Genomic DNA, 121,896 nt, shown 5'->3' with positions numbered 1-121,896 from the left:
TATTGGCCAAATTGATTAATTCAGGTGTGTCTGATTATTGTTGCCATGACTACTGAGGTCAGGTACACCTGAATTAATCAATTTGGCCAATAATGGCAGACAGGAAACAAGGAGCTGGCTGAAGTTCAGGAAGTAGTGCAGCTGGGCATAAAGCCCATTGCTTGTATTTTCAGAAGCACTGTACAAAGTGTTTTTTAGTATTTGTATAATAAATTATTACTGGGACACCAGAAACATATGAACACTTTCTGCATGGTTTTTGCAGTGGCATGGAGGAAACCAGATGCTGCTCAAATTGAAGTTTCATTTCTTGATCAAACATTAAGGAGAACAACATGAGTTACTATTCATGTAATATTTTATATTGCAGTAGTTGACTCAATAAATGTTTTTGCTGCAAAGATTGTAAAGCATATACAGCATGTATCGCAGGATGATTGTATGACTGATAATGTTAATTTTATTTGCAGTTCTGTCATTTAGTGAATATTTGGTTGACAGCTTTTTTATAAAAAACATGTTTTTAAATGATTTACATTGAAATTTTAATTCTAATGTCAATTTTATTCCACATTTTGCAGACATGTTTATCCAAAGTAACTTACATTGCATTCAAGATATACATTTATTTCATACTTTTCCTGGGAATCAAACCCATTACCTCAGCATTGCTCTACTGTTTGCTACAAGAATGCCCAGTATACAATAATAGAAATGCTAAATATAATAGAAAGCTAGAAAAGAACCAGACACAGAACTGTCAAAACATGATTACATAGAGTTAAGAACTTTTGAGTATGCATGGTAGCAGTACTAAACAGATGAAAAAAAAAAAGATCAGCATTGTTACTTGAAAAGATCCTTACGATCGTCTCAGTGGAACATAGTCTGTAATTTCAAGCTACTTCAAGAAATGTATTCTTCTATTTTTTCTAAAAGCTTTGTTGCAATATCGAGTGCACTTCTAGCATTATCAACGCTGAACTGCTTGTTTGGAATGTGAGGAAATTGGTGATAGTTCGGATACTGCGTTTTTTTGCCATCGACACCAAGTTCAGTCAGTTGCCTCACAGTGTTTGGTAGATCCGTCAACTGTGAGCTGTAATGGGAAACCTGCTGAGCAAGGCTAGTTATTGAGCAGTTTTTGGGATGCTCTCCACTTCTCCTGTACATTGCTGCTATCAGGGCTTTTTCCACAGCCTGATGCACCTTAAACAGATTCCACTCTGGGCAATCTCCTCCAGTGTAATTTTGAGCTGCTCTGATGTCACATTGAGCCTGTTCATACCAGCGTTTTGCCTCTCCTCTGTTTGGTCTTGGTGTTTCTCTGTGGTATGACCAGAAGTTATAGTGTCTTCTAGAGTAGTTCTGATAGAATCTCTCACGCCCCCTCCTGTGTCTTCCTGCCTCTGTGTTCCAGGTGTCATAGAAATCTCGAAAGTCTCTCCAGGCTGAGGATGTGCTATGTGCAGTTTTCCCGTGTTGTAGTTCCTCAATTCTGTTCTGCAGGTATTTGAAAGCCTCATTGGCAAGTTCTTCATTGCCTGGGTTTTTGTCTGGATGCCACCGGAGGTAGAGACGTTTAAGAGCTTTTTGTTTGTCCTCACTTGACATATTCCAGATTTCATTTAAGCTTTGATCAATTTCTCTCTTGATCTCTTCAAATGTCTCCGGAAAGTCTCTTTTGGGTGGAGGTCTGGATATCAAAAGACGTTCTATATCGGTGCAAGTGGACCCTGTTGACACAGTTGCCTTCTTTTCTCGTTTAAATTGGTAAATGTCAAGAGAGCTTACTTCAATGAATTCATCAATGCCAACTTGTATTTTATATCTGGCAGGAAATTGTCTTATTTGTCCCTGTGGATCATCCAGTCGGTTGATAACAATGGCATAGAAATATTCACCGGATTCGTCCTTGCTGAAGCCAACATACTCTCCACTTTCAAAGTTGTTGAGGAAGTTCATATCAAGGCAGTCATGCCATTCTTCAGGTATGAGACATCCAGGTTTCGGTAACGCATCATGTCCTTCCTCGAGGCCACTGTTATGAATGCCATGATTTGCCAATGTTTTCTCAACATCCTTCATGTTATCACACACCAGAAGATGCCCAAGGATTAGAAGGCTTGAGGTGGTCAGACAGTTCTTTAGAAGAGCATTGATTTCTTTTGTAAGACACATATTCACTTCATTTACTACTTTGTGGCCCATGTCATCATTGTGTTTCAAGTAGAAAGTGCATCCATCTTGCTGTTTTTTCACATAAACATCTGTTTTAGCCTTACTACCTTCAAGTGGCTCATGGTTTAACAGAAGTTCAGTTTGAAGAGTTTTGCAACAGATAATCTGAATCTTAGAAAATATTTCTTCACACTTCCCTGCAGCATCCGACTGTGAAATCTCACCTTTGCTGTCTTCTCTGATGAGACAGACTAGTCCATGAAGAAATGCAGCAGAAGACAAGTGTTTGTCAAACCAGCCACTAAATTCACATTCCCCTTCATCACAATATTGGACACTTGTTTCCTCCAGATTTTCAGAAACTACATCCAAGAGAAATTTGGGGCGAAGTTCCTGAGGAAGCAACTGCAACAATGATTGATGTTCATAGTGATCATTTCCAAGATGACAGCAGTTTAATTTTTCCAGTAATTTCAGCTTGGTTTCCAAAGGACCCTCAAGTCTTGCAGGCTGGAAGACTGTGTCATTGAAAAACAAAGTGTTGGATTCATAGAGTCTTCCGTCTGTTGATGGAAGATAAAGTGGGTCGTTTTGGAAAGAGGTTTTGTTCTGTTCCTCTTTCAGCAGGCAAAACAGCTGTTGTACAACACGCTTCACAGTTTTCTGCTGATTTGGCTGAAGGCTCTCTTTGTCAGAACTATCAGAATAGATTTCTTGAAGAACAGTGATATATTGATAAACGGTGGGCCTCTCCTTTACACCTATCTTCTTAAAGAAATCTTCAAATTTCATATAATTTGGGGGAATGCAGTACAAATAAGGCCTAAACTCAAGAGCATCAGTTATCACAAGTGCTGTCTGCTTTGCCTTCACAAGTTTTGTCCCATTTTCCACCAAGATAATGGAGAGGTCTGAGAATAAAGAGGGATCTAAATCTATTGACTGTAGGTATGCATACGATTTGCTAAATACTTTGTTTCTTGTTTCCAGCAATGTGTCAGTGTGACACTGAGACCTACAGATGTTTTTCAGATTAGCAGCTATTTGTCCAAGGGGTGGAGTCTCCAAGGCTCCGACATCCTTCAGTTTCATTATGAGATGTGGAGAGAAGAGTTCTGAAGGTAGGATTGGCATAGATGTCCATATCAGATAATGGTGGTCACTGTCTCTGTTAATCAATGATCCACTGATTGCAACAACTTCCCTCTCTTGAGCAAAGGCCTTGTGATAATCACAAAGTGTTTGCTGGATTGGCATTGGGAAGATGAATTTAATATTAGCAACTCTGTTTAGTAAATTTGAGTTTTTGTCATTACTCTTTGATAAAACATTCTTAAGCAAAAGTTTTGATCTTTCCTTGAGAACATCTAGAAGAGTGTTGCCTTTTGTTTCAGATTCAATTTGTTTTGCAAACTGAATGATTTCCTCATCAGACACTTCATGTTTCAATCCAAGGTCCTTCAAGAGACGATGTGCTTCAAAAAGTTTACCTTGGAAATTATCCCAAAACTTTTCAGGCACAAATCTCTCTTTTGGAAGCATTACCCTGAAAAGGGATACACTTTCATCATAGAAGTACGAAGCCACCTGAAGAGAGCCATGGATGTCTCGAATAAACCGTACATCTCTCAATGCAGAGACAGTCCTGGGGTCCACTGATCCAAGTTCCACTAAAAAACGCATTAAAACAAGAAGCTTGGCCTCTGTCATCTTGTGCACAGAAGGAAGAATAAACTGTACACAGAACTCCAAATCATTTAGAATCTTAATGTTGAGATGTTTTGCCAATTCTTGGTTCAACAAGGTGCACTCGAGGAAAATACTGTCACATCCTTCAACCTGGTACAAGCTGGGGAAATCATTGTAATGCACAGAATTCAGGATAAATACCATTCTGTGTAAATCAATCCTTTCCCGTTTTCCAGTTATTGACTGAAACAGGGGCAAGGACTTGAGCATCTCCACATGTTGACTCTTGTTTTTGCAATCTCTGATCCCTTGTTGTAAGAAGCGTTGAAGGTCTACACATTCATCTGTAGACAGCTCCTCAAACTGTGAATGAGGTACATTACAAACCTCTTCTAAAACAGCACTGCTGTCTCCTGTTTGGAGGAGTTCTGGATTCATATACTTGAGACGGAACTCAAGTTTGAGATCCATGAAAAAGCTGAAGTCTATTTTCATTAACCCCAGTTTTAGAAGAATGGATGCTATTTTTTCATCTTGATACTGAATCACTTTTGATATGTTCCCTATTGTTTGTAAGAAATGTGTGTTATTTTGACTGGGGCAGATTACTGGTAAGATTGGACTGCTGTTGAAGTGCTTTTTTATCTCACTGAAGACATTCATATTTTCATTTTGGTAGAATTTATCTTGATCCTCAAAGAAGCTCCATAATGTTTTCAGCCATTTGATCATCCCTGTCTCCACTTTGTAAAGCTGGCACCTTTGATCATGTAATGACTGACTGAGGAGTTGAGCAAGTTCTGGTTTCAAATACACTGCTGCTATATCAATTGATAAGTACTTAATAAACTTTCCCTGACGCAGAATTTGGACATGACTTCTATTGATATCACTGTCTGCAAACATTTCTTGATGTCCTTGGAAAAGACTGCTAAATCTTGATATCAGCTTTGGGGATTTAGAGTCAAAGACTCTTAACATCTGATCTTCAGTGAGTAGAAGAGGCAGCCCATTGAGGTCATGGACATTTTTCTCATTGGCATTTGTCAAGCAGAAGCTCAGAAGTTTTGAACATCTTGTTTTGTCTTTGATCAAGGTCTGGTTGATGGGCAAAGGCAATCCACTAGTTGTCTGGGAAGGATCATTCAATGATCTTTGCTTCAAGAAATGAATTACTGTTGAAGGGCTAACTTCTGTCACATTTACACCAGCTGATTTGAAATTCTCCTTTATTTCATTCATTTTACTTGAGTTTGGCACTAATTTCATCCCGGTGTCATCTAAAATTTCAAAAATTCCTTCATTATCATCACTTGTAAAATAAGGACAATTTTCTGAATGTGGTTTAGATGGACTGCACCAGGTAACTGTGTATTTCTGTAGTGAGAGATGTGATGACTCAACAGAAACAGCGTGTACAGTGGGTATAACAGGAAGATCACATCGGCTGATTGATCTATAGACCTCATGGATCATCTCATGCCAGACATTGTCTACTTTCTGTGAAATGCATGGGAAGTAATTAAGACAAGAAGTCTCTAGCTCTGACTTGAGGAATACAAGAGCTTTAGGTGTATCCTTCTTCATGACTGAACACAGACGTAAAAGCAGATCTGCATAGAGTGGTGAAATGATGTTTATTTTCAGTGACTGGTTCCACTCAGTCTTCAGACTATTACCATCTTCTTTCCATAAGTCTCTTCTTGAAGAATCTACTTCAAAATTTGCATTCACATGGACTGGTAAACCAGTTTCTCCAGGTAATGGCAAAGAGCAAAATGCCCTGCCAGTAAATGTGTGGTTAAATGAGCTTTTCCAACATGCAGCCAAAGCAGCTTGAGGAACTTTAAAATGATCTTGCTTGTAGTTTTGCTCATAGTTTTGTTTTGAAAAGCTAAAGCATTCTGCAATGACCCACTGACTTTGTTTTTTTCCAGATGAGATTTCCATGCCATAAATGGTTTTGCATGGTTCTGCTGTTCCTGACATGAGGGATTCTCGAACATGGCGGTGGAAGGTTTCCTTGCTTTCCATGCTCTTTGCTGTGTGTTTCTTTTCAATAAGGAAAGAACTTTTTTCCTCCATTCCATCTTCACTGATCTCCAAGAACTGTATTTTTGTGATGTGTTTCAAGAAGAGAATTAGTCCTTCAGGATCTTCAGTCAAGGCATTTTTAAGTTCCTCCATGTCACGGTCTGTGACTGCATGTCTAGATATTTCAGATTTTTCTGCCATTTTCTCTGTCCTGAGAGGGAGCCTGAACATTGTTCCAGAATCGAGTGGAAACATTTCTGGAAGAAAGGTATGATAAACATCCTCAAAAGACTTTTTTAATTCATCATCAATTGAAAACTTGCATCCTGGGGACTCTTTTGTTATACCGTCCACATATTTTAGATTTGGATCAGAAATGCAGAGCCATTTGTCACCAGTCAGGATAGATGGACAATCTGTCAGATGATACACAGAATTGAAGCCAAGTCCATATTTTCCAGTTCTCCCTAAAGAGCCATGTTTTCCTCCTTCCCCCAGCTGTTGAATACCTTGCAGATCATCATCAGTAAATGTTCTGTTGTTGTACACACAAAGAGCCGGGCCTTGAACCAGTTCCCATTTCTTTCCAAATATCTTTTCTGTCTTATGTTTTCTTTTGTCCCACACAAAGTGAATTTCTGTTGCCTCTGCATCATCAGCATTTTGAATGAGCTCTTTCAGAATATCCTTCTTAGATGGATATGCATCAATTATATTTTTTATTCGGACAGTTAGTTTCTCAGTTTGTCCAAATTCTTGTACATGAAGGGAAAATTCACCGACCAAATGATTTTTCAGAGTATGGTGTCTTGTTGTCATTACACCAAAATGACAGGCCACAGAACGAGATATCAGATCATGGACAAGCTTGACACCAGCTGAGACAGGCATCCATGGGCTGTCATTAAATCTCAGCTCTTTAGAAGATGTTAACACACCTCTCTTATCAGGTATGAGACAGTTTGTAAGCTTTTCAACTTTGATTTTGTATAGCCCTTTAATGAGTATTGTAACACACTTATGGAGGTCTGACTTGGAAAGAGGTTTAGATTCATATAAATCCTTAATTTCATTAAGTGCAGCAGCAAACTGCTCTTTTGTAAATTGTTGGGTGACACCAAGGCAGTCCCAGAGCCTCTCAAATTTGGAGAAGATGGCTGGAAGCACGTAGAGATATGGTTTCTCCTCAAATTCTTCACTTCTGGCCACTGACCTCACATTTACAAAGTGATCCTCAATAAAAATGAATGGAAATGATTTTGAATGACCAATAATGGGATTGGGATCTTTCTGTTCAAACAAGTAATTGTTGAGATATTCATAGCAAGACTGGGCAATGTTGAAGAGAGCCGTCTTTTCAAATGCATTGCAGTGTTGGTGTGCTTTTAACAGCTGCTGAAGCACCGTCTCAACTGGTGGATTTGTCAGAACTCTCAGTTTTTGGAGAACTGGATCATAATTGTATTTTTGAAGGTTTGAATGATCAACTGTGAATTCTGTCATGCTTACCAAATTCCGACAACTGTCATTGTAAACTTCAGAGGGTTTTTTAAGAACGGCGGTGTTCTTGTTTTGCTGAACTGAAGGAACTAATGCAGGAAGGAATGGTATTTGAGACAGTGTGTGCCAGTGCAGAGAATTCACATCTTCTGAGGAGTCTTTCATTGACTCTACAAGGCACTGAAGACGTTTACGATATTCAGATTTATCCTTTTGCCAAACACTGGATATCTTCCCAGCTCTTTCTATGATGTCCTCAAAAGGGAGGCGGTCACTCAGCATTCCCAAATCTGAAAGTCGTTGAATCCTTATTGGTGAGAGAAAGTCATTTTCTGTTCCTTCAAGAAAGCGTCCTTCCTTAAGTTCATACAAACAAGCCATTTTGCCAGAAGGATTCACAAGTCTCTTGATTAATTGAAGCTTCTTACAACTCTGCGTTGGTATACAAGGGTATATTTTCAGTAGGTCATCAACAGCTGGATCATTCAAGTCAATGGCATTCAGCACAAGAGTATTTCTGCTGTGTGTGTCCACAAAACTCATGTTCTCAAAAATAATTTTGTAAAACTCAGGCCAGTTGATTGTTCTTTGTTTGATCTCTGGTTCGAAGCCACATTTGATGAAACTCTGTCTTACCCATAATGGGAGAGAAACAACACTGGAATATGAAGCTCCCAAGCTCAAGAACACCTTCATGGCAATGTCTACAATTACTCGGTTCTGCTCAATTTTTGGATTCAGAAATCTCACATTGTCCATAGAACACCAATTATGTCCATTGCTGAAAAGCTCCAGAGATTTGCCATTGGCATTCTGCACAACTGCTGAGTAGAAAGACTCAACCATGGGTAAAAATGCTTTGCTTACTGTCTCTGTGTTAGGCCAGAATGTATGGAAGGAATAATTCTGGATTTGTCCATTCTGGGCCATTTTTTTCAGCTCAAGCAGTGTAGTGATGTAAGCAGAGGTTATGGCATCTTTCATCAAAGCTTTGTTCCACTCAGACTTCACTCCCTTTTCCCATAGACTTTTCCTATTAGATGTGACTGCAAAAGTTCCATTGACATGGACTGGAAGACCCGTATCAACTGAGAGAGGAAGAAAGCAAAAGGCCTGACCTTTATGCGTCAGGCTTTCATCAGGGGACCATGAATTAGTTTTTGCCTCTTTATGCAAAGGTACAGCTATACCTCCAATTGGAAGTGAAAACACATGTTCTTGTTCAGTTCTTCTCTGGTACATTTGCAAAGAATCATGTGTCCCAAAACAGGAGTACAAAAGCCAGTACTGGGTGAGGGATTTATCTGAGTTATCCTGAACTATTTTAACAATGTGTGCTTTGTTGACATCAATAATGTTAAGGCATTTGATATCACTATTTCTGAAGGTGTTCTCGATGTCTTGGAGACGTGTGCCATTCGAGACAGCAAATGAATTCATGACTTCTCTGGATATTTTGATAGGAGTCTGAATCTGATCATTCCTTGGAGGAGTCGATGCGTTTTCAGGGATAATTTGAAGGGACATAGATGTAATGCTCTTCAGAAACAGTAGGTGTGTTTGTGAGTTGTCAGTCAAATGATTTTTAAAACTTCTAATACGCTCTTCATCAAATACCTTTGAACTGATCTCTGACTTGTTGGCCTCCTCCAGAGTGCGAAATGGTAATTTAATCAAGGTGCCATTGTAAGCTTTCTTGCTGTTTTGCAAATCACAATCAAAAATTCCTTCATAAGATTTCAACTGTCCAGGAAACCTTTTGAACAGACGCTCCTGGAATGGGTCAAGTTTAATTCCCGGGTTTCCTTTGCTGAGAATGTGTTTTTCCAAATGGGAGACATTTGGATCAAGTATGAGAAGGCTTTTTCCACTCAAAATCGAAGGAATATCACTCACATGGTAAACAGCATTAAATCCAAGCCCAAACTTTCCAATCATCTCAACTTTTTTTTCCTTTGATGCTGATCCCACCTTGACAATGTTTCTCCAGTCTTCTTCTGAAAAAAGCTCATTGTTGAAGATCCAAAGGCATGGTCCATTGCAGAGAGCCATTCCATGATCAAAGAGTGTTTCAGGGGGGTCTTTGTGTTTTCTGAAGTCAAGGAGGAATTTACACGTGGTTGCCCCTGCGTCCTCAGCATTTTGTAGGAGTTCTTTGAAAATGTCACTTTCTTCATCATACTCTTTAAGAATGTTTTTAATTCTTTGAGTAATTGGTTCAGATTGTCCACATTGTTCTATACCAAAGGACTCTTTCTCTGCTTGAATGAATTGGGGTTTTAAGATGCGAGTACTTAAGGATGGGACTTTCAACCATTTTGCAGTGATGGGTAGAACTTCTTCATGAATGACATAGAACTCCTCATTGTCTTGTTTCAGGTCATCAAGTCCTTCATCACTGATGTCACAGAAGACTGTTTTAGACAAAGCCTGTAGAGTAAAGTTATGACTTTGTGCCACGACAGGAACAGGGGTAATGTCCTTCAAAAGCCTCTCATTCTTTCGCATCCAGTCAAGAATGGCAACTGACACTTTAAGTTCTGTCAAGTCTCCATGAGGAGGATCCCTGCAGTCAATTCTTTGTTTTATGTCATGGAGTATGTCTTCAATCTCTGCATCGGACAGTGTTTTCTTCACACCAAATTTTGTTAGCAGGTTTTCATATTGCAAAAACTCTTCAGGCACTTTCTTGATGTAGGGGCTTAGATCCAATTCAGGTGGATAGGCTAAAACTATATCTCCAGGACAGACAAACTCACTTTTATTCCATATCCAAGGGATGCCTTTTGAGTCTATTAAATCTGTGAAATTTCTCATGTTGTCTTGCATGAACTTGTAAATATCATGCAGCTTGGTTTTAAATTGAAAATCTGAATTTGGGTTGGCCATTGATCTCAGTGCAGAGAGGTTCTCCAAGACCTTTTTAGCAGGAGGGGGCTCATGAAGTCCAAGGTTTTTGCAGACATGTCCTGTTAGCTCAGAGGTAAGTGGCATTACATATCCAACAATTGAAGAATACTTTGAATCCCTTACATCAGTCGGCTTATACAGACCTCTCTTATGATTTCTACAAATGCTTCCATTCAAAAACTTTGGATTTTCACAGGGAACCCACTGCCTTTGCTTCAGCTCTTCAATCTGCGCCTTGGTGAATTTGGAAAGGAAATCATTCTCATTCAGGACTCGAACAAGAGTATGCACTTTTTTGAATGCCTTGTCAGGTGAGTGGAGAAAAAGCTTTTCAGTATGATTTATGACTTTGAGTATGTTTTCTGCTGAAATTTGTTTTTGCTCTGTCCTTAGGCCAAGGCGCCGCAAACTCTGAAGCATTTCCTCTGTCTTTGTGTAAATAGGTGGGGGAAAGAAATCTGCCTCGAAAATGTCCTGAAATATTCTATTTCTTGGATCAAAAACATTTGAGGCTTGTTTGCATCCTCCGTGAGTTGTCTCAATAAAATTGAGACGTTTGGTTTTCGCAAGAAGCTGCTCACTTTGTGAGAGAAGAATGCTACCATTATTCAATATCCAGGTCATTACTGTCTGTTCCTCTCCTTTTTTGAAAGAGGCTGCCTCAATAGAGTCAACCAAACGAACAGCCAATTTAGCGGCATCTAAGAGTTCAATATTCAGAAGAGTGAAAAGTCTGCGATCAGCTTCATTTGCACACTGTACAATGGTCTCAGGCATTGGCAAATCATCTGGAATTGCTGGTTTGGTGGTTGAAACAACTGCTTGCTTTGATTGAACTGCAACATATTTCCCAGACATCATTCTGAAGATTGGCAACATGGAAAGCAAGTTCTTTTCAGCATTTGATAAAGAGTCCAAAGAAGAGAGGTACACTTTCAACTCCTCTTTTTCACGTGAAGAAGCAGAGTCAATGCCTTTGATGACCTGATCTCTGTGTGAGTTCACAAAGACTTGTAAAACACTTCTTGGTGAAGCAGGAAGAACATACCTCTCAATGTCATGATGTCTAAGACACTCATCTCTTCTTATGACTGTACATCCCACCATCCTTAACACATTCTGAACATGATTGGACAAGCTAGACACTGTGCTACTCTGAAAAATCAATGTTGTGTTTCTCTGCAACCTTGCTAACAGTACAGAATTGCCAGAACTCTTTGGAGGCTCCAGTGGAATTAAAGGCATATCAATGAAGTTGTTTAACTCAATCAATTCAGTGCTGAGAAATTTCCAGAATTCAGCCAGCCAGCTCTTTGGCGGATGATGATTCTCTGCCATTTTCCATGTCACATGACCTTGGGTCACCGTCCAGTCCATGGGTAAGTGCTTCTTGGTGAGTGCAACAACATCTTTAGCATCCAAATTTATTATGTTGTATGTGCCTGAAAAAAAGTGAAATGATCAAGACCAAATTTCACAACATGTATTATATTTATTAAATATTTTATAACCACTCCTGATAAAATATATGAAATAGTTGTCTTACTCTTTGTTGCTAGTTTTCTTAGTTGCATAGTGCAAACATGGCTCAGATCGTTGGGTATAAATCTTTCTTTACAAAATGGCAGCAATGTTCTAAACAAAGAAAAAAATGACTTATTAGTACTTTTAATACAAAATATGAACGCAAAATAATTCAAGTAGGAAAGAGAAAACTGTATCACACCTTACCTTGGAAACTTCTCATTGTCGATCAAAACAGTGTTCTGCTCTTCATTGCTAAATGAAGTGAAGGTTCCATCACTGAGAGGCAGAAGCTTAAGACCTTGTAGCTCTGTGTACTTCTCATCACTAAGAGCTAGCTCAAGAAGAGAGTATCTGTCATCTTTACTGAGGTTTTCAGCCTTACTTCTGTGAAGGACATTTCTAACATAAGATGGAGACACCCATGTCAAGGTATCTTTTTCAGGGAAGATTTTTTGAACATCTTTCAAAACATGTTGTGGGACTGTGACCAGGTTCTCTCCTTCAGCAATCAATAATCTTGACACTGCAGACATCGTGTCAGAACATATATTGTTGACTGGAAAAACTGCCTCTGAGGGAGACACCCATATTTTTTCATCTTTGGCAAGGTGGAAGATCTTGTATTCAAACAGACCCTTCAGAGTGTCTGTTGCAACTTCATGCCATCGGTCTTTATGTACAGTTTTGGATAGGTCAGGCCAAAGATTGTACACAGTGGCAGCAGGCAGGGTCGAGTTTCTGGATAACTGAATGGCATCCAGGATCATCATAAGATAAACATGAGGAAGAATATCTTTTATAAGTAGCTCATTCCACTTTGCAGACTCGTCATTCTTCTGATCCTCCTCTTGCCACTTAATGAACCTCCGATTATCTGTCAGGCCAAAGCAAGCATTGATGTGAATGGGAAGCCCAGTTTTGTTTGATTCGTTGTTTGGAAGAGGCAGAAAGCAACTGAGTCGCCCATTGCAATGTGATCTGTCTTCATCAATTCGAAAAGCTGCATCAACTTGAGGGTAGAAGCTCAGCTTACTGGCTAGAGAGTCAATCTCTGGTTTATATCCATGTTTCAGAAGGCAAGATGTCACAAGCCATTGGGACTTTGTTTCTTCCATTTGATGGGGAATGTGTGATACAGTTTTGAAACAAGTTTTTCTGTCAAATGATTCCTGCTTGACATGAGAAAGGTCATTGTTAAATTGACTTGATGCTGACACTTTTAGCCTATTGTTGCAGAAGCCATTGGTGTCAATATGCAACAAAGTGATGGATGACACATTTCTCAGGAAAAGAAGGCTGATGTCTGCATCAGCAATGAAACTGTCAAAAAGCTGCGTAACTTTTGAGGAGTCATACAAGTTATCGGAGATCTCAGAAGCCTCATTACGCAGGGGGAAGCGGAAAAGCGTTCCTTTGAAGTATTGCTCCTCGCTGATGACCTTCTCCCAGGAACAACTGTCGACATGACTGACTACATTTTGAAAGGGCTGGAACTGATCTCTCAAGTTCAATAGGCTCTTTCTGTCCTCTTCATCATCCAAAGACCATCGATAGCCTTCTTCATCATCTCCAAACATCTTCTTTTGAGGGTCAAAAATGGCTAGGTGTTCAGAACTGAATACACATGGCAAGTCTGTAAATAAACAATAATAATTATAAATATTGTTGCGTCACCAGTATTGTGCCAATTTACATGTCAGAATATGACACCACAAGTACACTGAGGGGCAGTTATTCGTAAAAACAGATGTTGCAGCTGATCAGGTATGTCATTTATAAAACGGTGTGTAGGATCCTTACTAAAATGTACGTGGGCCTTAAAGCCAAAAATGGCATACACAAAAAATGTGTATGCAAAAGCATTGTATCCCATACAAATAATTTTGTTTATTAGACATTATTATATATATGTCATTTTTCAGTAATGATTGTAATATAAGTTTTGCCCCATTATGGATTTTTGAAAATGACCTTTCATGTAGTGTGTATCATAGCTCTAAGTGGATTAAAACATCCTGCAAAGATTTAAATCTGAAAGTGCACTGTAGATGAAGTTATTGGGCCCTATCTTGCACCCGGCGCAAATGACTACACTGATTACACTACAAGACACTGACGCATGTATCATTCGTATATTGTACCCTTGCAAAGTGGACTTTTCCCTCCACGAACTAGGACTAGGGTAAACTAGGGAATGAACTTGCGCTCCCTGGGCGGGTCCGCACTATTTTGCAGTTCCAGAAAACTATTGTGCCAATGACCAGAAAAAATCTAGTCTAAAGTCAGTGGCACATGGCACATACATTCAGATGCTATTTTAAGCATGCATGTGTGAATACTGGACATACATACCTAAATAAAAAGATAAGTTGGGGAGACAGGTTGGGAAAGTTCTTAAGCAGACTGATCTCATGAAGTAGCGTGTGTATGACATGCCAATTTGTATTTCCATTTTTGGCGTGCTATCAACACGCATAATCGCTTTTTAGCGTTTTTATGAACGCCGTTGACTTAACGTTATTACTGTATATATAAATATATGACTTACCTCAACCCTGTCCCTAAACCTTACCGTCACTGGGGTTAATGGCATAAATGACTGTTCCCTTACCATCCTAGGAAAGAAAAACATAGCTCCCCAGATGTAGATGTACATTTTTCTAGATGTACGTTTTCTCAGATCAGATAGCTATCTGATTTATCAAAACGATTCCATCTACACCTGGTCACATATATGTGTTTTTGCAAAACGGATATAAATCCAATCTTCAATTCCCGCTGCAGATTTAATGGAGTGCACGTCACCGAAAGCAACAGATATGAGCTGCATTTTATTGATCATCAGCTAATTTCAAAATCAAAGACAGTAATATGAGAGCTTTAACAGAACTGGTAAGATCATTTCGTTTCTTTACTTTTAATGAAGATATATGTTAAGCATCTGCGACTTTCACTTTGATTTGTGATAATTTTCGGCGCGTCGGCTTGATGAATAGACGATCAGCCGCTCATCTGCGGTGATGCGTGTCGCAGTAGAGTCGTCATATATGACTATAACATAACATATAGCCTATTACACTCTCTCACACGTTTTTTTTTTTTTTTAGCATTTTTGGGAGGAGTAAAATTTACATATGTGGTTTCATCAAACATTTACACTTGTCCAGTTTTGTCTGGAATGCGGCCCAGAACACCTCCTGCAGTGGTTTGAATGATCAGATTCAAATCCGTCTTGAATGCGTTTCGAGTACACAAGAGGACACTACACTCGGCGATTATAGAATCTCACGAATGTGTTGGGTGTCACCCAGCCTGCAGCTCTGCAGATGTTTGCTAGCGAGGCACCATGTGCTAGAGCCCAAGAGAAAGCCACACTCCTGGTGGAGTGGGCTTTCACACCAAGGGGGCACAGTCGACCTTGCTGCTGGTATGCCAAAGCAATCCACTACCCAGTGAGACAACCTTTGCTTGGATCATGTGAGAGTTAGCAGCCTGAATTCCAGGCACGCTTTGTCAGTGGAAAATGCCTGCAGGTCCCCTACCCTCTTGATGGAGGCCAATGCGACCAGGAGCACTGTCTGCATCGACAGGAACTTAAGCTCCACTGATTGCAAGGGCTCGAAGGGCACTTGGCAGGGCAGTTAGCACCACTGAGAGGTCCCAAGAGGGTACGAGAGGAGGACAAGGAGGATTCAGTCTGCTTGCTCCTCTCAGGAACCTAATGACCAGGACGTGCTTCCCAATGGACTTACCCTCAAATGGAACATGATGTGAGGCGATAGCGGCAACATAAACTTTCAGGGTGAAGGGCGACAGCCTTCGCTCAAACCCTTCTTGCAGGAGGGTTTCCTTTCCCTCGAAAGGAAAGTGAAGAAGCGGTCTGTGTCGAAGAAGAATGGAGACATGAAAGTAGGCGTCCTTCAGATCGATTGCTGTAAACCAATCCTGTGGCAAAAACACATTTGAAAATGCATTTGGCCGTGAGCATTTTGAACAGAAGACTGTGAAGGGATCGGTTCAAAACACGCAAGTCCAGGATTGGCCGTAACCCACCGGATTTCTTCGGTACAATGAAGTAGGGGCTGTAGAACCCGGACTTCATTTCGGCTGAAGGGGGCAATCTTGACCGCACCTTTTGCCAACAAGGTTGCGACTTCCACATGCATGACAGGGGCATTGCCACCGACCATAGTGTAGCGGACTCCCCGGAAGCGGGGAGTAGATTGTACGAACTGAATCACAAAGCCGAGCCTGATGGTCCTGGTCAGCCAGCGGGACAAGTTGGGAAGCTAAAACCAGGTTCCCAAAAACTGTATCAGCGGGGTCATGGGGACCACAGACGTACCCATGGTGAGACAGCGAAGCGGTATGACTGGCTCGGACTGGAGAGGCATCCCTGTGTGGGAGCACAGTCATAGACCACGTTCTGACAGAGGAGACCAGGGAAGGACGCGCGTTCCACTGAGGTCCCGTCTGACAGGGGCCTGGCGATAGAGGGGGACGTGAGTGGCGAGGCCCGTAAACGACGCACACTGACGTCCTAGAACTCTGTGTGAGAGGGGAGCAAGAGTGGTGAGGTTCGTAAGCAGCACACACGGTCATTAACCACATCAGGGTGCTGCTGGCCGGAGAACAAAAGATTCTCCCCCGGCCCTCCAATGTGGCCCTTCTACCACCTCCTCGACAGAACTGTAGCCCATCTCTAAGCTGTTCGCATCAGAAGCGCCGCTTGGCCTGGCGTTTAGTGGGCGGCAGGGCTTGAGCGGACTGGGACGCTTTCCTGCGACCACCTCCTCGGTGGCCAGGTTAAGCCACAGATGTCATTCCTGGACCACAGCTGTGGACATCACCTGACCAAGGGAGCGTGCGGTCACCTTTGTCGCCCGAAGAGCGAGGTCGGTGGCGGCACACAGCTCATCAAAGAACCCTTGTGCTCTACCCTCATGCATGTCCTTGAGGATAGCCATGGCATGCAGTGAGGCAGTGGCATTCCCCACAGCTCTGTAGGACTTTGCCACCAGGGTAGACAAGAACCTAGAGTCTTTGGAGGGGTGCTTGGGTCACCACACCATGTTAAAGCGCTCTGAGGACACAACTGCATGGCTATAGAGTGCTCAATAGGGGGAACCCCAGTGTACCCTTTCACCACAGTCTCAACAAGGGAAGAGAAGGCAGAGGAGACCGCCGAATGGTCGCGGGAAGACAACAGGGCCTTCCAGGATCCTGTGACCTCCTCATGCACCTCCAGGAAGAATGGAACTGGGGGGGGGGGGGGGGGGGGATTGCTGCTCGTCATCCTCCTCTGGAGCCCTGAATGAGATGGGAGGCACTTCCAAAGACGGCCCCGCGGCTGCACCCTTGGAACTTGCGGGTTGCTGAGGTGGTGAGGTGGGTGTGGCCCAAGGAAGCATTGGCGGGGCAATACTCCACACTGTGACCCTCAGATCACCCTGGCCAACAGCTGAAGTATCAGCTCTCGAGGAGGGGGTAGTTTAGGGGTGTGGCAGAGGGGACTCTACCTTTAGACATGGAGTCTTGATCTCAGCGCAGTGATTGTCATGTTCCCACAGTGAGAACATTATTCATCCATAAAAGCTGCCTTAGCATGATCTAAGCCCAAACACGCAAGACAGCGATCATGCCCATCAAAGGAAGAAATGGAACGACCGCACCCAGAAACACACGGGTGAAACGACGTGTGTTTAATAATTTATTATTAAAAATAAATTAACTGGCATATTGTGATTTTAGCTCCACATACTGTAAATCAGCAAGCGATATTGTATGATTCAGCAGGCAATTAATTGAATACCCCCCAAAAGTAATATGAGCATATCTGCTAATGTAGTGTATTTCACCTGTAATATGATAAACAGAGTTGAAGCCGATCCCAAATCTCCCGACTTTAGTTGGGTCATCCTGCTTGATGCTTCTGCCAACTCTCTGGATTCCCTCCCAGTCTTCTTCTGTGAAGGCGGCATCATTGAAGGCATAGAGAGCTGGTCCTGCCAGAGCAAAGATGCAAACAGATGATCATACAAAAATGGCCAAACAACTTACACACTTTGAAAATAACACACTTTGCCTATAGCACAGTAAAGACTTTCACTATCTGGCGAATTATCATCAATGCCCAACGTCCAATCAACAATCAGATATTTTTTTCCCATGCAAATAGTTCTCAGGATCTTCACGACATTTACAGAGCTTCAATTGAGCTTCAATCCACTCCTACTGATAAAGTCACTAGAGGCTGACCTTTTTTCGGGAATCCCACGGGTCACAGGAATTTGAGAAACAAAATCACTATGTATCACGGGATTGGGACGAGAAAGGAAAAAAAATGTCAGCGGGAGTGGGCGAGACCGGGAATCACAATAAAACTATGATACCCAACTTTATACACCTATATAAAGTTTCTATAAATACATTTTGAATTAAATTCAATTTGGCTGGTAAAGTGAATGACTTGCTCCACACACCTGTACCAGTTGGTGGCTGTAATATAGCTGCCAACTCTCATGCATATTGGCTGTGAGACACTCGCATTTGATTGGTTTCACACGCTCACACACCCCCGATTTATCATGCTGAAGTGTCAACCTGGTTGGTCAAAAGCCTGGCAGATGAGTTTTTTATATATCTACCTGTTGAGCCTCTCATGATCGAGTAGCTATGCCGAAAATTAGTTAAATTCTCCTGGAATCTAGAGCGAGCATGCATGCGAGACAGAGATTGTGCTTCAAACCACCTAGCGCCACAGCGGCTCTAGGGGTCGCTGTTTCACAAAAACATCTAAGCTTTAACTGATTTGTTAAACACATTTAAATTATAAATAAAATATAATGTGGTAACCTCCGACTGTCATGCTTTCTGTCTCTCAGCCTATGCTATTTGGATCGTTATGTCTAGGCCTACACTCAATGAACAACATCTCAACACTAAATTAAAGGCCTGTCTCATATAGACACTTGTCTCAAATACAAGCCAATGCAGTTTGTCGATTTGGGAAAATAAAAGCCTGGGCTAATATTTGACGTTTTACGGTAGTTAGGTTTGAGGAAAAAAATCTATAACGATTTGGCGAGCCAGCCAGGAGCCTAAGGACTTTCCGGACAACAGACGAGACAAAGTCACTAAGTGCAAATAGATGCTGCCAAAAAGTTGGATTTAATAAAAAAACATACTGTAAATTTCAGAACTCAAACCCCACTTCCCATGATTCTTTGACTCAAGAACCCCTTTGCAAAACTCTTCATGGTTGTGACATGAAGGAGGACAAATGTAAAACCTTGTAATATCTTTTGTTGCGGGCTCTAAAGTAATTTTAAAAAGTTTAAGTCTGATTTAAATCTGCTTCCAGTGTTTACAACACAAATACCTTGATACTTCCCGAGCTCTTCAGTCCACAGGCTCTGAGTCTCATAATGTCTCTCATCATGAATAAACACCACACGTGAAGCTCCTGCATCATCTGCATTCTGGATCAGCTCCTGATATGTTACAGGATTGATATTAAAGACAGATTTGATGAGATATTTAAGATGATGCAAAAGTCTTCATGCAATATTTAAACCTATTTTAGCCTACCTTCAATATTTGTCCTCCATCTGGGTACCGTCTCAAAATTTCTTTCAGGTAATCAATGAATGGTGGAGACGTCGCACCAAATTTATTTCTGCATCGAACAATGTAAAGTTTATCACAAACTGCACAAAACACATACAGAGAAAATTCAAGGTTCATGCAATTGTCACGTCTATTCAGTTTTATTCTTAGTTTCTGTTTTCCTGGACTTTTAGTTTGTTTTCATCAGTCACATGTGTTTCTTTGTCTCAGTTTACAGGCCCTGTTTACACGAGAACGTTCGTGGGTGAAAACGTAAAAATATTTCATCGGATGTGTCTTTCGTTTACACGGCGATGGCGTTTTGGGGGCTTAAAAATGCGAAAAAGTGAAGCACCCTCCAGAGTGGAAATCTTAAAAACGCTCCACCGCCGCGTACCTGTGTAAAGGGTAAAAACGCAAAAGTATACTTGGCATCGAAGGTTGTACACAGGTGTGCGGACTTGGTGTTGTTGTGTGGCAGTGCTTCACATCGCCACCTAGCCGCCTGGAGTGCATACTACATTGAATTCCACACACCTTGTGTCACCATATGCACACGGATTTCCCACCCAAAACGCTCGTTTAAACGCACAATAAAAAGTGATAATGCAACGCAACTTTTGCGTTTTTTCTTCAGAATCGTTTCCGTGTAAATATAGCCTAAGTTGCTCCGTTTTCCGTTACTGTTTGTTGCACACACACACTGTTACTGTCCTTTCTGTACCCAAGTTTACTTATTGATTAAAAATCTTCATCATTGTGAAAGTAATAGACTAAATACAAAATCAGCTTAAAGGAGAACACCGGCGCAAAATGAACCTTTGGTCTAATTACACATTGCTACCTAGTGAACCGTTATCTGAGATTTGTTTTCATGATTGCCGAATGTAAATAGTTTTATCTCTAAAAACAGTTTAGCCTATAACGCTAGTATAATGCTAGTATATAGGGCATAGAGTAATGACAAATAAAAATCGCTTGTTATTACCAATAACAAGGCTCAAAATAGCCCCACAGTAACACGACAGCATAACAAGGGTCCCTACATTCAAACCGAAGCATTGAGAACTTTGTAAGTGTCCATACAGTTTAATAAGAAGATATTTTATACACACAGCCAACTTCGCGAATACAGGAAGAAGCCATCTTTGAAAAATAGTCTCTACCAGTCGATCTACGAACGCCAATCCAAGTGCGCTGAACTGTGCAGAATCTCATATGGTCCGTTGTTTCCAGAAGAAACACAAACACGAACCGTTTTTTTCTCTTCAATATGTACATGTAGACTACTGTTCGCGCTCACCTTATCACCTTATTCACATCTCACCAGCGCACATGGATCGGCGTTCGTAGATCAACTGGTAGAGACTATTTTTCAAAGATGGCTTCTTCCTGTATTCGCGAAGTTGACTGTGTGTATAAAATATCTTCTTATTAAACTGTATGGACACTGACAAAGTTCTCAATGCTTCGGTTTGAATGTAGGGACCCTTATTATGCTGTCGTGTTACTGTGGGGCTATTTTGAACCTTGTTAGTGGTAATAACAAGCGATTTTTATTTGTCATTACTCTATGCCCTATATACTAGCATTATACTAGCGTTATAGGCTAAACTGTTTTTATAGATAAAACTATTTACATTCGGCAATCATGAAAACAAATCTCAGATAACGGTTGACTAGGTAACAATGTGTAATTAGACCAAAGGTTCAATTTGCGCCGGAGTTGTCCTTTAATTGTTAGTATGCTTGAGATTATTTGTACATTTTTTTCATAAACATGCTTGATCTGATGACTCTCAGTGTACTTTAACACTATTGAATAATACTGCGCGTTTCAAGGCACTCAATGGGACTTTTAAAAAAACATGAAGACAATCTAGCAAAGTGGAACACAGGCAAACAGGAACAATAATACTGGACATAATCGTTACAATAACATGCAAATCCACATACTTTTTCCTCTTTTGCTTCGATGCTGAACTCATTGTTCTTCTCTTACATTCTCCTGTGTGGAAAAAAAACCCAATAATTAACTTAAACAACTTTTTAAACAGTTATTCCAATATAAACTGTTACAAATACTGTAAAATGTAATCTCAATAAAAAAATATAACATATGTAAGATTGCATACACCTCGCAGAATCTGCTAAATGTTAATCTTTGGAAAAAATAAGAGGATCGTCATAAAAATTTTCCATATAGTCTACAAGAGAAAATAATTACTGAATTTACACAACTGAACAAGCTCAGAAGTTTTGCACACTTAATCTTATACTGTTGTTGGTTGACTGGTTTAATCTTTTGTGATGATCATATACAACTATTAAAAAAGCTGTAAACATTTACTGACGCTCAAGAAGGCATGTGTCACACACACATAGAGGCAACTTACTGCAGAGCCAATGGGTAGAGCTTTGTGACCCTCTCTGTGGACCTAATCAATGTCCAACAACACCATAAGCTCCACACAGATCCACAGAGCCCTTGCATACACACAATCAAAGTTCAAATCATATGTTAGTCATACGTCAACTTTGCCTCAAGAACCAGTGGTTTCAATCAAAATTTTACATTTTAAAACAGCTTTTATCCAAAAAATAAATAAATAAATATTCTGTGGTAAATTAGCCAACCTGAAATTACTGAAAATTTATTTATAATCTCGGATTAATGTGCTTACATGGTTGCTAATTATATTTTTATGCATGCACTTAAAGGTCTTAAAGCACTTGAACCTCGACAACTACAGGTAATTGCCTATAAAAAGCATTTAAATATGGTTTAAACTGAAAAAATTTGAACAATTGTGGACTATATATAACAATCTGCTATGTAAAAATAGCTTATTCATACTTGTGGTAATTTTTAATGCCATTTTCACGATTCCTCTTTTGTACTTTTTAAATAAAAAATACATGTAGCCTAAGTTATGTTATATTATTCATTATTAAATTATAGTATTACATTATATTCGTAACATTTGAAAAACTTCTAACCTCCTGCGGTTATCTCCTACCTTCAGTGGTCCTGATGCAGAGTGAACGCGGCAATCAGAATGAGTCTGGTAATAAACCGCTCAGCGCGAGCTTTCTATGTTTCACAATGATAAAGCCCAACTGGTTCTCTAGGTTTCTGTTCTCTGGAACGGATCCTGTTTAGTGAAACGAAACTTAGCCTACACTCCTCCTTCACTCATTGTTCAATGAATTAATTTGTCAAATAGGCCTAAACCAGTTTTCACTAAAATAGCTCCGTTTTTAACTAAACCAGACATTTATAGTAAATTTTCCAAACCAAAAAACAGGATGTCCTGCTTGAAAACCATTTATTGTGGTTCGTGGTTTAACAGATAACAGTTTTTTTTTTGTGTTAATTATTTATTTAAAACCATTATTTTCGAGGAAATTACTCCTGACTGAATAGAAAAAAGCAGGAAAAATAAAGAACGGGTCTAATAAACTAAAGAAAGTTTTTAAAGCTTTTTAAAATGTTTAAAGGAAATCCCTTTTTAATCATGAGTTAGCCTACCTTGCAAAAAAATAAAAATAAATATAACATCCTGAAATCTATATTAATTCTAGGGGATTTATAACTATCTTAAATATAATTGTAAATAATTGGGCGACTTTTATTTTGATAGCATGGCAGTGAGCAGGCTGCTTTTTGTATGGCTTCCACCACGAAAGAGAGAAACTGATTCCCTTTGTTTACAGTGTATTTCATCCTCCAGTGATAATATCGCCGTCAGCTCGTGTGATTTTCGCCAAAGCCTGCAAATGCTGACGTGTATTTCATGGCGCCATTATTCTACATCCATGTCCGTTCATCTGTGGTGAATTCGCTTATCTAACCATAAGCAGAATCTCACTCATGTGCACTGAATAATGTGACGGGATCCTCTGTAACGTTAAAGCTTCAGTTCGGTGTGTGTGAGGATGTTCTGTGTGGAAACTGTCGTGTAAAGGGTGAGTCTGCGTTTTTGCATTCTTGGATGTTGCGTAGCAGCTAATCACGAACAGGGAATGAGGAAATATTTCAGCCGCTGAGAAATGTTTCCCCTGGCGTAGGCTAAGTCATGTTTGGTTGTGTTTTGTGGGGAAAGCATCTTTGTTGGGGAGACGGACTTGATTCCACGCCCAGTTATTAGCGAACACACTCATCTTCAGTTGTTTGCTGCATCATGTGTTTTGATGTGTGCAGACAGTCGCGGTGCTCGAGGCTGTCCCAGGAAGGAATTTGTGTATGCTCAAACCTGCTGTCCTCAACCATATAATAAAACTATCACTTGTTTTAAAGGGCATTAAACTTATATGGTAGTTCTATAAAATACACACATAGATGCATATCTTTCCAAGTGTCAAACATATTTCCAAACATTTTATGGAGATCTTCATCTAGGCGAGAGTAAATTAATTCTCCCCTCCTTTATTAAGTTATTTATTAATTTTGATTTATTCAGTGTTTTTGCTAAAGATTTAAATCAGAAAGTCTATCCAATATAATAACATAAATATAACTGCTGCCATTGGCAACAATCAGCTGTGACGTCAAAGGAAGCAGATAAGGAGAAGTAGGCCTATGTCACACTCAAGATCGAGCACAAGTGTTCAGGTCGACTGCTTACCCAGCAAAGTCAAAATCACAGTCAATACTCATCTTGAAAGTCGTCAACAACCAATTTTATGATTAATCTTATGATTCTATTTGGCAAATTTCACATTCATAAAAGTAAATTTAATAATTATAAGCCTTGTTTAAAGTTTTTTTTGGCTGATTTTATGTTGTATATTGAATCTCTTAAATGTATAGATAATAAGAAATGCTCGGACACAGTTGTATTTGCTAAAGAATTGAAAATAATTGAACAGTGAAGAATTATATGTTTCTCTTCTTTCCTCAATACTGTCTTGGATTGTAATTTCTCGTAGCTATTATATTTATAAATAGTTAAATTTAGCCCTTATATTTATTATTATTTATTATTTTTTTTATTTAGTCTCTTGTTCATTTATGTTAAACTATTTTTGGAAAATCTTGGATTGTTGTCTTTTTGGATGTCATGTTATTGTTTGTATGTTTGTATAATGTCTAATAAAAAAAAAAAAAAAACACTTTTAAGAGCCCTGCATAAAATTCAGCCACTGGTTAAACATCTTCTAGGCCCTACATGATTACATATTTGCAATCATAATACATTGTACCAAACCTTACATTTACCACAAGCTGATTGGCTGAAAAGATTTATATCCACCAGCTAACAAATGTATGTCCTAGGAACGTTTTGTTAACATTCCCATTAAGTTATGAAAACTTCTTCTTTTTCTCTGAACGTTCAAAACATCCAGTTTTTAAAATGTTTTTTTGGTTATGCGAACATAAAGACAACATTACATTTCATCGTTTAGCAAGCAGCGCTACACTGTTATTAGTTCTGCAGGAAGAGAATATTTGTTTTCTTTTTTGACAGAAACAAATGATGTTGCATCATTTGCATGTCTGTAGCCCTCAAACCATGTTCACTTTATGGCCTTTAATCCTGTAATTGTGGACAAATGTGGGCACAGAGGACTCAGGTGTGATCCTAATTTTTATTTTTTATAAATGTCTGATTATAAATCACTGTCTTCGATAAAGTTTTGTCTACCCATTTATGGTGTTTTTTATTTTTATTTTGGGGGTGTTTTGAATTTACTTCAAAAAGTACCATATTAACTATGTACATTTTTAACTACATTAAAATCTCATTCCAATAAGTTCTTAGAGCTAAAACCTAAAGATGAAGTGACTTTGCTGTCACCTGGTGTCTTATTTTGGCTTATTTTAGAATGCTCTAAATGACAGTTTTTCCCATTCATTTCTTTGGGTGCCCATTTTTGACCCAAATACAAGATTAAGGAGTTTTTTTTTTCACCCACTTAACATTGTAGAATTGAGTCAAAAAAAAGTGTGTGTGTTCTGAGGCAAACTTAGGAAAAGAAGCCAAGTCTTGTACCACTCAGATTTTTTTTTTTATTTGCGGACATTTGTCCAGAATACGGTTTTAGGGTTAAATCATTCTTATAGTGTTGTCAAAAAGTACTGACTTCTTGGTACTGATATTTAAAAAATGTGACTATGCCTGCATTTTGAGCACCGCTGAATGGATTCTTAAACACCTCTGATTGGCCATTGTATTCACATGCTCGACATATCTCTGATTGGCTACAATTATTAACAATATCATCTTTGACGCTCCCGAGCGCTTACACAGATGCACACAGGAGCGTCAATCAGCTGATCCCCAATGTATGATAGACGCCACTCCCTGTGTAAAGATAACATGTTTTTGAACCGTTGATCATTGTAGTCAATGACAGACATACATTGGGTCTCATTCATGAAACATTCGTAAATATACGAGTAAATATAAGAGTGATTTGCGCGTAAAGAGACCTTCCCGAAAACTCTTCTCCTGATTCACAAATACTTCGTAAACGTCAGATGTGATAGTGAAATGTGTGTGTTAATGAATTCCAACCAGTCGTAAATGGGATGCGCGGGCACGTTCATTCTCAATTACCATAAATCCCGCCTATTTTATCGAACTGACATCTATATGCATATGATAACATGAATGTGAATGAAAAAGAAAGATTTCTCGGATGCAGAAATTGAAGTTTTATCATCAGAAGTTCATTCAAAATGCCACATTTTATTTTCAAGCATACATAGTGGCCTATCAGGTCCTAAAAAAAAGGAAGCTTGGCCGCATATTACAGATGCAGTTAATGGAGTTTCTTCTGTTAATCGAACAGTCCCAGAAGTGAGAGGAAAATGGTTCGACATTAAGCTTGACAGCAAAAAAACAAATTAGTTCACTTCGGAAAAATCAAACTGGAGACTATTACTGGCTCTCATAATAAGTAAAAAGAAAAACCGTAACTGTAATTACTATATAATTTTTTTTTTTTTAATTCTGTTTAAATATGTACGGAGGCGTATTGCATTCACTTGAAGAAAAAAAAATCTACTCTGTTTTTCCGAATTAACGAGTTAATTTTTCATGAGAAAAAAAAATTTGCTCTGTTTTTCTGAATTAATGAGTTAATTTTTCATGAGAAAAAAAAAATTTGCTCTGTTTTTCTGAATTAATGAGTTAATTTTTCATGAGAAAAAAAATTAGCTCTGTTTTTCTGAATTAATGAGTTAATTTTTCATGAGAAAAAAAAATTTGCTCTGTTTTTCTGAATTAATGAGTTAATTTTTCATGAGAAAATTTTTTTTGCTCTGTTTTTCTGAATTAATGAGTTAATTTTTCATGAGAAATTTTTTTTGCTCTGTTTTTCTGAATTTACGAGTTAATTTTTCATGAGAATTTTTTTTTTGCTGTTTTTCTGAATTAATGAGTTAATTTTTCATGAGAAAAAAAGTTTTTCTCTGTTTTTCTGAATTAATGAGTTAATTTTTCATGAGAAAATATTTTTTTCTCTGTTTTTCTGAATTAATGAGTTAATTTTTCGTGAGAAAAAAAGTTTTTGCTCTGTTTTTTCTGAATTAACGAGTTAAACAGAGCAAAAAAAAAAATTCCATGAATAATTAACTCCTTAATTCAGAAAAACAGAGAAAAACGTTTTTTCTCATGAAAAATTAACTCATTAATTCAGAAAAACAGAGCAAAAAAAAATTTCTCATGAAAAATTAACTCGTTAATTCAGAAAAACAGAGCAAAAAAATTTTTCTCATGAAAAATTAACTCATTAATTCAGAAAAACAGAGAAAAAAAATTTTCTCATGAAAAATTAACTCATTAATTCAGAAAAACAGAGCAAATTTTTTTTTCTCATGAAAAATTAACTCGTTAATTCGGAAAAACAGAGTAGTTTTTTTTTTCTTCAAGTGAATGCAATACGCCTCCGTAAATATGTGCCCAATTAAGGTGAATTAAAATGCAGCTGCAGCCTTATTAATGAGCAAAACGTTCGGATGTTAAAGTCCCCGTGAACCGGAAGTTGCAAATGACTTTTCTCCAGTGTTGTGACGTATTTCCGTAGAAATACGAAGAAAAACGGAAGAATACTAAACGGAATACTAAATGAGGCAAAATAGTGGGCGTGGCTTTTTTTTCAACTAGCACCTGATTGGATCTAGAAAAATGGGTGTTTCATGGGTGATGCATTTTTTTGACGCAAGTTTACACACGCCGTCAATCAATGCTCGCTCGGCGCTCGCAAACACACAGCAGCTGTCAGTTGGAGGGGCGTGGTTATGGATGTTAAGGAGACACCCAAACCGTAAAGCCTACGTCATCGGGCAAGGTCCTCCAATGCAGAGGGGAGGGGCATTTTCAAAATTTGATTAAAGATTACGAAGCCAAACATTTTTTTTTGTGTGCTTGACTTGCATGTATGAATTGTTCACCACAAAACGATCAATTTAAGTATGGTCAATTTTGATTTCATGGGGACTTTAAGCGCACCATTTACGCGTGGCTGGGAGCAGGTGTAGATTTCTTGCGTATAAACGAACATTTGGAAAATACGAACATTTTAATGAATCCGAAAACTATGCCAGAACCACTTTACACACGATTTACACACAAATTCATTCTGCTCGTGTTTCATGAATGAGACCCAATGAGTGTGTCAACACAATGGCCAATCAGAGGTGTTTAAGAATCCGTTCAAAATGCTGGAGGGAAATTCTGGTATCGTCACATTTTTAAAACGTTAGTACCGACTTGCTAGTACCGAGTGTTCTTGTACACTTATACATTAGTAAAGAGTTGATTATTCCATTTGCTCTAGTTCTCATGCTTTTTTAGAATAAATTAGTGGACATTTAGACCGCCAATTGATGCTGACTCTCAATTACACCTGTAAGACATTTTGAACTCACTGTATTGGTAACTCATGCAATGTTTTTTTCATTAGGTGTAATGGACTTTTGAATCATTCAGCATGTCCCACTCGTCCAAGCCTCGATCTCACCCTTGTGGCCTGTGTGACAAATCTTTTACCCAGATCTCCATGCTCACCAAACACAAGCGAATGCACACCGAAGACAAGCCCTACAAATGCCCCTACTGTGACAAATCTTTCTCTCTTTCTTCTCGCCTGGTCCTGCATAAACGCAGCCACGCCGGGGAGAAGCCTCACACCTGCCGGCTTTGCTCCAAGACCTTCATCTCTTCGTCCCACCTCTCCCTGCACATGCGATCGCACTCCGGAGAGAGGAAGTACAAATGCAGCGTGTGCTCCAAAATGTTCATGCAGTCGTCCCAACTTCTGCGCCACAAGACCATCCACACCGGCGAGAAACCCTTCAAGTGCCCCGACTGCAACAAGAGCTTTGGCCGTGCCTCACACCTGAAGACCCATCGCAGGCTCCACACCGGCGAGAAGCCCTTCAAATGCACACAGTGCGACAGGGCTTTCACGCAAAAGGCCGGGCTTGTTATCCACCTGCGCTTGCACACGGGCGAGCGCCCTTTCAAGTGTGACAAGTGTGGGAAGGCCTTCCGCACGTCCGCACACCTGCTCAACCATCAGGCCCTGGAGCTGGGCGAGGGACGGTTCAGGTGTGCCACGTGTCAGAAGGGCTTCCGCTCCGTGTCCATGCTGAAGCAGCACGAGAAGAGCCACCAGGGCAGCGGGATGCTCTGTTGTGGCGTTTGCTCCGGGACCTTCGCTCAGTCCTCTTATCTGCAGCTCAACCTGCACTTACACGGCGGAGAGCAGCTCTTCCACTGCAAGGTGTGCAACAAAATATTCGTGAAGATGTCCACCTTTGAGAAACACTGCACAAAACATCAGATGGAGATGGACAACGAATGCGAGGACGAGACCGTAAAAGAGGAAGATCCCCCGTTCGAACTTCATTCTGCTGCATCCCCGACAGCATCCACATCAGAGGTCAACACGCGCTCCAAAACAAGAGCCAAAATCAAGAGTACAATGGACAACTCGTAATCGTGGACATCACTGCACCATTAAAGAGGACCTATACACACTTTAAGTCTTGATTTAGTGTTTCAGGCTCTACTAGAACAGGTTTTCCTGCTTGAATGTTGATTATTCTCCTCATATTCTCCATTGTTGTGGCTCCTCTCTTCCCAGTCTGTCAGTATCGCTCTGTTTACTTCCTGTCTCTATGAAGCCCGTCCTTCTGAAAAGCACACTGTGCTCTGATTGGTCGGCTGGAGCAGTGTGTTGTGATTTGTCAAGAGCTTCGAGTGTGTTTGGGAAAATGTCCCGCCCCTTACAATAACCACCAGATTAAGGCCCCGTCCACACTACTGCGTTTTCGATTAAAAACGGAGACCTTTTGCTACGTTTGCACCTCCCGTCACGACTAAAACGGGAAAAACGAAGACCTAAAACGGAAAAGTTTAGAAACGCTGCAGCTCTGTTTTGCGTTTTGAATCTCCGGAGGGCGTTTTAGTGTAGACAGGACAAAACGGAGGACTTCAGAAACGCTGACGCAGAGGCTGACGCTCGGCTCTATGATTGGGTGTTATCAGTCATGACGTATCCTTCCCTGATTCGTCAATCACTGTTTACACCGGCACGTGCATGCCCAGTGTTGGTGAATTGTCATGTGATCTGCGTTTTCAGTAGTTTTAATGTGGACTGAGACCATTTCTAATACGCAGATAAAAACGCTGGTGTGGACGGAGATCGTAATCGTTTTAATTCTCAGTTTTTAAACGAAAACGCAGTAATGTGGACGGGGCCTAACACACTACTAACTAACTCAAACAGGCCCTCAAGACTACAATGGAGGCGTTTCCGGAGTTCAGAAACATTGGCCTTGAGAATAACTGGATTTTTTTTTAATGCGCAAACAGCAACATCACACACTAAATAAAGATCAACATGTGAAAAAGCATATGAGGACCTCTTTATCATAATGCCCTACTGTATTTATGATTTATGATATAAATGATGCCTTCATTTTCTCCTATCTATGAACCTCTCTCTGCACTCATACAGACCTGTGGATCATGTAGGTGTATAAGTGTTAAATAAGTGTATAAGTGTTTGCACTTAATTTAGTTTATTGTTTTTTATCCATCATACTTATCAAAAAGTGGCAAAGCACTATAGTTACAAGCTCAGTATAGGTACAGTACAGGTACAGGAACCGTACAGTATAGGTACATCTACAGTATAGGTACATCTACAGTATAGGTACAGGTACAGTATAGGAACATCTAACGTATAGGTACAGTATAGGCACATCTACAGTATAGGAACATCTACAGTATAGATACAGGTACAGTATAGGAACATCTACAGTGCAGGTACAGTACAGTATAGGTACATCTACAGTATAGGAACATCTACAGTATAGGAACATCTACAGTATAGGTACAGTATAGGAACATCTAACGTATAGGTACAGTATAGGCACATCTACAGTATAGGAACATCTACAGTATAGATACAGGTACAGTATAGGAACATCTACAGTATAGGTACAGGTACATTATAGGTGCATCTACAGTGCAGGTACAGTACAGTATAGGTACATCTACAGTATAGGAACATCTACAGTATAGGTACAGGTACATTATAGGTGCATCTACAGTGCAGGTACAGTACAGTATAGGTACATCTACAGTATAGGTACAGTATAGGTAAATCTACAGTATAGATACAGGTACAGTATAGGAACATCTACCGTATAGGTACCGTATAGGTAGATCTACAGTACAGGTACAGTATAGGAACATCTACAGTATAGGCACATCTACAGTATAGGTACAGGTACAGTATAGGTGCATCTACAGTATAGGAACATCTACAGTATAGGTACAGTATAGGTACATCTACAGTATAGGAACATCTACAGTATAGGTACAGTATAGGTACATCTACAGTATAGGCACATCTACAGTATAGATACAGGTACAGTATAGGAACATCTACAGTATAGGTACATCTACAGTATAGGCACATCTACAGTACAGGTACAGGTACAGTATAGGTGCATCTACAGTATAGGTACAGTATAGGTACAGTATAGGAACATCTACAGTATAGGTACAGTATAGGTACATCTACAGTATAGGCACATCTACAGTACAGGTACAGGTACAGTATAGGTGCATCTACAGTGCAGGTACAGTACAGTATAGGTACATCTACAGTATAGGTACAGGTACATCTACAGTGCAGGTACAGTATAGGTACATCTACAGTGCAGGTACAGTATATGAACAGGTACAGTATAAGTACAGGTACAGATATTATTTCATTATCTGCAAAGATATGAATCTGCCATGACATGCATAATTCAACTGAGGTTGTCTTTTCATTCCTATTCAATTCCCTCATATTTAATGCCTTGAATTTGAATTGAAGTGGCTAACCGATTTAAATGCTACCGTAATATTTGTATTTATTTGACATGTATAACCTGAGGGTGCAAGGACACTTCTTTTCTATGTTGAATGACACTGCATTAGATTTTTGTTGTTACCCATTTTTATTCAAATAATATCAATCTAAGAACTCAATCTAAACTGGAAACAATTCTTCAGTTCTGAATTTTGCACAAACCTGATTAATACAAAAACTTACTTCTATACATACTATATCTAAAAATACAGACAGATAAAATAATTGAGACCTTTCTGCGACACTTTCTGTATTGTCTCTAGATTTCCACAGAATTCAAAGGGCTGTCATTTGTAGCATTTATTTAAAATAATAAGAATAATATTTTACTTGTAAGATTGTTGTAATCTTGGCAAGAAACTAATCTCAATTAAATGTTTAAAACCAGTCCTCCGAATTCTGCTGATTTCTGCGCAAAATAAGGAGAGAAATGTGTAAAAACATTCGCTCTGTGTCTAGTCATATTGCACATCTTAGATTTCATAAAGGAGTCAAGGAGGATCATAAAAGAAAATATAACAGAACAACTAAATGATTTTTATTGCGTAATTTCAAAGAGCTGAAGTAAAGTAATATTGACAGTGGGTAGTTGAATTATGTAATATAATGTACAGTCTGGTTTCATATCCACAGAGAAACTCACAATACATAAATGCTTGGTATATTTATGCAGAGTTTCATTTTGCTGAAGTCTATTATAACAATGCTGTTGATTGGATTACTTGTGTTAATAGTGTTAATAGTGTAGATGTTTATTTATTTTCTTAGTTTAAATGTAAGCTATTGTTAAAAATGTGCATTCGATTTATTGTTAAATTTCTATTACATTATTACGTATATGTTGTTATAAAGCAAAGACAACATCTGTGATTGACACCTGAAATAAAACTATTAATTTCTTTAACCCCCTCAGACCTGAATTATGTTTCAAGTTTCTGAAAAATATAAAAGTACATTTCCCCAGCTCATGCGGCTTCTATAAATGAAAACAAATGAATATATATATATATATATATATATATATATATATACATAATTGCTTTCATTGTGAGTTTTTTTTTTGTCCATTCCAATGGACATCAGGTCAAAACAGGTGTACTTGCCAAAAATGTACCAACATGAAATAAATTAATAAACATAAAATTTGTTGGTCTATACTTTAAGCTTTTTCTCAAGGTCAAAAAAATTCCAGCAGTACCATTTCAACTATAATTTTGAGGTTTTTGTTTTACAGATTGCACATTGTTTGTAACAAACTAAATAGGCTATCTTTGAATCAATCAATCTAAAGTCATTTTCTGTGTGCATCTTTCTTTTTTTAGAACAAAAACTTGAACATAACATTACAACTTTAATCGTGTTTTTCCTTTATATATTGCACATATATTGCATTTATTCATGACAAAACAAACCTAGGAATCAATCAATGCATTCATGTTAAAGTCATTTCCTGTGTGCATCGGACGAGTCCCCGGACACGCCCCCGTCCCACGAACCCACTATTTGTCCAATAACCCACTATTGCCTTCATGCAATAAGAGAAACTCAAAATTTCAACCCCCCCAAAAAACGACAGGGGTCCCCCTGTCGACTTTTTCGGTGCAAGAAAATAAGTTTCTCTGATCTTCTTGAAACTCTGGATTCTGATAGAGTGCACACTAGAGTGACTTCCTGAGTGCAAAAATGGAGGCTTAAGACCCTTCCAGAGCGGAGATATTTATAATGGCAAATGCTACGTGGGATTTCAATATCTGAGCTCTGGAAGGTCTAGCCTCCATTTTAGCACTCAGGTCTAAGTCCCATGGCCCTCTATCAGAATCCAGAGTTTCAAGAAGATCAGAGCAACTCAAAATTTCGACCCGGAAAAAAAAAACGACAGTGGTAGCCCTTTCGTTGTTTTTTTTTTTTTTTTGTGTGAAAAAAACAAGTTTCTCCAATCTTCTTGAAACTCTGGATTCTGATAGAGGGCCATGAGACTTAGACCTGAGTGCAAAAATACATATGTGACCCGCTCTGGCGAAATGAGTCGGAAGTCGCAACGTTCCATTTTAAGATATGGCCCGATTATGTGGAAAAACATTGAAATAACAAAACATTTTTTTTTTGCTAATTTCAAAGAACAGACATTCAAAAACAATCTCCCGAAGTTTCGTAGTCCAAATAATTGAGTAAAGGTATTTAAATGACGATTAAAGTTGTCAAAGCTTTAAATTCGCGGAAATAAACATAGCTCTTCTCAACTCCCCTCACCTCTGCGCATTTCCCGGGTAGGCTATCCGCTGAAACGTTGAACTCAAAGCGTTGAACTCACTGGAGGCTTATAACCTAAGCTGTGTGAGTATATCTGCAAGAAGAATAGATCTAAAAGGCTGTAACGATCGCGACACTCAGATCCACGAACCTGTCGCGGTGTGAGAAGACAGAATCACGACACGTCCCTTCATCTCCCGCCGTCATCCTTCAAGTCCAGACCCAATTCTACCACATATTTAATTTACTATTATTTGAAGAGTTCAAATTATAAAATACGTAGACCTACACAACAAAACTAGTCAAATTATTACTAAATTGTTTAAAAGTGGGCAATTTCCGCGTTATGGAGGAGATCCATAATTCCCAGATAATGAAATATTTTAATAAATAGGCCTAGACCTATTTGAATTAGCTACACTGCACAAACCAAAAGTAGTAATCCTACCCACCGGATGAAGAAGGGTAGACTCTCCCCAGAACATAAAATCTTCATTTTATTTTATTTGTTTGCATTTATGAGGAAAAAACTAATATGATACGAACGTGACCGTTCTCTGGAAGCAGCACTATAACTTTCACAGCTTAATCAGAAAGCAAGCACAAAGCCTTTCTTTAAAGTGAATTTCATTTTGAAATAATTTAATCTTAATTTAAATCAATGTGTCATCAACCAATTAATAATAAGAAATAAATATTGCAGACAATGGATAGGCTAGACCTAATCACTAGGCGGCGGCACGTGAACTGATCGTCTCATGAAACGAAAGTCAGCGTATAAAGTCACATTTATTTATATAGCGCTTTTTACAATACAGATTGTATCAAAGCAGCTTCACAGTGATAACATGAAAGTAGCACAACACAGATCAACAACATTGCTAAACACTAAATAACCCCATAAAGGTATTCTACTTGCCTACTATAGTAGGCTATTCTACTTGTATTCTACTATATATATATATATATATTTATTATTATTTCTCAGATCTGTTTGGCAAGTAGAATACCTTTATACGCTGACTTTCGTTTCATGAGACGAGCTTCAGTTCACGTGCCGCCGCCTAGTGAGTCTGTTGAGTTTATATATATATATATATATATATGTTATGTTATGTTATGTTATTTGCTTATGTTAAGCAAAAATGGGATTTGAACCCCCCCCCCCCCCCCCCCCCCCCCCCATTATACTTTTATATTCAGACTAAATTTCTGAAAGCGCTTGAAGTGCGTCTTGGACTCCTGTTGGTGACGTTGCCCTTACGAAAAAGAAGTATATTTCAAGTTCATTTTATGTAGTATACTTAATGTTCAAGTATATTTTAAGTATACATTATGTAGTAAGTATACTAATGTCACTATGTACTAGTAGTAAACTTGTAAGTGTACTATTTTAATACCGCTTGGGACTAAATTGGCCCACTTTTAGTACATAAAAGTATATGTTTAAGTGTACTATAAGTGTAACAGTAGCTAAGTGCACAACTAGTTCATGATTATCTCATGTGTACTGCAAGTGAATTTATGGGTATACTAGTAGTTTACTTTTTTACTGTAATACTTATAAGTATACTTTTGAATACTTAATTATACTTTTAAGTATTTCTGGATCAAAAGATTGAGTACAAGAACAGGACAAATATACTTGCTTTTCTCTCAGTATAAGTCAAGTACACTTAAGTGTAATTTGAAGTATATTTCTGAGAAGTACAGGAAAAAATAAACTGAAAGTATACTTTCTTATTTTTAGTTTAAAAGAAGTATACTAATGGCACACTTGAATAAACTTCTTTTTCGTAAGGGTGATAGAGATCTGCAAGAATATACACAGCCATAATTCTCGTATGCATGAGACCAAGACAATCTTCTGTTCGTGAACAGTTGTATGTATTCATTAATCTGACTTTGCATCCATGCATTTAATTGCCATTTGCTCGTGTGATTGTAATATATATCCCAGTGGTATTTTAAATGATATAGTTGATTCTATAAACAACTATATAAGAGATCATTTTCGTCTGAAAAAAAACAACAACCTGAGTCTGCATATGCGCATAACCGGTAGCAAATCTCGATGGGTAGCATGAATTGTCAGAACACCTGTTGTGTCCGAGTAGTATGAAGCTGCAGACTCGGAGACCTGCATCTACATTCCCCCTGCACCCAGAGTCCCTCATTCTCAGACCCCTCGTTTATCGAGACAGCGCCTCCTATCAAATTGTATCGGATAAACATGTGAAGAACATGTGAAGAACTTAAGCCAAAACATGAGTAGGCTATCTTCAATTTTATTTAGCGAATCGTAGCCTACTCGTTTGATTTATTTTTTAATAAAACTAATTTCGCTCATCGATACAACATATGAATAGTCCATTTAATATTTGTAAAGATAGTTTGTAACAAGATTTGAGCCGTTAATGTATGTTTTTTTCGCCCTCTTCCCCCTGAAAATATTTAGACAGCTTATTAGCCTTTAACCTTGGACTTTTTGTAGAAATGTCATATGCTGCAGTTTTTTTCACTGCCCATTCTGTGCCCCCATATATTTCAAACCCACACAAAGTTGTCCAAAGATCAAAAACATCTCAAGGGACACTTCAACAGAGCAGTGCAACATGGTAACTATTTGCAAACATCTTTTTCTTTTTTTTCTTTTCTTTTTGAAACATCATAAGACATGTCGGTCATGTTGTAAGCTATTCCAGGGTAGCCTACACCATACATCGATGGAGTTGCCCCTGCCGAATCCAGCAACATATCATTTTATGATTATGCAAAGCGACTAGTTATAAATGAGTTTTTTAATGCAATTGAAGACAAAAAGTAAAGTCACGAACACTGTTTTTTCTTCCTTTGTTCTTTACAGCAAGATGATGTTTAGGTGATCATTAAATAAAGTAGGAATTGTTTATTATTGGTGTTTTGTCTATTCTGATTTGTTTTGCTTCACATTCAAAATATCAACAAAAAAAAATAGATAGGCTATTGTAATGTTAGCATGGAAATATTAATTAGACCATTATAGGTTGAACTGAAAAAAAAAATTGGAATTTGAATTTAAAAAAAAATGTAGCAATATAATATCACATAGCCTACTATTTTTCAGAAGATAGTTCAATCTGTAATTGTATCCCTTTCATCAGTAAAAATGAGTTTTTTTGGCACCTGCATTAAGCAGGGAACGCAAATATTTATTGGATAATTTATTTGGAGACCGTAATATTGCATCCTATTGTTTTTAAGTGCATTTGGATAATCGTGCGCTGTACTCTGTGTGCGGGTGTTATTCAATCTTTTGAACAGCAGGAGGCGCTGTGTTCGAAAAACGAGGGGTCTGAGAATGCGGGACTCTCGGTGGGGGACTGTAGATGCAGGCTCCGAGTCTGCAGCTTTGTGTCCGACCGCACACTCACGGATCAGAAATCCAAAATGGCGGCCACGTGCAACTACAGAGGCAACTATAGCTCCACTGATGATTGACGGTGTTGCTACTGTTATATCTTTTTTGCAGGTAAGATTACTTGTGTCTATTATAAGTCAAAGGGGTCCACGAACAGTTATGTTTAGTATTTGAGTATTTAGGATTTATGTTAAGTAACGTAAGTTTTGAGCACGAAATTGTTATCACCCGTGGATAGAGCGTGATCAGAAACAACGCGGCAATGAAACTTCGTATGTGTACGATAATTGGTATTATGCAATGGAGATGGAAAGACAGCACAGCTGTTATTTAGAGGTTGTGTGATATTGATGGGTAAAATAATAGTTTAAGTGACGCGAGTTCAGTAACACACGTGGAGTTCGCGGGTGTCCGCCATTTTGCGCAAGCTGCATGCAGCAGGGACATTAGATCTTAAAGGGCAACTCCACCCATTTTCATTAATCTTTCCATAGACCTTTCTCACAACTTCCGTATTTGTGACCGGAAATACGCAATTGTCGTGATAATCTTCTTCCGCTCCATTCATAACAGATAGCGCCGAAGGCAACTAGTGAGAGTTGTTTCGTACCGATCTTTTTGGTTATTCCCAAAAGCAGCCATACCTGTCGTTTTCATTCCTTCCCTCGTCAGTTCCCTGTCGATGAAGTTCGAAGGAACTGGATTCAGGCAATCTGGCGGGATGTTATTGATCCTGTGATCTTCTGTAGGCTACTTCTCATGTCACCATTCACTAATAAGCCGTCATTGTTTGTTTATTTTTTATGTTTTGTGTATTTTTGAAGTAACGTTAGTTCATGTTCAACTTTATTGAGATATTTGTATCCAGTGGAATAAGCACATAAAAATATACACCACAATATAAAACAAGATAAATAAGAACACACAACTGTGGGCTACATATACATTTAAAATATTAATATATTACCATTCTGAGTATTTAACAATCTGAGTGTACAAGGGATAAATTAATATTTGTATAATTTTTCTTCATCTTTGATCGTTCTATAGCAACAGCAGTGCAAAAAATTCAGGAGAACTGTTGAATAAAACTGACAGACTTCTTTCTGGTATTTACATCAAAATGCAGTTTATTGTAAATAATACTCCCTAAATATGAATAACTTTCCACACACTCCACCTTCTTACCTTTAATGAACGTATATCGGGAAGAATGAGCTTCAGTTCTGAAATCAATAGTCATATCTTTGGTCTTAAATACATCAGCTGCAGACAAGCATCACCACAGCATTTTACAAAGTCATCAACAACTGGACCATGACAAGTTTACATTTTTTTCGAAGTTTTGAAGACTCTCTGATCAATTTTCTCCTCCCAGAGTAGGTTTTTCTGATGTGTCGACAGTAGACGGGAACTCCGTTTCCACAACGATTACGTATTTCCGGTTTTTGTGAAAAAGGTCTATTGTTAGAAAACCAGTTATAGACCATTTCACAAGATGTAAACAACAGTGGTCCAGAAACACTTCCTGTTTCAGTTTGTAACTGTTTTCTTTATTTCACATGTAAAGAAAACATCTTAAAGATGTTTGTTCAACTTTTTGATTCAGTTTTAAATGTTCTATTGGTTGTATTTTATCCCAGCTTTTATGTATTGTTAAAAAACTGAAACAGGAAGTGCTTCTGGACCAGTGTTGTTTACATCTTGTGAAATGGTCTATACTGAAGAGTGACAATTGGAGGACTTATGTGCAAATTGCTCTTTGCTTTTGAGAATAACATCAACTTGCTCTTATTTGCATTTAAAGTAAGATCCAGTTGTAGAATGTTTTGAACCTTGTTAAAAGCGTTTTGTAATGCAGAGACACTGGCACTAAGAGTTTTTGCAAGGCTATAACCATATCATCAGCATAAAAATGGTAATTTGTGTCCACAAGATCCTGACCAACATTGTTCACATAGATAGTAAATAGAAGTGGCCCCAAAACAGAGCCGGGCACTCCTTTAGATAAGGAAAGAATATTAGGCCCCGTCCACACTACTGCGTTTTCGTTTAAAAACGGAGACCTTTTGCTACGTTTGCACCTCCAGTCCACCTAAAACGGAGAAGTTTAGAAACGCTGCAGCTGCGTTTTGAATCTCCGGAGGGCGTTTTAGTGTGGACGAGACAAAACGGAGAACTTCAGAAACGCAGAGGCTGACGCTTGGCTCTATGATTGGGTGTTATCAGTCATGACGTATCCTTCCCTGATTCCTCATTCACTGTTTACACTGGCACGTGCATGCCCAGTGTTGGTGAATGGTCACGTGATCCGCGTTTTCAGTAGTTTTAATGTGGACGGAGATCGTTTCTAATACGCAGATAAAACGCTGGTGTGATGTTATTAATTCTGAGGCGAATTCAATGGATTTATTCACTGGATCTGCTAGTAACAGTGTCGCGTGATGGAGATCGGCCAGCGACTGGCAAGTTCGGGGCTTTATTAGCCTACTGTCGGTGGTTCGGGGGGCTCCACTATGCGCTGCTCTGTCTATTATTGGTCCAACCTAATAAAAACGCCAACGGTCCGTGAAGCATAGCCTATATGAGTTGCGTATTTTATAGGGATGCACCGAAATGAAAATTCTTGGCCGAAACCGAAAACCGAAAAAGAGGAAAGCAAGGCCGAAAACCGAAAACCGAAACACCGAAAGAAATTATGCCAATTATTAGTATCATTGTATTTATGGCTATGACTGTGCAAACTTTACTAAAATCAAGGCATTGCAATTGCATAAATTAATATAACAAAGAATAAATCAATTACAAATTATGCAAATATATATTTAGCACAATGCACAGTATAAAATAAAATTCAAACTAAAATGTTTAACTTGACCCCACTCATGTGTGCACTAAATAATAATCTACTGGCCTGCAGAAAGGTTTTAAAATGAAATGTTCTCTCAAAAACAAAGCCAACCGCAAACTTCTCATCACTAGCACCCAGTTTGCAGGTCTAAATTAGTTACATTTTTAAAAATGTAGCACACAATAGCATAAAAAGCCTTTTTAAATGAACAATGGTCCATGTTTAATACAAATGTACATGAAACTTAATGAAACATTTTTAGTGAATGTAGAAAATATTTAAGAGAGCATTAATTTAGTTCTATACATGTTCCCATATACATATTTTTTTTTTGTAATGTCACAAGTAATAATCTCAGGGTTTACTGGGTTTTACTTTACATGATTATTTTTGTATTGGTGGTGGAATACTAAAAAATAAACATTGTCATGTATTTATCTGTCTTCTTCTCGCCGATTCCTGATGGTTAGAGGACAGTTGCTTGAGTCGTCCCTGTCGTTTCAAGGAATAGTAACAGTTACAACGGAGAGCGCGTCAAGTATAAACGCCTCGACCGTTTGGAGCGGTGCACGCGCTGTTTGTGGAGACTCGCGCTGCCTTGTTTATACTTTCGCCTGCCTCCGCAGCGCGTGTCTTCACAGACAGCGCGCGCACCGCTCTTGACCCGCTCGGAACCGGAGTGGTCGTCATGGCGGCACGCATTGTTTATAGGTGGATAAACAAGGTTTCCGTCTCATCGCGGGTTCAGATACACTGAAATACGTCCACACCGCAGACATGTTGCTTCAGACAAGCACGTGCAGGTCGCGGTTTCTGTTTGCGTCATCACAACATTTCGGCCGTATTATTTCGGTGATAAAAGTCTTTCGGCCGAAAACCGAAAATGCACTTTTGGGCCATTTTCGGCCGAAAATTTTCGGCGGCCGAATATTCGGTGCATCCCTAGTATTTTAGTTCCACTTTCATTTTGTTTGTATTCGCTGCTAGGTAACGTGTCGATAGATCGCTTATTGCTCAGACGCACATCAGGTTGTGATATTTGTCTCCGTCTCCTTCCCACAGACGTTTAATCGCGCTATTCTTGTCACGGATTCATTGATTCCTTCCACGCTTACCATGCGTTTAACGTGTGGCAAATTTACCGGTCGCACTATTTGGTCTATTTGGTCGCAGGCTGGAGCCCTGTAAATGCTATGTGGGATCTCAATATCTCAGCTCTGGAAGGGTCTAGAGCCTCCATTTTTGCATTCAGGTCTAAGTCCAATGGCCCTCTATCAGAATCCAGAGTTTCAAGAAGATTGGAGAAACTTATTTTTTGCACCAAAAAAAAAAAAAACGACAGGGGTACCACTGTCGTTTTTTTTTTTTTTTGTCGAAATTTTGAGTTTCTCTGATCTTCTTTAAACTCTGGATTCTGATAGAGGGCCATGGGACTTAGACCTGAGTGCAAAAATGGAGGCTCTAGACCCTTCCAGAGCTGAGATATTGAGAGTTTTATAATGGCAAATGCTAAGTGGGATCTCAATATCTCAGCTCTGGAAGGGGCTAGAGCCTCCATTTTTGCACTCAGGTCTAAGTCCCATGGCCCTCTATCAGAATCCAGAGTTTTGAGAAGATCAGAGCAACTTATTCTTTCGCACCAAAAAAAAAAAAACACAGGGGTACCACTGTTGTTTTTTTTGGGTCAAAATTTTGAGTTCTGATATAGGCAAGGTCTGCTCTCTCCCACGCACGTTTCCCGCTTTACCGTTAACCGTTTTATACCTCGACAGTTTATTTGCCAGGAGTTATTGTTCGGCTTAAGCAAAATGTGGGTTTCTATTATACTCCAGCGGCAAAGCACAGCTAAAGCCTTTAATATCCATTTATGAAGATATTCATTTAATATTCAGCGAAATTCATGAGGTAGAAAATGTTATTATAGAGCCCATGAAAGCCAAAACGAGCCAATTGAGAAAGAAAGTTTGCATGTGCCTTCTGTGAGCACCGTCTCTCCAACCAAATGCCAAAAGTATTTTTTTCCAAAAGGAAGTCTACTGTTTTCATGACCATTGTCTTTTCACACAAAATGACTTGATTATCAGAAAACCTGATTAGCAAAGCCCAACTCATGCCATAGGTTGCAGTGTAGGGCTGTATTTTCATTTTCTTTGTTCTGTTACGGCAAAAATCCTTTCCAACATCATCACTGCGTAAGAGACACTCAGAGTCAAATTAATGAAATAAAAGAAGTACTTTATTCTTGCAAGAAGGTTCAGTCTGACACAGAAGTAACGCTGTGGTGAGTGACACCCAGTCTGCCCCCTCCACACAGCTTTTATACTCAAACTCAAGGTTTCAAGTTGTACAAGTTAGCGCCTGATAAGGAAGTCTTACACTGCTGCAGAAAAGGGCAGCACTTGCTGACCGGCCTAGTCAGGATGACATCTGGGGTCAAAGGTCTTCTTTCCACCTGTTTCTATATGTTTCCCCATGCATGTTCCTCACGTAGGACTCGTAAAAAGCACATGCTGTACTCATGCATTTTGCTCAACACAAATCTATTTCTATCAAATCATTCATTGATCAACTTCTAATAATTAACTCTTAATTACTTTAGAATCAAGCTAACTTAAAATTTTTCCACAACAGTTCTGAAGCACGGATTTAATTTTTTACTCGTTCGGTTTGCTTTCACTAGGCAACATTTCAAAGCAGCGTACCAAAATGTGTTTATGCAAGCCACGTGTATAAAACGATCGTCTTATTGGTCAGAGTTCAACCAAAGAGTATAGAACTCTTTGTACAAGAAGCAAAACTCTGATGCTTTTTTGGTAAAAGCCACTAGGTGGCGCTTCAGGAGCGCGGCCGCCATTTTGGGGTGAAAATTCCAACTGGAGTTACTGGACAACAGCATAGATATCAGTTTTTTGAGGTTGTTTTTTCTTCTAATTTTTCCCAAGCGGCAAAATTCTAATCTGAAAAATGAAGCCTACACGGAAGTGGGAAAAACTGCAATACATCAAAAATCCGCTAGAGGCCGGTCCCAAAAGGGGGTAAATATCTATAGACCTCACATTAAAATGTCCGTTTTCACAGCATCAATTCATATGTTTACAGTTTGACTTTTATTGTATTTTTCGATAGGTTCCGAGAGCCTGACAACTGTGAGGTGAGTGAATTTTTTTCTAACTCGTTAGTTTAGATCGTATTTAGATATAAAATGTATGAAAAATAAGGGCGGTTAACTTTGATTGACAGCTGATAACGGGCTGCGCCGAGTGGAATTGGACGTCTTGGCCATGATCTGACACGACGCATCTCTGTATCCTCACCTCTGTATCCTTTCTGAAACATTTGTATTTTGTATTTCTCAAGATTTTCTAATATGGCGCCGCCCATACCCCCCATAAACCTGTTCTTCAGAAAGTCTATGAGTGACGTCACAGACGCTTTGTCCATATTTTTTACAGTCTATGGTATTTCCATTGTATGGAACTTTACACATTTACTACTTATATTAGTTACCAACTCCATTAGGCCTGAAATATATTTTGTACGTTTTAATCCCCTGGATCATGCTACAAACATGATGATCATTGATGCGCTGTGTCCGTTATCCTATAACTTTAATTGCCACTTTGAACAGTGGCTGTGTTTTTTTTGTTTACATAGTTTTGTTTTAACAGTCATTAATATAAGATAATACTGCAAAATACTTGTTGCAATGGAGCGTTCTATTGGCTTTCACTTCTTGTCAATATACGTTTTTTGGTTCAACCGTTTTCATTCCTCAAGATGGACAGAGACAATCGCTCCGCTGGCTTTGTTTACAACTGTCAGGATACATGCAAACACTTATTCGAATGTAGCCTTGATTCCTGCTCTGACTGATAAATTAAATATTAAAAAATATATTACATTTATGAAGCAAGTTAGGCTTCGTCAAGACAGCATTCTTGCAACACGGAATCCTGCACACGTTTCTCTTATGAACTGTCTGAGATTCATTCTTTGATAACACGTTACTTGAAGGGGTATGCATAAGACTAACATGATGTATGTTATGAATATGAAGGAAGGTTTATGCATGTTTGTGACAACTGTAATTAAGTGTCTTTTGCTCAGTTATGAAAGTTTTAATGCAAATATGACATTGTTTGAGATGTCTTTGTTATGACACCTTGACATTTACCAAGCAGGGATGGAAATCAACTCTTTTGTCCACCGGCGGCCACTGTGGATTTCTAAATCGACCAGCCACTCGACGTTTTTACTAGCCACTTTCTTGTTTTTAACCGACAATGTGTAACTGGTAACACTTTACAATAAGGTTCATTAGTTAATGTATTTACTAACATGCACTAACCATGAGCAATACATTTGTTACTGCATTTGTTCATCTTTGTTAATGTTAGTTCATGAAAACACAGCTGTTCATTGTTTGTTCATGTTAGTTCACGGTGCATTAACTAATGTTAACAAGATTTTAATCAAGTATTAGTAAATGTTGAAAATAACATTAACAAAGATTAACAAATGCTGTATATGTGCTATTCATTATTAGTTGATATTAACTAATGTAGTTAACTAATGTTAACTAATGTAGTTAACTAATGTTAACTAACGAAACTTATTGTAAAGTGTTACCGTGTAACTGCATGTGAAAGTTAATGTGTATCTACATGTGAGTTAATGTGTAACTGCATGTGAGAGTTAATGTGTAACTGCATGTGAGAGTTAATGTGTAACTGCATGTGAGAGTTAATGTGTAACTGCATGTGAAAGTTAATGAGTAACTGCATGTGAAAGTTAATGTGTAACTGCATGTGAAAGTTATTTAGTAACTGCTGTGGAAGTTGATGTGTAACTGCAGTGAAAGTCTATGTGTAACTACAGGTGAAAGTCGGTGAGTAAAGTGCATGTTACTGTTGATGAGTATCTGCAGATGAAGTTTATGAGTAGCTGCAAGTGGAAGTTAATGTGTAACTGCTGGTGAAAGTTATTGAGTAAATGCTTGCGAAAGTCATATGTGTAACTGCGTGTGATAATTAATGTGTAACTGCAGGTGAAAGTACGAGTAACTTGAGGTGAAAGTATGAGTAACTTGCAAGCGAAGTTAACGTGTAACTGCAGTGAAATGGTGAGTAGCTGTACGTGAAGTTAATGAGTAACTTGCAAGCGAAGTTAATGAGTAGCTGCATGCGAAAGGCAACGAGTAACTGCAGTGAAAGTTAATGTGTAACTGCATGCGAAAGCTAATGTGTAACTGCAGTGAAAATCGATAGGTAACTGCATCGGAAAATGTCCAGTAGCTGCATGCGAAAGGTAACGAGTAGCTGCATGTGAAAGATATGAGTACTTGCATGTGAAAGACGAGTAGCAAGCATGTGAAAGATAATGAGTAACTGCAAGCGAAGTTAACCGGTAACTGCATGCGAAAGTCTATGTGTAACTGCATGAGAAAGTTGATGTGGAACTGCATCTGAAAGTTGATGAGTAATTTGTAAGCGAAGTTTATGAGTAGCTGCATGTGAAATGATAAGTAACTGCACGTGAAGTTAATGAGTAACTTGCAAGCGAAGTTAATGAGTAACGGCATGCGAAAGGCGACGAGTAACTGCTTGTGAAAGTTGATGTGTAACTGCATGTGAAAGCTAATGTGTAACTGCTGGTGAAAATCGATAGGTAACTGCGTGAGAAAGTTGTTGAGTAATTGCAAGCGAAAGTTAACGAGTAGCTTCATGTGAAAGTTAATGAGTACCTGCCTGTGAAAAATGATGAGTACCTGCATGTGAAATGACGAGTAACAGCATGCGAACGATAATGAGTAACTGTATGTGAAAGTTAATGTGTAACTGCATGTGAAAGTTAATGAGTAACTTTATGTGAAAGTTAATACTGGTAGGTTGGTTTGTGTAACTATGTGAAAGTTAATACTGATAGGTTGGTTTATGTGTAACTATGTGAAAGTTAATACTGATAGGTAGGTAGGTTAATGTGTAACTGTAAGTGAAAGTTAATACTGGTAGGTAGGTTAATGTGTAAGTGTATGTGAAAGTTAATACTGGTAGGTTGGTTAATGTGTAACTGCATGTGAAAGTTAATACTGGTAGGTAGGTAGGTTAATGTGTAACTGTATGTGAAAGTTAATACTGGTAGGTTGGTTAATGTGTAACTGCATGTGAAAGTTAATACTGGTAGGTAGGTAGGTTAATGTGTAACTGCATGTGAAAGTTAATACTGGTAGGTAGTTAGGTTAATGTGTAACTGCATGTGAAAGTTAATACTGGTAGGTAGGTAGGTTAATGTGTAACTGCATGTGAAAGTTAATACTGGTAGGTAGTTAGGTTAATGTGTAACTGCATGTGAAAGTTAATACTGGTAGGTAGGTAGGTTAATGTGTAACTGCATGTGAAAGTTAATACTGATAGGTAGGTTAATGTGTAACTGCATGTGAAAGTTAATACTGGTAGGTAGGTTGGTTAATGTGTAACTGTATGTGAAAGTTAATACTGGTAGGTAGGTAGGTAGGTAGGTTAATGTGTAACTGCATGTGAAAGTTAATACTGGTAGGTAGGTTAATGTGTAACTGTATGTGAAAGTTAATACTGGTAGGTTGGTTAATGTGTAACTGCATGTGAAAGTTAATACTGGTAGGTAGGTAGGTTAATGTGTAACTGCATGTGAAAGTTAATACTGGTAGGTAGGTAGGTTAATGTGTAACTGCATGTGAAAGTTAATACTGATAGGTAGGTTAATGTGTAACTGCATGTGAAAGTTAATACTGGTAGGTAGGTTGGTTAATGTGTAACTGTATGTGAAAGTTAATACTGGTAGGTAGGTAGGTTAATGTGTAACTGTATGTGAAAGTTAATACTGGTAGGTAGGTTGGTTAATGTGTAACTGTATGTGAAAGTTAATACTGGTAGGTAGGTTGGTTAATGTGTAACTGTATGTGAAAGTTAATACTGGTAGGTAGGTTGGTTAATGTGTAACTGCATGTGAAAGTTAATACTGGTAGGTAGGTAGGTTAATGTGTAACTGCATGTGAAAGTTAATACTGGTAGGTTGGTTAATATGTAACTGTATGTGAAAGTTAATACTGGTAGGTTGGTTAATGTGTAACTGGTTGTGAAAGTTAATACTGGTAGGTAGGTTGGTTAATGTGTAACTGCATGTGAAAGTTAATACTGGTAGGTAGGTAGGTTAATGTGTAACTGCATGTGAAAGTTAATACTGGTAGGTTGGTTAATATGTAACTGTATGTGAAAGTTAATACTGGTAGGTTGGTTAATGTGTAACTGGATGTGAAAGTTAATACTTGTAGGGAGGTAGGTTAATGTGTAACTGTATGTGAAAGTTAATACTGGTAGGTAGGTAGGTTAATGTGTAACTGCATGTGAAAGTTAATACTGGTAGGTTGGTTTATGTGTAACTATGTGAAAGTTAATACTGGTTGCTAGGTATGTTTGTTAATGTGTAATGTGGGATCACATTATAAAATAAATGTTTTTCTCCAAAACACGTTGGCCACAATTACTCATACCCTTTTATTAAATACCTTTTTGCAATATCTTTTTGCAGAGATAACTGCTCTGAGTTTTCTGCTATAATGCCTGATGTGTTTGGACAACACCTGACCTGAGATCAGAGACCATTCCTCCATACAGACTCTCCAGATCCTTCAGATTCCCAGATCCATGTTTGTGCTTCTCTTCAGTTCGGACCACTCATTTTCTATAGGGTCTGGGACGGTCATGGCAGAAGCTTCATTTTGTGCTCCCTAACAAATTTTTGTGTTGATTTTGATGTTTGTCTTGGATCGTTGTCCAGATGGCAGATCCAACCATGGCCCATAATAAGATTTCTAGCAGAAGGTGTCAGGTTTTGATTTTTTATCTGTTGATATTTAATAGAATCCACAAAGCCATGTATCTGAATAAGAAGTCCAGGACCTCCTGCAGAAAAATAGGTCCCCAACATTAAAGATCCAATGGTTTATTAAATTGTACACATGGGGTACTTTTTATCCTCATGTCCACCAAACTATCTAGTGTGCTTACTGCCAAAAAGCACTTTTTTTAGTCTCATCTGACCACAGAACCCTGTGCCGCTTGAAGATCCAGTCGTGTCTGACACCTGAATATGCTGGAGTTTGTTTTTGGAGGAGCGAGGAGGATCTTTCTTGAAACCCTCTCAAACAACATGTGGGGTTGTAGGGGTTGTTTGATAATTTTTTTTATTTAATACTGGTAGGTAGGTAGGTTAATATGTAACTGCATGTGAAAGTTAATACTGGTAGGTAAGGCAAGTTTATTTATATGGCATATTTCATACACAATGGCAATTCAAAGTGCTTTACATAGAAAAAATTAAATAATCAAAAGTAATCAGAATAATTAGAAATGTTTAGAATAAAACATGAAAAATAAAAATAATTATAAAAATAAAATACAGTAAATAATTAAAACAATTTAGAATCAAAAATAAAACGTAGTACGCAGTAACAGTCGGACGAACAGTGGCAAAATGCACAGCTAAACAGATGTGTTTTGAGCCTAGATTTAAATGTGACTACTGTAGGAGCTCACCTGATCTCTTCTGGAAGCTGGTTCCAGTGGCGGCTGTTGGCATAATAGCTAAAAGCAGACTCTCCATGCTTAGAGTGAACCCTTGGTGTTTCTAGCTGATGTGAGTGATCTAGGTAGGTAGGTTTGAATAAGCATCAAAAAATGATTTGTGCACTATCAACATTTCCATTAGTTTTTTTAAGTGCCTACTAGGCTGGTTTTATTTTGCAGCTCTCCCACAACAGGTTTACATTAACCCAATGTCAAAAGCACTATTTTACTCATGCTGCACATCACTTCATTTCTAAAAGCAGACTGATCTCATGAAGTAGCGTGTGTATGACACGCCAATTCGTATTTCCATTTTTTGGCGTGCTATCAGTAAGGTTTAATGCCCGACGAGGTGTCCATTGTCAGGTTTTAATGGACGACGGCGAGGCGTGAACCGGCCGACGTGCAGCGGAGGACGAAGTCCATTAAAACCTAACAATGGACACCTCAGAGGGCATTAACCTGCTTATACCATGGTCACTTGCCAAATAAAACATTTTTAAAACATTAGTTTATATTTTAATTAGGCTAAATCTAGTTTTTACAAATAATAACTTGCCTGACGGTTTATTTAGCAACCGGAGATATTTATAGTCCGCTCAGCTTGTAGAACCCTTCAGGTTCAAAAATGCATTTTTTTTTTTCATGAAACACAGGTAGGCATAGTTATTTTTTTATTACACATAAAACAATTAATCAAACAAAAATCAGAAAAACACACACAAAAAAACAAACAAACAATTAGCTCTGAGCACCAGCGATTTGCGCTTATATAGGGCAATAAATTAATCAGATCAGGGTCATTTGCCTAGCTACATTCTAGCTTTTTTATTTACAATTAATTTCAACGTTTCCATTTATAGTGCAATTTGAAAAAGTCGGCCAGTCAGAAGGATCCACAAAAGCTGGGTAACGTTACTGCTGCCCAGGATGGGCACTTGATGCAGACAGTACGTTGCTCCAGCTTCGTCTCTCACGGACAGACGGAGCCGCCCGCAGACTGCTCTCGCATCGATGGCCTGTCACCGACATTATTTGACGGCTCTCCAGTCCAGCATCGGAGAGTCGACCTACAGCATACCAGTCGTCAAAGTTGCCATATTCTCCATAAATGTTAAAAGAAATAACGAAGTCGCTCATTGTTGTATTAGGCTATAGAATCTAGCCTAACGTTAGATGTTTGTTTTGATAGAGCGTTTGACTGCCTGTTGATATGGTTACTCACAGCTGTTGTAGGCAGCGCATTTATTTATTCATTTCGAATAGTAAACAGGCAGTTTCACCAGAACTACTTTACTAGGTATCCTCTATCACTTTTTAACGGACACCCTGCAGCCAATCAGAATCGAGGATTCACCCAGACCTGTAGCGGAGATAGCGTGGGTGCTTGGGTGCGGCCGCCCCAGGGCCCCGTGCCAATTAGGGGGCCCTCAAACGCCGCCGATCTTGCAGGAAAGGGGCCCAGGACGTGGCGTAGCAAGTCAGTCCCGGGCCCATATGGTAGGGCCGAGTGTCACCAATCGAAATCGCGATTGGTGACACTGACCCCGTTTACACCTGGTATTAAAATGCGATCTGTATCCAGATAAGTTATCCGGATAATAAAAAACGCATGTTAATGCAAGGTGTAAACGCGTTGTGATCGGATCGTGATCGGATCTGCCTGACCACATCTGGAGGTAGTCTGGCTCGCATTTTGTCCGGATCTTTACTAGGTGTAAACGCAATCTGGTTGTTGAAACCACATATGTATATTTTACTCCTTCCAAAAATGCTAAAAAATAAACGAGTGAGAGCGTGTTATATAGGCTATGTCATGTTATAGCCTCAGATGCGACACGCATCACCGCAGATGAGCAGCTGAGCGTCTATTCAACGTGCAAACATCGCAAATAAAAGTGAAAGTTAGTCACAGACGCAGTTAACACATCTTCAAGTAAAGAAACGAAATTATCTTACCAGGCCTGTTGCCACTCTCTCTTATTGATGTCTCGGATTTGGAAATTAGCTGATGATCAATAAAATGCCGCTCAGATCTGTTTTTGGTGGCGTGCAATTGCAATCCAATAAATCTGCATATAACGCAGGAGGTGAAGATCGGATTTATATCCGTTTTGCAAAAACACATTTATGTGGCCAGGTGTAAATGGAATCAGTACTTATTATCCGGATAACTTATCTGGATACAGATCGCATTTTAATACCAGGTGTAAACGGGGTCTCAGATCCACAAATCTGCAGATTCGCGAGACAACGCAGCGTTATACTCCGTCCAGATCCAATGCACATCTTTAAATTAGGCCTTCTATTAGTATTATTTGAGGTTAACATTATAAAATATATAAGTATAAAATACGTAGACACACCACAAAACTAGTTGAGGATAAATTATTTAAAATTGGGGAATTCCAGCGTTATGGACGTGGCATTTGCAGTCAAAACTTGAAATATAAATTCTCAGAAAAAGCATTAATACCAATATATTGAAACAATTGTTTAGGCTACTCCCTCAAAGGATTCCAGACATTAGAAAAATATCAGTCTGCGTTTTCATATTTAATATTAAGGAAATAGACATGCATTCATGCGTGACAAAAAAATCTTTAAGGAGGCAAAATAAATATTTTTTGTAATTCAATTACACTGCACAAATCAAATGAGGAAGGGTTATGGCTCTCCACAGAATATAAAATATTCATTTTATTTTATTTTTCGTGTTCGAATTTATGAGGATAAAACAATGTTACAGACGTGACAGTTCTCCGTTATTCAGATGGGCGCTCTGAAGCGACGGATTTAAAACTTCCACAGACCTCAAACAGAAAAGCAAAGCCTTTATTTAAAGTAAATTTCGTTTTTCTTTCAATTTTAACTTGATTTTAATCAATGTTTCATCAACCAATTGCCTGGATTTAACACATAAGAAGTAAAAGCAAACAAGATAATCACGACACGCAGGCGCCGGTGCGGAGCGCGTCTCATAGCCTAAACTCAGCGTAGGCTATAAGTAGCCTATCCTACTCCACAGACCTTAAACGGTTCCTGAAATATCAACTTGTAAACAGAACAATTCAAAACAAAACTAAACCAAAAAGATTTCTCTCTGCTAGAAATGAAATGTGCATTTCTCTCTGGCTCATCCTACTGCAAAGATAGCGAGTCAGCATCGTCAACTTCATCATTATTAACAAACAATTAAATTTCTCCTTGCTATATTTGACATATTTATAATCATTGTTTTTGCCGGTTCTTTGTGACAGCTATACAGGGGCGCAACTACACAGTTTCAGAGGGGTATGCAGCAACAATTTTAGCGCCCTCCCAAAAAAAGGAAAAATAAATGTAATGTGTGTTGTGTAATAAGTGAGTAGGAACAAATGAGAGCTAACAGATAATATAAGTGCAACATTGTTGTTTATTAAGACAATTAAACTATAGCTACTCCACTTTGATGAACCCCCCTAAGAAAACTATAAGCTCCATTGGAACAATACCAGTGTTTCTCACAGGATTTTAGGTAAAACTGTGGTAGGTGGACCTCTGTTTCTGTAGGGGGGTTCGGGGGTATGCTCCCCCGTAAGAAAATTTTGTGTTCTGTAATGTTAAATTCAGCAGTCTGGTGCACTTTGAGAGTTCAAAATTAAAAGCTCCAACCCACATTCAGGGTGCAAATTAAACAAAGAAAAATTTGAACCTCTTTTAGTTAGTGTCTTTCTACATTACACTACTACATAATAATAGTTATAATATGAATCCCATATAGTAATAGCCATAAAGGCTATTGTAAAACAAACGCACTGAAAAATAAAGGAAACTTTCATAATTAGTTTTGCACTAATTTCTATACTTGAAAGATATAAGCGCATAATGACGTTTCATGGGCCAGTGTGTCAGGAAAAAAAAAACTAAAGCTGACTTTTTTTGACCAATGCATTACACCAGCACAGCGCCGCCAATTAAGCAAAAAACAAAACAAACAACAAACAAATGGGCCGCCGATGTATGAGTTTTGTGGGCTGTTAAGACAAATAAATAAAAAAAGGATGAGATGTATCGGCTGAAAAAGCACGTCGGCCCAGCGGGAATCTCCCGGTAGTCCCGATGGCCACCGAGATATAAGATAGCCTACATGCCTGTATATCACATTTTAAATCCTACCTGCTTTCAGCAATGCATGCAGTTATTTAGCTGCTGTCGCATCAATTGACATGCCATCTCCTTTTCTCTATTTCTTTTTCTATTTTTAGCCCCACAGCATTTTGTTTTATCCATTTTTTTCGATGACAACTCACTACATACTCTCGTGGCACGGATGTACCAATACAAATAAATAAAACATATCCGGTTACCTGCTAGCAGAGCATTCATTTGTTAAATAAGAGGCGATATAGCACGCTGAAATGTGTTTTTTTTTTTTTTTTAAATCAAGTGATCAGAGAGCTCGTTGACTCGATCTGTGGATCTGTGGTGCTGATAAAGTGTTCTCTTATGTCTCGCGTTGCCACAAGAAACATCTTCACACAGACGCGCGCTTGATCTGTTGCGGAGAAATCTCTATTCGAACCGGTGAAATCTCAAATTAAAATGCACTCAAACATGTCCCTGCCTTTTTCAACCACTGATAAACATAATCGGTTTTAATGAGGGGAAAAATAACTACGCGAATGTGGGTTTAGAACCCATAAGCTCTTGCACGGCAGTCTACAGTTCTGCCACTGGACCATTACAGAACTTACAATGGATTAGATATATCTATTTCTTGACGTGCAAATTCTTGACACCAACACATATTATCTCCAATTAAACAACACAATGTACTATTTAAATAGATTGCTGGAAATTTGGTATTGTTTAGCCTACATCTGATTAATGATTTTGCATGTATTAGAAACTGTGGTAGGAGGGGCATCAATGAGCGCTAGGGGGGGCACGGCCCTCGAATGCCCCACCATAGCGCCGACCCTGGAGATATCGCTGTCTGTGGTGCTGAAACATTTTTACTTGACTGGCAAACTGTTTTCTTTGTTCGTCATACAAACTTGTAAAACAATTTGGCTTTTCTTTGTGTTTTATTTAATATATTTACTTGGCTCAACAAGTGACGCATTCTTACATATGCAAAGCATTCATCAAATATTTTACGTTTTTTTAACGGTTTTAATTTTAAAATGACTTGGTAGCAGAGGGCCCCATGATGAAGCTCCGCCCCCACTGTACTGAGAGTCTAGCTCCGCCCCTGGGTACCACTGTCGTTTTTTTTTTCGGGTCGAATTTTTGAGTTTCGATATCTCAGCTCTGGAAGGGGCTAGAGCCTCCATTTTTGCACTCAGGTCTAAGTCTCATGGCCCTCTATCAGAATTTGGGAAGATTGGAGAAACTTAATTTTTCGCCCCAAAAAAAAACGTAAGGGGTACCACTGTCGTTTTTTTTTTTCGGGCCGAATTTTTGAGTTTCGATATCTCAGCTCTGGAAGGGGCTAGAGCCTCCATTTTTGCACTCAGGTCTAAGTCTCATGGCCCTCTATCAGAATTTGGGAAGATTGGAGAAACTTAATTTTTCGCCCCCCCAAAAAAAACGTAAGGGGTACCACTGTCGTTTTTTTTTTCGGGCCGAATTTTTGAGTTTCGATATCTCAGCTCTGGAAGGGGCTAGAGCCTCCATTTTTGCACTCAGGTCTAAGTCTCATGGCCCTCTATCAGAATTTGGGAAGATTGGAGAAACTTAATTTTTCGCCCAAAAAAAAAAACGTAAGGGGTACCACTGTCGTTTTTTTTTCGGGCCGAATATTTGAGTTTCGATATCTCAGCTCTGGAAGGGGCTAGAGCCTCCATTTTTGCACTCAGGTCTAAGTCTCATGGCCCTCTATCAGAATTTGGGAAGATTGGAGAAACTTAATTTTTCGCCCAAAAAAAAAACGTAAGGGGTACCACTGTCGTTTTTTTTTTCGGGTCTGAATTTTTGAGTTTCGATATCTCAGCTCTGGAAGGGGCTAGAGCCTCCATTTTTGCACTCAGGTCTAAGTCTCATGGCCCTCTATCAGAATTTGGGAAGATTGGAGAAACTTAATTTTTCGCCCAAAAAAAAAAAACGTAAGGGGTACCACTGTCGTTTTTTTTTCGGGCCGAATTTTTGAGTTTCGATATCTCAGCTCTGGAAGGGGCTAGAGCCTCCATTTTTGCACTCAGGTCTAAGTCTCATGGCCCTCTATCAGAATTTGGGAAGATTGGAGAAACTTAATTTTTCGCCCAAAAAAAAAAAACGTAAGGGGTACCACTGTCGTTTTTTTTTCGGGCCGAATTTTTGAGTTTCGATATCTCAGCTCTGGAAAGGGCTAGAGCCTCCATTTTTGCACTCAGGTCTAAGTCTCATGGCCCTCTATCAGAATTTGGGAAGATTGGAGAAACTTAATTTTTCGCCCCAAAAAAAAAACGTAAGGGGTACCACTGTCGTTTTTTTTTTCGGGCCGAATTTTTGAGTTTCGATATCTCAGCTCTGGAAGGGGCTAGAGCCTCCATTTTTGCACTCAGGTCTAAGTCTCATGGCCCTGTATCAGAATTTGGGAAGATTGGAGAAACTTAATTTTTCGCCCAAAATAAAAAACGTAAGGGGTACCACTGTCGTTTTTTTTTCGGGCCGAATTTTTGAGTTTCGATATCTCAGCTCTGGAAGGGGCTAGAGCCTCCATTTTTGCACTCAGGTCTAAGTCTCATGGCCCTCTATCAGAATTTGGGAAGATTGGAGAAACTTAATTTTTCGCCCAAAAAAAAAAAACGTAAGGGGTACCACAGTCGTTTTTTTTTCGGGCAGAATTTTTGAGTTTCGATATCTCAGCTCTGGAAGGGGGCTAGAGCCTCCATTTTTGCACTCAGGTCTAAGTCTCATGGCCCTCTATCACAATTTGGGAAGATTGGAGAAACTTAATTTTTCGCCCCCCCAAAAAAAACGTAAGGGGTACCACTGTCGTTTTTTTTTTCGGGCCGAATTTTTGAGTTTCGATATCTCAGCTCTGGAAGGGGGCTAGAGCCTCCATTTTTGCACTCAGGTCTAAGTCTCAAGGCCCTCTATCAGAATTTGGGAAGATTGGAGAAACTTAATTTTTCGCCCAAAAAAAAAAAACGTAAGGGGTACCACTGTCGTTTTTTTTTTGGGCCGAATTTTTGAGTTTCGATATCTCAGCTCTGGAAAGGGCTAGAGCCTCCATTTTTGCACTCAGGTCTAAGTCTCATGGCCCTCTATCAGAATTTGGGAAGATTGGAGAAACTTAATTTTTCGCCCAAAAAAAAAACCGTAAGGGGTACCACTGTCGTTTTTTTTTCGGGCCGAATTTTTGAGTTTCGATATCTCAGCTCTGGAAGGGGCTAGAGCCTCCATTTTTGCACTCAGGTCTAAGTCTCATGGCCCTCTATCAGAATTTGGGAAGATTGGAGAAACTTAATTTTTCGCCCAAAAAAAAAAACGTAAGGGGTACCACAGTCGTTTTTTTTTCGGGCCGAATTTTTGAGTTTCGATATCTCAGCTCTGGAAGGGGCTAGAGCCTCCATTTTTGCACTCAGATCTAAGTCTCATGGCCCTCTATCAGAATTTGGGAAGATTGGAGAAACTTAATTTTTCGCCCAAAATAAAAAACATAAGGGGTACCACTGTCGTTTTTTTTTCGGGCCAAATTTTTTGAGTTTCGATATCTCAGCTCTGGAAGGGGCTAGAGCCTCCATTTTTGCACTCAGGTCTAAGTCTCATGGCCCTCTATCAGAATTTGGGAAGATTGGAGAAACTTAATTTTTCGCCCAAAAAAAAAACGTAAGGGGTACCACTGTCGTTTTTTTTTCGGGCCGAATTTTTGAGTTTTGATATCTCAGCTCTGGAAGGGGCTAGAGCCTCCATTTTTGCACTCAGGTCTAAGTCTCATGGCCCTCTATCAGAATTTGGGAAGATTGGAGAAACTTAATTTTTCGCCCAAAAAAAAAAACGTAAGGGGTACCACTGTCATTTTTTTTTTCGGGCCGAATTTTTGAGTTTCGATATCTCAGCTCTGGAAGGGGCTAGAGCCTCCATTTTTGCACTCAGGTCTAAGTCTCATGGCCCTCTATCAGAATTTGGGAAGATTGGAGAAACTTAATTTTTCGCCCAAAAAAAAAAACGTAAGGGGTACAACTGTCGTTTTTTTTTTTCGGGCCGAATTTTTGAGTTTCGATATCTCAGCTCTGGAAGGGGCTAGAGCCTCCATTTTTGCACTCAGGTCTAAGTCTCATGGCCCTCTATCAGAATTTGGGAAGATTGGAGAAACTTAATTTTTCGCCCCAAAAAAAAACGTAAGGGGTACCACTGTCGTTTTTTTTTTGGGCCGAATTTTTGAGTTTCGATATCTCAGCTCTGGAAGGGGCTAGAGCCTCCATTTTTGCACTCAGGTCTAAGTCTCATGGCCCTCTATCAGAATTTGGGAAGATTGGAGAAACTTAATTTTTCGCCCAAAAAAAAACCGTAAGGGGTACCACTGTCGTTTTTTTTTTTCGGGCCGAATTTTTGAGTTTCGATATCTCAGCTCTGGAAGGGGGCTAGAGCCTCCATTTTTGCACTCAGGTCTAAGTCTCATGGCCCTCTATCAGAATTTGGGAAGATTGGAGAAACTTAATTTTTCGCCCCCCCAAAAAAAACGTAAGGGGTACCACTGTCGTTTTTTTTTCGGGCCGAATTTTTGAGTTTCGATATCTTAGCTCTGGAAGGGGCTAGAGCCTCCATTTTTGCACTCAGGTCTAAGTCTCATGGCCCTCTATCAGAATTTGGGAAGATTGGAGAAACTTAATTTTTCGCCCAAAAAAAAAAAACGTAAGGGGTACCACTGTCGTTTTTTTTTCGGGCCGAATTTTTGAGTTTCGATATCTCAGCTCTGGAAGGGGCTAGAGCCTCCATTTTTGCACTCAGGTCTAAGTCTCATGGCCCTCTATCAGAATTTGGGAAGATTGGAGAAACTTAATTTTTCGCCCAAAAAAAAAAACGTAAGGGGTACCACTGTCGTTTTTTTTTCGGGCCGAATTTTTGAGTTTCGATATCTCAGCTCTGGAAGGGGCTAGAGCCTCCATTTTTGCACTCAGGTCTAAGTCTCATGGCCCTCTATCAGAATTTGGGAAGATTGGAGAAACTTAATTTTTCGCCAAAAAAAAAAAACGTAAGGGGTACCACTGTCGTTTTTTTTTCGGGCCGAATTTTTGAGTTTCGATATCTCAGCTCTGGAAAGGGCTAGAGCCTCCATTTTTGCACTCAGGTCTAAGTCTCATGGCCCTCTATCAGAATTTGGGAAGATTGGAGAAACTTAATTTTTCGCCCAAAAAAAAAAACGTAAGGGTTACCACTGTCGTTTTTTTTTTCGGGTCTGAATTTTTGAGTTTCGATATCTCAGCTCTGGAAGGGGCTAGAGCCTCCATTTTTGCACTCAGGTCTAAGTCTCATGGCCCTCTATCAGAATTTGGGAAGATTGGAGAAACTTAATTTTTCGCCCAAAAAAAAAAACGTAAGGGGTACCACTGTCGTTTTTTTTTCGGGCCGAATTTTTGAGTTTCAATATCTCAGCTCTGGAAGGGGCTAGAGCCTCCATTTTTGCACTCAGGTCTAAGTCTCATGGCCCTCTATCAGAATTTGGGAAGATTGGAGAAACTTAATTTTTCGCCCAAAAAAAAAAACGTAAGGGGTACCACTGTCGTTTTTTTTTCGGGCCGAATTTTTGAGTTTCGATATCTCAGCTCTGGAAGGGGCTAGAGCCTCCATTTTTGCACTCAGGTCTAAGTCTCATGGCCCTCTATCAGAATTTGGGAAGATTGGAGAAACTTAATTTTTCGCCCAAAATAAAAAACATAAGGGGTACCACTGTCGTTTTTTTTTTCGGGCCAAATTTTTGAGTTTCGATATCTCAGCTCTGGAAGGGGCTAGAGCCTCCATTTTTGCACTCAGGTCTAAGTCTCATGGCCCTCTATCAGAATTTGGGAAGATTGGAGAAACTTAATTTTTCGCCCAAAAAAAAACGTAAGGGGTACCACTGTCGTTTTTTTTTCGGGCCGAATTTTTGAGTTTCGATATCTCAGCTCTGGAAGGGGCTAGAGCCTCCATTTTTGCACTCAGGTCTAAGTCTCATGGCCCTCTATCAGAATTTGGGAAGATTGGAGAAACTTAATTTTTCGCCCAAAAAAAAAAACGTAAGGGGTACCACTGTCGTTTTTTTTTCGGGCCGAATTTTTGAGTTTCGATATCTCAGCTCTGGAAAGGGCTAGAGCCTCCATTTTTGCACTCAGGTCTAAGTCTCATGGCCCTCTATCAGAATTTGGGAAGATTGGAGAAACTTAATTTTTCGCCCCCCCCCCAAAAAAAACGTAAGGGGTACCACTGTCGTTTTTTTTTTCGGGCCGAATTTTTGAGTTTCGATATCTCAGCTCTGGAAGGGGCTAGAGCCTCCATTTTTGCACTCAGGTCTAAGTCTCATGGCCCTCTATCAGAATTTGGGAAGATTGGAGAAACTTAATTTTTCGCCCCAAAAAAAAACGTAAGGGGTACCACTGTCGTTTTTTTTTCGGGCCAAATTTTTGAGTTTGGATATCTCAGCTCTGGAAGGGGCTAGAGCCTCCATTTTTGCACTCAGGTCTAAGTCTCATGGCCCTCTATCAGAATTTGGGAAGATTGGAGAAACTTAATTTTTCGCCCAAAAAAAACGTAAGGGGTACCACTGTCGTTTTTTTTTGGGCCGAATTTTTGAGTTTCGATTTCTCAGCTCTGGAAGGGGCTAGAGCCTCCATTTTTGCACTCAGGTCTAAGTCTCATGGCCCTCTATCAGAATTTGGGAAGATTGGAGAAACTTAATTTTTCGCCCAAAAAAAAACCGTAAGGGGTACCACTGTCGTTTTTTTTTTCGGGCCGAATTTTTGAGTTTCGATATCTCAGCTCTGGAAGGGGGCTAGAGCCTCCATTTTTGCACTCAGGTCTAAGTCTCATGGCCCTCTATCAGAATTTGGGAAGATTGGAGAAACTTAATTTTTCGCCCCCCCCCCAAAAAAAACGTAAGGGGTACCACTGTCGTTTTTTTTTTCGGGCCGAATTTTTGAGTTTCGATATCTCAGCTCTGGAAGGGGCTAGAGCCTCCATTTTTGCACTCAGGTCTAAGTCTCATGGCCCTCTATCAGAATTTGGGAAGATTGGAGAAAATTAATTTTTCGCCCAAAAAAAAAAAACGTAAGGGGTACCACTGTCGTTTTTTTTTCGGGCCGAATTTTTGAGTTTCGATATCTCAGCTCTGGAAGGGGCTAGAGCCTCCATTTTTGCACTCAGGTCTAAGTCTCATGGCCCTCTATCAGAATTTGGGAAGATTGGAGAAACTTAATTTTTCGCCCCAAAAAAAAAACGTAAGGGGTACCACTGTCGTTTTTTTTTCGGGCCGAATTTTTGAGTTTCGATATCTCAGCTCTGGAAGGGGCTAGAGCCTCCATTTTTGCACTCAGGTCTAAGTCTCATGGCCCTCTATCAGAATTTGGGAAGATTGGAGAAACTTAATTTTTCGCCCAAAAAAAAAACGTAAGGGGTACCACTGTCGTTTTTTTTTTCGGGTCTGAATTTTTGAGTTTCGATATCTCAGCTCTGGAAGGGGCTAGAGCCTCCATTTTTGCACTCAGGTCTAAGTCTCATGGCCCTCTATCAGAATTTGGGAAGATTGGAGAAACTTAATTTTTCGCCCAAAAAAAAAAACGTAAGGGGTACCACTGTCGTTTTTTTTTCGGGCCGAATTTTTGAGTTTCGATATCTCAGCTCTGGAAGGGGCTAGAGCCTCCATTTTTGCACTCAGGTCTAAGTCTCATGGCCCTCTATCAGAATTTGGGAAGATTGGAGAAACTTAATTTTTCGCCCAAAATAAAAAACGTAAGGGGTACCACTGTCGTTTTTTTTTCGGGCCAAATTTTTGAGTTTCGATATCTCAGCTCTGGAAGGGGCTAGAGCCTCCATTTTTGCACTCAGGTCTAAGTCTCATGGCCCTCTATCAGAATTTGGGAAGATTGGAGAAACTTAATTTTTCGCCCCAAAAAAAACCCGTAAGGGGTACCACTGTCGTTTTTTTTTCGGGCCGCATTTTTGAGTTTCGATATCTCAGCTCTGGAAAGGGCTAGAGCCTCCATTTTTGCACTCAGGTCTAAGTCTCATGGCCCTCTATCAGAATTTGGGAAGATTGGAGAAACTTAATTTTTCGCCCAAAAAAAAAACGTAAGGGGTACCACTGTCGTTTTTTTTTTTCGGGCCGAATTTTTGAGTTTCGATATCTCAGCTCTGGAAGGGGCTAGAGCCTCCATTTTTGCACTCAGGTCTAAGTCTCATGGCCCTCTATCAGAATTTGGGAAGATTGGAGAAACTTAATTTTTCGCCCAAAAAAAAACCGTAAGGGGTACCACTGTCGTTTTTTTTTTCGGGCCGAATTTTTGAGTTTCGATATCTCAGCTCTGGAAGGGGGCTAGAGCCTCCATTTTTGCACTCAGGTCTAAGTCTCATGGCCCTCTATCAGAATTTGGGAAGATTGGAGAAACTTAATTTTTCGCCCCCCCCCCAAAAAAAACGTAAGGGGTACCACTGTCGTTTTTTTTTTCGGGCCGAATTTTTGAGTTTCGATATCTCAGCTCTGGAAGGGGCTAGAGCCTCCATTTTTGCACTCAGGTCTAAGTCTCATGGCCCTCTATCAGAATTTGGGAAGATTGGAGAAAATTAATTTTTCGCCCAAAAAAAAAAAACGTAAGGGGTACCACTGTCGTTTTTTTTTCGGGCCGAATTTTTGAGTTTCGATGTCTCAGCTCTGGAAGGGGCTAGAGCCTCCATTTTTGCACTCAGGTCTAAGTCTCATGGCCCTCTATCAGAATTTGGGAAGATTGGAGAAACTTAATTTTTCGCCCCAAAAAAAAAACGTAAGGGGTACCACTGTCGTTTTTTTTTCGGGCCGAATTTTTGAGTTTCGATATCTCAGCTCTGGAAGGGGCTAGAGCCTCCATTTTTGCACTCAGGTCTAAGTCTCATGGCCCTCTATCAGAATTTGGGAAGATTGGAGAAACTTAATTTTTCGCCCAAAAAAAAAACGTAAGGGGTACCACTGTCGTTTTTTTTTCGGGTCTGAATTTTTGAGTTTCGATATCTCAGCTCTGGAAGGGGCTAGAGCCTCCATTTTTGCACTCAGGTCTAAGTCTCATGGCCCTCTATCAGAATTTGGGAAGATTGGAGAAACTTAATTTTTCGCCCCAAAAAAAAAACGTAAGGGGTACCACTGTCGTTTTTTTTTCGGGCCGAATTTTTGAGTTTCGATATCTCAGCTCTGGAAGGGGCTAGAGCCTCCATTTTTGCACTCAGGTCTAAGTCTCATGGCCCTCTATCAGAATTTGGGAAGATTGGAGAAACTTAATTTTTCGCCCAAAAAAAAAAACGTAAGGGGTACCACTGTCGTTTTTTTTTTCGGGTCTGAATTTTTGAGTTTCGATATCTCAGCTCTGGAAGGGGCTAGAGCCTCCATTTTTGCACTCAGGTCTAAGTCTCATGGCCCTCTATCAGAATTTGGGAAGATTGGAGAAACTTAATTTTTCGCCCAAAAAAAAAAAACGTAAGGGGTACCACTGTCGTTTTTTTTTCGGGCCGAATTTTTGAGTTTCGATATCTCAGCTCTGGAAGGGGCTAGAGCTTCCATTTTTGCACTCAGGTCTAAGTCTCATGGCCCTCTATCAGAATTTGGGAAGATTGGAGAAACTTAATTTTTCGCCCAAAATAAAAAACGTAAGGGGTACCACTGTCGTTTTTTTTTCGGGCCAAATTTTTGAGTTTCGATATCTCAGCTCTGGAAGGGGCTAGAGCCTCCATTTTTGCACTCAGGTCTAAGTCTCATGGCCCTCTATCAGAATTTGGGAAGATTGGAGAAACTTAATTTTTCGCCCCAAAAAAAACCCGTAAGGGGTACCACTGTCGTTTTTTTTTCGGGCCGAATTTTTGAGTTTCGATATCTCAGCTCTGGAAGGGGCTAGAGCCTCCATTTTTGCACTCAGGTCTAAGTCTCATGGCCCTCTATCAGAATTTGGGAAGATTGGAGAAACTTAATTTTTCGCCCCAAAAAAAAAACGTAAGGGGTACCACTGTCGTTTTTTTTTCGGGCCGAATTTTTGAGTTTCGATATCTCAGCTCTGGAAGGGGCTAGAGCCTCCATTTTTGCACTCAGGTCTAAGTCTCATGGCCCTCTATCAGAATTTGGGAAGATTGGAGAAACTTAATTTTTCGCCCAAAAAAAAAACGTAAGGGGTACCACTGTCGTTTTTTTTTTCGGGTCTGAATTTTTGAGTTTCGATATCTCAGCTCTGGAAGGGGCTAGAGCCTCCATTTTTGCACTCAGGTCTAAGTCTCATGGCCCTCTATCAGAATTTGGGAAGATTGGAGAAACTTAATTTTTCGCCCAAAAAAAAAAACGTAAGGGGTACCACTGTCGTTTTTTTTTCGGGCCGAATTTTTGAGTTTCGATATCTCAGCTCTGGAAGGGGCTAGAGCCTCCATTTTTGCACTCAGGTCTAAGTCTCATGGCCCTCTATCAGAATTTGGGAAGATTGGAGAAACTTAATTTTTCGCCCAAAATAAAAAACGTAAGGGGTACCACTGTCGTTTTTTTTTCGGGCCAAATTTTTGAGTTTCGATATCTCAGCTCTGGAAGGGGCTAGAGCCTCCATTTTTGCACTCAGGTCTAAGTCTCATGGCCCTCTATCAGAATTTGGGAAGATTGGAGAAACTTAATTTTTCGCCCCAAAAAAAACCCGTAAGGGGTACCACTGTCGTTTTTTTTTCGGGCCGCATTTTTGAGTTTCGATATCTCAGCTCTGGAAAGGGCTAGAGCCTCCATTTTTGCACTCAGGTCTAAGTCTCATGGCCCTCTATCAGAATTTGGGAAGATTGGAGAAACTTAATTTTTCGCCCAAAAAAAAAACGTAAGGGGTACCACTGTCGTTTTTTTTTTTCGGGCCGAATTTTTGAGTTTCGATATCTCAGCTCTGGAAGGGGCTAGAGCCTCCATTTTTGCACTCAGGTCTAAGTCTCATGGCCCTCTATCAGAATTTGGGAAGATTGGAGAAACTTAATTTTTCGCCCAAAAAAAAACCGTAAGGGGTACCACTGTCGTTTTTTTTTTCGGGCCGAATTTTTGAGTTTCGATATCTCAGCTCTGGAAGGGGGCTAGAGCCTCCATTTTTGCACTCAGGTCTAAGTCTCATGGCCCTCTATCAGAATTTGGGAAGATTGGAGAAACTTAATTTTTCGCCCCCCCCCCAAAAAAAACGTAAGGGGTACCACTGTCGTTTTTTTTTTCGGGCCGAATTTTTGAGTTTCGATATCTCAGCTCTGGAAGGGGCTAGAGCCTCCATTTTTGCACTCAGGTCTAAGTCTCATGGCCCTCTATCAGAATTTGGGAAGATTGGAGAAAATTAATTTTTCGCCCAAAAAAAAAAACGTAAGGGGTACCACTGTCGTTTTTTTTTCGGGCCGAATTTTTGAGTTTCGATGTCTCAGCTCTGGAAGGGGCTAGAGCCTCCATTTTTGCACTCAGGTCTAAGTCTCATGGCCCTCTATCAGAATTTGGGAAGATTGGAGAAACTTAATTTTTCGCCCCAAAAAAAAAACGTAAGGGGTACCACTGTCGTTTTTTTTTCGGGCCGAATTTTTGAGTTTCGATATCTCAGCTCTGGAAGGGGCTAGAGCCTCCATTTTTGCACTCAGGTCTAAGTCTCATGGCCCTCTATCAGAATTTGGGAAGATTGGAGAAACTTAATTTTTCGCCCAAAAAAAAAACGTAAGGGGTACCACTGTCGTTTTTTTTTCGGGTCTGAATTTTTGAGTTTCGATATCTCAGCTCTGGAAGGGGCTAGAGCCTCCATTTTTGCACTCAGGTCTAAGTCTCATGGCCCTCTATCAGAATTTGGGAAGATTGGAGAAACTTAATTTTTCGCCCCAAAAAAAAAACGTAAGGGGTACCACTGTCGTTTTTTTTTCGGGCCGAATTTTTGAGTTTCGATATCTCAGCTCTGGAAGGGGCTAGAGCCTCCATTTTTGCACTCAGGTCTAAGTCTCATGGCCCTCTATCAGAATTTGGGAAGATTGGAGAAACTTAATTTTTCGCCCAAAAAAAAAACGTAAGGGGTACCACTGTCGTTTTTTTTTTCGGGTCTGAATTTTTGAGTTTCGATATCTCAGCTCTGGAAGGGGCTAGAGCCTCCATTTTTGCACTCAGGTCTAAGTCTCATGGCCCTCTATCAGAATTTGGGAAGATTGGAGAAACTTAATTTTTCGCCCAAAAAAAAAAAACGTAAGGGGTACCACTGTCGTTTTTTTTTCGGGCCGAATTTTTGAGTTTCGATATCTCAGCTCTGGAAGGGGCTAGAGCTTCCATTTTTGCACTCAGGTCTAAGTCTCATGGCCCTCTATCAGAATTTGGGAAGATTGGAGAAACTTAATTTTTCGCCCAAAATAAAAAACGTAAGGGGTACCACTGTCGTTTTTTTTTCGGGCCAAATTTTTGAGTTTCGATATCTCAGCTCTGGAAGGGGCTAGAGCCTCCATTTTTGCACTCAGGTCTAAGTCTCATGGCCCTCTATCAGAATTTGGGAAGATTGGAGAAACTTAATTTTTCGCCCCAAAAAAAACCCGTAAGGGGTACCACTGTCGTTTTTTTTTCGGGCCGCATTTTTGAGTTTCGATATCTCAGCTCTGGAAAGGGCTAGAGCCTCCATTTTTGCACTCAGGTCTAAGTCTCATGGCCCTCTATCAGAATTTGGGAAGATTGGAGAAACTTAATTTTTCGCCCAAAAAAAAAACGTAAGGGGTACCACTGTCGTTTTTTTTTTTCGGGCCGAATTTTTGAGTTTCGATATCTCAGCTCTGGAAGGGGCTAGAGCCTCCATTTTTGCACTCAGGTCTAAGTCTCATGGCCCTCTATCAGAATTTGGGAAGATTGGAGAAACTTAATTTTTCGCCCAAAAAAAAACCGTAAGGGGTACCACTGTCGTTTTTTTTTTCGGGCCGAATTTTTGAGTTTCGATATCTCAGCTCTGGAAGGGGGCTAGAGCCTCCATTTTTGCACTCAGGTCTAAGTCTCATGGCCCTCTATCAGAATTTGGGAAGATTGGAGAAACTTAATTTTTCGCCCCCCCCCCAAAAAAAACGTAAGGGGTACCACTGTCGTTTTTTTTTTCGGGCCGAATTTTTGAGTTTCGATATCTCAGCTCTGGAAGGGGCTAGAGCCTCCATTTTTGCACTCAGGTCTAAGTCTCATGGCCCTCTATCAGAATTTGGGAAGATTGGAGAAAATTAATTTTTCGCCCAAAAAAAAAAAACGTAAGGGGTACCACTGTCGTTTTTTTTTCGGGCCGAATTTTTGAGTTTCGATGTCTCAGCTCTGGAAGGGGCTAGAGCCTCCATTTTTGCACTCAGGTCTAAGTCTCATGGCCCTCTATCAGAATTTGGGAAGATTGGAGAAACTTAATTTTTCGCCCCAAAAAAAAAACGTAAGGGGTACCACTGTCGTTTTTTTTTCGGGCCGAATTTTTGAGTTTCGATATCTCAGCTCTGGAAGGGGCTAGAGCCTCCATTTTTGCACTCAGGTCTAAGTCTCATGGCCCTCTATCAGAATTTGGGAAGCTTGGAGAAACTTAATTTTTCGCCCAAAAAAAAAACGTAAGGGGTACCACTGTCGTTTTTTTTTCGGGTCTGAATTTTTGAGTTTCGATATCTCAGCTCTGGAAGGGGCTAGAGCCTCCATTTTTGCACTCAGGTCTAAGTCTCATGGCCCTCTATCAGAATTTGGGAAGATTGGAGAAACTTAATTTTTCGCCCAAAAAAAAAAACGTAAGGGGTACCACTGTCGTTTTTTTTTCGGGCCGAATTTTTGAGTTTCGATATCTCAGCTCTGGAAGGGGCTAGAGCCTCCATTTTTGCACTCAGGTCTAAGTCTCATGGCCCTCTATCAGAATTTGGGAAGATTGGAGAAACTTAATTTTTCGCCCAAAATAAAAAACGTAAGGGGTACCACTGTCGTTTTTTTTTCGGGCCAAATTTTTGAGTTTCGATATCTCAGCTCTGGAAGGGGCTAGAGCCTCCATTTTTGCACTCAGGTCTAAGTCTCATGGCCCTCTATCAGAATTTGGGAAGATTGGAGAAACTTAATTTTTCGCCCCAAAAAAAACCCGTAAGGGGTACCACTGTCGTTTTTTTTTCGGGCCGCATTTTTGAGTTTCGATATCTCAGCTCTGGAAAGGGCTAGAGCCTCCATTTTTGCACTCAGGTCTAAGTCTCATGGCCCTCTATCAGAATTTGGGAAGATTGGAGAAACTTAATTTTTCGCCCAAAAAAAAAACGTAAGGGGTACCACTGTCGTTTTTTTTTTTCGGGCCGAATTTTTGAGTTTCGATATCTCAGCTCTGGAAGGGGCTAGAGCCTCCATTTTTGCACTCAGGTCTAAGTCTCATGGCCCTCTATCAGAATTTGGGAAGATTGGAGAAACTTAATTTTTCGCCCCAAAAAAAAAAACGTAAGGGGTACCACTGTCGTTTTTTTTTTTCGGGCCGAATTTTTGAGTTTCGATATCTCAGCTCTGGAAGGGGCTAGAGCCTCCATTTTTGCACTCAGGTCTAAGTCTCATGGCCCTCTATCAGAATTTGGGAAGATTGGAGAAACTTAATTTTTCGCCCAAAAAAAAAAACCGTAAGGGGTACCACTGTCGTTTTTTTTTCGGGCCGAATTTTTGAGTTTCGATATCTCAGCTCTGGAAGGGGCTAGAGCCTCCATTTTTGCACTCAGGGTAAGTCTCATGGCCCTCTATCAGAATTTGGGAAGATTGGAGAAACTTAATTTTTCGCCCAAAAAAAAAACGTAAGGGGTACCACTGTCGTTTTTTTTTTCGGGCCGAATTTTTGAGTTTCGATATCTCAGCTCTAGAAGGGGCTAGAGCCTCCATTTTTGCACTCAGGTCTAAGTCTCATGGCCCTCTATCAGAATTTGGGAAGATTGGAGAAACTTAATTTTTCGCCCAAAAAAAACGTAAGGGGTACCACTGTCGTTTTTTTTTTTGGGCCGAATTTTTGAGTTTCGATATCTCAGCTCTGGAAGGGGCTAGAGCCTCCATTTTTGCACTCAGGTCTAAGTCTCATGGCCCTCTATCAGAATTTGGGAAGATTGGAGAAACTTAATTTTTCGCCCAAAAAAAAACGTAAGGGGTACCACTGTCGTTTTTTTTTTCGGGCCGAATTTTTGAGTTTCGATATCTCAGCTCTGGAAGGGGGCTAGAGCCTCCATTTTTGCACTCAGGTCTAAGTCTCATGGCCCTCTATCAGAATTTGGGAAGATTGGAGAAACTTAATTTTTCGCCCCCCCAAAAAACACGTAAGGGGTACCACTGTCGTTTGTTTTTCGGGCCGAATTTTTGAGTTTCGATATCTCAGCTCTGGAAGGGGCTAGAGCCTCCATTTTTGCACTCAGGTCTAAGTCTCATGGCCCTCTATCAGAATTTGGGAAGATTGGGGAAACTTAATTTTTCGCCCAAAAAAAAAAAACGTAAGGGGTACCACTGTCGGTTTTTTTTTCGGGCCGAATTTTTGAGTTTCGATATCTCAGCTCTGGAAGGGGCTAGAGCCTCCATTTTTGCACTCAGGTCTAAGTCTCATGGTCGTCTATCAGAATTTGGGAAGATTGGAGAAAATTAATTTTTCGCCCAAAAAAAAAAAACGTAAGGGGTACCACTGTCGTTTTTTTTTCGGGCCGAATTTTTGAGTTTCGATATCTCAGCTCTGGAAGGGGCTAGAGCCTCCATTTTTGCACTCAGGTCTAAGTCTCATGGCCCTCTATCAGAATTTGGGAAGATTGGGGAAACTTAATTTTTCGCCCAAAAAAAAAACGTAAGGGGTACCACTGTCGTTTTTTTTTCGGGCCGAATTTTTGAGTTTCGATATCTCAGCTCTGGAAGGGGCTAGAGCCTCCATTTTTGCACTCAGGTCTAAGTCTCACGGCCCTCTATCAGAATTTGGGAAGATTGGAGAAACTTAATTTTTCGCCCAAAAAAAAAAACGTAAGGGGTACCACTGTCGTTTTTTTTTCGGGTCTGAATTTTTGAGTTTCGATATCTCAGCTCTGGAAAGGGCTAGAGCCTCCATTTTTGCACTCAGGTCTAAGTCTCATGGCCCTCTATCAGAATTTGGGAAGATTGGAAAAACTTAATTTTTCGCCCAAAAAAAAAAAACGTAAGGGGTACCACTGTCGTTTTTTTTTTCGGGCCGAATTTTTGAGTTTCAATATCTCAGCTCTGGAAGGGGCTAGAGCCTCCATTTTTGCACTCAGGTCTAAGTCTCATGGCCCTCTATCAGAATTTGGGAAGATTGGAGAAACTTAATTTTTCTCCCAAAAAAAAAAAACGTAAGGGGTACCACAGTCGTTTTTTTTTCGGGCCGAATTTTTGAGTTTCGATATCTCAGCTCTGGAAGGGGCTAGAGCCTCCATTTTTGCACTCAGATCTAAGTCTCATGGCCCTCTATCAGAATTTGGGAAGATTGGAGAAACTTGATTTTTCGCCCCAAAAAAAACGTAAGGGGTACCACAGTCGTTTTTTTTTCGGGCCGAATTTTTGAGTTTCGATATCTCAGCTCTGGAAGGGGCTAGAGCCTCCATTTTTGCACTCAGGTCTAAGTCTCATGGTCCTCTATCAGAATTTGGGAAGATTGGAGAAACGTAATTTTTCGCCCAAAAAAAAAAACGTAAGGGGTACCACTGTCGTTTTTTTTTTCGGGCCGAATTTTTGAGTTTCGATATCTCAGCTCTGGAAGGGGCTAGAGCCTCCATTTTTGCACTCAGGTCTAAGTCTCATGGCCCTCTATCAGAATTTGGGAAGATTGGAGAAACTTAATTTTTCGCCCAAAATAAAAAACATAAGGGGTACCACTGTCGTTTTTTTTTTCGGGCCAAATTTTTGAGTTTCGATATCTCAGCTCTGGAAGGGGCTAGAGCCTCCATTTTTGCACTCAGGTCTAAGTCTCATGGCCCTCTATCAGAATTTGGGAAGATTGGAGAAACTTAATTTTTCGCCCAAAAAAAAAAACGTAAGGGGTACCACTGTCGTTTTTTTTTTTCGGGCCGAATTTTTGAGTTTCGATATCTCAGCTCTGGAAGGGGCTAGAGCCTCCATTTTTGCACTCAGGTCTAAGTCTAATGGCCCTCTATCAGAATTTGGGAAGATTGGAGAAACTTAATTTTTCGCCAAAAAAAAAAAACGTAAGGGGTACCACTGTCGTTTTTTTTTTCGGGCCGAATTTTTGAGTTTCGATATCTCAGCTCTGGAAAGGGCTAGAGCCTCCATTTTTGCACTCAGGTCTAAGTCTCATGGCCCTCTGTCAGAATTTGGGAAGATTGGAGAAAATTAATTTTTCGCCCAAAAAAAAAAAACGTAAGGGGTACCACTGTCGTTTTTTTTTCGGGCCGAATTTTTGAGTTTCGATATCTCAGCTCTGGAAGGGGCTAGAGCCTCCATTTTTGCACTCAGGTCTAAGTCTCATGGCCCTCTATCAGAATTTGGGAAGATTGGAGAAACTTAATTTTTCGCCCCCAAAAAAAACGTAAGGGGTACCACTGTCGTTTTTTTTTCGGGCCAAATTTTTGAGTTTCGATATCTCAGCTCTGGAAGGGGCTAGAGCCTCCATTTTTGCACTCAGGTCTAAGTCTCATGGCCCTCTATCAGAATTTGGGAAGATTGGAGAAACTTAATTTTTCGCCCAAAAAAAAAACGTAAGGGGTACCACTGTCGTTTTTTTTTTCGGGCCGAATTTTTGAGTTTCGATATCTCAGCTCTGGAAGGGGGCTAGAGCCTCCATTTTTGCACTCAGGTCTAAGTCTCATGGCCCTCTATCAGAATTTGGGAAGATTGGAGAAACTTAATTTTTCGCCCCCCCCAAAAAAAACGTAAGGGGTACCACTGTCGTTTTTTTATTCGGGCCGAATTTTTGAGTTTCGATATCTCAGCTCTGGAAGGGGCTAGAGCCTCCATTTTTGCACTCAGGTCTAAGTCTCATGGCCCTCTATCAGAATTTGGGAAGATTGGAGAAAATTAATTTTTCGCCCCAAAAAAAAAAACGTAAGGGGTACCACTGTCGTTTTTTTTTCAGGCCGAATTTTTGAGTTTCGATATCTCAGCTCTGGAAGGGGCTAGAGCCTCCATTTTTGCACTCAGGTCTAAGTCTCATGGCCCTCTATCAGAATTTGGGAAGATTGGAGAAACTTAATTTTTCGCCCCAAAAAAAAAAACGTAAGGGGTACCACTGTCGTTTTTTTTTCGGGCCGAATTTTTGAGTTTCGATATCTCAGCTCTGGAAGGGGCTAGAGCCTCCATTTTTGCACTCAGGTCTAAGTCTCATGGCCCTCTATCAGAATTTGGGAAGATTGGAGAAACTTAATTTTTCGCCCAAAAAAAAAACGTAAGGGGTACCACTGTCGTTTTTTTTTTCGGGTCTGAATTTTTGAGTTTCGATATCTCAGCTCTGGAAGGGGCTAGAGCCTCCATTTTTGCACTCAGGTCTAAGTCTCATGGCCCTCTATCAGAATTTGGGAAGATTGGAGAAACTTAATTTTTCGCCCAAAAAAAAAAAACGTAAGGGGTACCACTGTCGTTTTTTTTTCGGGCCGAATTTTTGAGTTTCGATATCTCAGCTCTGGAAAGGGCTAGAGCCTCCATTTTTGCACTCAGGTCTAAGTCTCATGGCCCTCTATCAGAATTTGGGAAGATTGGAGAAACTTAATTTTTCGCCCCAAAAAAAAAACGTAAGGGGTACCACTGTCGTTTTTTTTTTCGGGCCGAATTTTTGAGTTTCGATATCTCAGCTCTGGAAGGGGCTAGAGCCTCCATTTTTGCACTCAGGTCTAAGTCTCATGGCCCTCTATCAGAATTTGGGAAGATTGGAGAAACTTAATTTTTCGCCCAAAAAAAAAAACGTAAGGGGTACCACTGTCGTTTTTTTTTTTCGGGCCGAATTTTTGAGTTTCGATATCTCAGCTCTGGAAGGGGCTAGAGCCTCCATTTTTGCACTCAGGTCTAAGTCTCATGGCCCTCTATCAGAATTTGGGAAGATTGGAGAAACTTAATTTTTCGCCCAAAAAAAAAAAACGTAAGGGGTACCACTGTCGTTTTTTTTTTTGGGCCGAATTTTTGAGTTTCGATATCTCAGCTCTGGAAAGGGCTAGAGCCTCCATTTTTGCACTCAGGTCTAAGTCTCATGGCCCTCTATCAGAATTTGGGAAGATTGGAGAAACTTAATTTTTCGCCCAAAAAAAAACCGTAAGGGGTACCACTGTCGTTTTTTTTTCGGGCCGAATTTTTGAGTTTCGATATCTCAGCTCTGGAAGGGGCTAGAGCCTCCATTTTTGCACTCAGGTCTAAGTCTCATGGCCCTCTATCAGAATTTGGGAAGATTGGAGAAACTTAATTTTTCGCCCAAAAAAAAAACGTAAGGGGTACCACAGTCGTTTTTTTTTCGGGCCGAATTTTTGAGTTTCGATATCTCAGCTCTGGAAGGGGCTAGAGCCTCCATTTTTGCACTCAGATCTAAGTCTCATGGCCCTCTATCAGAATTTGGGAAGATTGGAGAAACTTGATTTTTCGCCCAAAAAAAAACGTAAGGGGTACCACAGTCGTTTTTTTTTTCGGGCCGAATTTTTGAGTTTCGATATCTCAGCTCTGGAAGGGGCTAGAGCCTCCATTTTTGCACTCAGGTCTAAGTCTCATGGCCCTCTATCAGAATTTGGGAAGATTGGAGAAACTTAATTTTTCGCCCAAAAAAAAAAACGTAAGGGGTACCACTGTCGTTTTTTTTTCGGGCCGAATTTTTGAGTTTCGATATCTCAGCTCTGGAAGGGGCTAGAGCCTCCATTTTTGCACTCAGGTCTAAGTCTCATGGCCCTCTATCAGAATTTGGGAAGATTGGAGAAACTTAATTTTTCGCCCAAAATAAAAAACATAAGGGGTACCACTGTCGTTTTTTTTTTCGGGCCAAATTTTTGAGTTTCGATATCTCAGCTCTGGAAGGGGCTAGAGCCTCCATTTTTGCACTCAGGTCTAAGTCTCATGGCCCTCTATCAGAATTTGGGAAGATTGGAGAAACTTAATTTTTCGCCCAAAAAAAAACCGTAAGGGGTACCACTGTCGTTTTTTTTTTCGGGCCGAATTTTTGAGTTTCGATATCTCAGCTCTGGAAGGGGCTAGAGCCTCCATTTTTGCACTCAGGTCTAAGTCTCATGGCCCTCTATCAGAATTTGGGAAGATTGGAGAAACTTAATTTTTCGCCCCAAAAAAAAAACGTAAGGGGTACCACTGTCGTTTTTTTTTCGGGCCGAATTTTTGAGTTTCGATATCTCAGCTCTGGAAAGGGCTAGAGCCTCCATTTTTGCACTCAGGTCTAAGTCTCATGGCCCTCTATCAGAATTTGGGAAGATTGGAGAAACTTAATTTTTCGCCCAAAAAAAAAAACGTAAGGGGTACCACTGTCATTTTTTTTTTCGGGCCGAATTTTTGAGTTTCGATATCTCAGCTCTGGAAGGGGCTAGAGCCTCCATTTTTGCACTCAGGTCTAAGTCTCATGGCCCTCTATCAGAATTTGGGAAGATTGGAGAAACTTAATTTTTCGCCCCAAAAAAAACCGTAAGGGGTACCACTGTCGTTTTTTTTTTTCGGGCCGAATTTTTGAGTTTCGATATCTCAGCTCTGGAAGGGGCTAGAGCCTCCATTTTTGCACTCAGGTCTAAGTCTCATGGCCCTCTATCAGAATTTGGGAAGATTGGAGAAACTTAATTTTTCGCCCAAAAAAAAAAAAACGTAAGGGGTACCACTGTCGTTTTTTTTTTTCGGGCCGAATTTTTGAGTTTCGATATCTCAGCTCTGGAAGGGGCTAGTGCCTCCATTTTTGCACTCAGGTCTAAGTCTCATGGCCCTCTATCAGAATTTGGGAAGATTGGAGAAACTTAATTTTTCGCCCAAAAAAAAAAACGTAAGGGGTACCACTGTCGTTTTTTTTTTTCGGGCCGAATTTTTGAGTTTCGATATCTCAGCTCTGGAAGGGGCTAGAGCCTCCATTTTTGCACTCAGGTCTAAGTCTCATGGCCCTCTATCAGAATTTGGGAAGATTGGAGAAACTTAATTTTTCGCCCAAAAAAAAAAACGTAAGGGGTACCACTGTCGTTTTTTTTTTGGGCCGAATTTTTGAGTTTCGATATCTCAGCTCTGGAATGGGCTAGAGCCTCCATTTTTGCACTCAGGTCTAAGTCTCATGGCCCTCTATCAGAATTTGGGAAGATTGGAGAAACTTAATTTTTCGCCCAAAAAAAAAACCGTAAGGGGTACCACTGTCGTTTTTTTTTTTTCGGGCCGAATTTTTGAGTTTCGATATCTCAGCTCTGGAAGGGGCTAGAGCCTCCATTTTTGCACTCAGGTCTAAGTCTCATGGCCCTCTATCAGAATTTGGGAAGATTGGAGAAACTTAATTTTTCGCCCAAAAAAAAAACGTAAGGGGTACCACTGTCGTTTTTTTTCCGGGTCTGAATTTTTGAGTTTCGATATCTCAGCTCTGGAAGGGGCTAGAGCCTCCATTTTTGCACTCAGGTCTAAGTCTCATGGCCCTCTATCAGAATTTGGGAAGATTGGAGAAACTTAATTTTTCGCCAAAAAAAAAAAACGTAAGGGGTACCACTGTCGTTTTTTTTCGGGCCGAATTTTTGAGTTTCGATATCTCAGCTCTGGAAGGGGCTAGAGCCTCCATTTTTGCACTCAGGTCTAAGTCTCATGGCCCTCTATCAGAATTTGGGAAGATTGGAGAAACTTAATTTTTCGCCCAAAAAAAAAACCGTAAGGGGTACCACTGTCGTTTTTTTTTCGGGCCGAATTTTTGAGTTTCGATATCTCAGCTCTGGAAAGGGCTAGAGCCTCCATTTTTGCACTCAGGTCTAAGTCTCATGGCCCTCTATCAGAATTTGGGAAGATTGGAGAAACTTAATTTTTCGCCCCCCAAAAAAAAAACGTAAGGGGTACCACTGTCGTTTTTTTTCGGGCCGAATTTTTGAGTTTCGATATCTCAGCTCTGGAAGGGGCTAGAGCCTCCATTTTTGCACTCAGGTCTAAGTCTCATGGCCCTCTATCAGAATTTGGGAAGATTGGAGAAACTTAATTTTTCGCCCCCCAAAAAAAAAACGTAAGGGGTACCACTGTCGTTTTTTTTTCGGGCCGAATTTTTGAGTTTCGATATCTCAGCTCTGGAAAGGGCTAGAGCCTCCATTTTTGCACTCAGGTCTAAGTCTCATGGCCCTCTATCAGAATTTGGGAAGATTGGAGAAACTTAATTTTTCGCCCAAAAAAAAACGTAAGGGGTACCACTGTCGTTTTTTTTTTGGGCCGAATTTTTGAGTTTCGATATCTCAGCTCTGGAATGGGCTAGAGCCTCCATTTTTGCACTCAGGTCTAAGTCTCATGGCCCTCTATCAGAATTTGGGAAGATTGGAGAAACTTAATTTTTCGTCCAAAAAAAAACCGTAAGGGGTACCACTGTCATTTTTTTTTTTCGGGCCGAATTTTTGAGTTTCGATATCTCAGCTCTGGAAGGGGGCTAGAGCCTCCATTTTTGCACTCAGGTCTAAGTCTCATGGCCCTCTATCAGAATTTGGGAAGATTGGAGAAACTTAATTTTTCGCCCAAAAAAAAAACGTAAGGGGTACCACTGTCGTTTTTTTTTCGGGTCTGAATTTTTGAGTTTCGATATCTCAGCTCTGGAAGGGGCTAGAGCCTCCATTTTTGCACTCAGGTCTAAGTCTCATGGCCCTCTATCAGAATTTGGGAAGATTGGAGAAACTTAATTTTTCGCCAAAAAAAAAAAACGTAAGGGGTACCACTGTCGTTTTTTTTTCGGGCCGAATTTTTGAGTTTCGATATCTCAGCTCTGGAAAGGGCTAGAGCCTCCATTTTTGCACTCAGGTCTAAGTCTCATGGCCCTCTATCAGAATTTGGGAAGATTGGAGAAACTTAATTTTTCGCCCAAAAAAAAAAACGTAAGGGGTACCACTGTCGTTTTTTTTTCGGGCCGAATTTTTGAGTTTCGATATCTCAGCTCTGGAAAGGGCTAGAGCCTCCATTTTTGCACTCAGGTCTAAGTCTCATGGCCCTCTATCAGAATTTGGGAAGATTGGAGAAACTTAATTTTTCGCCCCCCAAAAAAAAACGTAAGGGGTACCACTGTCGTTTTTTTTCGGGCCGAATTTTTGAGTTTCGATATCTCAGCTCTGGAAGGGGCTAGAGCCTCCATTTTTGCACTCAGGTCTAAGTCTCATGGCCCTCTATCAGAATTTGGGAAGATTGGAGAAACTTAATTTTTCGCCCCCAAAAAAAACCGTAAGGGGTACCACTGTCGTTTTTTTTTTTCGGGCCGAATTTTTGAGTTTCGATATCTCAGCTCTGGAAGGGGCTAGAGCCTCCATTTTTGCACTCAGGTCTAAGTCTCATGGCCCTCTATCAGAATTTGGGAAGATTGGAGAAACTTAATTTTTCGCCCAAAAAAAAAACGTAAGGGGTACCACTGTCGTTTTTTTTTTCGGGCCGAATTTTTGAGTTTCGATATCTCAGCTCTGGAAGGGGCTAGAGCCTCCATTTTTGCACTCAGGTCTAAGTCTCATGGCCCTCTATCAGAATTTGGGAAGATTGGAGAAACTTAATTTTTCGCCCAAAAAAAAAAACGTAAGGGGTACCACTGTCGTTTTTTTTTCGGGCCGAATTTTTGAGTTTCGATATCTCAGCTCTGGAAGGGGCTAGAGCCTCCATTTTTGCACTCAGGTCTAAGTCTCATGGCCCTCTATCAGAATTTGGGAAGATTGGAGAAACTTAATTTTTCGCCCAAAATAAAAAACATAAGGGGTACCACTGTCGTTTTTTTTTTCGGGCCAAATTTTTGAGTTTCGATATCTCAGCTCTGGAAGGGGCTAGAGCCTCCATTTTTGCACTCAGGTCTAAGTCTCATGGCCCTCTATCAGAATTTGGGAAGATTGGAGAAACTTAATTTTTCGCCCAAAAAAAAAAACGTAAGGGGTACCACTGTCGTTTTTTTTTCGGGCCGAATTTTTGAGTTTCGATATCTCAGCTCTGGAAGGGGCTAGAGCCTCCATTTTTGCACTCAGGTCTAAGTCTCATGGCCCTCTATCAGAATTTGGGAAGATTGGAGAAACTTAATTTTTCGCCCAAAATAAAAAACATAAGGGGTACCACTGTCGTTTTTTTTTTCGGGCCAAATTTTTGAGTTTCGATATCTCAGCTCTGGAAGGGGCTAGAGCCTCCATTTTTGCACTCAGGTCTAAGTCTCATGGCCCTCTATCAGAATTTGGGAAGATTGGAGAAACTTAATTTTTCGCCCAAAAAAAAACCGTAAGGGGTACCACTGTCGTTTTTTTTTTCGGGCCGAATTTTTGAGTTTCGATATCTCAGCTCTGGAAGGGGCTAGAGCCTCCATTTTTGCACTCAGGTCTAAGTCTCATGGCCCTCTATCAGAATTTGGGAAGATTGGAGAAACTTAATTTTTCGCCCCAAAAAAAAAACGTAAGGGGTACCACTGTCGTTTTTTTTTCGGGCCGAATTTTTGAGTTTCGATATCTCAGCTCTGGAAAGGGCTAGAGCCTCCATTTTTGCACTCAGGTCTAAGTCTCATGGCCCTCTATCAGAATTTGGGAAGATTGGAGAAACTTAATTTTTCGCCCAAAAAAAAAAACGTAAGGGGTACCACTGTCATTTTTTTTTTCGGGCCGAATTTTTGAGTTTCGATATCTCAGCTCTGGAAGGGGCTAGAGCCTCCATTTTTGCACTCAGGTCTAAGTCTCATGGCCCTCTATCAGAATTTGGGAAGATTGGAGAAACTTAATTTTTCGCCCCAAAAAAAACCGTAAGGGGTACCACTGTCGTTTTTTTTTTTCGGGCCGAATTTTTGAGTTTCGATATCTCAGCTCTGGAAGGGGCTAGAGCCTCCATTTTTGCACTCAGGTCTAAGTCTCATGGCCCTCTATCAGAATTTGGGAAGATTGGAGAAACTTAATTTTTCGCCCAAAAAAAAAAAAACGTAAGGGGTACCACTGTCGTTTTTTTTTTTCGGGCCGAATTTTTGAGTTTCGATATCTCAGCTCTGGAAGGGGCTAGTGCCTCCATTTTTGCACTCAGGTCTAAGTCTCATGGCCCTCTATCAGAATTTGGGAAGATTGGAGAAACTTAATTTTTCGCCCAAAAAAAAAAACGTAAGGGGTACCACTGTCGTTTTTTTTTTTCGGGCCGAATTTTTGAGTTTCGATATCTCAGCTCTGGAAGGGGCTAGAGCCTCCATTTTTGCACTCAGGTCTAAGTCTCATGGCCCTCTATCAGAATTTGGGAAGATTGGAGAAACTTAATTTTTCGCCCAAAAAAAAAAACGTAAGGGGTACCACTGTCGTTTTTTTTTTGGGCCGAATTTTTGAGTTTCGATATCTCAGCTCTGGAATGGGCTAGAGCCTCCATTTTTGCACTCAGGTCTAAGTCTCATGGCCCTCTATCAGAATTTGGGAAGATTGGAGAAACTTAATTTTTCGCCCAAAAAAAAAACCGTAAGGGGTACCACTGTCGTTTTTTTTTTTTCGGGCCGAATTTTTGAGTTTCGATATCTCAGCTCTGGAAGGGGCTAGAGCCTCCATTTTTGCACTCAGGTCTAAGTCTCATGGCCCTCTATCAGAATTTGGGAAGATTGGAGAAACTTAATTTTTCGCCCAAAAAAAAAACGTAAGGGGTACCACTGTCGTTTTTTTTCCGGGTCTGAATTTTTGAGTTTCGATATCTCAGCTCTGGAAGGGGCTAGAGCCTCCATTTTTGCACTCAGGTCTAAGTCTCATGGCCCTCTATCAGAATTTGGGAAGATTGGAGAAACTTAATTTTTCGCCAAAAAAAAAAAACGTAAGGGGTACCACTGTCGTTTTTTTTCGGGCCGAATTTTTGAGTTTCGATATCTCAGCTCTGGAAGGGGCTAGAGCCTCCATTTTTGCACTCAGGTCTAAGTCTCATGGCCCTCTATCAGAATTTGGGAAGATTGGAGAAACTTAATTTTTCGCCCAAAAAAAAAACCGTAAGGGGTACCACTGTCGTTTTTTTTTCGGGCCGAATTTTTGAGTTTCGATATCTCAGCTCTGGAAAGGGCTAGAGCCTCCATTTTTGCACTCAGGTCTAAGTCTCATGGCCCTCTATCAGAATTTGGGAAGATTGGAGAAACTTAATTTTTCGCCCCCCAAAAAAAAAACGTAAGGGGTACCACTGTCGTTTTTTTTCGGGCCGAATTTTTGAGTTTCGATATCTCAGCTCTGGAAGGGGCTAGAGCCTCCATTTTTGCACTCAGGTCTAAGTCTCATGGCCCTCTATCAGAATTTGGGAAGATTGGAGAAACTTAATTTTTCGCCCCCCAAAAAAAAAACGTAAGGGGTACCACTGTCGTTTTTTTTTCGGGCCGAATTTTTGAGTTTCGATATCTCAGCTCTGGAAAGGGCTAGAGCCTCCATTTTTGCACTCAGGTCTAAGTCTCATGGCCCTCTATCAGAATTTGGGAAGATTGGAGAAACTTAATTTTTCGCCCAAAAAAAAACGTAAGGGGTACCACTGTCGTTTTTTTTTTGGGCCGAATTTTTGAGTTTCGATATCTCAGCTCTGGAATGGGCTAGAGCCTCCATTTTTGCACTCAGGTCTAAGTCTCATGGCCCTCTATCAGAATTTGGGAAGATTGGAGAAACTTAATTTTTCGTCCAAAAAAAAACCGTAAGGGGTACCACTGTCATTTTTTTTTTTCGGGCCGAATTTTTGAGTTTCGATATCTCAGCTCTGGAAGGGGGCTAGAGCCTCCATTTTTGCACTCAGGTCTAAGTCTCATGGCCCTCTATCAGAATTTGGGAAGATTGGAGAAACTTAATTTTTCGCCCAAAAAAAAAACGTAAGGGGTACCACTGTCGTTTTTTTTTCGGGTCTGAATTTTTGAGTTTCGATATCTCAGCTCTGGAAGGGGCTAGAGCCTCCATTTTTGCACTCAGGTCTAAGTCTCATGGCCCTCTATCAGAATTTGGGAAGATTGGAGAAACTTAATTTTTCGCCAAAAAAAAAAAACGTAAGGGGTACCACTGTCGTTTTTTTTTCGGGCCGAATTTTTGAGTTTCGATATCTCAGCTCTGGAAAGGGCTAGAGCCTCCATTTTTGCACTCAGGTCTAAGTCTCATGGCCCTCTATCAGAATTTGGGAAGATTGGAGAAACTTAATTTTTCGCCCAAAAAAAAAAACGTAAGGGGTACCACTGTCGTTTTTTTTTCGGGCCGAATTTTTGAGTTTCGATATCTCAGCTCTGGAAAGGGCTAGAGCCTCCATTTTTGCACTCAGGTCTAAGTCTCATGGCCCTCTATCAGAATTTGGGAAGATTGGAGAAACTTAATTTTTCGCCCCCCAAAAAAAAACGTAAGGGGTACCACTGTCGTTTTTTTTCGGGCCGAATTTTTGAGTTTCGATATCTCAGCTCTGGAAGGGGCTAGAGCCTCCATTTTTGCACTCAGGTCTAAGTCTCATGGCCCTCTATCAGAATTTGGGAAGATTGGAGAAACTTAATTTTTCGCCCCCAAAAAAAACCGTAAGGGGTACCACTGTCGTTTTTTTTTTTCGGGCCGAATTTTTGAGTTTCGATATCTCAGCTCTGGAAGGGGCTAGAGCCTCCATTTTTGCACTCAGGTCTAAGTCTCATGGCCCTCTATCAGAATTTGGGAAGATTGGAGAAACTTAATTTTTCGCCCAAAAAAAAAACGTAAGGGGTACCACTGTCGTTTTTTTTTTCGGGCCGAATTTTTGAGTTTCGATATCTCAGCTCTGGAAGGGGCTAGAGCCTCCATTTTTGCACTCAGGTCTAAGTCTCATGGCCCTCTATCAGAATTTGGGAAGATTGGAGAAACTTAATTTTTCGCCCAAAAAAAAAAACGTAAGGGGTACCACTGTCATTTTTTTTTTCGGGCCGAATTTTTGAGTTTCGATATCTCAGCTCTGGAAGGGGCTAGAGCCTCCATTTTTGCACTCAGGTCTAAGTCTCATGGCCCTCTATCAGAATTTGGGAAGATTGGAGAAACTTAATTTTTCGCCCCAAAAAAAAACGTAAGGGGTACCACTGTCGTTTTTTTTTTCGGGCCGAATTTTTGAGTTTCGATATCTCAGCTCTGGAAGGGGCTAGAGCCTCCATTTTTGAACTCAGGTCTAAGTCTCATGGCCCTCTATCAGAATTTGGGAAGATTGGAGAAACTTAATTTTTCGCCCCAAAAAAAAACGTAAGGGGTACCACTGTCGTTTTTTTTTTCGGGCCGAATTTTTGAGTTTCGATATCTCAGCTCTGGAAGGGGCTAGAGCCTCCATTTTTGCACTCAGGTCTAAGTCTCATGGCCCTCTATCAGAATTTGGGAAGATTGGAGAAACTTAATTTTTCGCCCAAAAAAAAAACGTAAGGGGTACCACTGTCGTTTTTTTTTTGGGCCGAATTTTTGAGTTTCGATATCTCAGCTCTGGAAGGGGCTAGAGCCTCCATTTTTGCACTCAGGTCTAAGTCTCATGGCCCTCTATCAGAATTTGGGAAGATTGGAGAAACTTAATTTTTCGCCCCAAAAAAAACCGTAAGGGGTACCACTGTCGTTTTTTTTTTTCGGGCCGAATTTTTGAGTTTCGATATCTCAGCTCTGGAAGGGGGCTAGAGCCTCCATTTTTGCACTCAGGTCTAAGTCTCATGGCCCTCTATCAGAATTTGGGAAGATTGGAGAAACTTAATTTTTCGCCCCCCCAAAAAAAACGTAAGGGGTACCACTGTCGTTTTTTTTTCGGGCCGAATTTTTGAGTTTCGATATCTCAGCTCTAGAAGGGGCTAGAGCCTCCATTTTTGCACTCAGGTCTAAGTCTCATGGCCCTCTATCAGAATTTGGGAAGATTGGAGAAACTTAATTTTTCGCCCAAAAAAAACGTAAGGGGTACCACTGTCGTTTTTTTTTTTGGGCCGAATTTTTGAGTTTCGATATCTCAGCTCTGGAAGGGGCTAGAGCCTCCATTTTTGCACTCAGGTCTAAGTCTCATGGCCCTCTATCAGAATTTGGGAAGATTGGAGAAACTTAATTTTTCGCCCAAAAAAAAACGTAAGGGGTACCACTGTCGTTTTTTTTTTCGGGCCGAATTTTTGAGTTTCGATATCTCAGCTCTGGAAGGGGGCTAGAGCCTCCATTTTTGCACTCAGGTCTAAGTCTCATGGCCCTCTATCAGAATTTGGGAAGATTGGAGAAACTTAATTTTTCGCCCCCCCAAAAAACACGTAAGGGGTACCACTGTCGTTTGTTTTTCGGGCCGAATTTTTGAGTTTCGATATCTCAGCTCTGGAAGGGGCTAGAGCCTCCATTTTTGCACTCAGGTCTAAGTCTCATGGCCCTCTATCAGAATTTGGGAAGATTGGGGAAACTTAATTTTTCGCCCAAAAAAAAAAAACGTAAGGGGTACCACTGTCGGTTTTTTTTTCGGGCCGAATTTTTGAGTTTCGATATCTCAGCTCTGGAAGGGGCTAGAGCCTCCATTTTTGCACTCAGGTCTAAGTCTCATGGTCGTCTATCAGAATTTGGGAAGATTGGAGAAAATTAATTTTTCGCCCAAAAAAAAAAACGTAAGGGGTACCACTGTCGTTTTTTTTTCGGGCCGAATTTTTGAGTTTCGATATCTCAGCTCTGGAAGGGGCTAGAGCCTCCATTTTTGCACTCAGGTCTAAGTCTCATGGCCCTCTATCAGAATTTGGGAAGATTGGGGAAACTTAATTTTTCGCCCAAAAAAAAAACGTAAGGGGTACCACTGTCGTTTTTTTTTCGGGCCGAATTTTTGAGTTTCGATATCTCAGCTCTGGAAGGGGCTAGAGCCTCCATTTTTGCACTCAGGTCTAAGTCTCACGGCCCTCTATCAGAATTTGGGAAGATTGGAGAAACTTAATTTTTCGCCCAAAAAAAAAAACGTAAGGGGTACCACTGTCGTTTTTTTTTCGGGTCTGAATTTTTGAGTTTCGATATCTCAGCTCTGGAAGGGGCTAGAGCCTCCATTTTTGCACTCAGGTCTAAGTCTCATGGCCCTCTATCAGAATTTGGGAAGATTGGAAAAACTTAATTTTTCGCCCAAAAAAAAAAAACGTAAGGGGTACCACTGTCGTTTTTTTTTTCGGGCCGAATTTTTGAGTTTCAATATCTCAGCTCTGGAAGGGGCTAGAGCCTCCATTTTTGCACTCAGGTCTAAGTCTCATGGCCCTCTATCAGAATTTGGGAAGATTGGAGAAACTTAATTTTTCGCCCAAAAAAAAAAAACGTAAGGGGTACCACAGTCGTTTTTTTTTCGGGCCGAATTTTTGAGTTTCGATATCTCAGCTCTGGAAGGGGCTAGAGCCTCCATTTTTGCACTCAGATCTAAGTCTCATGGCCCTCTATCAGAATTTGGGAAGATTGGAGAAACTTGATTTTTCGCCCCAAAAAAAACGTAAGGGGTACCACAGTCGTTTTTTTTTCGGGCCGAATTTTTGAGTTTCGATATCTCAGCTCTGGAAGGGGCTAGAGCCTCCATTTTTGCACTCAGGTCTAAGTCTCATGGTCCTCTATCAGAATTTGGGAAGATTGGAGAAACGTAATTTTTCGCCCAAAAAAAAAAACGTAAGGGGTACCACTGTCGTTTTTTTTTTCGGGCCGAATTTTTGAGTTTCGATATCTCAGCTCTGGAAGGGGCTAGAGCCTCCATTTTTGCACTCAGGTCTAAGTCTCATGGCCCTCTATCAGAATTTGGGAAGATTGGAGAAACTTAATTTTTCGCCCAAAATAAAAAACATAAGGGGTACCACTGTCGTTTTTTTTTTCGGGCCAAATTTTTGAGTTTCGATATCTCAGCTCTGGAAGGGGCTAGAGCCTCCATTTTTGCACTCAGGTCTAAGTCTCATGGCCCTCTATCAGAATTTGGGAAGATTGGAGAAACTTAATTTTTCGCCCAAAAAAAAAAACGTAAGGGGTACCACTGTCGTTTTTTTTTTTCGGGCCGAATTTTTGAGTTTCGATATCTCAGCTCTGGAAGGGGCTAGAGCCTCCATTTTTGCACTCAGGTCTAAGTCTAATGGCCCTCTATCAGAATTTGGGAAGATTGGAGAAACTTATTTTTTCGCCAAAAAAAAAAAACGTAAGGGGTACCACTGTCGTTTTTTTTTTCGGGCCGAATTTTTGAGTTTCGATATCTCAGCTCTGGAAAGGGCTAGAGCCTCCATTTTTGCACTCAGGTCTAAGTCTCATGGCCCTCTGTCAGAATTTGGGAAGATTGGAGAAAATTAATTTTTCGCCCAAAAAAAAAAAACGTAAGGGGTACCACTGTCGTTTTTTTTTCGGGCCGAATTTTTGAGTTTCGATATCTCAGCTCTGGAAGGGGCTAGAGCCTCCATTTTTGCACTCAGGTCTAAGTCTCATGGCCCTCTATCAGAATTTGGGAAGATTGGAGAAACTTAATTTTTCGCCCCCAAAAAAAACGTAAGGGGTACCACTGTCGTTTTTTTTTCGGGCCAAATTTTTGAGTTTCGATATCTCAGCTCTGGAAGGGGCTAGAGCCTCCATTTTTGCACTCAGGTCTAAGTCTCATGGCCCTCTATCAGAATTTGGGAAGATTGGAGAAACTTAATTTTTCGCCCAAAAAAAAAACGTAAGGGGTACCACTGTCGTTTTTTTTTTCGGGCCGAATTTTTGAGTTTCGATATCTCAGCTCTGGAAGGGGGCTAGAGCCTCCATTTTTGCACTCAGGTCTAAGTCTCATGGCCCTCTATCAGAATTTGGGAAGATTGGAGAAACTTAATTTTTCGCCCCCCCCAAAAAAAACGTAAGGGGTACCACTGTCGTTTTTTTATTCGGGCCGAATTTTTGAGTTTCGATATCTCAGCTCTGGAAGGGGCTAGAGCCTCCATTTTTGCACTCAGGTCTAAGTCTCATGGCCCTCTATCAGAATTTGGGAAGATTGGAGAAAATTAATTTTTCGCCCCAAAAAAAAAAACGTAAGGGGTACCACTGTCGTTTTTTTTTCAGGCCGAATTTTTGAGTTTCGATATCTCAGCTCTGGAAGGGGCTAGAGCCTCCATTTTTGCACTCAGGTCTAAGTCTCATGGCCCTCTATCAGAATTTGGGAAGATTGGAGAAACTTAATTTTTCGCCCCAAAAAAAAAAACGTAAGGGGTACCACTGTCGTTTTTTTTTCGGGCCGAATTTTTGAGTTTCGATATCTCAGCTCTGGAAGGGGCTAGAGCCTCCATTTTTGCACTCAGGTCTAAGTCTCATGGCCCTCTATCAGAATTTGGGAAGATTGGAGAAACTTAATTTTTCGCCCAAAAAAAAAACGTAAGGGGTACCACTGTCGTTTTTTTTTTCGGGTCTGAATTTTTGAGTTTCGATATCTCAGCTCTGGAAGGGGCTAGAGCCTCCATTTTTGCACTCAGGTCTAAGTCTCATGGCCCTCTATCAGAATTTGGGAAGATTGGAGAAACTTAATTTTTCGCCCAAAAAAAAAAAACGTAAGGGGTACCACTGTCGTTTTTTTTTCGGGCCGAATTTTTGAGTTTCGATATCTCAGCTCTGGAAAGGGCTAGAGCCTCCATTTTTGCACTCAGGTCTAAGTCTCATGGCCCTCTATCAGAATTTGGGAAGATTGGAGAAACTTAATTTTTCGCCCCAAAAAAAAAACGTAAGGGGTACCACTGTCGTTTTTTTTTTCGGGCCGAATTTTTGAGTTTCGATATCTCAGCTCTGGAAGGGGCTAGAGCCTCCATTTTTGCACTCAGGTCTAAGTCTCATGGCCCTCTATCAGAATTTGGGAAGATTGGAGAAACTTAATTTTTCGCCCAAAAAAAAAAACGTAAGGGGTACCACTGTCGTTTTTTTTTTTCGGGCCGAATTTTTGAGTTTCGATATCTCAGCTCTGGAAGGGGCTAGAGCCTCCATTTTTGCACTCAGGTCTAAGTCTCATGGCCCTCTATCAGAATTTGGGAAGATTGGAGAAACTTAATTTTTCGCCCAAAAAAAAAAAACGTAAGGGGTACCACTGTCGTTTTTTTTTTTGGGCCGAATTTTTGAGTTTCGATATCTCAGCTCTGGAAAGGGCTAGAGCCTCCATTTTTGCACTCAGGTCTAAGTCTCATGGCCCTCTATCAGAATTTGGGAAGATTGGAGAAACTTAATTTTTCGCCCAAAAAAAAACCGTAAGGGGTACCACTGTCGTTTTTTTTTCGGGCCGAATTTTTGAGTTTCGATATCTCAGCTCTGGAAGGGGCTAGAGCCTCCATTTTTGCACTCAGGTCTAAGTCTCATGGCCCTCTATCAGAATTTGGGAAGATTGGAGAAACTTAATTTTTCGCCCAAAAAAAAAACGTAAGGGGTACCACAGTCGTTTTTTTTTCGGGCCGAATTTTTGAGTTTCGATATCTCAGCTCTGGAAGGGGCTAGAGCCTCCATTTTTGCACTCAGATCTAAGTCTCATGGCCCTCTATCAGAATTTGGGAAGATTGGAGAAACTTGATTTTTCGCCCAAAAAAAAACGTAAGGGGTACCACAGTCGTTTTTTTTTTCGGGCCGAATTTTTGAGTTTCGATATCTCAGCTCTGGAAGGGGCTAGAGCCTCCATTTTTGCACTCAGGTCTAAGTCTCATGGCCCTCTATCAGAATTTGGGAAGATTGGAGAAACTTAATTTTTCGCCCAAAAAAAAAAACGTAAGGGGTACCACTGTCGTTTTTTTTTCGGGCCGAATTTTTGAGTTTCGATATCTCAGCTCTGGAAGGGGCTAGAGCCTCCATTTTTGCACTCAGGTCTAAGTCTCATGGCCCTCTATCAGAATTTGGGAAGATTGGAGAAACTTAATTTTTCGCCCAAAATAAAAAACATAAGGGGTACCACTGTCGTTTTTTTTTTCGGGCCAAATTTTTGAGTTTCGATATCTCAGCTCTGGAAGGGGCTAGAGCCTCCATTTTTGCACTCAGGTCTAAGTCTCATGGCCCTCTATCAGAATTTGGGAAGATTGGAGAAACTTAATTTTTCGCCCAAAAAAAAACCGTAAGGGGTACCACTGTCGTTTTTTTTTTCGGGCCGAATTTTTGAGTTTCGATATCTCAGCTCTGGAAGGGGCTAGAGCCTCCATTTTTGCACTCAGGTCTAAGTCTCATGGCCCTCTATCAGAATTTGGGAAGATTGGAGAAACTTAATTTTTCGCCCCAAAAAAAAAACGTAAGGGGTACCACTGTCGTTTTTTTTTCGGGCCGAATTTTTGAGTTTCGATATCTCAGCTCTGGAAAGGGCTAGAGCCTCCATTTTTGCACTCAGGTCTAAGTCTCATGGCCCTCTATCAGAATTTGGGAAGATTGGAGAAACTTAATTTTTCGCCCAAAAAAAAAAACGTAAGGGGTACCACTGTCATTTTTTTTTTCGGGCCGAATTTTTGAGTTTCGATATCTCAGCTCTGGAAGGGGCTAGAGCCTCCATTTTTGCACTCAGGTCTAAGTCTCATGGCCCTCTATCAGAATTTGGGAAGATTGGAGAAACTTAATTTTTCGCCCCAAAAAAAACCGTAAGGGGTACCACTGTCGTTTTTTTTTTCGGGCCGAATTTTTGAGTTTCGATATCTCAGCTCTGGAAGGGGCTAGAGCCTCCATTTTTGCACTCAGGTCTAAGTCTCATGGCCCTCTATCAGAATTTGGGAAGATTGGAGAAACTTAATTTTTCGCCCAAAAAAAAAAAAACGTAAGGGGTACCACTGTCGTTTTTTTTTTTCGGGCCGAATTTTTGAGTTTCGATATCTCAGCTCTGGAAGGGGCTAGTGCCTCCATTTTTGCACTCAGGTCTAAGTCTCATGGCCCTCTATCAGAATTTGGGAAGATTGGAGAAACTTAATTTTTCGCCCAAAAAAAAAAACGTAAGGGGTACCACTGTCGTTTTTTTTTTTCGGGCCGAATTTTTGAGTTTCGATATCTCAGCTCTGGAAGGGGCTAGAGCCTCCATTTTTGCACTCAGGTCTAAGTCTCATGGCCCTCTATCAGAATTTGGGAAGATTGGAGAAACTTAATTTTTCGCCCAAAAAAAAAAACGTAAGGGGTACCACTGTCGTTTTTTTTTTGGGCCGAATTTTTGAGTTTCGATATCTCAGCTCTGGAATGGGCTAGAGCCTCCATTTTTGCACTCAGGTCTAAGTCTCATGGCCCTCTATCAGAATTTGGGAAGATTGGAGAAACTTAATTTTTCGCCCAAAAAAAAAACCGTAAGGGGTACCACTGTCGTTTTTTTTTTTTCGGGCCGAATTTTTGAGTTTCGATATCTCAGCTCTGGAAGGGGCTAGAGCCTCCATTTTTGCACTCAGGTCTAAGTCTCATGGCCCTCTATCAGAATTTGGGAAGATTGGAGAAACTTAATTTTTCGCCCAAAAAAAAAACGTAAGGGGTACCACTGTCGTTTTTTTTCCGGGTCTGAATTTTTGAGTTTCGATATCTCAGCTCTGGAAGGGGCTAGAGCCTCCATTTTTGCACTCAGGTCTAAGTCTCATGGCCCTCTATCAGAATTTGGGAAGATTGGAGAAACTTAATTTTTCGCCAAAAAAAAAAAACGTAAGGGGTACCACTGTCGTTTTTTTTCGGGCCGAATTTTTGAGTTTCGATATCTCAGCTCTGGAAGGGGCTAGAGCCTCCATTTTTGCACTCAGGTCTAAGTCTCATGGCCCTCTATCAGAATTTGGGAAGATTGGAGAAACTTAATTTTTCGCCCAAAAAAAAAACCGTAAGGGGTACCACTGTCGTTTTTTTTTCGGGCCGAATTTTTGAGTTTCGATATCTCAGCTCTGGAAAGGGCTAGAGCCTCCATTTTTGCACTCAGGTCTAAGTCTCATGGCCCTCTATCAGAATTTGGGAAGATTGGAGAAACTTAATTTTTCGCCCCCCAAAAAAAAAACGTAAGGGGTACCACTGTCGTTTTTTTTCGGGCCGAATTTTTGAGTTTCGATATCTCAGCTCTGGAAGGGGCTAGAGCCTCCATTTTTGCACTCAGGTCTAAGTCTCATGGCCCTCTATCAGAATTTGGGAAGATTGGAGAAACTTAATTTTTCGCCCCCCAAAAAAAAAACGTAAGGGGTACCACTGTCGTTTTTTTTTCGGGCCGAATTTTTGAGTTTCGATATCTCAGCTCTGGAAAGGGCTAGAGCCTCCATTTTTGCACTCAGGTCTAAGTCTCATGGCCCTCTATCAGAATTTGGGAAGATTGGAGAAACTTAATTTTTCGCCCAAAAAAAAACGTAAGGGGTACCACTGTCGTTTTTTTTTTGGGCCGAATTTTTGAGTTTCGATATCTCAGCTCTGGAATGGGCTAGAGCCTCCATTTTTGCACTCAGGTCTAAGTCTCATGGCCCTCTATCAGAATTTGGGAAGATTGGAGAAACTTAATTTTTCGTCCAAAAAAAAACCGTAAGGGGTACCACTGTCATTTTTTTTTTTCGGGCCGAATTTTTGAGTTTCGATATCTCAGCTCTGGAAGGGGGCTAGAGCCTCCATTTTTGCACTCAGGTCTAAGTCTCATGGCCCTCTATCAGAATTTGGGAAGATTGGAGAAACTTAATTTTTCGCCCAAAAAAAAAACGTAAGGGGTACCACTGTCGTTTTTTTTTCGGGTCTGAATTTTTGAGTTTCGATATCTCAGCTCTGGAAGGGGCTAGAGCCTCCATTTTTGCACTCAGGTCTAAGTCTCATGGCCCTCTATCAGAATTTGGGAAGATTGGAGAAACTTAATTTTTCGCCAAAAAAAAAAAACGTAAGGGGTACCACTGTCGTTTTTTTTTCGGGCCGAATTTTTGAGTTTCGATATCTCAGCTCTGGAAAGGGCTAGAGCCTCCATTTTTGCACTCAGGTCTAAGTCTCATGGCCCTCTATCAGAATTTGGGAAGATTGGAGAAACTTAATTTTTCGCCCAAAAAAAAAAACGTAAGGGGTACCACTGTCGTTTTTTTTTCGGGCCGAATTTTTGAGTTTCGATATCTCAGCTCTGGAAAGGGCTAGAGCCTCCATTTTTGCACTCAGGTCTAAGTCTCATGGCCCTCTATCAGAATTTGGGAAGATTGGAGAAACTTAATTTTTCGCCCCCCAAAAAAAAACGTAAGGGGTACCACTGTCGTTTTTTTTCGGGCCGAATTTTTGAGTTTCGATATCTCAGCTCTGGAAGGGGCTAGAGCCTCCATTTTTGCACTCAGGTCTAAGTCTCATGGCCCTCTATCAGAATTTGGGAAGATTGGAGAAACTTAATTTTTCGCCCCCAAAAAAAACCGTAAGGGGTACCACTGTCGTTTTTTTTTTTCGGGCCGAATTTTTGAGTTTCGATATCTCAGCTCTGGAAGGGGCTAGAGCCTCCATTTTTGCACTCAGGTCTAAGTCTCATGGCCCTCTATCAGAATTTGGGAAGATTGGAGAAACTTAATTTTTCGCCCAAAAAAAAAACGTAAGGGGTACCACTGTCGTTTTTTTTTTCGGGCCGAATTTTTGAGTTTCGATATCTCAGCTCTGGAAGGGGCTAGAGCCTCCATTTTTGCACTCAGGTCTAAGTCTCATGGCCCTCTATCAGAATTTGGGAAGATTGGAGAAACTTAATTTTTCGCCCAAAAAAAAAAACGTAAGGGGTACCACTGTCATTTTTTTTTTCGGGCCGAATTTTTGAGTTTCGATATCTCAGCTCTGGAAGGGGCTAGAGCCTCCATTTTTGCACTCAGGTCTAAGTCTCATGGCCCTCTATCAGAATTTGGGAAGATTGGAGAAACTTAATTTTTCGCCCCAAAAAAAAACGTAAGGGGTACCACTGTCGTTTTTTTTTTCGGGCCGAATTTTTGAGTTTCGATATCTCAGCTCTGGAAGGGGCTAGAGCCTCCATTTTTGAACTCAGGTCTAAGTCTCATGGCCCTCTATCAGAATTTGGGAAGATTGGAGAAACTTAATTTTTCGCCCCAAAAAAAAACGTAAGGGGTACCACTGTCGTTTTTTTTTTCGGGCCGAATTTTTGAGTTTCGATATCTCAGCTCTGGAAGGGGCTAGAGCCTCCATTTTTGCACTCAGGTCTAAGTCTCATGGCCCTCTATCAGAATTTGGGAAGATTGGAGAAACTTAATTTTTCGCCCAAAAAAAAAACGTAAGGGGTACCACTGTCGTTTTTTTTTTGGGCCGAATTTTTGAGTTTCGATATCTCAGCTCTGGAAGGGGCTAGAGCCTCCATTTTTGCACTCAGGTCTAAGTCTCATGGCCCTCTATCAGAATTTGGGAAGATTGGAGAAACTTAATTTTTCGCCCCAAAAAAAACCGTAAGGGGTACCACTGTCGTTTTTTTTTTTCGGGCCGAATTTTTGAGTTTCGATATCTCAGCTCTGGAAGGGGGCTAGAGCCTCCATTTTTGCACTCAGGTCTAAGTCTCATGGCCCTCTATCAGAATTTGGGAAGATTGGAGAAACTTAATTTTTCGCCCCCCCAAAAAAAACGTAAGGGGTACCACTGTCGTTTTTTTTTCGGGCCGAATTTTTGAGTTTCGATATCTCAGCTCTGGAAGGGGCTAGAGCCTCCATTTTTGCACTCAGGTCTAAGTCTCATGGCCCTCTATCAGAATTTGGGAAGATTGGAGAAACTTAATTTTTCGCCCAAAAAAAAAAACGTAAGGGGTACCACTGTCGTTTTTTTTTCGGGCAGAATTTTTGAGTTTCGATATCTCAGCTCTGGAAGGGGCTAGAGCCTCCATTTTTGCACTCAGGTCTAAGTCTCATGGCCCTCTATCAGAATTTGGGAAGATTGGAGAAACTTAATTTTTCGCCCAAAAAAAAAAACGTAAGGGGTACCACTGTCGTTTTTTTTTCGGGTCTGAATTTTTGAGTTTCGATATCTCAGCTCTGGAAGGGGCTAGAGCCTCCATTTTTGCACTCAGGTCTAAGTCTCATGGCCCTCTATCAGAATTTGGGAAGATTGGAGAAACTTAATTTTTCGCCAAAAAAAAAAACGTAAGGGGTACCACTGTCGTTTTTTTTTCGGGCCGAATTTTTGAGTTTCGATATCTCAGCTCTGGAAGGGGCTAGAGCCTCCATTTTTGCACTCAGGTCTAAGTCTCATGGCCCTCTATCAGAATTTGGGAAGATTGGAGAAACTTAATTTTTCGCCCAAAAAAAAAAAACATAAGGGGTACCACTGTCGTTTTTTTTTCGGGCCGAATTTTTGAGTTTCGATATCTCAGCTCTGGAAAGGGCTAGAGCCTCCATTTTTGCACTCAGGTCTAAGTCTCATGGCCCTCTATCAGAATTTGGGAAGATTGGAGAAACTTAATTTTTCGCCCCCCAAAAAAAAACGTAAGGGGTACCACTGTCGTTTTTTTTTTCGGGCCGAATTTTTGAGTTTCGATATCTCAGCTCTGGAAGGGGCTAGAGCCTCCATTTTTGCACTCAGGTCTAAGTCTCATGGCCCTCTATCAGAATTTGGGAAGATTGGAGAAACTTAATTTTTCGCCCAAAATAAAAAACGTAAGGGGTACCACTGTCGTTTTTTTTTCGGGCCAAATTTTTGAGTTTCGATATCTCAGCTCTGGAAGGGGCTAGAGCCTCCATTTTTGCACTCAGGTCTAAGTCTCATGGCCCTCTATCAGAATTTGGGAAGATTGGAGAAACTTAATTTTTCGCCCAAAAAAAAACGTAAGGGGTACCACTGTCGTTTTTTTTTTGGGCCGAATTTTTGAGTTTCGATATCTCAGCTCTGGAATGGGCTAGAGCCTCCATTTTTGCACTCAGGTCTAAGTCTCATGGCCCTCTATCAGAATTTGGGAAGATTGGAGAAACTTAATTTTTCGCCCAAAAAAAACCGTAAGGGGTACCACTGTCATTTTTTTTTTTCGGGCCGAATTTTTGAGTTTCGATATCTCAGCTCTGGAAGGGGGCTAGAGCCTCCATTTTTGCACTCAGGTCTAAGTCTCATGGCCCTCTATCAGAATTTGGGAAGATTGGAGAAACTTAATTTTTCGCCCCCCCAAAAAAAACGTAAGGGGTACCACTGTCGTTTTTTTTTCGGGCCGAATTTTTGAGTTTCGATATCTCAGCTCTGGAAGGGGCTAGAGCCTCCATTTTTGCACTCAGGTCTAAGTCTCATGGCCCTCTATCAGAATTTGGGAAGATTGGAGAAAATTAATTTTTCGCCCAAAAAAAAAAACGTAAGGGGTACCACTGTCGTTTTTTTTTCGGGCCGAATTTTTGAGTTTCGATATCTCAGCTCTGGAAGGGGCTAGAGCCTCCATTTTTGCACTCAGGTCTAAGTCTCATGGCCCTCTATCAGAATTTGGGAAGATTGGAGAAACTTAATTTTTCGCCCAAAAAAAAAAACGTAAGGGGTACCACTGTCGTTTTTTTTTCGGGCAGAATTTTTGAGTTTCGATATCTCAGCTCTGGAAGGGGCTAGAGCCTCCATTTTTGCACTCAGGTCTAAGTCTCATGGCCCTCTATCAGAATTTGGGAAGATTGGAGAAACTTAATTTTTCGCCCAAAAAAAAAAACGTAAGGGGTACCACTGTCGTTTTTTTTTCGGGTCTGAATTTTTGAGTTTCGATATCTCAGCTCTGGAAGGGGCTAGAGCCTCCATTTTTGCACTCAGGTCTAAGTCTCATGGCCCTCTATCAGAATTTGGGAAGATTGGAGAAACTTAATTTTTCGCCCAAAAAAAAAAACGTAAGGGGTACCACTGTCGTTTTTTTTTCGGGCCGAATTTTTGAGTTTCGATATCTCAGCTCTGGAAAGGGCTAGAGCCTCCATTTTTGCACTCAGGTCTAAGTCTCATGGCCCTCTATCAGAATTTGGGAAGATTGGAGAAACTTAATTTTTCGCCCCCCAAAAAAAAACGTAAGGGGTACCACTGTCGTTTTTTTTTTCGGGCCGAATTTTTGAGTTTCGATATCTCAGCTCTGGAAGGGGCTAGAGCCTCCATTTTTGCACTCAGGTCTAAGTCTCATGGCCCTCTATCAGAATTTGGGAAGATTGGAGAAACTTAATTTTTCGCCCAAAATAAAAAACGTAAGGGGTACCACTGTCGTTTTTTTTTCGGGCCAAATTTTTGAGTTTCGATATCTCAGCTCTGGAAGGGGCTAGAGCCTCCATTTTTGCACTCAGGTCTAAGTCTCATGGCCCTCTATCAGAATTTGGGAAGATTGGAGAAACTTAATTTTTCGCCCCAAAAAAAACCCGTAAGGGGTACCACTGTCGTTTTTTTTTCGGGCCGAATTTTTGAGTTTCGATATCTCAGCTCTGGAAAGGGCTAGAGCCTCCATTTTTGCACTCAGGTCTAAGTCTCATGGCCCTCTATCAGAATTTGGGAAGATTGGAGAAACTTAATTTTTCGCCCAAAAAAAAAACGTAAGGGGTACCACTGTCGTTTTTTTTTTTCGGGCCGAATTTTTGAGTTTCGATATCTCAGCTCTGGAAGGGGCTAGAGCCTCCATTTTTGCACTCAGGTCTAAGTCTCATGGCCCTCTATCAGAATTTGGGAAGATTGGAGAAACTTAATTTTTCGCCCAAAAAAAAACGTAAGGGGTACCACTGTCGTTTTTTTTTTGGGCCGAATTTTTGAGTTTCGATATCTCAGCTCTGGAATGGGCTAGAGCCTCCATTTTTGCACTCAGGTCTAAGTCTCATGGCCCTCTATCAGAATTTGGGAAGATTGGAGAAACTTAATTTTTCGCCCAAAAAAAAACCGTAAGGGGTACCACTGTCATTTTTTTTTTTCGGGCCGAATTTTTGAGTTTCGATATCTCAGCTCTGGAAGGGGGCTAGAGCCTCCATTTTTGCACTCAGGTCTAAGTCTCATGGCCCTCTATCAGAATTTGGGAAGATTGGAGAAACTTAATTTTTCGCCCCCCCAAAAAAAACGTAAGGGGTACCACTGTCGTTTTTTTTTCGGGCCGAATTTTTGAGTTTCGATATCTCAGCTCTGGAAGGGGCTAGAGCCTCCATTTTTGCACTCAGGTCTAAGTCTCATGGCCCTCTATCAGAATTTGGGAAGATTGGAGAAAATTAATTTTTCGCCCAAAAAAAAAAAACGTAAGGGGTACCACTGTCGTTTTTTTTTCGGGCCGAATTTTTGAGTTTCGATATCTCAGCTCTGGAAGGGGCTAGAGCCTCCATTTTTGCACTCAGGTCTAAGTCTCATGGCCCTCTATCAGAATTTGGGAAGATTGGAGAAACTTAATTTTTCGCCCAAAAAAAAAAACGTAAGGGGTACCACTGTCGTTTTTTTTTCGGGCCGAATTTTTGAGTTTCGATATCTCAGCTCTGGAAGGGGCTAGAGCCTCCATTTTTGCACTCAGGTCTAAGTCTCATGGCCCTCTATCAGAATTTGGGAAGATTGGAGAAACTTAATTTTTCGCCCAAAAAAAAAACGTAAGGGGTACCACTGTCGTTTTTTTTTCGGGTCTGAATTTTTGAGTTTCGATATCTCAGCTCTGGAAGGGGCTAGAGCCTCCATTTTTGCACTCAGGTCTAAGTCTCATGGCCCTCTATCAGAATTTGGGAAGATTGGAGAAACTTAATTTTTCGCCAAAAAAAAAAAACGTAAGGGGTACCACTGTCGTTTTTTTTTCGGGCCGAATTTTTGAGTTTCGATATCTCAGCTCTGGAAGGGGCTAGAGCCTCCATTTTTGCACTCAGGTCTAAGTCTCATGGCCCTCTATCAGAATTTGGGAAGATTGGAGAAACTTAATTTTTCGCCCAAAAAAAAAAACGTAAGGGGTACCACTGTCGTTTTTTTTTCGGGCCGAATTTTTGAGTTTCGATATCTCAGCTCTGGAAAGGGCTAGAGCCTCCATTTTTGCACTCAGGTCTAAGTCTCATGGCCCTCTATCAGAATTTGGGAAGATTGGAGAAACTTAATTTTTCGCCCCCCAAAAAAAAAACGTAAGGGGTACCACTGTCGTTTTTTTTTCGGGCCGAATTTTTGAGTTTCGATATCTCAGCTCTGGAAGGGGCTAGAGCCTCCATTTTTGCACTCAGGTCTAAGTCTCATGGCCCTCTATCAGAATTTGGGAAGATTGGAGAAACTTAATTTTTCGCCCCAAAAAAAAACCGTAAGGGGTACCACTGTCGTTTTTTTTTTCGGGCCGAATTTTTGAGTTTCGATATCTCAGCTCTGGAAGGGGCTAGAGCCTCCATTTTTGCACTCAGGTCTAAGTCTCATGGCCCTCTATCAGAATTTGGGAAGATTGGAGAAACTTAATTTTTCGCCCAAAAAAAAAACGTAAGGGGTACCACTGTCGTTTTTTTTTTTCGGGCCGAATTTTTGAGTTTCGATATCTCAGCTCTGGAAGGGGCTAGAGCCTCCATTTTTGCACTCAGGTCTAAGTCTCATGGCCCTCTATCAGAATTTGGGAAGATTGGAGAAACTTAATTTTTCGCCCCAAAAAAAAAACGTAAGGGGTACCACTGTCGTTTTTTTTTTCGGGCCGAATTTTTGAGTTTCGATATCTCAGCTCTGGAAGGGGCTAGAGCCTCCATTTTTGCACTCAGGTCTAAGTCTCATGGCCCTCTATCAGAATTGGGGAAGATTGGAGAAACTTAATTTTTCGCCCAAAAAAAAAAAACGTAAGGGGTACCACTGTCATTTTTTTTTTCGGGCCGAATTTTTGAGTTTCGATATCTCAGCTCTGGAAGGGGCTAGAGCCTCCATTTTTGCACTCAGGTCTAAGTCTCATGGCCCTCTATCAGAATTTGGGAAGATTGGAGAAACTTAATTTTTCGCCCCAAAAAAAAACGTAAGGGGTACCACTGTCGTTTTTTTTTTCGGGCCGAATTTTTGAGTTTCGATATCTCAGCTCTGGAAGGGGCTAGAGCCTCCATTTTTGCACTCAGGTCTAAGTCTCATGGCCCTCTATCAGAATTTGGGAAGATTGGAGAAACTTAATTTTTCGCCCCAAAAAAAAACGTAAGGGGTACCACTGTCGTTTTTTTTTTCGGGCCGAATTTTTGAGTTTCGATATCTCAGCTCTGGAAGGGGCTAGAGCCTCCATTTTTGCACTCAGGTCTAAGTCTCATGGCCCTCTATCAGAATTTGGGAAGATTGGAGAAACTTAATTTTTCGCCCAAAAAAAAAACGTAAGGGGTACCACTGTCGTTTTTTTTTTGGGCCGAATTTTTGAGTTTCGATATCTCAGCTCTGGAAGGGGCTAGAGCCTCCATTTTTGCACTCAGGTCTAAGTCTCATGGCCCTCTATCAGAATTTGGGAAGATTGGAGAAACTTAATTTTTCGCCCAAAAAAAAACCGTAAGGGGTACCACTGTCGTTTTTTTTTTCGGGCCGAATTTTTGAGTTTCGATATCTCAGCTCTGGAAGGGGGCTAGAGCCTCCATTTTTGCACTCAGGTCTAAGTCTCATGGCCCTCTATCAGAATTTGGGAAGATTGGAGAAACTTAATTTTTCGCCCCCCCAAAAAAAACGTAAGGGGTACCACTGTCGTTTTTTTTTCGGGCCGAATTTTTGAGTTTCGATATCTCAGCTCTGGAAGGGGCTAGAGCCTCCATTTTTGCACTCAGGTCTAAGTCTCATGGCCCTCTATCAGAATTTGGGAAGATTGGAGAAAATTAATTTTTCGCCCAAAAAAAAAAAACGTAAGGGGTACCACTGTCGTTTTTTTTTCGGGCCGAATTTTTGAGTTTCGATATCTCAGCTCTGGAAGGGGCTAGAGCCTCCATTTTTGCACTCAGGTCTAAGTCTCATGGCCCTCTATCAGAATTTGGGAAGATTGGAGAAACTTAATTTTTCGCCCAAAAAAAAAAACGTAAGGGGTACCACTGTCGTTTTTTTTTCGGGCAGAATTTTTGAGTTTCGATATCTCAGCTCTGGAAGGGGCTAGAGCCTCCATTTTTGCACTCAGGTCTAAGTCTCATGGCCCTCTATCAGAATTTGGGAAGATTGGAGAAACTTAATTTTTCGCCCAAAAAAAAAAACGTAAGGGGTACCACTGTCGTTTTTTTTTCGGGTCTGAATTTTTGAGTTTCGATATCTCAGCTCTGGAAGGGGCTAGAGCCTCCATTTTTGCACTCAGGTCTAAGTCTCATGGCCCTCTATCAGAATTTAGGAAGATTGGAGAAACTTAATTTTTCGCCAAAAAAAAAAAACGTAAGGGGTACCACTGTCGTTTTTTTTTCGGGCCGAATTTTTGAGTTTCGATATCTCAGCTCTGGAAGGGGCTAGAGCCTCCATTTTTGCACTCAGGTCTAAGTCTCATGGCCCTCTATCAGAATTTGGGAAGATTGGAGAAACTTAATTTTTCGCCCAAAAAAAAAAAACATAAGGGGTACCACTGTCGTTTTTTTTTCGGGCCGAATTTTTGAGTTTCGATATCTCAGCTCTGGAAAGGGCTAGAGCCTCCATTTTTGCACTCAGGTCTAAGTCTCATGGCCCTCTATCAGAATTTGGGAAGATTGGAGAAACTTAATTTTTCGCCCCCCAAAAAAAAACGTAAGGGGTACCACTGTCGTTTTTTTTTTCGGGCCGAATTTTTGAGTTTCGATATCTCAGCTCTGGAAGGGGCTAGAGCCTCCATTTTTGCACTCAGGTCTAAGTCTCATGGCCCTCTATCAGAATTTGGGAAGATTGGAGAAACTTAATTTTTCGCCCAAAATAAAAAACGTAAGGGGTACCACTGTCGTTTTTTTTTCGGGCCAAATTTTTGAGTTTCGATATCTCAGCTCTGGAAGGGGCTAGAGCCTCCATTTTTGCACTCAGGTCTAAGTCTCATGGCCCTCTATCAGAATTTGGGAAGATTGGAGAAACTTAATTTTTCGCCCAAAAAAAAACGTAAGGGGTACCACTGTCGTTTTTTTTTTGGGCCGAATTTTTGAGTTTCGATATCTCAGCTCTGGAATGGGCTAGAGCCTCCATTTTTGCACTCAGGTCTAAGTCTCATGGCCCTCTATCAGAATTTGGGAAGATTGGAGAAACTTAATTTTTCGCCCAAAAAAAACCGTAAGGGGTACCACTGTCATTTTTTTTTTTCGGGCCGAATTTTTGAGTTTCGATATCTCAGCTCTGGAAGGGGGCTAGAGCCTCCATTTTTGCACTCAGGTCTAAGTCTCATGGCCCTCTATCAGAATTTGGGAAGATTGGAGAAACTTAATTTTTCGCCCCCCCAAAAAAAACGTAAGGGGTACCACTGTCGTTTTTTTTTCGGGCCGAATTTTTGAGTTTCGATATCTCAGCTCTGGAAGGGGCTAGAGCCTCCATTTTTGCACTCAGGTCTAAGTCTCATGGCCCTCTATCAGAATTTGGGAAGATTGGAGAAAATTAATTTTTCGCCCAAAAAAAAAAACGTAAGGGGTACCACTGTCGTTTTTTTTTCGGGCCGAATTTTTGAGTTTCGATATCTCAGCTCTGGAAGGGGCTAGAGCCTCCATTTTTGCACTCAGGTCTAAGTCTCATGGCCCTCTATCAGAATTTGGGAAGATTGGAGAAACTTAATTTTTCGCCCAAAAAAAAAAACGTAAGGGGTACCACTGTCGTTTTTTTTTCGGGCAGAATTTTTGAGTTTCGATATCTCAGCTCTGGAAGGGGCTAGAGCCTCCATTTTTGCACTCAGGTCTAAGTCTCATGGCCCTCTATCAGAATTTGGGAAGATTGGAGAAACTTAATTTTTCGCCCAAAAAAAAAAACGTAAGGGGTACCACTGTCGTTTTTTTTTCGGGTCTGAATTTTTGAGTTTCGATATCTCAGCTCTGGAAGGGGCTAGAGCCTCCATTTTTGCACTCAGGTCTAAGTCTCATGGCCCTCTATCAGAATTTGGGAAGATTGGAGAAACTTAATTTTTCGCCAAAAAAAAAAACGTAAGGGGTACCACTGTCGTTTTTTTTTCGGGCCGAATTTTTGAGTTTCGATATCTCAGCTCTGGAAGGGGCTAGAGCCTCCATTTTTGCACTCAGGTCTAAGTCTCATGGCCCTCTATCAGAATTTGGGAAGATTGGAGAAACTTAATTTTTCGCCCAAAAAAAAAAACGTAAGGGGTACCACTGTCGTTTTTTTTTCGGGCCGAATTTTTGAGTTTCGATATCTCAGCTCTGGAAAGGGCTAGAGCCTCCATTTTTGCACTCAGGTCTAAGTCTCATGGCCCTCTATCAGAATTTGGGAAGATTGGAGAAACTTAATTTTTCGCCCCCCAAAAAAAAACGTAAGGGGTACCACTGTCGTTTTTTTTTTCGGGCCGAATTTTTGAGTTTCGATATCTCAGCTCTGGAAGGGGCTAGAGCCTCCATTTTTGCACTCAGGTCTAAGTCTCATGGCCCTCTATCAGAATTTGGGAAGATTGGAGAAACTTAATTTTTCGCCCAAAATAAAAAACGTAAGGGGTACCACTGTCGTTTTTTTTTCGGGCCAAATTTTTGAGTTTCGATATCTCAGCTCTGGAAGGGGCTAGAGCCTCCATTTTTGCACTCAGGTCTAAGTCTCATGGCCCTCTATCAGAATTTGGGAAGATTGGAGAAACTTAATTTTTCGCCCCAAAAAAAACCCGTAAGGGGTACCACTGTCGTTTTTTTTTCGGGCCGAATTTTTGAGTTTCGATATCTCAGCTCTGGAAAGGGCTAGAGCCTCCATTTTTGCACTCAGGTCTAAGTCTCATGGCCCTCTATCAGAATTTGGGAAGATTGGAGAAACTTAATTTTTCGCCCAAAAAAAAAACGTAAGGGGTACCACTGTCGTTTTTTTTTTTCGGGCCGAATTTTTGAGTTTCGATATCTCAGCTCTGGAAGGGGCTAGAGCCTCCATTTTTGCACTCAGGTCTAAGTCTCATGGCCCTCTATCAGAATTTGGGAAGATTGGAGAAACTTAATTTTTCGCCCAAAAAAAAACGTAAGGGGTACCACTGTCGTTTTTTTTTTGGGCCGAATTTTTGAGTTTCGATATCTCAGCTCTGGAATGGGCTAGAGCCTCCATTTTTGCACTCAGGTCTAAGTCTCATGGCCCTCTATCAGAATTTGGGAAGATTGGAGAAACTTAATTTTTCGCCCAAAAAAAAACCGTAAGGGGTACCACTGTCATTTTTTTTTTTCGGGCCGAATTTTTGAGTTTCGATATCTCAGCTCTGGAAGGGGGCTAGAGCCTCCATTTTTGCACTCAGGTCTAAGTCTCATGGCCCTCTATCAGAATTTGGGAAGATTGGAGAAACTTAATTTTTCGCCCCCCCAAAAAAAACGTAAGGGGTACCACTGTCGTTTTTTTTTCGGGCCGAATTTTTGAGTTTCGATATCTCAGCTCTGGAAGGGGCTAGAGCCTCCATTTTTGCACTCAGGTCTAAGTCTCATGGCCCTCTATCAGAATTTGGGAAGATTGGAGAAAATTAATTTTTCGCCCAAAAAAAAAAAACGTAAGGGGTACCACTGTCGTTTTTTTTTCGGGCCGAATTTTTGAGTTTCGATATCTCAGCTCTGGAAGGGGCTAGAGCCTCCATTTTTGCACTCAGGTCTAAGTCTCATGGCCCTCTATCAGAATTTGGGAAGATTGGAGAAACTTAATTTTTCGCCCAAAAAAAAAAACGTAAGGGGTACCACTGTCGTTTTTTTTTCGGGCCGAATTTTTGAGTTTCGATATCTCAGCTCTGGAAGGGGCTAGAGCCTCCATTTTTGCACTCAGGTCTAAGTCTCATGGCCCTCTATCAGAATTTGGGAAGATTGGAGAAACTTAATTTTTCGCCCAAAAAAAAAACGTAAGGGGTACCACTGTCGTTTTTTTTTCGGGTCTGAATTTTTGAGTTTCGATATCTCAGCTCTGGAAGGGGCTAGAGCCTCCATTTTTGCACTCAGGTCTAAGTCTCATGGCCCTCTATCAGAATTTGGGAAGATTGGAGAAACTTAATTTTTCGCCAAAAAAAAAAAACGTAAGGGGTACCACTGTCGTTTTTTTTTCGGGCCGAATTTTTGAGTTTCGATATCTCAGCTCTGGAAGGGGCTAGAGCCTCCATTTTTGCACTCAGGTCTAAGTCTCATGGCCCTCTATCAGAATTTGGGAAGATTGGAGAAACTTAATTTTTCGCCCAAAAAAAAAAACGTAAGGGGTACCACTGTCGTTTTTTTTTCGGGCCGAATTTTTGAGTTTCGATATCTCAGCTCTGGAAAGGGCTAGAGCCTCCATTTTTGCACTCAGGTCTAAGTCTCATGGCCCTCTATCAGAATTTGGGAAGATTGGAGAAACTTAATTTTTCGCCCCCCAAAAAAAAACGTAAGGGGTACCACTGTCGTTTTTTTTTCGGGCCGAATTTTTGAGTTTCGATATCTCAGCTCTGGAAGGGGCTAGAGCCTCCATTTTTGCACTCAGGTCTAAGTCTCATGGCCCTCTATCAGAATTTGGGAAGATTGGAGAAACTTAATTTTTCGCCCCAAAAAAAAACCGTAAGGGGTACCACTGTCGTTTTTTTTTTCGGGCCGAATTTTTGAGTTTCGATATCTCAGCTCTGGAAGGGGCTAGAGCCTCCATTTTTGCACTCAGGTCTAAGTCTCATGGCCCTCTATCAGAATTTGGGAAGATTGGAGAAACTTAATTTTTCGCCCAAAAAAAAAACGTAAGGGGTACCACTGTCGTTTTTTTTTTTCGGGCCGAATTTTTGAGTTTCGATATCTCAGCTCTGGAAGGGGCTAGAGCCTCCATTTTTGCACTCAGGTCTAAGTCTCATGGCCCTCTATCAGAATTTGGGAAGATTGGAGAAACTTAATTTTTCGCCCCAAAAAAAAAACGTAAGGGGTACCACTGTCGTTTTTTTTTTCGGGCCGAATTTTTGAGTTTCGATATCTCAGCTCTGGAAGGGGCTAGAGCCTCCATTTTTGCACTCAGGTCTAAGTCTCATGGCCCTCTATCAGAATTGGGGAAGATTGGAGAAACTTAATTTTTCGCCCAAAAAAAAAAAACGTAAGGGGTACCACTGTCATTTTTTTTTTCGGGCCGAATTTTTGAGTTTCGATATCTCAGCTCTGGAAGGGGCTAGAGCCTCCATTTTTGCACTCAGGTCTAAGTCTCATGGCCCTCTATCAGAATTTGGGAAGATTGGAGAAACTTAATTTTTCGCCCCAAAAAAAAACGTAAGGGGTACCACTGTCGTTTTTTTTTTCGGGCCGAATTTTTGAGTTTCGATATCTCAGCTCTGGAAGGGGCTAGAGCCTCCATTTTTGCACTCAGGTCTAAGTCTCATGGCCCTCTATCAGAATTTGGGAAGATTGGAGAAACTTAATTTTTCGCCCCAAAAAAAAACGTAAGGGGTACCACTGTCGTTTTTTTTTTCGGGCCGAATTTTTGAGTTTCGATATCTCAGCTCTGGAAGGGGCTAGAGCCTCCATTTTTGCACTCAGGTCTAAGTCTCATGGCCCTCTATCAGAATTTGGGAAGATTGGAGAAACTTAATTTTTCGCCCAAAAAAAAAACGTAAGGGGTACCACTGTCGTTTTTTTTTTGGGCCGAATTTTTGAGTTTCGATATCTCAGCTCTGGAAGGGGCTAGAGCCTCCATTTTTGCACTCAGGTCTAAGTCTCATGGCCCTCTATCAGAATTTGGGAAGATTGGAGAAACTTAATTTTTCGCCCAAAAAAAAACCGTAAGGGGTACCACTGTCGTTTTTTTTTTTCGGGCCGAATTTTTGAGTTTCGATATCTCAGCTCTGGAAGGGGGCTAGAGCCTCCATTTTTGCACTCAGGTCTAAGTCTCATGGCCCTCTATCAGAATTTGGGAAGATTGGAGAAACTTAATTTTTCGCCCCCCCAAAAAAAACGTAAGGGGTACCACTGTCGTTTTTTTTTCGGGCCGAATTTTTGAGTTTCGATATCTCAGCTCTGGAAGGGGCTAGAGCCTCCATTTTTGCACTCAGGTCTAAGTCTCATGGCCCTCTATCAGAATTTGGGAAGATTGGAGAAAATTAATTTTTCGCCCAAAAAAAAAAAACGTAAGGGGTACCACTGTCGTTTTTTTTTCGGGCCGAATTTTTGAGTTTCGATATCTCAGCTCTGGAAGGGGCTAGAGCCTCCATTTTTGCACTCAGGTCTAAGTCTCATGGCCCTCTATCAGAATTTGGGAAGATTGGAGAAACTTAATTTTTCGCCCAAAAAAAAAAACGTAAGGGGTACCACTGTCGTTTTTTTTTCGGGCAGAATTTTTGAGTTTCGATATCTCAGCTCTGGAAGGGGCTAGAGCCTCCATTTTTGCACTCAGGTCTAAGTCTCATGGCCCTCTATCAGAATTTGGGAAGATTGGAGAAACTTAATTTTTCGCCCAAAAAAAAAAACGTAAGGGGTACCACTGTCGTTTTTTTTTCGGGTCTGAATTTTTGAGTTTCGATATCTCAGCTCTGGAAGGGGCTAGAGCCTCCATTTTTGCACTCAGGTCTAAGTCTCATGGCCCTCTATCAGAATTTGGGAAGATTGGAGAAACTTAATTTTTCGCCAAAAAAAAAAAACGTAAGGGGTACCACTGTCGTTTTTTTTTTGGGCCGAATTTTTGAGTTTCGATATCTCAGCTCTGGAATGGGCTAGAGCCTCCATTTTTGCACTCAGGTCTAAGTCTCATGGCCCTCTATCAGAATTTGGGAAGATTGGAGAAACTTAATTTTTCGCCCAAAAAAAAACCGTAAGGGGTACCACTGTCATTTTTTTTTTTCGGGCCGAATTTTTGAGTTTCGATATCTCAGCTCTGGAAGGGGGCTAGAGCCTCCATTTTTGCACTCAGGTCTAAGTCTCATGGCCCTCTATCAGAATTTGGGAAGATTGGAGAAACTTAATTTTTCGCCCCCCCAAAAAAAACGTAAGGGGTACCACTGTCGTTTTTTTTTCGGGCCGAATTTTTGAGTTTCGATATCTCAGCTCTGGAAGGGGCTAGAGCCTCCATTTTTGCACTCAGGTCTAAGTCTCATGGCCCTCTATCAGAATTTGGGAAGATTGGAGAAAATTAATTTTTCGCCCAAAAAAAAAAAACGTAAGGGGTACCACTGTCGTTTTTTTTTCGGGCCAAATTTTTGAGTTTCGATATCTCAGCTCTGGAAGGGGCTAGAGCCTCCATTTTTGCACTCAGGTCTAAGTCTCATGGCCCTCTATCAGAATTTGGGAAGATTGGAGAAACTTAATTTTTCGCCCAAAAAAAAAAACGTAAGGGGTACCACTGTCGTTTTTTTTTCGGGCCGAATTTTTGAGTTTCGATATCTCAGCTCTGGAAGGGGCTAGAGCCTCCATTTTTGCACTCAGGTCTAAGTCTCATGGCCCTCTATCAGAATTTGGGAAGATTGGAGAAACTTAATTTTTCGCCCAAAAAAAAAACGTAAGGGGTACCACTGTCGTTTTTTTTTCGGGTCTGAATTTTTGAGTTTCGATATCTCAGCTCTGGAAGGGGCTAGAGCCTCCATTTTTGCACTCAGGTCTAAGTCTCATGGCCCTCTATCAGAATTTGGGAAGATTGGAGAAACTTAATTTTTCGCCAAAAAAAAAAAACATAAGGGGTACCACTGTCGTTTTTTTTTCGGGCCGAATTTTTGAGTTTCGATATCTCAGCTCTGGAAGGGGCTAGAGCCTCCATTTTTGCACTCAGGTCTAAGTCTCATGGCCCTCTATCAGAATTTGGGAAGATTGGAGAAACTTAATTTTTCGCCAAAAAAAAAAACGTAAGGGGTACCACTGTCGTTTTTTTTTCGGGCCGAATTTTTGAGTTTCGATATCTCAGCTCTGGAAGGGGCTAGAGCCTCCATTTTTGCACTCAGGTCTAAGTCTCATGGCCCTCTATCAGAATTTGGGAAGATTGGAGAAACTTAATTTTTCGCCCAAAAAAAAAAACGTAAGGGGTACCACTGTCGTTTTTTTTTCGGGCCGAATTTTTGAGTTTCGATATCTCAGCTCTGGAAGGGGCTAGAGCCTCCATTTTTGCACTCAGGTCTAAGTCTCATGGCCCTCTATCAGAATTTGGGAAGATTGGAGAAACTTAATTTTTCGCCCCCCAAAAAAAAACGTAAGGGGTACCACTGTCGTTTTTTTTCGGGCCGAATTTTTGAGTTTCGATATCTCAGCTCTGGAAGGGGCTAGAGCCTCCATTTTTGCACTCAGGTCTAAGTCTCATGGCCCTCTATCAGAATTTGGGAAGATTGGAGAAACTTAATTTTTCGCCCCAAAAAAAAACCGTAAGGGGTACCACTGTCGTTTTTTTTTCGGGCCGAATTTTTGAGTTTCGATATCTCAGCTCTGGAAAGGGCTAGAGCCTCCATTTTTGCACTCAGGTCTAAGTCTCATGGCCCTCTATCAGAATTTGGGAAGATTGGAGAAACTTAATTTTTCGCCCAAAAAAAAAACGTAAGGGGTACCACTGTCGTTTTTTTTTTTCGGGCCGAATTTTTGAGTTTCGATATCTCAGCTCTGGAAGGGGCTAGAGCCTCCATTTTTGCACTCAGGTCTAAGTCTCATGGCCCTCTATCAGAATTTGGGAAGATTGGAGAAACTTAATTTTTCGCCCAAAAAAAAACGTAAGGGGTACCACTGTCGTTTTTTTTTTGGGCCGAATTTTTGAGTTTCGATATCTCAGCTCTGGAATGGGCTAGAGCCTCCATTTTTGCACTCAGGTCTAAGTCTCATGGCCCTCTATCAGAATTTGGGAAGATTGGAGAAACTTAATTTTTCGCCCAAAAAAAAACCGTAAGGGGTACCACTGTCATTTTTTTTTTTCGGGCCGAATTTTTGAGTTTCGATATCTCAGCTCTGGAAGGGGGCTAGAGCCTCCATTTTTGCACTCAGGTCTAAGTCTCATGGCCCTCTATCAGAATTTGGGAAGATTGGAGAAAATTAATTTTTCGCCCAAAAAAAAAAAACGTAAGGGGTACCACTGTCGTTTTTTTTTCGGGCCGAATTTTTGAGTTTCGATATCTCAGCTCTGGAAGGGGCTAGAGCCTCCATTTTTGCACTCAGGTCTAAGTCTCATGGCCCTCTATCAGAATTTGGGAAGATTGGAGAAACTTAATTTTTCGCCCCAAAAAAAAACGTAAGGGGTACCACTGTCGTTTTTTTTTTCGGGCCGAATTTTTGAGTTTCGATATCTCAGCTCTGGAAGGGGCTAGAGCCTCCATTTTTGCACTCAGGTCTAAGTCTCATGGCCCTCTATCAGAATTTGGGAAGATTGGAGAAACTTAATTTTTCGCCCAAAAAAAAAACGTAAGGGGTACCACTGTCGTTTTTTTTTTGGGCCGAATTTTTGAGTTTCGATATCTCAGCTCTGGAAGGGGCTAGAGCCTCCATTTTTGCACTCAGGTCTAAGTCTCATGGCCCTCTATCAGAATTTGGGAAGATTGGAGAAACTTAATTTTTCGCCCAAAAAAAAACCGTAAGGGGTACCACTGTCGTTTTTTTTTTTCGGGCCGAATTTTTGAGTTTCGATATCTCAGCTCTGGAAGGGGGCTAGAGCCTCCATTTTTGCACTCAGGTCTAAGTCTCATGGCCCTCTATCAGAATTTGGGAAGATTGGAGAAACTTAATTTTTCGCCCCCCCAAAAAAAAACGTAAGGGGTACCACTGTCGTTTTTTTTTCGGGCCGAATTTTTGAGTTTCGATATCTCAGCTCTGGAAGGGGCTAGAGCCTCCATTTTTGCACTCAGGTCTAAGTCTCATGGCCCTCTATCAGAATTTGGGAAGATTGGAGAAAATTAATTTTTCGCCCAAAAAAAAAAAACGTAAGGGGTACCACTGTCGTTTTTTTTTCGGGCCGAATTTTTGAGTTTCGATATCTCAGCTCTGGAAGGGGCTAGAGCCTCCATTTTTGCACTCAGGTCTAAGTCTCATGGCCCTCTATCAGAATTTGGGAAGATTGGAGAAACTTAATTTTTCGCCCAAAAAAAAAAACGTAAGGGGTACCACTGTCGTTTTTTTTTCGGGCAGAATTTTTGAGTTTCGATATCTCAGCTCTGGAAGGGGCTAGAGCCTCCATTTTTGCACTCAGGTCTAAGTCTCATGGCCCTCTATCAGAATTTGGGAAGATTGGAGAAACTTAATTTTTCGCCCAAAAAAAAAAACGTAAGGGGTACCACTGTCGTTTTTTTTTCGGGTCTGAATTTTTGAGTTTCGATATCTCAGCTCTGGAAGGGGCTAGAGCCTCCATTTTTGCACTCAGGTCTAAGTCTCATGGCCCTCTATCAGAATTTGGGAAGATTGGAGAAACTTAATTTTTCGCCAAAAAAAAAAAACGTAAGGGGTACCACTGTCGTTTTTTTTTTGGGCCGAATTTTTGAGTTTCGATATCTCAGCTCTGGAATGGGCTAGAGCCTCCATTTTTGCACTCAGGTCTAAGTCTCATGGCCCTCTATCAGAATTTGGGAAGATTGGAGAAACTTAATTTTTCGCCCAAAAAAAAACCGTAAGGGGTACCACTGTCATTTTTTTTTTTCGGGCCGAATTTTTGAGTTTCGATATCTCAGCTCTGGAAGGGGGCTAGAGCCTCCATTTTTGCACTCAGGTCTAAGTCTCATGGCCCTCTATCAGAATTTGGGAAGATTGGAGAAACTTAATTTTTCGCCCCCCCAAAAAAAACGTAAGGGGTACCACTGTCGTTTTTTTTTCGGGCCGAATTTTTGAGTTTCGATATCTCAGCTCTGGAAGGGGCTAGAGCCTCCATTTTTGCACTCAGGTCTAAGTCTCATGGCCCTCTATCAGAATTTGGGAAGATTGGAGAAAATTAATTTTTCGCCCAAAAAAAAAAACGTAAGGGGTACCACTGTCGTTTTTTTTTCGGGCCAAATTTTTGAGTTTCGATATCTCAGCTCTGGAAGGGGCTAGAGCCTCCATTTTTGCACTCAGGTCTAAGTCTCATGGCCCTCTATCAGAATTTGGGAAGATTGGAGAAACTTAATTTTTCGCCCAAAAAAAAAAAACGTAAGGGGTACCACTGTCGTTTTTTTTTCGGGCCGAATTTTTGAGTTTCGATATCTCAGCTCTGGAAGGGGCTAGAGCCTCCATTTTTGCACTCAGGTCTAAGTCTCATGGCCCTCTATCAGAATTTGGGAAGATTGGAGAAACTTAATTTTTCGCCCAAAAAAAAAACGTAAGGGGTACCACTGTCGTTTTTTTTTCGGGTCTGAATTTTTGAGTTTCGATATCTCAGCTCTGGAAGGGGCTAGAGCCTCCATTTTTGCACTCAGGTCTAAGTCTCATGGCCCTCTATCAGAATTTGGGAAGATTGGAGAAAATTAATTTTTCGCCCAAAAAAAAAAAACGTAAGGGGTACCACTGTCGTTTTTTTTTCGGGCCGAATTTTTGAGTTTCGATATCTCAGCTCTGGAAGGGGCTAGAGCCTCCATTTTTGCACTCAGGTCTAAGTCTCATGGCCCTCTATCAGAATTTGGGAAGATTGGAGAAACTTAATTTTTCGCCCCAAAAAAAAACGTAAGGGGTACCACTGTCGTTTTTTTTTTCGGGCCGAATTTTTGAGTTTCGATATCTCAGCTCTGGAAGGGGCTAGAGCCTCCATTTTTGCACTCAGGTCTAAGTCTCATGGCCCTCTATCAGAATTTGGGAAGATTGGAGAAACTTAATTTTTCGCCCAAAAAAAAAACGTAAGGGGTACCACTGTCGTTTTTTTTTTTGGGCCGAATTTTTGAGTTTCGATATCTCAGCTCTGGAAGGGGCTAGAGCCTCCATTTTTGCACTCAGGTCTAAGTCTCATGGCCCTCTATCAGAATTTGGGAAGATTGGAGAAACTTAATTTTTCGCCCAAAAAAAAACCGTAAGGGGTACCACTGTCGTTTTTTTTTTCGGGCCGAATTTTTGAGTTTCGATATCTCAGCTCTGGAAGGGGGCTAGAGCCTCCATTTTTGCACTCAGGTCTAAGTCTCATGGCCCTCTATCAGAATTTGGGAAGATTGGAGAAACTTAATTTTTCGCCCCCCCAAAAAAAACGTAAGGGGTACCACTGTCGTTTTTTTTTCGGGCCGAATTTTTGAGTTTCGATATCTCAGCTCTGGAAGGGGCTAGAGCCTCCATTTTTGCACTCAGGTCTAAGTCTCATGGCCCTCTATCAGAATTTGGGAAGATTGGAGAAAATTAATTTTTCGCCCAAAAAAAAAAACGTAAGGGGTACCACTGTCGTTTTTTTTTCGGGCCGAATTTTTGAGTTTCGATATCTCAGCTCTGGAAGGGGCTAGAGCCTCCATTTTTGCACTCAGGTCTAAGTCTCATGGCCCTCTATCAGAATTTGGGAAGATTGGAGAAACTTAATTTTTCGCCCAAAAAAAAAAACGTAAGGGGTACCACTGTCGTTTTTTTTTCGGGCAGAATTTTTGAGTTTCGATATCTCAGCTCTGGAAGGGGCTAGAGCCTCCATTTTTGCACTCAGGTCTAAGTCTCATGGCCCTCTATCAGAATTTGGGAAGATTGGAGAAACTTAATTTTTCGCCCAAAAAAAAAAACGTAAGGGGTACCACTGTCGTTTTTTTTTCGGGTCTGAATTTTTGAGTTTCGATATCTCAGCTCTGGAAGGGGCTAGAGCCTCCATTTTTGCACTCAGGTCTAAGTCTCATGGCCCTCTATCAGAATTTGGGAAGATTGGAGAAAATTAATTTTTCGCCCAAAAAAAAAAACGTAAGGGGTACCACTGTCGTTTTTTTTTCGGGCCGAATTTTTGAGTTTCGATATCTCAGCTCTGGAAGGGGCTAGAGCCTCCATTTTTGCACTCAGGTCTAAGTCTCATGGCCCTCTATCAGAATTTGGGAAGATTGGAGAAACTTAATTTTTCGCCCAAAAAAAAAAACGTAAGGGGTACCACTGTCGTTTTTTTTTCGGGCAGAATTTTTGAGTTTCGATATCTCAGCTCTGGAAGGGGCTAGAGCCTCCATTTTTGCACTCAGGTCTAAGTCTCATGGCCCTCTATCAGAATTTGGGAAGATTGGAGAAACTTAATTTTTCGCCCAAAAAAAAAAACGTAAGGGGTACCACTGTCGTTTTTTTTTCGGGTCTGAATTTTTGAGTTTCGATATCTCAGCTCTGGAAGGGGCTAGAGCCTCCATTTTTGCACTCAGGTCTAAGTCTCATGGCCCTCTATCAGAATTTGGGAAGATTGGAGAAACTTAATTTTTCGCCAAAAAAAAAAAACGTAAGGGGTACCACTGTCGTTTTTTTTTTGGGCCGAATTTTTGAGTTTCGATATCTCAGCTCTGGAATGGGCTAGAGCCTCCATTTTTGCACTCAGGTCTAAGTCTCATGGCCCTCTATCAGAATTTGGGAAGATTGGAGAAACTTAATTTTTCGCCCAAAAAAAAACCGTAAGGGGTACCACTGTCATTTTTTTTTTCGGGCCGAATTTTTGAGTTTCGATATCTCAGCTCTGGAAGGGGGCTAGAGCCTCCATTTTTGCACTCAGGTCTAAGTCTCATGGCCCTCTATCAGAATTTGGGAAGATTGGAGAAACTTAATTTTTCGCCCCCCCAAAAAAAACGTAAGGGGTACCACTGTCGTTTTTTTTTCGGGCCGAATTTTTGAGTTTCGATATCTCAGCTCTGGAAGGGGCTAGAGCCTCCATTTTTGCACTCAGGTCTAAGTCTCATGGCCCTCTATCAGAATTTGGGAAGATTGGAGAAAATTAATTTTTCGCCCAAAAAAAAAAAACGTAAGGGGTACCACTGTCGTTTTTTTTTCGGGCCAAATTTTTGAGTTTCGATATCTCAGCTCTGGAAGGGGCTAGAGCCTCCATTTTTGCACTCAGGTCTAAGTCTCATGGCCCTCTATCAGAATTTGGGAAGATTGGAGAAACTTAATTTTTCGCCCAAAAAAAAAAACGTAAGGGGTACCACTGTCGTTTTTTTTTCGGGCCGAATTTTTGAGTTTCGATATCTCAGCTCTGGAAGGGGCTAGAGCCTCCATTTTTGCACTCAGGTCTAAGTCTCATGGCCCTCTATCAGAATTTGGGAAGATTGGAGAAACTTAATTTTTCGCCCAAAAAAAAAACGTAAGGGGTACCACTGTCGTTTTTTTTTCGGGTCTGAATTTTTGAGTTTCGATATCTCAGCTCTGGAAGGGGCTAGAGCCTCCATTTTTGCACTCAGGTCTAAGTCTCATGGCCCTCTATCAGAATTTGGGAAGATTGGAGAAACTTAATTTTTCGCCAAAAAAAAAAAACATAAGGGGTACCACTGTCGTTTTTTTTTCGGGCCGAATTTTTGAGTTTCGATATCTCAGCTCTGGAAGGGGCTAGAGCCTCCATTTTTGCACTCAGGTCTAAGTCTCATGGCCCTCTATCAGAATTTGGGAAGATTGGAGAAACTTAATTTTTCGCCAAAAAAAAAAAACGTAAGGGGTACCACTGTCGTTTTTTTTTCGGGCCGAATTTTTGAGTTTCGATATCTCAGCTCTGGAAGGGGCTAGAGCCTCCATTTTTGCACTCAGGTCTAAGTCTCATGGCCCTCTATCAGAATTTGGGAAGATTGGAGAAACTTAATTTTTCGCCCAAAAAAAAAAACGTAAGGGGTACCACTGTCGTTTTTTTTTCGGGCCGAATTTTTGAGTTTCGATATCTCAGCTCTGGAAAGGGCTAGAGCCTCCATTTTTGCACTCAGGTCTAAGTCTCATGGCCCTCTATCAGAATTTGGGAAGATTGGAGAAACTTAATTTTTCGCCCCCCAAAAAAAAACGTAAGGGGTACCACTGTCGTTTTTTTTCGGGCCGAATTTTTGAGTTTCGATATCTCAGCTCTGGAAGGGGCTAGAGCCTCCATTTTTGCACTCAGGTCTAAGTCTCATGGCCCTCTATCAGAATTTGGGAAGATTGGAGAAACTTAATTTTTCGCCCCAAAAAAAAACCGTAAGGGGTACCACTGTCGTTTTTTTTTCGGGCCGAATTTTTGAGTTTCGATATCTCAGCTCTGGAAAGGGCTAGAGCCTCCATTTTTGCACTCAGGTCTAAGTCTCATGGCCCTCTATCAGAATTTGGGAAGATTGGAGAAACTTAATTTTTCGCCCAAAAAAAAAACGTAAGGGGTACCACTGTCGTTTTTTTTTTTCGGGCCGAATTTTTGAGTTTCGATATCTCAGCTCTGGAAGGGGCTAGAGCCTCCATTTTTGCACTCAGGTCTAAGTCTCATGGCCCTCTATCAGAATTTGGGAAGATTGGAGAAACTTAATTTTTCGCCCAAAAAAAAACGTAAGGGGTACCACTGTCGTTTTTTTTTTGGGCCGAATTTTTGAGTTTCGATATCTCAGCTCTGGAATGGGCTAGAGCCTCCATTTTTGCACTCAGGTCTAAGTCTCATGGCCCTCTATCAGAATTTGGGAAGATTGGAGAAACTTAATTTTTCGCCCAAAAAAAAACCGTAAGGGGTACCACTGTCATTTTTTTTTTTCGGGCCGAATTTTTGAGTTTCGATATCTCAGCTCTGGAAGGGGGCTAGAGCCTCCATTTTTGCACTCAGGTCTAAGTCTCATGGCCCTCTATCAGAATTTGGGAAGATTGGAGAAAATTAATTTTTCGCCCAAAAAAAAAAACGTAAGGGGTACCACTGTCGTTTTTTTTTCGGGCCGAATTTTTGAGTTTCGATATCTCAGCTCTGGAAGGGGCTAGAGCCTCCATTTTTGCACTCAGGTCTAAGTCTCATGGCCCTCTATCAGAATTTGGGAAGATTGGAGAAACTTAATTTTTCGCCCAAAAAAAAAAACGTAAGGGGTACCACTGTCGTTTTTTTTTCGGGCCGAATTTTTGAGTTTCGATATCTCAGCTCTGGAAGGGGCTAGAGCCTCCATTTTTGCACTCAGGTCTAAGTCTCATGGCCCTCTATCAGAATTTGGGAAGATTGGAGAAACTTAATTTTTCGCCCAAAAAAAAAACGTAAGGGGTACCACTGTCGTTTTTTTTTCGGGTCTGAATTTTTGAGTTTCGATATCTCAGCTCTGGAAGGGGCTAGAGCCTCCATTTTTGCACTCAGGTCTAAGTCTCATGGCCCTCTATCAGAATTTGGGAAGATTGGAGAAACTTAATTTTTCGCCAAAAAAAAAAACATAAGGGGTACCACTGTCGTTTTTTTTTCGGGCCGAATTTTTGAGTTTCGATATCTCAGCTCTGGAAGGGGCTAGAGCCTCCATTTTTGCACTCAGGTCTAAGTCTCATGGCCCTCTATCAGAATTTGGGAAGATTGGAGAAACTTAATTTTTCGCCCAAAAAAAAAAACGTAAGGGGTACCACTGTCGTTTTTTTTTCGGGCCGAATTTTTGAGTTTCGATATCTCAGCTCTGGAAAGGGCTAGAGCCTCCATTTTTGCACTCAGGTCTAAGTCTCATGGCCCTCTATCAGAATTTGGGAAGATTGGAGAAACTTAATTTTTCGCCCCCCAAAAAAAAAACGTAAGGGGTACCACTGTCGTTTTTTTTTCGGGCCGAATTTTTGAGTTTCGATATCTCAGCTCTGGAAGGGGCTAGAGCCTCCATTTTTGCACTCAGGTCTAAGTCTCATGGCCCTCTATCAGAATTTGGGAAGATTGGAGAAACTTAATTTTTCGCCCCCAAAAAAAACCGTAAGGGGTACCACTGTCGTTTTTTTTTTCGGGCCGAATTTTTGAGTTTCGATATCTCAGCTCTGGAAGGGGCTAGAGCCTCCATTTTTGCACTCAGGTCTAAGTCTCATGGCCCTCTATCAGAATTTGGGAAGATTGGAGAAACTTAATTTTTCGCCCAAAAAAAAAACGTAAGGGGTACCACTGTCGTTTTTTTTTTGGGCCGAATTTTTGAGTTTCGATATCTCAGCTCTGGAAGGGGCTAGAGCCTCCATTTTTGCACTCAGGTCTAAGTCTCATGGCCCTCTATCAGAATCCAGAGTTTTGGGAAGATTGGAGAAACGTAATTTTTCGCCCGAAAAAAAAAACGTAAGGGGTACCACTGTCGTTTTTTTTTCGGGACGAATTTTTGAGTTTCAATATCTCAGCTCTGGAAGGGGCTAGAGCCTCCATTTTTGCACTCAGGTCTAAATCTCTTGGCCCTCTATCAGAATCCAGAGTTTTTGGAAGATTGGAGAAACTTAATTTTTCGCCCGAAAAAAAAAAAACGTAAGGGGTACCACTGTCGTTTTTTTTTCGGGCCGAATTTTTGAGTTTCGATATCTCAGCTCTGGAAGGGGCTAGAGCCTCCATTTTTGCACTCAGGTCTAAGTCTTGTCGCCCTCTATCAGAATCCAGAGTTTTGGGAAGATTGGAGAAACGTAATTTTTCGCACGAAAAAAAAAAACGTAAGGGGTACCACTGTCGTTTTTTTATTCGGGCCGAATTTTTGAGTTTCGATATCTCAGCTCTGGAAGGGGCTAGAGCCTCCATTTTTGCACTCAGGTCTAAGTCTCATGGCCCTCTATCAGAATCCAGAGTTTTGGGAAGATTGGAAATACTTAATTTATCGCCCCAAAAAAAAAAAAACGTAAGGGGTACCACTGTCGTTTTTTTTTTTCGGGCCGAATTTTTGAGTTTCGATATCTCAGCTCTGGAAGGGGCTAGAGCCTCCATTTTTGCACTCAGGTCTAAAGGCCATTGCACACTGAGCACGAAATATTCGTATGCGTATTTTCGTGTTCGTCAGCCTAAAAATTCGTCACGCATAGAAACCTTGCACACCGAGTCCGTTGCGTATTTATTAAACCTTTCCGATAAAAAACGCAAAAATACCAAATGGATTCGTCAAGCAGTGAGGATGATTTTTGCCCTCTCTCTTAGTGAAAAGAGAAGAAAGAGAAAATATTACGTCCATCCAATCCTGAAATTGCGCCGAGAGGAAGGAGAGTTCCTTATCAAGGAGTTGCGAATTTATCCTGAGCGATTCAAAATTTACCTCAGAATGTCAGTGGGACAGTTCGATGCTTTGCTAGCGATTCTGGAGCCACATATTAAAAACAAGACCACCAATTTCCGTGAACCAATCGATTCTGAACGGAGACTGGCAGTGTGTCTGGTATGGACCAGGTATGGACACACACACAAACACACACACACCCGCGCGCGGCCCGGTGGAAGCGCTGGGCAGACAGAACAGCTAGGCTGTTATGTATATTGTTCCCAAATAATACATATCGAATAGGCTGCTCAATCACACTTTTTCCGATCCTAAATTTCAATCTGATTGAAAGGGGAGGTTTATTAATTTCATAATCCAATATAGAGAAGAGAACATAAACACTTGATCGAATTGAAAACCGAAACTGAAAGCACGGTGCATTTGTGCAATGAGGACGAGCTCCCCCCGGCCCTGAATTGTCAAAAGACCTCTCAAAATGCTGGCTCTGGATGCGAAAAACGCAGAAAATCGAACCCGATCCGATTAATTTTATGACGGACGAAAGTTTCGGAGGCGGTGTGCAAGCGTGACTGACATAACGTGAGGTCGAATTTTTTTTTTAACGTGCGAAAATTTCGGATGCGAATTTCGGACTCGGTGTGCAATGGCCTTAAGTCTCATGGCCCTCTATCAGAATTTGGGAAGATTGGAGAAACTTAATTTTTCGCCCCAAAAAAAAACGTAAGGGGTACCACTGTCGTTTTTTTTCGGGCCGAATTTTTGAGTTTCGATATCTCAGCTCTGGAAGGGGCTAGAGCCTCCATTTTTGCACTCAGGTCTAAGTCTCATGGCCCTCTATCAGAATTTGGGAAGATTGGAGAAACTTAATTTTTCGCCCAAAAAAAAACGGAAGGGGTACCACTGTCGTTTTTTTTTTGGGCCGAATTTTTGAGTTTCGATATCTCAGCTCTGGAAGGGGCTAGAGCCTCCATTTTTGCACTCAGGTTTAAGTCTCATGGCCCTCGATCAGAATTTGGGAAGATTGGAGAAACTTAATTTTTCGCCCCAAAAAAAAACGTAAGGGGTACCCACTGTCGTTTTTTTTTCGGGCCGAATTTTTGAGTTTCGATATCTCAGCTCTGGAAGGGGCTAGAGCCTCCATTTTTGCACTCAGGTCTAAGTCTCATGGCCCTCTATCAGAATTTGGGAAGATTGGAGAAACTTAATTTTTCGCCCCCCCAAAAAAAACGTAAGGGGTACCACTGTCGTTTTTTTTTCGGGCCGAATTTTTGAGTTTCGATATCTCAGCTCTGGAAGGAGCTAGAGCCTCCATTTTTGTACTCAGGTCTAAGTCTCACGGCCCTCTATCAGAATTTGGGAAGATTGGAGAAACTTAATTTTTTGCCCAAAAAAAAAAAACGTAAGGGGTACCACAGTCGTTTTGTTTTCGGGCCGAATTTTTGAGTTTCGATATCTCAGCTCTGGAAAGGGCTAGAGCCTCCATTTTTGCACTCAGGTCTAAGTCTCATGGCCCTCTATCAGAATTTGGGAAGATTGGAGAAACTTAATTTTTCGCCCAAAAAAAAACCTAAGGGGTACCACTGTCGTTTTTTTTCGGGCCGAATTTTTGAGTTTCGATATCTCAGCTCTGGAAGGGGCTAGAGCCTCCATTTTTGCACTCAGGTCTAAGTCTCATGGCCCTCTATCAGAATTTGGGAAGATTGGAGAAACTTAATTTTTCGCCCCCAAAAAAAACCGTAAGGGGTACCACTGTCGTTTTTTTTTTCGGGCCGAATTTTTGAGTTTCGATATCTCAGCTCTGGAAGGGGCTAGAGCCTCCATTTTTGCACTCAGGTCTAAGTCTCATGGCCCTCTATCAGAATTTGGGAAGATTGGAGAAACTTAATTTTTCGCCCAAAAAAAAAACGTAAGGGGTACCACTGTCGTTTTTTTTTTTGGGCCGAATTTTTGAGTTTCGATATCTCAGCTCTGGAAGGGGCTAGAGCCTCCATTTTTGCACTCAGGTCTAAGTCTCATGGCCCTCTATCAGAATTTGGGAAGATTGGAGAAACTTAATTTTTCGCCCCAAAAAAAAAACGTAAGGGGTACCACTGTCGTTTTTTTTTTCGGGCCGAATTTTTGAGTTTTGATATCTCAGCTCTGGAAGGGGCTAGAGCCTCCATTTTTGCACTCAGGTCTAAGTCTCATGGCCCTCTATCAGAATTTGGGAAGATTGGAGAAACTTAATTTTTCGCCCAAAAAAAAAAACGTAAGGGGTACCACTGTCATTTTTTTTTTCGGGCCGAATTTTTGAGTTTCGATATCTCAGCTCTGGAAGGGGCTAGAGCCTCCATTTTTGCACTCAGGTCTAAGTCTCATGGCCCTCTATCAGAATTTGGGAAGATTGGAGAAACTTAATTTTTCGCCCCAAAAAAAAACGTAAGGGGTACCACTGTCGTTTTTTTTTTCGGGCCGAATTTTTGAGTTTCGATATCTCAGCTCTGGAAGGGGCTAGAGCCTCCATTTTTGCACTCAGGTCTAAGTCTCATGGCCCTCTATCAGAATTTGGGAAGATTGGAGAAACTTAATTTTTCGCCCCAAAAAAAAACGTAAGGGGTACCACTGTCGTTTTTTTTTTCGGGCCGAATTTTTGAGTTTCGATATCTCAGCTCTGGAAGGGGCTAGAGCCTCCATTTTTGCACTCAGGTCTAAGTCTCATGGCCCTCTATCAGAATTTGGGAAGATTGGAGAAACTTAATTTTTCGCCCAAAAAAAAAACGTAAGGGGTACCACTGTCGTTTTTTTTTTGGGCCGAATTTTTGAGTTTCGATATCTCAGCTCTGGAAGGGGCTAGAGCCTCCATTTTTGCACTCAGGTCTAAGTCTCATGGCCCTCTATCAGAATTTGGGAAGATTGGAGAAACTTAATTTTTCGCCCAAAAAAAAAACCCTAAGGGGTACCACTGTCGTTTTTTTTTCGGGCCGAATTTTTGAGTTTCGATATCTCAGCTCTGGAAGGGGCTAGAGCCTCCATTTTTGCACTCAGGTCTAAGTCTCATGGCCCTCTATCAGAATTTGGGAAGATTGGAGAAACTTAATTTTTCCTGAGATATCGAAACTCAAAAATTCGGCCCGAAAAAAAAAACGACAGTGGTACCCCTTACGTTTTTTTTTTTCGGGCGAAAAATTAAGTTTCTCCAATCTTTCCAAAACTCTGGATTCTGATAGAGGGCCATGAGACTTAGACCTGAGTGCAAAAATGGAGGCTCTAGCCCCTTCCAGAGCTGAGATATCGAAACTCAAAAATTCGGCCCGAAAAAAAAACGACAGTGGTACCCCTTACGTTTTTTTTTTTTGGGCGAAAAATTAAGTTTCTCCAATCTTCCCAAATTCTGATAGAGGGCCATGAGACTTAGACCTGAGTGCAAAAATGGAGGCTCTAGCCCCTTCCAGAGCTGAGATATCGAAACTCAAAAATTCGGCCCGAAAAAAAAACGACAGTGGTACCCCTTACGGTTTTTTTTTGGGCGAAAAATTAATTTTCTCCAATCTTCCCAAATTCTGATAGACGGCCATGAGACTTAGACCTGAGTGCAAAAATGGAGGCTCTAGCCCCTTCCAGAGCTGAGATATCGAAACTCAAAAATTCGGCCCGAAAAAAAAACGACAGTGGTACCCCTTACGGTTTTTTTTTCGGGCGAAAAATTAAGTTTCTCCAATCTTCCCAAATTCTGATAGAGGGCCATGAGACTTAGACCTGAGTGCAAAAATGGAGGCTCTAGCCCTTTCCAGAGCTGAGATATCGAAACTCAAAAATTCGGCCCGAAAAAAAAACGACAGTGGTACCCCTTACGTTTTTTTTTTTGGGCGAAAAATTAAGTTTCTCCAATCTTCCCAAATTCTGATAGAGGGCCATGAGTCGTTTTTTTTTCGGGCCGAATTTTTGAGTTTCGATATCTCAGCTCTGGAAAGGGCTAGAGCCTCCATTTTTGCACTCAGGTCTAAGTCTCATGGCCCTCTATCAGAATTTGGGAAGATTGGAGAAACTTAATTTTTCGCCCCCCAAAAAAAAACGTAAGGGGTACCACTGTCGTTTTTTTTTCGGGCCGAATTTTTGAGTTTCGATATCTCAGCTCTGGAAGGGGCTAGAGCCTCCATTTTTGCACTCAGGTCTAAGTCTCATGGCCCTCTATCAGAATTTGGGAAGATTGGAGAAACTTAATTTTTCGCCCCCAAAAAAAACCGTAAGGGGTACCACTGTCGTTTTTTTTTCGGGCCGAATTTTTGAGTTTCGATATCTCAGCTCTGGAAAGGGCTAGAGCCTCCATTTTTGCACTCAGGTCTAAGTCTCATGGCCCTCTATCAGAATTTGGGAAGATTGGAGAAACTTAATTTTTCGCCCAAAAAAAAAACGTAAGGGGTACCACTGTCGTTTTTTTTTTTCGGGCCGAATTTTTGAGTTTCGATATCTCAGCTCTGGAAGGGGCTAGAGCCTCCATTTTTGCACTCAGGTCTAAGTCTCATGGCCCTCTATCAGAATTTGGGAAGATTGGAGAAACTTAATTTTTCGCCCAAAAAAAAAACGTAAGTGGTACCACTGTCGTTTTTTTTTTTCGGGCCGAATTTTTGAGTTTCGATATCTCAGCTCTGGAAGGGGCTAGAGCCTCCATTTTTGCACTCAGGTCTAAGTCTCATGGCCCTCTATCAGAATTTGGGAAGATTGGAGAAACTTAATTTTTCGCCCCAAAAAAAAAACGTAAGGGGTACCACTGTCGTTTTTTTTTTCGGGCCGAATTTTTGAGTTTCGATATCTCAGCTCTGGAAGGGGCTAGAGCCTCCATTTTTGCACTCAGGTCTAAGTCTCATGGCCCTCTATCAGAATTTGGGAAGATTGGAGAAACTTAATTTTTCGCCCAAAAAAAAAAACGTAAGGGGTACCACTGTCATTTTTTTTTTCGGGCCGAATTTTTGAGTTTCGATATCTCAGCTCTGGAAGGGGCTAGAGCCTCCATTTTTGCACTCAGGTCTAAGTCTCATGGCCCTCTATCAGAATTTGGGAAGATTGGAGAAACTTAATTTTTCGCCCCAAAAAAAAACGTAAGGGGTACCACTGTCGTTTTTTTTTTCGGGCCGAATTTTTGAGTTTCGATATCTCAGCTCTGGAAGGGGCTAGAGCCTCCATTTTTGCACTCAGGTCTAAGTCTCATGGCCCTCTATCAGAATTTGGGAAGATTGGAGAAACTTAATTTTTCGCCCCCCCCAAAAAAACGTAAGGGGTACCACTGTCGTTTTTTTTTCGGGCCGAATTTTTGAGTTTCGATATCTCAGCTCTGGAAGGGGCTAGAGCCTCCATTTTTGCACTCAGGTCTAAGTCTCATGGCCCTCTATCAGAATTTGGGAAGATTGGAGAAAATTAATTTTTCGCCCAAAAAAAAAAACGTAAGGGGTACCACTGTCGTTTTTTTTTCGGGCCGAATTTTTGAGTTTCGATATCTCAGCTCTGGAAGGGGCTAGAGCCTCCATTTTTGCACTCAGGTCTAAGTCTCATGGCCCTCTATCAGAATTTGGGAAGATTGGAGAAACTTAATTTTTCGCCCAAAAAAAAAACCCTAAGGGGTACCACTGTCGTTTTTTTTTCGGGCCGAATTTTTGAGTTTCGATATCTCAGCTCTGGAAGGGGCTAGAGCCTCCATTTTTGCACTCAGGTCTAAGTCTCATGGCCCTCTATCAGAATTTGGGAAGATTGGAGAAACTTAATTTTTCCTGAGATATCGAAACTCAAAAATTCGGCCCGAAAAAAAAAACGACAGTGGTACCCCTTACGTTTTTTTTTTTCGGGCGAAAAATTAAGTTTCTCCAATCTTTCCAAAACTCTGGATTCTGATAGAGGGCCATGAGACTTAGACCTGAGTGCAAAAATGGAGGCTCTAGCCCCTTCCAGAGCTGAGATATCGAAACTCAAAAATTCGGCCCGAAAAAAAAACGACAGTGATACCCCTTACGTTTTTTTTTTTTTGGGCGAAAAATTAAGTTTCTCCAATCTTCCCAAATTCTGATAGAGGGCCATGAGACTTAGACCTGAGTGCAAAAATGGA

At 40.8% G+C, this 121,896-nt stretch overlaps 2 protein-coding genes and 1 long non-coding RNA gene across 24 annotated transcripts; 2 read left to right on the top strand and 1 right to left on the bottom strand.

Annotated features, from left to right (window-relative positions):
• Positions 1 to 517: 517 nt before the first annotated feature.
• Positions 518 to 22,603, bottom strand: LOC120492760 (sacsin). 2 transcript variants are annotated; one of them, XM_039691008.2, is made up of 9 exons: positions 22,470 to 22,603; positions 21,846 to 21,936; positions 21,406 to 21,457; positions 19,432 to 19,519; positions 19,223 to 19,334; positions 17,700 to 17,846; positions 12,046 to 13,474; positions 11,861 to 11,949; positions 518 to 11,756 (listed from the first exon to the last, which is right to left on the bottom strand). In XM_039691008.2, exons 3-9 carry the CDS (start codon positions 21,435 to 21,437, stop codon positions 907 to 909), a joined length of 12,747 nt encoding a protein of 4,248 aa, XP_039546942.2. In that variant the 5' UTR covers positions 21,438 to 21,457; positions 21,846 to 21,936; positions 22,470 to 22,603; the 3' UTR covers positions 518 to 906. The 2 variants fall into 2 exon arrangements, with proteins under 2 accessions (XP_039546942.2, XP_039546943.2); XM_039691009.2 differs by having other exon boundaries at positions 22,450 to 22,536.
• Positions 22,604 to 23,088: 485 nt separating this feature from the next.
• Positions 23,089 to 32,745, top strand: LOC120492761 (uncharacterized). Of its 18 annotated transcripts, XR_016169213.1 has the most exons (4): positions 23,089 to 23,418; positions 28,363 to 31,042; positions 31,178 to 31,200; positions 31,314 to 32,745. XR_016169213.1 is itself a non-coding variant. In XM_039691010.2 (2 exons), the coding sequence occupies exon 2, from the start codon at positions 28,390 to 28,392 to the stop codon at positions 29,398 to 29,400; it is 1,011 nt and encodes a 336-aa protein (XP_039546944.2). In that variant the 5' UTR covers positions 23,089 to 23,418; positions 28,363 to 28,389; the 3' UTR covers positions 29,401 to 32,745. The 18 variants fall into 18 exon arrangements, 1 of the variants encoding a protein (XP_039546944.2); XR_016169212.1 differs by having other exon boundaries at positions 28,363 to 30,604; positions 31,060 to 32,745; XR_016169197.1 differs by having other exon boundaries at positions 28,363 to 30,801; positions 30,881 to 32,745.
• A 4,412-nt stretch (positions 32,746 to 37,157) lies between these two features.
• LOC120464404 (uncharacterized) lies at positions 37,158 to 47,838 on the top strand. Of its 4 annotated transcripts, none has more exons than XR_016169196.1 (7): positions 37,158 to 37,594; positions 43,277 to 43,369; positions 43,461 to 43,485; positions 43,575 to 43,638; positions 44,513 to 46,303; positions 46,438 to 46,889; positions 47,602 to 47,838. It is a non-coding gene; the product is annotated as an uncharacterized LOC120464404 (long non-coding RNA). The 4 variants fall into 4 exon arrangements; XR_016169195.1 differs by having other exon boundaries at positions 37,159 to 37,594; positions 46,438 to 46,793; positions 46,848 to 47,838; XR_016169194.1 differs by having other exon boundaries at positions 37,161 to 37,594; positions 46,438 to 47,838.
• Positions 47,839 to 121,896: the final 74,058 nt, after the last annotated feature.

The sequence above is a fragment of the Pimephales promelas genome, chromosome 7 (assembly GCF_988280905.1).
Source record: "Pimephales promelas chromosome 7, fPimPro1.hap1.1, whole genome shotgun sequence".
Lineage (NCBI taxonomy): Eukaryota > Metazoa > Chordata > Actinopteri > Cypriniformes > Leuciscidae > Pimephales > Pimephales promelas.
This window is presented reverse-complemented; position numbering and strand designations above follow the sequence as displayed.

Bases quoted from the DNA above. Each gene is read 5' to 3' on its own strand.
- LOC120492761 (XM_039691010.2), top strand. From the start codon at position 28,390: ATGTCCCACTCGTCCAAGCCTCGATCTCACCCTTGTGGCCTGTGTGAC.
- LOC120492760 (XM_039691008.2), bottom strand. From the start codon at position 21,437: ATGAGTTCAGCATCGAAGCAAAAGAGGAAAAA. The intron at 19,520-21,405 runs GTATGTGGATTT...TGTTCGATGCAG, and splicing joins TCGAAGCAAAAGAGGAAAAA to AAATAAATTTGGTGCGACGT. The intron at 17,847-19,222 runs GTATTTGTGTTG...TTGCTCTGGCAG, and splicing joins AGAGCTCGGGAAGTATCAAG to GACCAGCTCTCTATGCCTTC.